The 117,443-nt window shown below is 39.5% G+C and overlaps 19 protein-coding genes and 1 non-coding gene across 20 annotated transcripts; 15 read left to right on the top strand and 5 right to left on the bottom strand.

Annotated features, from left to right (window-relative positions):
• The first annotated feature begins 9,545 nt into the window (after window positions 1–9,545).
• QC764_001460 (uncharacterized protein) lies at window positions 9,546–11,325 on the top strand. The gene is made up of 2 exons (XM_062939952.1): window positions 9,546–10,368; window positions 10,422–11,325. The coding sequence occupies exons 1-2, from the start codon at window positions 9,853–9,855 to the stop codon at window positions 11,262–11,264; spliced, it is 1,359 nt and encodes a 452-aa protein (XP_062795736.1). The 5' UTR covers window positions 9,546–9,852; the 3' UTR covers window positions 11,265–11,325.
• On the bottom strand, window positions 11,258–12,052 carry QC764_001450 (uncharacterized protein; the record flags this gene model as incomplete). The annotated part of the gene is made up of 2 exons (XM_062939951.1): window positions 11,258–11,945; window positions 12,004–12,052. The coding sequence occupies 2 exons, from the start codon at window positions 12,050–12,052 to the stop codon at window positions 11,392–11,394; spliced, it is 603 nt and encodes a 200-aa protein (XP_062795737.1). The 3' UTR covers window positions 11,258–11,391.
• A 431-nt stretch (window positions 12,053–12,483) lies between these two features.
• On the bottom strand, window positions 12,484–14,135 carry QC764_001445 (uncharacterized protein; the record flags this gene model as incomplete). The annotated part of the gene is made up of 2 exons (XM_062939950.1): window positions 12,872–14,135; window positions 12,484–12,812 (listed from the first exon to the last, which is right to left on the bottom strand). The coding sequence occupies exons 1-2, from the start codon at window positions 13,395–13,397 to the stop codon at window positions 12,484–12,486; spliced, it is 855 nt and encodes a 284-aa protein (XP_062795738.1). The 5' UTR covers window positions 13,398–14,135.
• Window positions 14,136–14,316: 181 nt separating this feature from the next.
• On the top strand, window positions 14,317–16,935 carry QC764_001440 (uncharacterized protein; the record flags this gene model as incomplete). The annotated part of the gene is made up of 2 exons (XM_062939949.1): window positions 14,317–15,230; window positions 15,285–16,935. The coding sequence occupies exons 1-2, from the start codon at window positions 14,725–14,727 to the stop codon at window positions 16,933–16,935; spliced, it is 2,157 nt and encodes a 718-aa protein (XP_062795739.1). The 5' UTR covers window positions 14,317–14,724.
• Window positions 16,936–17,174: 239 nt separating this feature from the next.
• On the top strand, window positions 17,175–18,588 carry QC764_001430 (uncharacterized protein; the record flags this gene model as incomplete). The annotated part of the gene is made up of 3 exons (XM_062939944.1): window positions 17,175–17,322; window positions 17,383–18,381; window positions 18,569–18,588. 3 exons carry the CDS (start codon window positions 17,175–17,177, stop codon window positions 18,586–18,588), a joined length of 1,167 nt encoding a protein of 388 aa, XP_062795740.1.
• Window positions 18,589–18,974: 386 nt separating this feature from the next.
• QC764_001425 (uncharacterized protein) lies at window positions 18,975–19,769 on the top strand (the record flags this gene model as incomplete). The annotated part of the gene is made up of 1 exon (XM_062939943.1): window positions 18,975–19,769. The coding sequence occupies one exon, from the start codon at window positions 18,975–18,977 to the stop codon at window positions 19,767–19,769; it is 795 nt and encodes a 264-aa protein (XP_062795741.1).
• A 3,247-nt stretch (window positions 19,770–23,016) lies between these two features.
• Window positions 23,017–24,297, top strand: SET5_1 (SET domain-containing protein 5; the record flags this gene model as incomplete). The annotated part of the gene is made up of 1 exon (XM_062939942.1): window positions 23,017–24,297. One exon carries the CDS (start codon window positions 23,017–23,019, stop codon window positions 24,295–24,297), a length of 1,281 nt encoding a protein of 426 aa, XP_062795742.1.
• A 1,365-nt stretch (window positions 24,298–25,662) lies between these two features.
• On the top strand, window positions 25,663–26,772 carry QC764_001410 (uncharacterized protein; the record flags this gene model as incomplete). Its single annotated transcript, XM_062939937.1, has 1 exon — window positions 25,663–26,772. The coding sequence occupies one exon, from the start codon at window positions 25,663–25,665 to the stop codon at window positions 26,770–26,772; it is 1,110 nt and encodes a 369-aa protein (XP_062795743.1).
• A 532-nt stretch (window positions 26,773–27,304) lies between these two features.
• Window positions 27,305–29,060, top strand: APE3 (Aminopeptidase Y; the record flags this gene model as incomplete). The annotated part of the gene is made up of 2 exons (XM_062939936.1): window positions 27,305–28,714; window positions 28,772–29,060. 2 exons carry the CDS (start codon window positions 27,305–27,307, stop codon window positions 28,910–28,912), a joined length of 1,551 nt encoding a protein of 516 aa, XP_062795744.1. The 3' UTR covers window positions 28,913–29,060.
• Window positions 29,061–29,403: 343 nt separating this feature from the next.
• QC764_001390 (uncharacterized protein) lies at window positions 29,404–31,963 on the top strand (the record flags this gene model as incomplete). Its single annotated transcript, XM_062939934.1, has 5 exons — window positions 29,404–30,340; window positions 30,405–30,746; window positions 30,807–31,223; window positions 31,304–31,722; window positions 31,787–31,963. The coding sequence occupies exons 3-5, from the start codon at window positions 31,139–31,141 to the stop codon at window positions 31,961–31,963; spliced, it is 681 nt and encodes a 226-aa protein (XP_062795745.1). The 5' UTR covers window positions 29,404–30,340; window positions 30,405–30,746; window positions 30,807–31,138.
• A 756-nt stretch (window positions 31,964–32,719) lies between these two features.
• On the top strand, window positions 32,720–34,400 carry QC764_001380 (uncharacterized protein; the record flags this gene model as incomplete). The annotated part of the gene is made up of 4 exons (XM_062939932.1): window positions 32,720–33,443; window positions 33,499–33,691; window positions 33,768–34,056; window positions 34,121–34,400. The coding sequence occupies 4 exons, from the start codon at window positions 32,720–32,722 to the stop codon at window positions 34,217–34,219; spliced, it is 1,305 nt and encodes a 434-aa protein (XP_062795746.1). The 3' UTR covers window positions 34,220–34,400.
• Window positions 34,401–34,505: 105 nt separating this feature from the next.
• On the bottom strand, window positions 34,506–35,573 carry QC764_001370 (uncharacterized protein; the record flags this gene model as incomplete). Its single annotated transcript, XM_062939931.1, has 1 exon — window positions 34,506–35,573. The coding sequence occupies one exon, from the start codon at window positions 35,571–35,573 to the stop codon at window positions 34,506–34,508; it is 1,068 nt and encodes a 355-aa protein (XP_062795747.1).
• An 819-nt stretch (window positions 35,574–36,392) lies between these two features.
• QC764_001360 (uncharacterized protein) lies at window positions 36,393–38,633 on the top strand. The gene is made up of 3 exons (XM_062939930.1): window positions 36,393–36,787; window positions 36,846–36,987; window positions 37,046–38,633. The coding sequence occupies exons 1-3, from the start codon at window positions 36,448–36,450 to the stop codon at window positions 38,034–38,036; spliced, it is 1,473 nt and encodes a 490-aa protein (XP_062795748.1). The 5' UTR covers window positions 36,393–36,447; the 3' UTR covers window positions 38,037–38,633.
• A 93-nt stretch (window positions 38,634–38,726) lies between these two features.
• Window positions 38,727–41,257, top strand: QC764_001350 (uncharacterized protein; the record flags this gene model as incomplete). The annotated part of the gene is made up of 3 exons (XM_062939929.1): window positions 38,727–39,511; window positions 39,576–40,920; window positions 40,998–41,257. Exons 1-3 carry the CDS (start codon window positions 39,092–39,094, stop codon window positions 41,255–41,257), a joined length of 2,025 nt encoding a protein of 674 aa, XP_062795749.1. The 5' UTR covers window positions 38,727–39,091.
• Window positions 41,258–42,545: 1,288 nt separating this feature from the next.
• On the top strand, window positions 42,546–43,616 carry QC764_001340 (uncharacterized protein; the record flags this gene model as incomplete). Its single annotated transcript, XM_062939923.1, has 1 exon — window positions 42,546–43,616. One exon carries the CDS (start codon window positions 42,546–42,548, stop codon window positions 43,614–43,616), a length of 1,071 nt encoding a protein of 356 aa, XP_062795750.1.
• Window positions 43,617–44,696: 1,080 nt separating this feature from the next.
• QC764_001330 (uncharacterized protein) lies at window positions 44,697–46,241 on the top strand (the record flags this gene model as incomplete). Its single annotated transcript, XM_062939919.1, has 2 exons — window positions 44,697–46,090; window positions 46,142–46,241. The coding sequence occupies 2 exons, from the start codon at window positions 44,697–44,699 to the stop codon at window positions 46,239–46,241; spliced, it is 1,494 nt and encodes a 497-aa protein (XP_062795751.1).
• A 281-nt stretch (window positions 46,242–46,522) lies between these two features.
• On the top strand, window positions 46,523–47,641 carry QC764_001335 (uncharacterized protein; the record flags this gene model as incomplete). Its single annotated transcript, XM_062939921.1, has 2 exons — window positions 46,523–47,235; window positions 47,304–47,641. The coding sequence occupies 2 exons, from the start codon at window positions 46,523–46,525 to the stop codon at window positions 47,446–47,448; spliced, it is 858 nt and encodes a 285-aa protein (XP_062795752.1). The 3' UTR covers window positions 47,449–47,641.
• A 498-nt stretch (window positions 47,642–48,139) lies between these two features.
• On the top strand, window positions 48,140–48,220 carry QC764_0109210. Its single transcript has one exon. It is a non-coding gene; the product is annotated as a tRNA-Ser (tRNA).
• An 839-nt stretch (window positions 48,221–49,059) lies between these two features.
• On the bottom strand, window positions 49,060–49,545 carry QC764_705050 (uncharacterized protein; the record flags this gene model as incomplete). Its single annotated transcript, XM_062950165.1, has 1 exon — window positions 49,060–49,545. The coding sequence occupies one exon, from the start codon at window positions 49,543–49,545 to the stop codon at window positions 49,060–49,062; it is 486 nt and encodes a 161-aa protein (XP_062795753.1).
• Window positions 49,546–51,212: 1,667 nt separating this feature from the next.
• QC764_705040 (uncharacterized protein) lies at window positions 51,213–52,596 on the bottom strand (the record flags this gene model as incomplete). Its single annotated transcript, XM_062950164.1, has 2 exons — window positions 52,377–52,596; window positions 51,213–52,180 (listed from the first exon to the last, which is right to left on the bottom strand). The coding sequence occupies exons 1-2, from the start codon at window positions 52,387–52,389 to the stop codon at window positions 51,213–51,215; spliced, it is 981 nt and encodes a 326-aa protein (XP_062795754.1). The 5' UTR covers window positions 52,390–52,596.
• Between the last annotated feature and the right edge of the window lie 64,847 nt (window positions 52,597–117,443).

Here is a 117,443-nt window from a genome sequence, read left to right on the forward strand (position 1 = left end):
CCCTAACCCTAACCCTAACCCTAACCCTAACCCTAACCCTAACCCTAACCCTAACCCTAACCCTAACCCTAACCCTAACCCTAACCCTACGGTTGCGAGGGCCTGGGTGTTAAAAGCAGACCTTTTCTTTTAATTTCCTCGGCCGGCTAGCTGTGCAATAGAGCCTTGTGATTTCGATTAACGTATCTGGGTTCCGTACGGTAAAGTTTAATTAAAAGATATAGATATTTAGTTCTTAAACGGTTTTATAGTAGGCCTATCGTACGATAAAATAATATAAATATTATATAATAGTATTAAAATATTATATAATAATTATCTGGGGTTTATAGAACTATCGGTTATAGGTATTATCGTTTAAAAAGTAATATAATCTTTAGGTATAACAACTAAGCGGTATATATTATCTTAAAGTTTCTAGAGGTACGGGTTTAATTCTTATTAATATCCTATTCTAGTAAACTTTTAATCGTATAAACTAATTAACTTTTAAAAAAATATTTAAAATAACGCTTATCCTTATTACCCGTAGCTTATACGAGGTTATCGATACTGCCTAACCTTATATTAAAAGGTTAATAAATAGCTTTTATATTAATATTAATATATATTTTTCCCGTATAATAATATTTAAATTAATAAATATATAAAAAATATAATAAGTATTTTCGGCTTTACTATCGGCCGATATCGAATATATCCCCGGTAGGATAAAAGGGGCTAAGGTACTGGCTCGTCCGAGCTATATAAATATAGTTTTAATCTAAAGCCGTAGTTCTATAACTACCTTTCTCTATATTACCTATATTAATAAGTTTAATAGAGAGCCGTTTAAGGATTATCGTACGACGGATAGGTATTAAGGTAATACTTATAGTAACTATAAATAAAGGGATTATAGGAATAAATATAGCTTTTATATTACTAATTAAAACGGTATTAAAGCTATAGAGGAGGGTAAAGGAAGTAAGGGAGTTACGGAAAGGAGCTAGGAGGTAGTAGTTATTAGTAATTCCGACGATTAAATAAGTTATATAATAATATATATTTTTTTTATTAACCGTAAAAAATATATTTACTATCTGTACGGTAGTATACCCGATACTCTTTAATATAGGTTATTTAAATAACTGTAATAATACCTTCGTCTTTTATTTTAATAAGAAAAATATTATTGGATCGTATAACTTACTTTTCTATTACCTAACTTCACTTTATTATCTATACGCATTAGCAATATACTTACTCTAAATTTTATATTTATTATATATAATTTCATACTATTCGTACGATAATATACCTAATATTATTCTATATAGGTCGTTAAAAAGATTTTAATAATATCTTTTTTTTTTTACTTTAATAGGAAAAATATTATCGGATCGTACAACTTACTTTTGCATTACCTAACCTTACTTTACTATATACGCGTATTAGTAACACGCTTATACCTAGTTTCACATTTATTATATATAATTCTACACCATTCGTACGATAATATACCTAATACTATTTTATATAGGTCGTTTAGATAATTATAATAGTACCGTTATCTTTTATTTTAGTATAAAAAATCTTATCGGATCGTACAACTTACTATTGGATTAACTAACTTTACTTTACTATATACGTATATTAATAATATATTTACACTTAACTTTTTATTTATTATATATAATTCTACACTACTCGTACGATAGTATACCCGATATTATTCTCTATAGATCGTTAAGAAGATTCTAATAATATCTTTTTTTTCTACTTTAATAGGAAAAATATTATTAAATCGTATAACTTACTTTTATATTACCTAACCTTACTTTACTATATATATATATTAGTAATATACTTATACTTAGCTTTGTATTTATTATATATAATTCCATACTACTCGTACGATAGTATACCTAATACTATTTTATATAGGTCGTTAAGAAGATTCTAATAATATTTTCTTTTTCCACTTTAATAGGAAAAATGTTATCGGATCGTACAACTTACTTTTATATTATCTAACCTTACTTTACTATATATACGCATTAATAATACGCTTATACCTAGCTTTACATTTACTATATATAATTCTATACTACTCGTACGATAGTATATCGGATACTATTCTATATAGGTCATTTAGACTATTTTAATAATACCTCTCTCGTATATTTTAATAAGAAAAATATTATCGGATCGTATAACTTACTATTGCATTACCCAATCTTACTTTACTATTTATATATATTACTAATACCCTTATACCTAGCTTTACATTTATTATATAGTATTCTATACTATTCGTACGATAATACACCTAATACCATTCTATATAAGTCGTTTAGACCATTCTAATAATACCTCTCTTATTTATTTTAATAGGAAAAATATTATCGGATCGTATAACTTACTATTATATTATCTAACCTCACTTTACAATACGCGCGTATTACTAATATACTCACACTAATCTTTATATCCAGCTTTATATCTATTATATATAATTCTATACCGCTCGTACGATAATACACTATATACTATTCTATATAGCTCATTAAGGCGATTCTAATAATATTTTTATTTTCTATTTTAATAAGAAAAATCTTATCGGATCGTACAATTAAATTCTTTAACGGATCCTACCCCCTGTTTCCAAAGTGGGGCTTTTTTTTTAGTATGCTTTTTAACGGATTATACTACAATCCATCGGAGAATAACTAATAGGAGTTCTCCGGGTAATAGTCTTACCTTATAACGTAAAAGTAAATAAAGTAACGGAGTCTAATTATATCCCGATTATATTAATACTAATAAAAATAACGGACGGGACGGGGAAGAATTAAAAGTAGTGGCTCCTTTATATATTATTTACTAATAAAATTATAATATAAAGTATTTATAGGTATAATACTTTTTATTTAATATATAGTTTTAACCCTATTACGCTGATCGAAAAGGACGTACCGTTATAGAAAGTCGTTTAATAAGAAAAGATTAGCTCTAATAGATTAGGGAGAGACTAAAAGAAAAGAGTAGCTATAGATTTAATAGAGGTAAGGGCGAGACTATTAAAATTATAGGAGATAAATTTAACTTTAGTAATTAAAAGGATTAGTATAGTAAAATAGAAAGCTATAGCAAAAAAAAATAGGAAAAGGATTCGTAGTATTAAGCCTAAAAGTAATATAATTAAAAGGGAGAACTTAATATTAATATATAAAATAAATAGAAAGTTAAATATAAGTATAGTAAGGAAACTATAGTATTATTAAAACGGTCCTTTTAAAGTAAGAAAGGTTAAACTAAATAATATTTATTACTTTTTAAAAATATTAAATAAGGTACCGTTACGAACTTTTTATATATTAAATAGGGTAAAAAAGTTTTTTAGGTTAAAAGATATATATATAGATAAAGAGGATACGGATATATAGTTAAGACTAAAGAGAGTTAAGTAGGTACCTAGGAATAGGGTAAAGGAAGGTATAAATATAATAGAAAATAAAAATAAAGAAGAAGAGATAGTAGAAGAATTACTAGGGAGGATAATAATTAGGGGGAGGATAATAATTAGGGGGAAGATTAAGATAGAACGGAAGAATATTAAAATATAAAGGAGATTCGAGAAGGGTAAAAGTATAAAGGTGGTTTTAAAGAAGGGTAAACTAAAGGACTTTTTAGGTAATTAAAGGGAAATAATAACGAAAACGTTATAATTATTATTTTTTAAAAAGGTATTAAAGCTTATATTATAAAAATAGAGCTATTGGAGCTATTTATTTTTAAAGGAAGGAAAGATATTAAAGGAGGTAACTATTTAGGGTAAAGATTATTATATTATATTTTTCTAATTTCTTTTTTTTTTTATTATTTTTTTTTCTTATTTCCTTTTCTCTTTATACTTTTCCCTTTAATTAAAGGTAAAGGAAAATTATTCTTTTTTTTATTTTATTTTTTTTATTTAATTATTATTTTTTAAACGCTTTATACTTAGCCCGCTATTTTTCCTACTCCTAGTTTCAATTAACTTCTTTACTATTAAGAATTAAGCTTATAGTATTATAATTTAATTTCGATAATTTATTATTATTAAAATCTTTAAAGTAATAACTATCTTTATTAATATTAAACTATAAATAATAAATACCCTTATATTAGTAATTTCTATATTTTTAATCGAAGTCTTTTCGTCCTACGTAGCTAAAGTATAATTATATTACCTTAGTTTTAGTTCTATTAAAAAACATTACGAAAGACCGACGATAGCTTTAATCGTACTTATCGTATAGATTAATATAACTAAATCCTATATATTAATATCGGCTAAAGCCTAATTAAAAAAGCAATACTTATAATAACCCGGTAGCTTAGATAAATAAACTTTTAAAACGATAAGCCCGTTTAACGATTTTAAAGAGCTATCGCCCGAAGAACTACCCGTTAAACCGTTCGATAAAAACCCGTTTAATTAAATTACTCGATAATACTTTAGAGATATAATTAATAATAATCCTATCCGTATTAATATTCTTAAAAAATATTTATTATTCTTTTTTACCTCCCTTCTTTATTAAATTAAGGAGGAATTACTTAAGGTAAAAGGTAGCCGCTACGTAATTAAGATCTAAAGGGGAAATCTTAAGGTACTAAAGAATAGTTTAATAAAGGAAAAAGATATTATAATAAGTATTAGCTCCTTTAAATATAATAAGTTATAAATATAAATAGAATGTCGGACCTAGACGTACCTTTTATAAATAACGCTTTAATTATTAGAAGCGCGGGTAAAGTTAGTAGGATAATAAGTAAAGGTAATAAATAAAGGCTTTTAAATAAAATTAATAATAACCTCGGATTAATCGTATATTATAAAGTTGAAAACTCCCTCGACTTAATTAAGAAATTTTTTAATAAAAGAGATTATAAATACTTAAGTAGTAAAATCGTCGATTACTTAATTAAATAAAGTAATAGGTTCCCCGAAAGAAAAAACTATTATAAAAAAGTAATAAATAAGTATTAGAAAAAATAAGGAGTAAATAAAAATAAAGAAAATTAATAACGTACATTATAAGCGAGTCGCGCATATAAGCGAGTCGCGCACTCTCTGTTACCCTACCACAACTACCCTTAATTACACAACCACAACACTAGGAAACTATAATAACTGAATCAGAAACAGATAAATCAGATAATTCTGCAGCCTCCTGGCATGTACGTGCATTATGGCCAGGCTTGCCGCACACACCACAGCACCGAACCTTCGTACGAGCTCCCCCTGCATTACCGCCATCCTGCTGCGTTTCTTACGCTGCCTCCCCACCCACGGCCTTCTAGTTAAGTATATCCTTTGCATCTTACATAGTAAGTAATCCTCCGAGCCGCATACGTGTTTTTTTGGCTCTCCGGCGCTTACTTAGTGCCTCGTTGGCCTTGCGGAGTGAAGTGTTCTCTGTACGAAAGAGAGCCACTTAGTATATTATAGCTATTATACTTTTAGTAAGCTAGTCTATAGTAACTAATATTAAAGTCGGGGAGCTATTTTGATAGTTAGTAATGCAAGTTTTAATAAGCGTTAACTGCGAGTTAGCTTCTCGGGGTTTATATAGTATCTAGAAGACCTAAGGTTATATAGTGCCGGGCCGTAAGTTTGGAGGTATTAGTATATAAAGCTTTATATTTAGCTTAGAAAGTACCTTCTCTAGATCGTATAGTATAAGGCTAATACCCGCAAAATTACCCTATATATTCTTCTCTATTATAGAGGCGAAGAAGGCCTCGCGGAAGGCATAAAGGAACTCGAGCTTACTTATATAATTAATATATATATGTATTAAATCCTCGATCTAGCGACTATACGCCTGTTTTAGCGGCCTAAAGCAGCTAACATCGAGTGGCTGGAGGAGGTGGGAGGAGTGTGGAGGTATATAGAGCGTAATAATATTATTCTATTAGCAATAGCGCTCGAATTCGGTCGAGTAGTGGCTTTCGTGGCTATCGAGGATTAGTAACCGGTATTTACCCTTTATACGGGACGCTATATAATAGTCGAAGTGCTTAATCTAATCTAGGCTTACCGGATTAGTAGTCCAGCCATTATCGGTAATTGCGATGCGCTAGGTAAACGGTAAGTTACACTCGGTATACCAATTAGTAAGGTAGTACTATGCGGCTAAAATAATGAAGGGAGGGATAGCCCAGCCGAGGGCATTAACTCCCTAGATTACCGTTGCCTATTCGCGGTTACTAGGCTAAGCCAGTTTTGCCTTACTAAGGCCGTCTAAGGTCGTAATTACTATACCCGCGAAGATAATACCCATTATAAACCTAGTCTCGTCGAAGTTATAGATATCGTTATTTATAATACCGTACTTGGCCTTAGTGTTCCGCACAAGCGTAAACCACTCGCTAATAACCTTTAGATCCTCGCACTTGGCCCTTTAATAGTCGTATCTACGTGTAAAACGCGTACGGAGCTATGGCTGGCGTTTGACGAAGTTATGTGCCCAGAGCTTACTAATAGGGGGCGCGTCGCGTACGCGTAGTAGTTGGTTGGCCATATCTTCCACACCACGCAATCTTGGTGGAAAAGCTCGCGCATATAGCTTAATAACGTATTGAATAATAGCATCCTCTTTTGATTGAGTGAGCTTCTTCGAATTGGGCGTGGTGTCGCGTTGTGCAGGCCGGCTAGCGCGTCGGTCACGGAGGGTTGATGGTGGTACATTATAGAGCTTAGCTGCGGCTCTAAGGCGTAATTTTTCGTCCTTTTAGAGAGCTTCAAGGGCTAAGATTACCCTCGCTTCCTTTAAAGTAGGTGGCATGTTGGGTTGTAGAGAAAAATGATGTTAAGTATAGAGAGAAAGCGTCGCAATGGCCAGTGCGCGACTCGCTTATATGCGCGACTCGCTTATAATGTACGTTATAGGTATTTACAATTAAAGGATAGGACTATATAACCGGTCTTATAGGCTTTAATAGGAGGGAAACTTAATAGGGTACTTTTTTCTTTTTAAACGGCTTACGTAAATATTTAATAATCGTACTTTATAAACTAAATAAAGAGTAAAGAATAAAGATTTATTATTTATATAGCTTAAAGTAAAAAAAGAAATATTAGCTTTTTTTCCTTTTTACTTCCTTCTCGATAACCCTTTAATTATAAATCGTATTATACGTTACTCTCTCTTAATTTTTTATAAAATAATATTATTAATACTTTTTCCGAAGTCTATTTACGATATATCGTAGGAAGAATTTACCGTTAATAAAGAATTCGGCCCTCTTAATAATCTCGTTAAAGAGATTATACGGAAAGCGTGCTTTTAAAGTATTAATAAAGTTTATAGCTTTAATTCCCCGCATAGTATTTTCTTTCTTTAAAGTAATAATACTTTTTAACCTATTTACTTCGGCCTTAACTTAGTTACTAACCTAAGAGATTATATTATAGAAAGACGGCCTAATTAAGTTAATATTACTTTCGTAAAGTAATATTCGATTAATATTATTAAAAAAAAATTTCCTAGCTTAAAAATAATAATATACCCTAATCGGATAAACATTTATAGTATTTATATAACCTCCTTTACTTATATAATATATAACTTTTAAAGTTAATTAAAAGTTAAATAGTAGTTTATTAATTCGGTTTTTACTTATACTTTTCGGTACTTTCTTTAAAAAATCCTTAAGCGTTATATATAAATCCTTAAAAAACCTTTAAACTCTATTATAATAAAATTATTAATATATTTTTTCCTACTTACGATAACTATAATACCTTTAACCGACGATACTAAGTCCTTCCTATTTATATTAATACCGGAAGCTACTAAATAGTAAATATTTACAATATTACTATTAATATTTTAATTTATATAAACTTATTAAAGGATTAAAAGGAGTATTAAACGGACGTAATTTTTTATTTAATATTTTATATCCGTTATATTTTTTAATATAACCTTAATATAAAAATAAAGAGCCTAACTTATAATAAATAAAGCGGGGTATAAAAATATAATCTTTAGGTTTTAAAGTATTATCGTACTTATTTTTAGGAAAGTACTTTGTATAGTAAAAAGGAGGATTTAATGGTAATAAAAGCTTAAAGAGGAGATCGTTACTATAAAAACTATAAAACTATAAGCGTTATAGGGAAAAAGATAATAAAGTTATAAATAGCTTATATAAAAAAGTCTTTAAAGTATAAGCTTAATTAAAGGGTACGTAATAAAAAATAAAAAAGGAAAGGCTTAAAGGACTTAATAAACGCGGAAGGATTTAACCTATTAAATACCCTTTTATTACTATTTAAATCTCTATTACTTTCCCGGTTTATTTCTCTCTTTAGTTCTCCGTTAACTTTAGTTACTATTATTAAGAGAGATAAATATATTATAGGTTTTCCCTTTAATTACAAAAAGTTTAGATTATATAGCGTATTAAGCGACTTTTAATAATTAAGTAAGGTAATAACTCCTTTTAGGCTCTATACTTCTATAATAATAAACTCGCCGCTTTTTTTTAAACTAGTAATTACCCGGCCCCCTACTTATAACTACTTAAGGTCGCTAATAATATATTTTTTACCTAATTATATATCTTATTTTATAGGATAGGAGTAGGCTCCTAAAGTTCTTTAAAAACGAAGGAAGGAGATCGTTAGGTTACCGGTTATAATAGCTCGATAAGGACGGAGGTATACTCTGAGATCCGAAAAGTGAGGGTGCTCCTCTCTCTGATTAAGGAAGAATGGATAAAAGAGTGGTAAGATTATATTATTTTTTCTTCTTTTTACTAAATAATATTTTCTTTTTCGCTTGGAAGGGATATTTTTTTTTTTTTTTCTTATATACGCATTTGCCCACTGGTTTATAATGGTCAAATACAAAGGAAGGTTTAGTTTGGGGTGCGGCCACAGGCCTAAGGGTTTAAGTAAGGAAGTGGGGCTCTCGGAGGATTCGGGGGTTCAGGGGTCATGTATATAAGCGGTTTGCTTCGGGCATTCTATTTTAGACGGATCATCGACTTTTATTTCTTTATATTTTTGTGCCTTGCACGCGTGCAGGCAATTCTGGCCCTCTAATCAGGCCAATCAGGTGCTTATTATGTGGTCTGCGAGCCCATAAAGTCTTTTCTTTGTCCTACGTGGAGTGCGGCCTGCGAGCGAGCCACTGTCACGCAGGTATGTTTATTTAGAGACCCTGTTGAGGGTATATTTGTGGTGTTGTGGTTGATTTATGTGTTTTCTCACCATTTCATTATAATGGAGGATGGTATTCGAAAGGTGATTTAAAAGTGACCGGCCCACTTATATAACCGACTCGCTTATAAAGTACGTTAACCCTCTATAAATTCCAGTACAAGATTTATAGATACTACGTACTATTTAGAAAGTAAGGTAGGGCCTACTATTTAACTAGCACTTAAGTAAACTAGTACTATAGTTACCACCGCAATAGCCTGGATATATAAGGGGATGCGTCTATATGATTAAGGGGGTGCGGATAAAGTCCCTTCTTTGGTCTCATCCATCAACCTCTCCTCCTCTTCAGTCTTCCTTTCATTTATATTGCACCGGCTAATCAACCCATCTCAGACATCCCAGATCGTCCATCCATTAATCCTACAAGCAGACCTATTGTCCCGGATATGTTCATCTTCATCATGCCGAAATATAACATATTTTTCCCACCAATACCAACACCGCATCTCTTCCCGGCATAGTGCTACCATGCTCCGTCGATCATAATGGACCCCATTGCGACCTTGCTTGACTGCCGGCAGTTTGCACATAAGCGCTTGTACGTCCAAGTCTTCTGTTGCTTATCCATTCATTCATGCTAGTCCGTCATGCGTCTCCTGCTTCTTTCTTTGGGCGCGACGATTGCGTCTCTCGCCTCGGCCTCATTGCAGATTGTTCCGGGTGGCACATGGACTACACCAAATGGCGAGCATCTTCAAGCTCACGGGGCTGGTCTCATTGTTGACAATGGCACATACTACATGATTGGAGAGGACAAGAGCGGGGGACACTCATTCTCCAACGTCAACTGCTACTCCTCCACTGACCTGGTGCAATGGACGCTCGTCGGTGCTCTTCTGACACGGCAAGCATCCGGTGACCTCGGTCCAAATCGTGTTGTTGAAAGACCAAAGGTAGTCTACAATGACCGCACTCGAAAGTATGTGCTCTGGATGCACATGGACAGCAGCAATTACGGTGAAGCCAGAGTCGCCGTTGCCACTGGAGACTCGGTCTGTGGGAGGTACCAATATATCAGGAGTTTCCAACCACTTGGACGAGAAAGCAGAGACATGGGTCTTTTCAAGGATGACGATGGCAAAGGGTACCTGTTAACCGAAGATGTGAGTTCGTCCTCCCAGGCCTCTCATGCAGCAGCTTACTCAGACCAACACAGAGGAAACATGGACTTCGAATCGTCGCACTTTCCGATGACTATCTTACTCCCACGACGGACGTATTTTCCTGGCGCCTGGAGGGTGGAAATCGAGTGGAAGCTCCTGCCATGATCAAACTTGGACGAACCTACTTCATGTTTGCTTCAATGATGACGGGATGGGACGCCAACGAGAACCAGTACACCACCTCCACCTCTCTGTCTGGCGGCTGGTCTGCGTGGAGAAAGTTTGCCGATAGCGGATCCAAGACCTACAACTCCCAGACGACATACATTCTCAAGACAAGCGAGTCTAGTGCCATCTACCTCGGCGATCGGTGGATGAAAGACAACTTGATGGCGAGCACGTATATCTGGCTCCCACTGAGTATCAGCGGAACTGCCGTTACCATGAAGAACTTTGTTAGCTGGGTCCCCGGCTCACCTGGATTCTCCGCATGGCAAAATCCTCCTGCAGAAACATCATACGAAGGAGAAAAGGCAGTGTATGGCGGAAAAGCAAGGAATGTAGATTGCTCGACCTGTTCTGGCAAAGTGACGGCTGGATACATTGGCGGCCCAGACCGGGGTAGCGTCACATTCAACAACATTCGCAGCGACATCGACGGCTTGACTACAATTCGGATCAAGTTCCTCAACGGAGACAGCAGCCCGCGGTATGCCAACGTTCGGGTTAATGGCGACGGGGGGAGAAAGATTGCCTTCCTACCAGCAAAGGGAGACCCGGCTTCTAGTACCCTTCACGCCAACTTGAGACGCGGTTCGAGTAACACAATTGTCATTGAGGGATTTGGGAATGGCTGGGGACCAGATGTGGATCGGTTGATGGTTCCAGTGCAGTAGATTATCAGTCCTCCTTTGTTCTACGGATGCTTATGTAGATTACCTATCCCCAAACACATACGACATCTTGTACCTCACTAAATTTTTCTGATCATACCATCGGCCTTCCATCTCCGTGGTGGCTGGCCTAGGCCAAGCTTCTGGCCAAAGCGCGGACCTGTTCGTGCAGTTGAGACTCCCTAGGCGAGTTCTTCAAAACCTTCTCCAGCAAATGGTTGACCTGCAGGCCTGCAGCCCTCGGAGGATTGCCCTGGGCAGTCTGGATTCTCGAGATTTGGAATTGAAGAAAGAACTTGGGGACTTTGATCGCCAAATTCCCGTTGACGCTTCTAATGCCAGCTTCGGTGGCGATGTAGACGTCCAACTGTCGCTGGAATTGTGCGAGGTTGGCGGAACGAAGTGGTGTCGGAGTCGCGAATCTGCTCAGGGCAAACTGCAATGGGGCTTGGGAAGAGGTGGCAAAGTTGATGGAAGAGAAGGAGACCCCATCGGCGGTTACATCGGGAACGTTGGATAATGTTCGGCGGCTATTGTTGCAAGTGATGCGTGGACGGAGCTGGTTGACAAAGTCTGATGTTTCCTTGGGGAGAACGGTGTTGCCGATTATAAAACAAGCACTGCCAGCTTGTCTAGAGCTGAGCTCGGAAGCCGCTGGAATGGCAAGATCGGAGACGATGGGAGCTGTTTGTTACTGTGTTAGCTAAGGGGCTTTTTCAGATGCAATCCATCTTCAACGTACCGGCAGAGACGAGCCCAGCTCCAATAGCAAGAAGACCGAAGAATCTCATTGTTGCGATTCGGTGTTGATGAATGTGAGAAGTTGCAAAGTAAACAAATACAACAAACAAATTGAATAGGACGCAAGCGCCGGGATTTTGAAGAAACAAACAAAAGAACGAGTCAAAAAGAACGATGCAGCCAGCCACAGTGAGGATCAGATCTACAATCGGGGCAGATCAAGCATCCTAAATACAATCTGAACCCTTTGTCTCGGTGGAGCCATTCAACCCGACGACGAGAACCCAAACTCTGGCTCACGCGCCAATGCCACCGGAGCAGTCTCCAACAAGTCTAGCGCTGTACTCTGAGCCCCAGACAGGGGTCGGTTCAGGGTTTTGGCGATGACCTCAAACTTTTGCGGGGCCGTTTCATCCCTTCTTCCCCTTTTGCTTCCAGAAATACCACCATAACAACTTCGTAAACGATTCCTGCAAGAAGTTCAGATGGTGAAAAGGGGAACCCATTGAAACACAAAGTAGACCCAAAACAGCGCGTTTTTGCCTTGGCGAGGTTGGCCCAGTGTGTTGCCAGTGACGATCACGGGCCCATAGTCAGCAAGCCAAAACCACCCCAACGCGCACACCAGACCGGCGAAGAAAAAGACGTAGACGCTGAATGGTTTTATCCCTCCCGTCTTAGGTGTGCTGCTGCGACACATTAAAAAGAACGAGACGACAGCAATCACACCTCCTCCGATTCCCATCACGGCGATAATGATGATGCCAGGATCAGACCACTGCCACTCGGAATCATCAATGCGCTTGCTACCTGATATTATTCATTAGCGAATGAACCATCAAAAAGGCAACAAGGAAAGGGAAGCCTACCCGTCATATGAGCAAGCATTTGACTCGACAACAAGCCAGCAACGCACAGAACGCAAACCCAGCCAGCCAATTGAACCATCAGACCCCTCCTTTCTCTATTAAAATATCGCTGAATTATAACTGCGTCCATGACCAAGCCAAATATTATTTGCATGGCTAAGAGCATCACCAACGCACGCGATTCTCGAACTTCGGACGCGTTGAGAGCGGCGAGAGTGACAGTCACGATCGCCATGCAGCTGGTGACGATGACATCGATGAGGTGTTGACTGAGGTACTTCCACGGCATCAAGGGTATGCGGCCAAAAAGATGACAGACTAGAGTGTACACCATGATGATGTGGGAAATGGCACCGAGAACGCCATACGGGACGTTGTACTGGTCAAAGAGCTGCTCAATTTGGGGATCAAAGTCTCCCCGAGGTCCATCGTTTCGAATGTCGAGAGGGAATGCCGAGGCGATTGAAAGAAACGATCCAAACACCAGAATCTTTGCGAGGATAGCCTTCCAAGTAAACAAAAACATGATGACGGGTCGCTGATATTCGGGGTGGCATCAGGAGGCGGACTGGAACTGTCTGTCCTCACATACCTTTGGTATCTGAATTTGTCGACAGTCAGACATTTATTGAACATGTGTCTCCCCTGAATCTTCATTGGAAAGTGCCTTTCTAAATTTGAGTTCGGTTTCACTTGAGCTCAGCGCGCTTATTTTTCCCTTTTCCATTTGCGCGTTGAGTTGTGGCTTGCATTTATTGAGCTTGGCGTCCTATGCGCTACCTGAGCCAACCACAATTCGACCACACTATTGTTAGAGTTACGTTTACATTGATTCAAAGCTGGTATTCCGGCTTCTTTTGTGCATTATGTGGTGGCAGACATTGAGTTATGAAAGCCCAATGCCACAATTGTCCAGATGTATCCCCTATCGGTAATGTATTTCCAGTACGTAGATGGATGTGAGCCTTCTTCTTGTTTGGCCATTTTATATATCAATTTGAAGCATTGAAATATCTCCGAGTGCATCATGTCTTGTTATTATGATAGGCACGCTGAATTGTCTGAGAATCAGGTACTGCCATCCTTGTTCCAGAGCCTTGCTGGATAACCAGATCTTAACCAGCATTCTCTTTGCCAACGGACCAAAAAAGCATGCCGAAGTCGCGATGAATCCTACCTTTAAACTTCAGCTACCGAGGACGTTGGTGGAATCAAGTATACCCCCTTGTCATCAAGTGATTTCTCGTGTGCGGAACTGTGCAACGACTACAACTCCAAAAGTAGCTTAACAATAAAATTGAGACTTGGCTTCCTATTTGCTACCTCCAAACACGATGGATGACGTGAATGACAAATGTGCGTGCACAAGCACGTGCCGTGCCTCTCAACATGGATGACGCATTCCGCGCAACCCAAGATCGCAGCGGGGTAAGAATGCTACGTCGATTGTTTATCAACCAGCGACCACAGAAGCTGTTGGTTGGACTGTTCTCCTCTACTTCCCCTCTGATCCGGTTGGCTGGAACGCCGCAATAGGAAGGTCCAAGGAATATTTCATCTTGATCATGGCAGCCCACGCCATGGCATCATTCGTCATCTTGCCCCAGACTGGAAGCTGGCTTGTAGCTGCGTCTTGCAGCATCACAAGAGTCCGGTCCGTCCACTCAGATTAACTCACCAACGGTGACAAGGACCAAGTCTGGGATGGTTGATTTCGACAACATGCAATACATCACCTCTCGCGGCAACTGGCATGCAATGCTGCAGCTCTGTTGGGAGGCTTCCGGGCGATATATCATGACTGGCCTCTCCCACCGCCCTGGACTTGGGTCTTGTTCCGCAGTCGCTCTGTCATGATGCTGGTCAAATATCACTTCACGGTCGGGTTCGCTCTCTCGTTCTCGTCGTTGGCATCCGCCTGCCTTCGCGAGTTCAACTCGGAGCATGTCCACACCCATCGCAAACCCATACTACGAAGACAAGCGGTGTGGCCACCTGTCTTGACTGAGCAAGAGACGATCTTGTCCAACTCTTTTGATGCCAACAGCATCGATGACTGGGCGAAATATTACGGCAATCAAGTCAAGTTGGCTGGTTTGGGGCGTGAGGCCGCCGAGTGGACCAGAGACCGTTGGGCAGAGAACGGCTTCACGTCTGCGTTGAAAGAGTATCATGTGTATCTCAGCTATCCAGTACGCCAGTCTCTGGCCATCGCTTACAGCAATGGGACAAGAGCGGAAGTCCACGTCCAAGAGCCCGCCCTGGCAGAGGACCCAGTGACGGGACGGGAGGATGCGATCTCGAACTTCCATGGATACTCAGCCTCCGGTAACGCCACTGGCGAATATGTTTATGTTGGGTAAGTCTCACATCTCCACTTCTGCTTTCTCAGGTGTGCTAAAAGCTGTGGCAGACGGGGAACGCACGCCGACTTTACTCGCCTCGTGGAACTGGGGGTTGAGCTGGAGGGCAAGATCGCATTAATCAGATACGGCTCCATCTTTCGGGGTTTGAAGGTCAAGAATGCGCAGGACCACGGCATGATCGGTGCCATCATTTTCACCGATCCTGGTGATGACGGAAACGTCACCGTTGCCAACGGCTATGAAGCGTACCCCCATGGACCCGCCAGACACCCTGACGCTGTGCAGAAAGGGTCAGTTCTCTTTCTCTCCACCTATCCTGGCGACCCAACCACTCCGGGCTATCCCTCTGTTGAGGGAGCACCACGTGCAGACACATCCTCCGTCACTCCCCAGATTCCCTCTCTGCCCATATCCTATGCTGCTGTCCTCCCACTGTTGCAAGCTCTCGACAGCCATGGTTTGGAGGCAAGCCAAGTCAACCGCACCGCTTGGAAGGGTGCACTGGACGCCGAATACCGCACTGGACCTGCACCTGGTGTGACGCTGTCCCTTGAGAATCTCATGGAGGGCAAAATCACGCCAATCTGGAATGTGATTGGCTATATCAATGGGACGAATCCAGATGAGACTCTGGTAATTGGCAACCACCGGGATACCTGGATGATTGGTGGTACGGGAGACCCTAACTCGGGTTCCGCCATACTCGCAGAGTTGGCCAGAGCATTTGCCAAGCTTACTGCCACGGGGTGGAAGCCGCGCCGAAATATTGTTCTGGCGTCGTGGGATGCGGAAGAGTACGGTCTTGTTGGGTCGACAGAGTGGGTGGAGGAGCACGTCAACTGGCTCACGGAAACTGCGGTGGCATACCTCAACATCGATGTTGCCGTGAGCGGGCCGAGGCCCAGTCTGGATGCGACGCCAGAACTTCACACTATTGGAACAGAAATCATGAAGAAGGTCGTTCACCCCAATGCGGGTGGCTTCGACATTTCCCTCTATGACGCCTGGCAGAGAGAATCGAGCACGGGATCCGGCCGTCACGTTGGCGTCCTGGGAAGCGGCAGCGACTACACTACCTTTCTGCATAGAGGTGTAAGCGCATTGGATGTTGGCTCAAGTGGCGGTGCTGGAGATCCCATCTGGCATTACCACAGCAACTACGACTCTTACAACTGGATGTCCAAGTTTGGAGACCCGGGATTCAAGGTGCATGCTGCCATGGGTCAGTATCTGAGCTTGCTCGCGCTGCACATTGCGGATGATGAAATCTTGCCCTTTGATCTCCCCAACTATACCGAAGAGCTAAGAGGGTATTATGAGGATTTGAGAGACTTGATCGGGGATGAGACCCTCGACACTTCCGAACTGGCCGCCGCGATTGACGTTTTTGAGAAGAGTGCCAAGCAGGTTAAGGAGCTGGAGGCTTTGGCCAAGACATGGAAGGATGAAAACTTGATCAAGGTGGTCAATAAGAAGTATCGAGACTTCCAGCGCGGATTTGTATCGCAGGGAGGATTGCCCAATCGCGAGTTTTACCGTCATGTGGTGACAGCCCCTGGGCTCGACACAGGGTATGCCGCCATTACCTTCCCTGGCGTGTCCGAGGGAGTGCAATACGGGAATCTAACCGTCGCCGCTGAGTGGGTGTCCAAAACTGCCCAAGGCATTCTGCGGGCTGCCGCCATTCTCAAGACTTGAAACCATACATGTAGCTGTGCCATAATATGTAGGGTGTGAATAAATCTGACACTGTTTGGCTTGTGCTCTCTGCCCGTCCAATGAGACACTGGCGTTGGTTGCTTGGTGATTCCAAGACTTCCTTGGCAGTCTTGAGAAAACAACCCCTCCAGGCAACACCATCTCGCGTTCAGTTTTTTCTGACACGTCCAGAACACCAAACTCTGGTTTCTGACTCTTGACAGTCTTGCACATCCATCATGGCCAATTCAGCTCCCACAGTGGCCGAAGCCGAACGATTCGAAACGGACCAGGCGATTTCGCTCAAGGCCAAAGACATTGCCAACCTGATCAAGCACAGCAAGCATTTTATTGTCTTCACCGGTGCGGGCATCTCGACTTCTGCAGGTAATTGCCGCCCCTTTTATTTCGTGCTTCGAGACACATTCTGACATGATCAAATCCCAGGGATTCCCGACTTTCGTGGTCCAGATGGCGTGTGGACTTTGCGAAAGCAGAAACGCGACGCGCCGTCCAAGGCAACTAGCACGCTGCAAGCCATCCCCACTCCGACACACATGGCACTTGTCAAGCTTCAAAACAGGGGACTTCTCAAGTACCTTGTGAGCCAGAACTGTGATGGGCTGCATCGTAAAAGTGGTATCGCGCCTGAGATGATCTCAGAGCTGCATGGGAACAGTAATAGGGAGTACTGTCGTGACTGTGGAAAGGAATACATTCGAGACTTTCGGGCTGTTGCACCTTACACCAAGACAGTCACAGACCACCGCACTGGCCGCAAGTGCAGCATGCCAGGCTGCAATGGTGTTCTTCTTGACACCATCATCAACTTTGGCGAGTGTTTATTTGAGCAACCTTTGAAGCTGGCGAGAGAACATGGCAAGAAGGCCGATTTCTGTCTAGTCCTCGGATCAAGCTTGACGGTGCCTCCCGCTTGCACCATCCCTGAGATCGCAGGCAAAAGCAAAAGGGGGAAGCTGGGAATTTGCAACCTGCAAAGCACACCGCTGGATCATCTTGTGGACGGGGAAAGCATGAGGGTTTTTGCGAGGACCGATGATCTCATGATTGCTGTAATGGGTCACCTAGGTCTAGAAATCCCCCAGTTCGTGCTAAGGAGGCAACTGACAGTGAAGGTGGTAATGGGGGAGAGGGATAGAAACCAAGTCATCCTGCAAGGAGTTGACGTGGACGGAACCCCAAGCACTTTTCTCAAAAGCGTCAGGTTGGAGGGCTGCAGACGACCCGCAGTGACAGAGCCCTTTACGCTGAGTTTCCGCATGGATGGACAGGAAGAGCTTCGACTGAAACTCGAGCTGGAATTCATGGGAAATTACCTGGAGCCTAACGTTGAGATTGTGCACTCAACCAAATGCTCTGAGCGTCTTTACTTGCTAGAGTACAGTCCGTATACAAGGGAGTGGCAGGTTGTGGCAAAAGATTACTGTGAGTTGTCTGAAGTCCCTATCTTCCTTGACTTCACGGAGATTGGCGCTAACGGGCCTTGATTCTCACGACAGAATACAAACATCTGAATCTGAGTTCCATGGCTGACGTTTTATCTACGAAATCAAGACCTTTGCCATGTTCACAACATCAGGAGTTGGCATTGTACATTTCATCGGGCTAGCAGCCCGACCATCCGCTCAGTGATACTTGGCTATACCACATTCAGGAAAGCACTCGGTTTGTTAGTTTCTCGGCAGTTGACTGGGATACTCAGTTGGGTTTTTAATTGGGTCGCTTCCGGATCGGTCTTTTGGGAGCTATGGCTGCTATCATGTCAAGCAACCCGAAACAGGCGTCAGCTGCTCACCCCAGGCGGGGCTCTCTCCGATGCCGGCCTCAGTCACGGAGAGAATATCGATGACTAGGGGCTTTAAATGCAACAAGAGACCACTAAAAGTATCATTTGACATGGCTGTGACGAGAAACCGCAGGTGTTGATATTGGAATTCCTCGATCCCTTAGCTGCCTGGTCATCACATCGCCTTCACCTCTCAACACATCAACACCTGCCCGTGCAGACAAGCCCAACCATGCACGACCATCACAAAGCATCCATCGCCAAGATAACCGCCTACTTCGAGGCGGACCCTACAGTGATGGGGTTGATCCTCACGGGTTCAATAGCCCACGGTTTCGACCGTGCTGACTCTGACGTCGACGTCTTAATTGTCGTTTCAGATGATGATTTTGCCCGGCGTCTGGAGACAGGGAACCTCACCATGGTCAGTCCCGATTTGTGTACATACGAGGGCGGCTTCGTGGACGCCAAATACACATGCTTGTCCCTAATCAACCAAACCGCCGAAAAAGGAAGCGAGCCTGCGCGATGGGCATATGACGGCGCCCAGGTCCTCTTCAGTCGCTTCGATCCTCCCAATATTCTACAGAACGCTATCAAGAACATTGCATCGTACCAGACAGAGGGGAAAGAGAATCGCATAATGAGATTCAGGGTCCAGCTGCAGATTTGGAGATGGTACTGTTCTGAAGGCAGGAAGAAGAACAACCCGTACTTGTTGAACCTAGCCGCCTCGAAGCTAGTGTTGTTTGGTGGTCGGCTCATCTTAGCACACAATGAGATGCTTTACCCGTTTCACAAGTGGTTTCTCAGGTTGTTGGGAGATGCGCCAGAGAAACCCGAGGGCTTTATGGATCTGGTGGATAGGGTGATCAGGGATCCCACAGAAGCAAACACTGAGCATTTCTTTGAGGTGGTTGCGAATTGGAAGGAATGGGCTACTAGCCCTAACAGGCCAGGAGCGCTTTACATGGTTGACAGTGAGCTGAATTGGCTATATCTGCAGACGCCTGTGGATGACCTTTAGTGATGCTAGATATTATGTCATTGTCGCTTTTCTTTTGGGTTAAAGAGTGTATCATGATGCTCAAGTGCAACGGGAAATATCAACAAAAGAATAGTGGCTGTTGCAGCTCGGAAAAACTTGCAAACATCACGTTGGCGGGCTTAAGGGGCTTAGGTTACAAGTATTTACTAGTCGGGACTATAGTAAGATGTCTAGATACTGGGTAGCACTTGATCTGGTAAAGAGAATATGAAATGAGCTACTATAACGTTGCATTGTGCTCCATACTTTTAGCACATATTGAGAATATTAGTATAGGTATCACTACACTACAGTACCTTCTTATACCTCACCGAGGTACTTTGCAGTGAGAGCATAGTGATGTCACCACAAAAGAGAGTTCATGATCGTCCTCAACTGTGCACAAAGAGCTATTGGCTTTCTTTTAGCCGCAAAGCGCTGTTGCTGTCTCGTTCTTATTGTTCAGTCTGAACAAGGCCTTGTTTTTCTTGTAGTTGGTTGTGCCTTCTGATGTTGTCAATCCCTTTTTTATGGCTTGCCAAAGGATACCTACCAATCTCGAATGCGTATATAAGTAGATAAATAGAGCTGCTCAATCTCTCAGCACTGCACATCTTCCACAATTACCTCTGCCCACGTTTCACGGACAATTTCTGCCAGATTACGCATTTATTCTCCAAACACAATTTTGAGGATGGCTTCTACTTTCTTCCCTGAGAGACTTCAGGGTACCCAACCGCCTAATCCGGAAAAGTTGACAGTTCGTCAGAACCAACACGCTTTGTGGATCATCCGGCGTGAAGGGAAGGCTCTTACAGCCCAACCAACTAGGAAGACGGCAGTCAGCGCACAGCAAATCAACACACTGCTCGAGCGCTACCGCACTGACAATCTTATTGATCTTCGCGAGGATTTCAGAGTGACACTGATTGCAAGAGGTCAGTTTTCCTTCATCTGTAAAATTCGCCCTGACAAATGTTGGACAGACAGTCACTTGCCTGGTGTTACCATTCCCGCCACTGTTATTATGCGTGCAAGTTTGCCATGGGCTTCCGTACTATGGCACTGAAATTGAAGTAGCAGCCATGCTCTTTGCAAGCCGCCAAGGCATTCCAGTACCACAGGTTTACTTCTTTGACTCGTCTCCGAAGAACGGTTATGGCATTGAATTCACGATTTAGGAGTTTGTCCAGGGTGAGAGGCTTGACACTAACCAAACCCTTATCCCAGAAGCCGTAGAGTGTTGGCATCGACTGTGGAGCAGTAGTAGCTTCACTCAATCCGGAAGTTTTTACTGGCATTGAAATAGCCAGCCATTCTTCGTTGGCCCTATGGTAGACCAAGAGTTCTTTGCTCCCCGTGTGGAGAAAGTGAGCCACGAACTTCCACAGTTCGGCCCTTCCTCGGACTGGCCAAGCTACGTTGAGGTTCTCTTCAATATTAGAAGGCAGAGGGATTGGACTAAATGTCACCAAGGCTCTCAGGTCATGTCTTCACTTCCCGGTTGCCCAGTTGATGCCAACAGATATCTAGTGAGGTTTGCTGAGATCGAGGCCATGGCTGGTTCTGTATCTGCTCTGATCTTCAAGTCAAGAATGATTCATTGAGATATGCATGAGCGTAATGTCCTGATTAAATCTGACGGTGAAAAGATTGCTGCGGTGATCAATTGGGATGCCGTGGTCATAGAGCCTGCCGGTATATGCCGCTCTATTGGTCCCGCCTGTGTCCTTGACCACATGTCGTCTTGGGAGTAGGCCAGGTGTCAATGGGATCTCCCAGCTGAATGGTGGGACGAAACGGCCAGGATTGTGCGAGCAGATCCTTTCTATGGCATTAGTCGATTTTATGCAAAGACGGACTAACCTCGTGGGATGCCCTGACCGTTGCTAGTAATAACAAGGTTGTAGCAATTTTGAATAAACAAACAGACTAGAAACCATGTTTATGCACATCTTATTTTACTCAGATTGATGCCTCTCCCTCTATTGATGAAATGTGTCCCCGATCAGGTACGTAGCTTTCGTAAACCTACCTAGGTAGCTTGTTTGAACATTTTATCTTCTGGCCGTTTTATCAAACTACCTAGGTAAACTCAAAGCATACCTGTAAGGCCCAGAGCCACCGTTCCTGAGCATAATATCTGCTATAAGGTGCGGTAATTTTTCACGGCTAAGGCACAAGGCATCCGCTCCCGTTCGGAAAAATAAAGGTAAGTGCTAGTGGAAGCTACCATTCGTTGTTCCCGGCAACATCTGAAGACAACTTTCGCCCCGTTGTGTCGTTTCTTTCCCTTTGGGCAGAGACATGCCTTGTTTCAAATATCAGGTCCGTTTCCACGCTTGTTACCTTACCGTCTCCCCTCAGCAGTGGGAATATTCACTTTGGCCTCCGTCTCGATGATGTCTTGCAACCTGTCCTTCAAACATACCACCATCTGTGACAACAAAATTCCAGAAATAGATAGACATTCTGTTATGTGAGATTACCAACTTTTTGATACGAAGGATATCTATCTATGTGTTAATTTGGGATCGGAGAAATTTACTTCAAGTACGCGTGAGCCTGGGCACAGCTGGGTCCAGTATCGTCGCACCATGATGGCCAGGAAGGCAAACGGTGCTCATGACTTACAGTTTTAACCCGAAAATTAGGAAGACCGGTATGTTGAACATCGGATATCCTCAGTTCACCTAGCAAATGCCAAATGCGATGTCCCCGTGACAGCTACTGAAACGTCGCCTTGCCACCCACCGACGAACGCTCGAAGCCACCTACACATGAAGAGTTGACGCCAAGATAGCCCATCCGCCTCGGCACACATGCCACATGGCCTCAATGCCATTTCCACGTTGTCCCCCGGGTAAAATGCTACCGTTACAAGCCGACATTTAGGCAGTTGCCGGTAATGTCAGTCTACCATGGCATGGCAGCAATTGATGGCCTTTCTTGCCTGTCTTGTTGCCAATCTCCTCTACTTGATTATAGGCGGTTAATTGTCCATCCAGCTTATCGTTGTCTAGGCCACGTTGCCAGAATCAATACCAAGTCGAACATAATGCGTCGATAGACCTTTCCATATTCTGACAAGTACCTCCAGTCGCGAGATTCTCATCGTCTCGGTCACGTCGCGACTCTTTGCAGCAGAAAACAATCATTGACGACAACCAGTTTGCTACGTTTCTAGAACCTCACTCTGAGCTCGCCTGCGTCTTCCTCAACACGCTGTTCTGTTGTCTTTCACAACATGGCGTGGGGTCATGTCACTCTCGCGAGGGTGTTGCTCCTCGGTCTAGCAACCCCCTTTGCCAGCGCGGCAGACTCCAAGAAAGACGGCCTTGCATCCGAAGAGATTCAGCACAAGACTGTGTACACCGGCAACGCAACCGAACCGGTTCTGTCTTCGCCACCAACTGACAAATGGTGGAAGTCCAACATCTGCCAAGGGTCTTACTGCGTCTATACGAACCTGCGAATTGCGAACCGGCGCGGAATTGTCCTAGTAACAAAGCCAGATGAATACAACAAGGTCGAACGAATTGAAGCGTATCTCGAAAGGGCGGACAACAAGTGGGAAGACGGCTCTCTTCTTGCCGAGACAGAGATTCTGGAAAAAGGCCTGGGCTTGACGGCAAAGAAGTCCATCAGGCGTGGAAAGCCACTCAGCTCCTGGTCTCCCGTGCTCCTTGTGCACAAAGATCTTTTTGAAGATGTCGTCAAGAAAAAGGAACGAACGCGCTTGCTGGAAGCAGCGATCAACTACCTGCCCGATGACACCCGAGCCGCCTTCAACAGGCAACGCAACCGCCCTGGGCACAACTCCGGCGAGAGTCCTCGTTCGATCGAGGAGATCTTGTACGCTCACCCCTTCGAAGTGGACCTCGGAGCTGGCTACCGTCAAGAGCATAGCTCCAAGCACTACATCAACTATCCCGAGATCGCCCTTTTCCAACACGATTGCCGACCAAATGTCGCTTTCTACATTGATCAGCACCTGCAACACCGCACGACTGTGGCCCGCAAGGTGGCGGAGGGGGAGGAGCTCTCGATTTCTTACATTGACCCCTTCTTGCCTCGCAAGGAGAGATCAGACTGGGTCAAGCGGTTTCGGGGCAGCAGCAAGCCGTGCCCTTGCGCCGCCTGCACCGGCAACAACAAGCCTTCGCAGCTCAAAAAGTCGGATAAGAACCTTGCCGAGATCAACTCGATAAAGGCAGAACTCAAGAACCACGACAGCAAAAAGGTGACGGTTTCTCTGATTGATCGCTACGTGAAGCTGATGCATGAGGAGAAGCTGCACGCCAAGTACGCCGAGGCCTGGGAACTGGCGGCTTTGAATTACAATTATTTGGGGGAAGACAAGAAGGCAAAGAAGTACGCCGACCTGGCAGTGCAGGCCGGGATTGTCGAAGGAGGAAAAGATAGCAATGATGTGGTGGCCATGAGGGTGTTTGCAAGCGACGTGAAGGGCCATTACAGTTACCGATACACACTGAAGAGGAGAGGAATCAAGGAGCCTGGGAATTAATGTTGGAGATCTGATATTATTTCTTCATCAATGTGGAAAGTGAGTTTGATTTGGAAATACATGGTAAAATGTTGTTTATCTCTTACAAGACATTGAACCGTTCATATCTGCACACCCTTTTCCGAAGCTGAAGGTCGACTGTAGTAATGAAGGCAATACTGCAGTAACATGACCAAGTTTGTGAGACAAGGCTGGACCTTGTGATCTAGCTGGCACAACGGGGTAACTACCTGTTCTCATGACACAGTCAAGCACACCACTCTCGCAGGGACGTCCTCCTGAAAGGCAGGGTCGAGGCCGTCATACGCAGCGGGTTTACCCTGTGGTCTGTGACAAACAATTCGTTTGCTATGTTCGACATGGATATTTCTAGGGGGAATAGAAAGTGCCACAGCCTGAGGCGGTTTCTGCTGCGCCAGTCAATGATGACATACACAGGAGTCCTCTTGGTGAGAGGCTTGGCAGGATAGCACTTGCGATTGCCCTTGCTCTTTTCACTAACAGTGGGCCTTGCCGTTACATCGTAAAGGAGGACGGAATTAGTGATGACTGTTGGGTTGCTGTGCCGCTTGGTGGCGTCGACTGTGCGAGGCAACCCAAAGCTGGCCACCTCTTGCGGCCGATGAGGGAGTCTTGCCCTATCAAGTTAAGAATGCTGAAGCTCAGAGACCTCCTCTGGAAGCCCGCACCGCCTTCGCCCTCCTCAAAGTCGAGACGCCGCGTCATGCTGGTTGCACACAGGACACCGGATGGTCGTGTATGGCGTGTAAGGAACAGCCAACTGTTCAGTGCTCATTCTCCAGGCCAGGTTCTCGATTGAGCCTGGGACACGCACTTTGGCACCCGACTCTACGGAGACGAGCATAGTTTTCATTCGGCTGCACGTTGTCTTTACATCCCGGTTCCCGAACAATGACCCGAGAGCTTGCCGCAGTGGCTTGCAGTCCAGAGTTGTGGGGTTTGGTGTCTGAATGGGCGGCTCTCGCGTCTCAAAAGAGAGTGCTTGGTGTGTCGTAGCGCTTATGGTGGGTGCGAGGCGAAGCACCCACCGAGCCTTATAGAGGAAATGCCGCTGCATTTGTGGCTGTCCGCAGCAGCAACCCCCTGCAAGGCACCCGTCAAATGCACAACACTCAACCGCCATCGTGCATGTGCACCCCGGGGACACACGCAGGGCTGCCTCTGTGCCGCCGCTGGTTATAAGATGCGGCTACAAGCCAAACTTAAACAGGCTCTCACAATACATCACAACATCTATCACGCTTAAGGACCAATCTAGTTTAACATTTGTGTTTCGACCAGGCTTTCGCAACTCAGACGGTTTGTCAACAGTCACTCCCAGAATCGAAGCCCGAATCGCCTCTCATGAGCCCTTCCGACACTTCCTACAACTACTACTCCGACGCCAGCACTGGGGCCTATTCCGAATCTGATCCTCGCAACTGCCTCATCTCTGGCTGCCGTCGCAAGCATGCCTTTGCCCGTGTGGATGGACGCAAGATCTACTCCGAGTTTTGCAACGTCCACACCTGCGAGCGAACCTTTCCCCTTTCCAAGGGTCTCCACTGCCCTAACCCCAAAAGGGAGCATGAGCGTTTCTGCTCTGTCGATTTGAGCTGCGGCCACCCTGACTGTTCGCAGACGGGCTCCTATTCATCGTCAGCAGAATGGACGCAGTACTTTTGCCCCCGTCACCGCTGCACCATGCGGGGGTGTCTTGCTGGATCGACCAACAAGAAGCAGCAGCAGAGATGCGACCTTCATATCTTGACCTGCAACGTGCCGCGGTGCGAGAGACCATGCTATGAGAACCGAGACGGGACCCTCGACATTGTGTGCGCAGCCCACTACGGCAGCTTCAACTGCGCCTGGGCCGGGTGCGCGCGGAGGAAACCTGGCTACGACACCAAGTACTGTCTAGAACACAAGTGCGCGTTCGGGGAATGCTCGCGCGGCAGGGAAAGAGACGCAAAGTGGTGCAAGGAGCACAAATGTGCCATCTCGTCCTGTGATCGAGGGGTCAGGGAGAACGGGGGGGTCATGTGCAAGGATCACGAGTGCAACAGCTCCCGATGCAGACTCCCAAGGATGACCGGGGCTGACTTTTGCACTGATCATGGATGCAAGGGGAAGAACTGCCGCTTTGAAGCGCGGTTTCCGGGAGGCTATTGCGAGGAGAGGCATGCTTGCATCGTGGGCATGTGCTCAAACCCCAGGTCAACCGTCATGAGCTCGACGCTGGGCATCTTCACAGACCGCTGTGCAGAGCATGATCGGCTGAACCGGGTGGGGAGGAGGCTGTCGACAAATGACATGCCCGAGAGAGAGCGGTGGGAGGGGCGCAGACATCGGTATTCTGACGACATCGAGTCGATGAGACGGAGGGAATTGGAAAGGTTACAGAAAGAGCAGAGAGAGCGCGAGGAGAGAGAGGCCCATGGACCATATGCATACTCGGGCTGGGATCGGCGATGAATAACTTGGAGGGGAATCGGCAACGAATGGTTATAGTTTTAGTGTCTGAATGCATTAGAATGGGGCATGAAAGGATGATACCCGGAAATAGTTGATACCTTGGGAGTGGTGATCTGAATATACAGTCTTGTTGCTTTGTAACTGTTGATGCCTTTGCTTTTTGGTCTGTGATGCTGCAGCTTCCAGGTTGTCGGGTATCGATCCCGCCCTTTTTACTCGTCCGACGTCATCTCCCCCACAAACCACCTAATCGATAAGGGAGACAGGGGTTTCCTTTCGGGTTGGGCGCCCTTTGTGTCCACGGGTGTCAGCTGCACTTCGGAAGGGTCCAGGTCCCTGCTTGCGTTGTCGGCGCAGCAACATGCATTATCAGTGACACACCCACAACACCACAACACCACAACACCGACCTCAACCTCAGTTTCTCTGCGCGAAGCTCCTGCAGCTTCTCGCACCGCTTTATTCTCCTCAAACCGGCACGTTTCCTTCCCAGGCCCGCCATATACATCATTCCGACTCAAATACTGCAGCAATGCCTAGACTAAAGGCAATTGCCCTCCACGGACTGGCGGCCGCCGTAGGCGTGTCCGCCTTTGCTGTGCAGCAAAAACCAATCCTTCATGACCAGCAGGCCCAGGCGCCTACTGGCACCCACGGCGACAAGCCACTCGTCGATTCGGAAGCTCTTCAAGACACCATCAAAGCCGACAACCTTCTCGCCCGCGCCAAACACCTCTACAAGATCGCCAAGCTGTCCGAGGACAAGTTCGGCCGTCCCACGCGTGTTATCGGAAGTCCGGGCCACGAAGGCACCATCAAGTACATACAGAAAGCCCTCAATGCCGTCAGCGACTACTACACATTTGGTCTGCAGCCTTTCTCCGCCGTGTCGGGAACCGTCTTCGAGAGCCGTCTGACCATCGACGACAAGCTGCCTTTCACCGCCTATCCTATGAGCCTGACGCCCCCGACTAAGAATAAGGAACCGGTGGACGGCAACCTGGTGCTCGTCTTGAACGAAGGCTGCAACGAAGAGGACTACCCCGAGGCTGTCTCAGGCCACATCGCTTTCATCAAGCGCGGTGTTTGCCCCTTTGGCACAAAGTCAGAGCTTGCTGGCAAGGCAGGCGCCATCGCTGCTGTGGTCTACAACTACGAAGACGCGCCTGTGGGAGGCACCCTCGGCACCCCGTCCAAAAACCACGTTGCTACCTTTGGCTTGTCTGGCAGGGAGGCCCGTCCCTACGTCGAGAGACTCGAGACGGGTAAGACGATCGCCGCCACCGCTTACATTGACGCCGTCGTGAACCAGATCGTGACCAACAACATCATTGCCCAAACAAAAGGAGGAGATCAAGAAAACTGCGTCATGCTTGGAGGCCACAGTGACTCTGTCGGGGAGGGCCCCGGCATCAATGATGACGGATCAGGAAGCCTGGCTCTGTTGGAGGTTGCTTTGAACCTGGCCAACTTCTCTGTCAACAACTGCGTGCGTTTTGCATGGTGGTCTGCCGAAGAGGAAGGCTTGCTGGGCTCTGATTACTACGTTAGTGTCTTGGCTCCCGAGGAGAACAAGAAGATCCGTCTGTTCATGGACTATGACATGCTGGCCAGCCCCAACTTTGCATACCAAGTCTACGATGCTCGAGACGCGGTCAATCCAGTTGGCTCGCAAGCGCTTCGCGACCTGTACGTCGACTGGTACACCAAGCACGGACTCAACTACACCTTTATCCCCTTCGATGGACGCAGTGATTATGATGGTTTCATCCGGCACGGTATCCCCGCGGGTGGTATTGCTACCGGCGCCGAGGGCATCAAATCCAGGGCCGAGGCCCGGATGTTTGGCGGCGAGTATGGTGTTCCATACGATGTCTGCTATCATGAGCTCTGTGATGATATCCGGAATCTTAACCTCACAGCTTGGGAGATCAACACCAAGGTATGTATTGACCCACAACAACGAAAAGATGACACACGTATTAATGCTCGGCTTTAGTTGGTTGCCCACTCGGTTGCTACATTTGCTACTTCTTTTGATGGCTTCCCCAAGAGAACGCTTGACGAGGAGCAGTTGTTCGCTACCACAAACATGTATCGCGAGCAGACGAAGTATCATGGTGACAAGCTTTTTGTCTGAGCTCATTTCTTTCGCACCCTTTCCTGGGTAGGTAATTGATGCATAAGAGGAGTTTCTACAGGAGAAGGCATACATTACAATGTCATAATGTTAGTAAATAACATTAAATTTAATAGAGTGAGACTGCATTACTTGTCATATTCACCGCCTGTTTTTGATCCGGCTGCTTTGTGCTAACAGCTATGCGATTCAGAACCTGGATGGTCAGATGGAGACAAAGTTCGGCCGATAGTTGGGACTTGGACATACACTCCTGAGCCTAAATGAGAAGGTATGTAGACGAGTACTGCAGATCATGGATGAAACCGGTAGACAACACAGATGGGTGTTCTGTGGTGAAACAGTACCAGCGCGCCAGTCAACTGGACCTCCCAAAACAGGGTCTCAGCACCGAAGCGTTGGCCCGGTGGTTCGGCAAGTGTCACCAACCCAAAAAGCTGTCAAATAACAGGAAACGACGCGAATCTTAGCGCAAGACATCGATATCGGACGGTTCCACCCGAGGCTCCCCCTCACTCCCACCGGTAACAGGGTACGGTCTCGAAGGAGGGTTTTGCAGACTGTCGCCAAGGCCAAGGCACAATATTCACCATGCAAGTCAACTAAAGCGCGCTGAAGCCATGCCACAAGAGGCGTAGCTAGAATCAATCGATGTTGAACAGGTGCTAAGCAGGTTGGTCACTGGAGCTAGTCATCACGATCAATGGCGATGGGTTATCTCGCCAGGTGCTCCCGTTCAGCAGAGAGATAGGATAAGAGAATGCGGGGAGGGTAGGGGACTTAAGATTGGGGCCATGCAGCACCTGGTGATGGTCCCTGCGCCCTGCATGAGATATCAACACATGCCGAACCTTTCACCGGCATTAGGACCAATGGAGGACAGCTGTTGCCCAATCGATACGCCACAACCCTTTAACCCCCCACGCTCCCGTCCCCAAGCTTCAAGACACTGTCGACTCGTGGCACACTCTGGGCTGAAATCGATACCACAAGACGGTCAAGGCATCAGAACCCTCTCAGTCAGCCAGTTCAAGATACTAGCTAGACCTGCTAGGAGTTTTTGAAGGCCTTGCTTCTATTCCATCTTTCCCCGCCGTATGATTCCCCGGTTTTACCTTTTGGTCGGGTTTATGCCCCCAGCTGCATGCCAGTCCAATATCTGCAGGGCACTTGGGGTTGCATCTCATCTCTATCGGTGCATGGGAATTGCCAACCTCGCATTGGTCGGACTGCTACAGCAGAGTCAACATCCTCCCGCATCAGCTGCGGGAGCTTCAAGGGAGTAGCCGAGTAGAACATTCCTCCTGGCTTCGAAATCCAGTCCATCCATCCTGAATCCCCCAGAATCCCATGTTTAGCTCTCCAGGTGATTCCTGTGCACTTCCTGGAACCCCACATTCCACCTCTCAATTGCCGGTAAAGCAATAGGTGTGTAACTCTCAGCATTGCCAAAATCATATTACACTTACCACATGTTTACATATAACACAAGGGCCAAACTAAGTACCAAACGGTGCCTACCGCCCAGGGACAAACACCTCCCCAGTTCCGTCAGACGGGCATTGTTGTGTCCGACTCTCAAAGATATCAGGTTGCGCCTACATGCCACACTCAAACCACTTGGCAAGCAGCAAATAACAATGACAACCCACTGTAACAAGCCGCAAGAGATATTCTATGCATGTCAAGTCGGCCTCCAAACTGGTCTCATTGATAAGGTCCAAGTACACCCCGCGCCTGTGGTGAACCTTTTGGGCCGCCGTGTCCTGCCAAGAGATGTTTGGCGACTTTCAGATTGACCAGAGATCTACATGTCAATGTCAGGATGATCCGAGTGAACTCTTTGTACCTGCCCCTTGCAGATGTATCTGGGGTTGACAACCCCCCATCTCAGACAAGCTACCACTGCAGCCAAGGATACTTGCAGGTAGGATGGTGGGATGTGGGAAGGAAAACATCTCCACACCAAAGGCCACACCCTCAACCCTCTCTGCGTGAGTGGACGGATAAGCCTCGGTGTGCCTGACGGGGTGAATCGTCAGATACAGGAGGAGCTTTTCAGCAGACCATGCAACTTGCCCATGTGTGGATGATGGCCCTCCTCGCTTTGTCCTGGCAGGCTGGTGATTAAGGGTATATAAGAACAACCCTTTCTCCCTCTCCCCACCCATCAAACTTGCTCCACAACCCCATCCTCCAGTATTTGTCCTAATCCCACCACCCAACATGCAGATCAAGTCGCTCGCCCTCTTTGCCACCGCCGCCTTGGCCGCTGTCAATGAGCCCTGTGTTGGTTCTGGCGGAAGAGCTGGTAGGTTCCGAGTCCTCAGTTGCCACACTGCGAAGGAGTGTAACCCAGCCCCCATACCCCTAAATGCTGACATCACGAAGGCGTCTGCGTCACCACGTCGACTTGCTCATCGTCTGGCGGCATTACAATTGATGGAGCGTGCCCGTCTGATGCTTCCAATGTCAAGTGCTGCACCAAGGCTTCGTGCCCCAACGGTTCCGCTGGCAACTGTCGTTGGGCATCGGACTGCGCAGGGAGCACACTGACTGGTCTTTGCCCGGGACCTGCGCAGATGAGATGCTGCTCTTCTTCTGCCACCGGCTTCGGAGGGTATTCTGCCCCAGCTATCCCCGCCGTCGGGGCCTGCAAGGCCGTGGCTGTTGAGGGTGCCAAGAAGGTTGTCGCCGCCTTCCCCGGCAGAGTCAGACAGATTTACTGCACCCGGGCTTGCGCCTGTCCCGGTACTTCGGATCACTGCTGCGGCAAGGCGATCGATTACATGTGCTCTGATGCTGGCGGTGTAAGTGCCCCTCTGAGACTTTGGCTTCGATGTTGAGCTTGCACTGACCTGAGACTCCCGGTAGGTTCCCACCATGTCCGGCCGCCAGCTCGCTGAGTGGGCCATGAACAACCGTGCCAGCTTGAACCTCAAGTATATCATCTGGGGCCAGCGCATCTGGAGTCCTAGTGATGGTGTCAAGGCCTGGACCAGCTGGCGCGCCATGGAGGATCGTGGAGATGTCACCCAAAACCACTGGTAAGCATTAAAGTTCACTAGCCCGGGAGCCAAGTATCAATGGCAAGCGAGGACGAGGATCTAATACAGGATACAGGGACCACGTTCACATCAGCTTCAACTAGGCGGATTTCGGTCGAGTACAGTCAAATCGCATGACTTTGATATCTTTGTACCTAGCTGTCCCCATACAACCAGCCACCGCCCTCTTAGCATCAAGACCTATGGCGTGCTAGTTCAGACTTTATACATGTTCTCGTCACAATCACACTGGCTGTTCGATGCATGCGGTTTGTGAAAAGAAGGTGGGGTCAACATGCAATCATCTAGGACCACCAATAGTTGCGCCACGGCCATGCAGCCGGCGCCTAATCACAAATAAAAAGCTGATTCGTGTGCTGTTTCTGGGTGAAGGCTGCGACGCTAACCTCGACGAACACCATCTCCCCATCGGTATCGATACCGGACCAGGTCCCAGCAGCATGGGGGCCTATCACGGGATTTGGGAGTTACACAGAGTCTTTCCACTTCCGGTCGGTACTACAGCTGCCAGCGAACAGATGTTGTAAATACCCCGCCTCTCTTCCTGAATACCGTTAGGTCCCAAGAAACTAGGCTCGGTCCGCTTTAGTTCTTACAACACAACGTATATTAATCATCACCGCCCCTGTCCAACCTGTCCTTGAACTTGTCAACTTGTCAGGCTGTCGACCTATCGACGTTGTGGATATCCTATCCCGCCAGTTTAAATAAATCTCACGATCCCCTCTCGAAATCCAGGATGGACCTCACTGATCACCCACAATCATCCAGCAAGCCAACAGGCACTGCCAACAAAATGGCTCTCAACCTCTCTTCGTTTGGGATTCTTCCACCGGGAATCCTGACCCAGCCGATACCCTTCTCACTCAACGTTTCTATGAGAGATATCCATCGCCTCTCGGCCCAAGTCGACCAGGCCAACATCGCTGTGCCTCAGTATTACAATACCCACGCGGACCCTGTCAATGGAACGTACGGGGTTTCCCGCTCCTGGCTTCTCGATGCCCAGCAAATCTGGCTCTCCGAATTTGACTGGCGCGCGCACGAGGAACAACAAAACAAGTTCCCCAACTTCCGCATCAACGTCACTCTCCCGTCAGACGGACAGGTTTTCGACCTCCACTTTGCCGCCTTGTTCTCCAAGCGTGAGGATGCCGTCCCCATCACCCTTCTCCATGGCTGGCCCGGGTCCTGGATGGAGTTTCTCCCAGTCATGGAACTTTTGGTGGAGAAGTACACCGCCGACACTCTCCCCTACCACGTTGTTGTCCCGTCCATCCCTGATTACGGCCTCAGTTTCCGCCCCGAGGAGACCAAGGAGTTGACCATGGCAACCGCGGGCGAGGCCATCAACTCTCTCATGGTTCAATTGGGCTTCAATGGATACGTGGCACAGGGAGGAGATGTTGGCAGCTTCCTGTCACAGGTGCTGAGTCATCATGACGAGTGCAAGGCTTACCATTGTTTGTGTCCCCTATGAGCCCCTCCTGGCGTACCGTACTAATGAGCAAAAAAAAGTAAACATGTTTTTCATGACATCCCAACAGCAAGCCTCCGTCGCTCATCTGAATATCTCGGCCGAAGAACAAGCAAAGGTGGACTACGCTGCGGCTTGGGCCACCACCGGTAACGCCTACGCTGTCGAGCATGGAACCCGCCCTTCGACCATTTCCCTGGTGCTTCAGACCAACCCAGTTGCAATGCTAGCCTGGTACGAACATGACCCCCAAAAAATATGCTGCTTCATCGGCCTGCTTTGCTTTTGCTAACACATCTCGACACACAAGGATGGGTGAAAAGTTGATTGAATGGTCCGACAACAGACACTCCCCATTCCCATCTATCGACACCATTCTCTCGTTTGTCTCGTACTATTGGTTGACCAACTCGTATGCCCGGTCAATGTGGGCGTATTCCGAACTGACTAGCGTTGTTGGCGGTGAGCTTCCGCCATACAACCCTTCGTTGACAAAACCCATGGGCTACTCGTGCTTCCCGGTGGAGATTGCCACGCTTCCTGAATCTTGGGCTAGAGAGCTGTTCCCAAATTTGGTATTCTATGGAGTTCATGAAAAGGTATGTCGCAGCAACAGGCCGCAGTTGGTGTGAGGAGTGCTGACTTGCGACAAATGCAAAACAGGGCGGCCACTTTGCGGCACTGCAGGCCCCCGAGGCATTCTTGAGTGATATTGAGCAGTTTTTGGCGATTGTGAAGGACACTGTGTTAGGATCAGCTTAAGCTGCACATAAGCTTTCAATGACATTGCTCGGAAATAGTGGATGACCATTGGACTTGGACTGGATATATGGTGGGTAGTTACCTACTTCACAACATAATTGTAGATACACGTATGTAGTTTCATACAGTCTCATGCGTGGATGAGTTAAATGTTGCGGGGGGTTGTTCTGTTGGTTTGCCTTCATCCCCAGAGCTCTGACTTGTTGGATATGTGTCTATGGAACAAATGGCTCTTCCATCTAATCATGCAACAGGGCGAGATCTATCTTTGGCCTGCCATGCCCTCCTAACAAGCAGGGTTATTGTGTGTGATAAAGCCCAACCTCCATGGCAAAGCATTGTACTCCCCACCGGCACTTGGATCCATCCCTTGGTACATGAACCGGATATTACATGGATCAATCAGCAGCTTCTCGTCCACCGTCCCGTCCCTGATGATCTCCCCGTGACTGATGCTTTTCGTCCAGACATCCCCATCGAACTGAACATTGTTGCTTCTTGCCCATGGGTTTTGCTCCGTGTTGGCCAGCCCCTGCCATGGCCCCCTGATGGAATCTGCCGTCCAAGACCTGAACCACCGGTGACCGTCGGTTCCAATGGCTTCGACCAGCAGCAAATATTTGCCATCGGGAAGCGAATACACACACGCTGCCTCAAAAAGGTCGTTGCGATTGTCCTGCATGGCAATTACGGGTTGGCTCATGCCGTTGGGAAATTGTTCAAGGCTGGTTTCAGATCGGTAGAGCTGCCCATTGTCGTCTGATGAAAACAGATGACAGCTTGTCGAATCACAGATGACCCACATGTCAACCCAGTACCCGTCCCCAATGTTTTGTTCGATAATCTTGGGCATCCCGTCTGGATAGAAGACCTTGGGAGCAGTCCAGCCCTTGGGATTGTTGATGTCTGGGTTTGTGGAGTACGCAGCGTTTCCGTTCTGGTAAACAAGATACCAGAGTTTGTGAGGCGCGAACCAAAAGACCTGAGGAGCTGCACGATAACCGGTCCCAAGAGGGGCTTGATCCAGGTAGTAAAAAGTGGCATTAGGCGCATCGGCCCAGTCGGCAAAGGTAAAGTAAACCAGGTTGTAGCCAGCGGACTGAGCGGTAGAAGCAAATACGTGGTGGGTTCCGTTGATCAGGATGATAGTTGGGTCTTTGATTCCGGCGATCCCGCGACCGTCGTTCTTGGGGCCGACAAGAGGTCCAGTGGAGGTCCACTGCCATGTTGTGGGCAGGTCACTGGGAGGTTGGTTTGACAGCTGGACAATGGAGACATCTGGCCCAGCTGGCAGGGAAGAAGGAAGAGCAGTAGCAGAGGCCCATAAACAGGCGAAGAGAACGGAAGGGCGCATGCTGCCTAGCTGTGTAGAAAGGTACCTATCTAGACACGGGGCTGGCGGCGAAAGAAGCTGACGAACTGAGCCTTTCGTCGACTTCGAAAGCGGACAGTCTTTTAAGAAAGAATGTTTGGAAGCCAAAACATAGACCGGGGTCAAGCTTAACATTCGTGTCAAATACTTGGTTCGCTAGCAATACAACTTGAGCTATGATCGCCAAGGCTGAACATTAAATACAATCCCGCCCTTGAAAATCAGCATGCAATATAATATACCCAGTCTCACTCTAGTGCTATGCAGCCTCCTCATCTGATTCCGAAGTTCGGGTTTTCTACCTGATATCAACCATGATCGCAAAAGTCGGGCATGAATGTAACCTTGCCAGGTTCAACAGTGCTGGCAAAAGGCAAGGTACCGATCTGGTCAATAAGGGAAGTAGCCGAGAACAACTACACAAATTAATTCCGCCTATAGTTGATGAGAAATCATAGTTAAGGTAGTGGCGCCCCAATCGGTCATTTGATGGTGCAACGGATCTACTTGCCTGATGGCCCAAAAGGCTGGGGTACCTTGAAAGCAATGTAACTCTGATCCCACTCCATCGTTCATTGGTGCGCGTCAATGTTCAAGCCAGGGCTCGTAGGTACTATATTCTCGGCATCACTGCCAATATACCTTCTTCTACCCATTCAACCGAGGGCGAAGAGTGTATGTGTAACTGTTACAATGCGGATGATCATTGGAGAGACCGGGGAATTGCCTTTCCGTCAAGGTATCTCTTCATGTCGTGCAACTGAAGGCTATTTGAAAGAGCCATCTGCTCCTGCAGACCATGGCTATCTATCATGTGTCTCAAACTGCGACCGCTTCCAAGTAAACGAAGTACGATATGAGGCTTTTTTGGAAGCGAAGCGGCATCGTGGCGTCGTTGATCGCCTTTTCGTCCTTTCTATTGCTAGCCGCCCCAGTAACAGCCCAGGCTTCATCGACTACCACCTCGTCGCCCGCAGTCAGCTATGTAAACACACTGGCTAACCAACGAGCCGATCCCCACATTTTTAAACACACGGATGGATGGTACTACTTCACCGCCACAGTTCCTGCCTTTGATAGGATCATCCTCCGTCGTGCTCAGTCCATCCAGGCTCTGGGTGATGCAGCGGAGACTACAGTTTGGAGGAGGAAGTCGTCTGGTGTTGGAAGTGGTCAGGTCTGGGCACCCGAGATACGTATGTCGCGCACTAGTCAAGGATCAGAATATACACTTACCAGTGAGGGCCCCCCTAGACTTCATCGACGGAAAATGGTATATCTACGTCGCTTTGGGTGTAGCAAATGAATGGCGCATTCGAGCTTATGTTCTTGAAGCGTCTGGTGCTAACCCCCTGACATCAACATGGATCGAAAAGGGGATTATCAAGACCAACTGGTGAGCCATGATGATCTTTGTTGCTTCTCTTTGAAACAGATGAATTGATGAATCGCAGGGACACCTTCTCGCTCGACGCAACAACCTTCACCGTCAACTCCACGCGTTATCTTGTCTGGGCCCAGCAAGACCCGTCCCGGTCCGGCGAGAACTCATCTCTCTTCATCGCACCTCTGCAGAACCCATGGACTATCCGGGGCACCGCCGTCGCCATCTCTCATCCCGACCTCGCCTGGGAACGGATAGGGTACAAAGTCAATGAGGGAGCGTCCGTCATCCAACGGAATGGCAGAATCTTCATGACCTACTCCGCCTCAGCCACGGATCACAACTATTGCATGGGCCTTTTAAGCGCGTCCGCAACTGCCAATCTCATGAACCCAGCATCGTGGACAAAGAGCAGGACGCCCGTCTTTGTGAGCAACGCCAACACGAACCAATGGGGTCCAGGACACAACAGCTTCACGCTATCAGAGGATGGAAAGAGTGACTTGATGGTATATCATGACAGGGGTTACAAGGATATCAACGGAGACCCGCTCAACGACCCCAATCGGCGGACGAGGGTGCAAAAGGTGTATTGGAAGGCCGACGGAACACCGGACTTTGGCATCCCGGTGCCGGATGGAAACACGCCGGTCAGACTGAGGTCGGCCGTCCCATCTGGACTGTTCCTCAGATTTTACACTGGGAACAGCGTGCCGAGCGGCTCGGTCGCCCTGGAAGATACTCAGTTCCGCATTGTCAATCCCGGGTTGTCGGGTAATGGCACCATCAGCTTGGAGTCCACGAGTAATCCAGGGGTCTACCTTCGCCGGTTGAATGGAAGCCAGGTTCAGTTTGAAGCAGGTCGGAATCTGAACACTGCAGCAAGCAAGGCATCAGCGAGCTTCAACAGGCGCTCTGGACTGGCCAACGGATCCGGGATTTCTCTCGAGGCGTCCGATGCAGGAGGCCAGTATTTACGCTTGCAAGCAGGTGGAACGTTGGTGGTTTCGGCGGCGAGCAGCACAACAGACCAAGAACAAGCGACCTTCTATCTCGAGTAAAACGTCGCCAACTGCATCCCAGTTGTGGTCCATCGGACCATGACTGTTATCAGACGTTAACCCAAGCAGGAAAACTTTCTCCATCATGCAAGTCGGCCGGCCCCACTTCCCCGCATTCCGGCACCGGCCTCCGCCGGTTGCGGCCGGCTTGGGTGGGACGGAACAGAGGGAGCGGCAAGCAACGGCTCAGAGTGGGCCTTTCGGCGATCGACACCACTGCTTTGATAGCCCTTGGCACATCTTCATGTATTGTTTCGTCAAACCCCCAGATCTAGGTATTCTATGAACCACGAATGAAGCTCACTCATGGTTGGGATTATTTGTCAAAAAAGTCTGTTCTGAAGACCGGCCATCATGAATGTGTGATGTTTCGAGGGTTGGAGAAAGGATGAGGTTAAGTCATGCTAGATCGACCGAGCGGTGCAGCTTGACCTCGGAAAGCGGGGACGGTACCAAAGCTCAACGGATTATCAAGGGTAAACATGTAGCCTACCAAAGATAGGAACATTAAATGGACATCAGTATGAGGGATCTGTGTTATGTAACAGGATCCTCGAGCAAACAGAAAACCAAAAGAGCGGCTTCATGGTTTGGTCACTTGATAAGACGGATGGACGTCATGGGTGCAAGTGGGTGCCAAAGAAGCTCGGGGCTTAAGCCGAGACACCCCATACCCGCGCCACGCCCTGAGCAACACAAGTGCGCCAACCGAAGGGCGTATCGGGCAGAATGGAGACAATAAATAGCCCATCGGCGAGTGCGCTTTCTTTGTCTTTTGACTCCGACTACTGGAACATCAAACCGGATCCTTGTTCAGGGGTTTGGAAACAAAGGTCTTCGAGAAAGCTTCTCGAAGCCACAGTCACCTGGAAAACGACCCCCGAGATCTGGATACCGCGAACTTCCGCCCTGAGACCCGACACATCAAGGACCGGTTTTCCAACCCAGCCGACACCAAAAGGCGGGAATAGCGGAGGCGGATCAACATTACCACAACCCAGACAACGATCTTCCCCACCTCCGGGGTGACCCCACCATCCGCTCGAACTGCCGCGATGCCGCCATTGCTCCGTGCAACCCCGCGCCAGAGGGCATTCCAGGCTTTTCCTGCAGCCAGGTCTGGGGTGAGCGTTACTCGTCTGGGGTATTGCAGGTTCGCCTCCTCTTCGCAGAAATCAGTCCATGGCACAACAACTTCCAGGAGGACTTGTACCCCTTCCGTCAACAGGCAAAGGTCTGCACTGATCTCATCCTCTCTAAGTTGGAACATACAGCAGAAGTGGTCATCGACGGTAGCCATCGATCCCAAAATGTACACGACATCATTTGCGTTCTTCGAGGCGCTATGGGATGCCGGAGTCACCCATGTGTTTGTCAATCTGGGCTCCGACCATCCGAGCATCATCGAGGCCATGGTCAAGGGTGCCCGTGAGAAGAAGGGCCAGTTTCCTCGGATTATCACGTGTCCCAATGAGGTAGGTCTGCGTACATCGTGGCACTAGGGGGTGATGTGTGACCCTTCGCTGACACCATAACCAGATGGTGGCCATGTCGATGGCTGATGGTTATGCGCGCCTGACCAACAAGCCGCAGGCCGTCATCGTCCACGTCGACGTGGGCACCCAGGGTCTCGGTGCAGCCGTCCACAATGCCAGCGCTGGTCGTGCTCCTATCCTCGTTTTCGCTGGCATCTCGCCCATCACGCAGGAAGGCGAGCTGCGCGGTTCGCGGACCGAGTTCATCCATTGGATTCAAGATGTGCCAGACCAAAAGCAGATTGTCGCTCAGTATTGTCGGTATTCAGCTGAGTTGAAGACGGGAGTAAACGTGAAGCAAATGGTCAACCGGGCGCTGCAGTTTGCCAAATCGGCGCCGCAGGGTCCCGTGTATCTTTGTGGATCGAGAGAGGTGATGGAACAGGAGATTGAGCCGTACAACATCCAGCAAGACGAATGGGATCCAGTTGAGCTAGGCGGGCTACCTGGGTCGGCCGTGAGCAAGATCGCAGAAGCCTTGGCCAGTGCAGAAAGGCCGCTATTGATTACTGGATATGCCGGAAGAAACCCAGATATGCCGGCAAAGTTGGTGGAGCTGGCAAACACTGTCAAAGGTCTTCGAGTGCTGGACACGGGTGGCAGCGACATGTGTTTCCCAGCAGACCATCCGGCATGGCTGGGATTGCGGTACGGCAATGAGGAGGCAATCCAGACCGCCGACACCATCATCGTTCTGGACTGCGACGTTCCCTGGATTCCCACCCAGTGTAAACCACGATCGGACGCCAAGATCTTCCATATCGACGTCGACCCCCTCAAACAAGTGATGCCTCTCTTTTACATCAAGGCGCAGGCACGGTATCGAGCCGACGCCATGGCATCTGTGGATCAGATCCTGGCGGCACTGCAATCAGATGAAAGCCTAAGAGCCAAGTTGGCAGGCCGGGCCAGTGAGCAAAGGTGGACCGCATTGCAAACGTCGTACAGGGAGCGGATTGACGGTATTGCGTCGCGAGCGAGACCTCTTGACAATGGTGAGTTTGGGACCGGTCACCTGTGTTCCAAGTTGCGAGAGTTGTGCCCAGAAGACACAATCTGGGCCGTCGAGGCCGTCACCAACACCCTATTCGTCCACGACAACATTCAGCCAACAAAACCAGGACAGTGGATCAACTGCGGTGGTGGGGGGTTGGGGTGGTCTGGTGGTGGTGCTCTTGGAGTTAAGCTTGCGTCGGACCATGAGGCCAAACTTCAGGGCCACGAGCATGGCAAGTTTGTGGTGCAGATTGTCGGCGATGGGTCGTTTTTGTTCTCGGTTCCCGGCAGCGTGTATTGGATTGCAAAGCGTTACAACATTCCCATTCTGACCATTGTGTTGAACAACAAGGGTAAGTGGACTGGACTCCTGGCTGCTTGTAGGCCAAGCCCTCCTCGGGCTCTGACTGACGTGAACGTACACATCTAGGCTGGAACGCGCCACGCAGGTCGTTATTGTTGGTCCATCCCGACGGCCTGGGCGCTGGTGCGACCAATGACGATATCCACATTGCGTTCAACCCTTCTCCGGACTATGCTGGCATTGCCAAAGCAGCAGCTGGAGGGGACGTTTTTGCTGAGAGGGTTGACCAAGCAGCCGACTTGGTGGATGTTCTAAAGAGGGCTATCCAGGCAGTGCAGAATGGGCAAACAGCTGTTGTCGACTGCAAAGTTGCCTCTGGATGCTGAGAATGATTTTAGCCGTATGTAGGCGTATAGGCGTGTAGGCGGCCATTGAGTCGGCTACCACGATATGTGGAAGGAAGCGGGCAGTCGGAAATTTCAGGAAGGTTGCTACTGGAAAATTCTCGTTTCCTTGACAGATGTGACTTTTGCTTCGCTGTGTTTCTGACGTACAGGTGATGCAGGGTTCGAGAGCCCGAGGCAGCATCCCACAACCATTCCAGAGGTACCACGATTTAGCATGCCACCATGCCAAGACTGTACTCTGAGTGTCAGTGGGAGGGTTGCATTGAAGCTGCATGTCGTCGGCCCAGTATTGTTCAATCTCAGGTCATGGCTTTCGTTGGACAAAGATGCATCCATCTGTGACGGTGCCACGATGAAGCACGATAGGCGGCGGGGCTGGCGATGATGGGAATTTGCGGCTGTCGCCACCGCGTTATATTACATATCGTGTGATATTCGAGCTCGAATTGCCTGGAGGGGGCTGAGAGGAGTGATGTCGTTTGTTGCAGATCTGCTGGCAGGATGTCATAGGTGTGCTGGATCGGTTGGTGGTAGATGGTGGTTTGTATATGTGAAGCTCCCATCGCGTTTCGGGGTCATCAGGCGAATTGCATGGCGCACAGACCAGGAGGGGTCCTTTTGTACCAACCAGCGACCCTGAAAATTGCCAACGGCTTTCACCCCACAATCAGCACCTCGAATCCGCAACCTGATTCCATTGTACCCCGTCAACAGCAACGGCCCGGTCGCAGACGTCTTGTTCTCTTCTTCACTTCATCAGACGGAGGTTGAAGTTTTTCATATATATCAGCTTTCTGTAACATACCATTTACGCCCTCCTAGCTATCACCAGATACCTCTCCTAGGTGCGCCCGCTGCCGACCGTTCTCTTCACATCCGGGGCAGTTTCTCAGACCCATCCGCTGATTTGCCCCTTCCGCCGGGCACTGACCCACTATCTGCGGCAAACGAGATCTCTTGAATGCACGAGACCACGAGACCCTGAGCAACTTACCTACCTTGTCTGGACCCTGAATGCGAGATCATGAGGTTGGCTGCGGCGCTGTCTTTTCAAGTACGCAAAACCAGAAAGCCACCTTGGTGGTCTTGAACTGTTTTTATTCCACGCCGGCGCCTACAGACTCCGACGTGCTCTTTCTTGTGGCGCAAGGATATCGGGTACCAAGGCATAAGTAGCCTTTGCCCATCCAACCACCAACCAATTTGCACTCTTTGCCGTTTCTCGGCTTCCATCTAAAGCCACGAAGGGCTCGCAGGTCCCCTCGAAATGACAGACTGCGACAAATCGGCCGATGCCTCTCACGAAGCCGGCAGCGACACCAGTGCCGTCCCATCTCCGCCACCACCGCCTGTTCCCTCAGCCGACCCCAACTTGCGCTTCATCCCGAGCCCAGAAAGCGATGCCTCGCCTACTCTTGCCGCACAGGTCGACGATATCTACAAAATTGCGCCCGTCGCTGCTCTCAGAATGCTCAGCGCGGGCATCGAGGCGCTCGTGAATATGACGGGAGACATCCCGCCCACGCCACCACCGAGAAGCCCCACCATGCCGCACATGCGAGGTATGGAAGCAGAGAAGAAGAGTATCGTGCGGTCCAATTCAGACAAGAATTTGGCCCGTCTTGCTCAGCAACGAAGCGCAGCAAACTCTCCACGGCCCTCCCCCCGGCCCGGTCGGTCTCCGCTGCATTCGGACGCGAAGGCCGCGTCCGTTCCCGTACCCGACGGTGCCCAATCCATCGACGGCGTCCAGCTGCGGGCGCCTTACCCGACACAGGCGTCAAGAGCAGAACAGCCCCTTGCTCCATATATTGTCGTTGGTGAGAACTCGCAGCCGCTCAATCTCCAACATAGCGCCATCACTCGCAAGTTTTACTCTCGCCTCCCGCCACCGATATCTATTACCGAGTATCTCCTCCGAATACACCGTTTCTGCCCCATGTCTACCGCCGTCTATCTAGCCACATCCTTATACATACATCGTTTGGCCGTGCTGGAGCGAGCCATTGCCATAACTAAGAGGAATGCTCATCGTCTGTTGCTAGCGGGATTGAGAGTGGCCATGAAGGCCCTGGAGGACTTGAGCTACGCACACGGAAAAGTGGCAAAGGTCGGTGGTGTCAGTGAAGCAGAATTGGCGAGGCTGGAAATCAGCTTCTGCTTTCTTACGGGGTTCGAGTTGGTTGTGACCTATGAGTCGTTGAGCAAACATTGGGAGATGCTCAGAAGAGGAACCGACTGCTGGAATCTGCATGATGAGTTGATGGAGGAGGACATGACGGTTTTGCAATTTGCAAAGCCGCCAAAGCCGAGGAGGGAGCACGCTGTGTCAACTTGAACGTCTACAAAAGTAATCAATCGGATGAATTGTTTGTCAGCATCAATTTTAACCCACCTGCTCCGACACTGGGCTGGAGAGTCCTGTTTCCCACGGTCAGGCTTTTCCTAACCGGTGAAAGATCATCCACCTGTTTGAGTGGGTAGACATCACGGTGTCGCTTGTCCAGTGCAACAGAGCCAGCCAGGCCTGGTGGACGGCTATATCACCTTGACACCATGAGGTGAACTCTCCAGCGGTAGAGTGGCGCATCCTTTTCTGGAGCTCTCCCTCTTGCAACCCCACGGCCACCCTCGCTGCTGTTGACGATAGCGGATGTGGACGATTGCGGTATCTTTCAAGGAATAACCCCAAGTCCGACTATTAGTGCGGCCTGCGAAGTACGATCAAGCCTTTTCTGTGACGACCATAACTGCGGGTGGGCCTGTACGGCAGGGGCACAGTCAGGAAAACCTAGTGCTGTTGTAGCCATGCGAAGTTCTCGACAGGACAGAGCACAGGCGAAATGACAGAAAAGGGTCATGCTGGAGGCGCGATGAACGCAATCATCGGAAGGGTGTCGAATAAAAGAAGGGTTAACAGAAAAGTCTCGGCACTATGCAGTACATCTTCACTTCACTGTGTGTATGCCCAATCTAAGCATGTCTATATCGAGTGCACTGAAACCTTGACTATTTCCTGTGAAATCACCAAGACGCGAGGGGCTTCGATACCGAGATTTTCACACATGGAGTCTATTGCTGGGAAGTCATCAGGAGGCAACGCAACCGCATCCATTACCGACGTAGCCAAACCGCTGGCCAGGAGTGCCAGGGTTTAAGGTATTCGAGGTTGACATTCTTTGCCAAGTAACCGTTGTGCAATTGCCGAAACAAACCGTACCTGTTGTTCTTTGGCGTGGTAGCTGGGCTTCTAGCGCCGTGGATACTCTCGGCCACCCCACTGATTCAATAGACACCTGCCCCGCACTGATGGAGGGGCAGGACTGGAGCTCTGGCCTCCAGTCGCAAGGTCTTAGACAGACAGAGGTTGGGATCAAAGCAACCGTCCACGCCCTCTTCCACCGCATCTACATCTTCCATGCTACAGTCAGGCCTCCGAGTTCTGGCCTCGACGATAAGAAGTTCGAAAGCACGTCTCCCGTTCACGTTTCCGACACGCCGTTTCGACAACCGTGACATCGCCGTCGCGATGGACTACAATAAGATCCTGCAGGGGAAATACCCCGCGAAGCAGCACGCGAAGCGCGTGAGCGACTACATTCGCGACAAAATTCCGAACGCTACAGGTGTATTGTACCTCGAGGGCCGTGCCACCAAGATGATTGAAGACAACGATAGCGAGGAGCACTTCCGACAGCGTCGCTATTTCTACTACCTCACCGGATGCCCCCTTGCCGATTCATACGTCATCCATGACATGGACTCGTCCAAGACAACACTATTCATCCCACCCGTTGATCCCGAAAGCGTCATTTGGTCTGGTCTTCCTGTCTCCACCGAGGAGGCCCTCAGCAACTGGGACGTGGACGAAGTCAAATACACAAACGAAATCAACGCAACACTTGCCCATGTCGGTGCCTCCAAAGACAACGCCACGCTTTATGCCATCCCCCACCAAGTCTCCGAGAAGGTCACCTTTCTCGAGTTTGACCACAAAAACTTTTCCATTTTGAAGGAGGCCATTGAGGTCACCCGTGTGGTCAAGGACGAGTACGAGATTGCCATGATCGGCAAAGCCAACCAGATAAGCAGCAGGGCCCATGAGTTGGTCATGAAGAAGGTCAAGCACGTCAAGAATGAGCGCGAGCTCGAAGCCGTGTTCCTAGCAGAGTGCATCTCCAATGGGGCCCGTGATCAGGCATATCACAGCATCGTTGCCGCTGGTCGGGCTGCTGCGACGCTCCATTACGTTGCCAACAATGCCCCCTTGGATGGCAAACTGAACCTCTTGTTGGATGCCGGCGGCGAGTGGAATTGCTATGCTTCCGATATCACGAGAACATTTCCCATTAATGGCAAATTCACCACGGAGAGCAGGGCCATCTACGACATCGTCCTCAAAATGCAGCTTGAATGCATTGCTGCACTGAAGGAAGGTGTTGTGTGGGATGATGTCCACACCTTGGCCCACAAGATTGCCATTGATGGGCTGTTGGAGCTTGGCATCTTGAAAGGTGACAAGGAGGCCATCCTGGAGAGCCGTACAAGTGTCGCCTTCTTCCCCCATGGGCTGGGACACTATCTCGGCATGGACACACACGATACTGGCGGCAATGCCAACTATGCCGACAAGGACACCATGTTCCGCTACCTCAGGGTGAGAGGGACTCTACCGGCCGGAAGTGTCATCACGGTTGAGCCGGGTCTTTACTTCTGTAACTTCATCATCGAACCCTTCCTCAATGACCCCAAGCACTCTCAGTACATTAACCGTCCAGTTCTGGACAGGTATTGGGATGTGGGCGGTGTACGGTATGTCGACCCCAACGCTCCTCCTTCGCAGCCATTGCTAACTTATGCCAGCATCGAGGACAATATCGTCATCACCAAGACGGGGACACAAAATCTTACCACAGCCATCAAGGATCCTGATGAAATGGAGAGACTGATTGCGTCCAGTTAGATGGCATGAGCTAGTACTGAGATAAAGGCGATGATTCTTTTCACATGTAGTCTAACGTATCACTACTCAGTTCGGGATACACTTCTGGAATCCTGACTTGAAACAGTAGATTTCTGATACTCTTCTTCAGGAGACGAGCAACTTGTTGCTTATCGGGTTGATCTCGTTCCCATCCCAGAGATGCCGGTTGTGGCACCGTAATAACCTCGCAGGCTACAAGACGCCACCATCTCCGCCCGGAGCCCTTTGATTGAAGTTTGTTTTGCCTTTGGGTTCAGTGGATGACACCCAGCGCACAATATTTTGCCTCGGGTTTTTCGCCTGTGCTCTTCCATTTTCTTTCGTTTCTCTTTGCGTTGCCTCACACCTCGACATCTTGCAGAACACGTTACATCACGACATACCTGAAAAACATTCCTCCCCACGCAGGCCACCGACCTGAAACAATGCATGCTCACTCCCTTCTCACACTTACCACAGTGGCCCTGGCGGCCTCTGTCCCTAATTTTCGCGAGGACAGTGAACACATTTCGGGTTCTCAAAGGCGCCGGAGTGCGGAACCAGGCAACATTCAACTCCACAAGACGGTGATTCCCGACTGGGCAGACGACATCTACCTGACACCCAGCCCGAACGAACATCTCGATTCCGAGCGACTCCTCCTCCACCAGAGCAATGTCAAAGATATTTCCAAGGAGCGCGACAGCCCGTCCATCCGCGTCGACCCTGTCGAAGTGCACATGTACACCGAGACATATCCAAGCCCTGGTGTAGAGAGAAACGTGGTTTCCGCCCGTGGTACCGTGTTCGAGCCCGAACCTAACAGCCTCGGGGGCAGGGTTCCAACATGTACCCGAAAGGCTGGGAAGCTTCATACACAGCGAAAGTGGTCAATCGGCTACGATCATGACAACAAATACAACGGGATGCATTGCGGGCAATCGGTCCGTGTAGCGCTCAAGTCCTTCAAAAAGTGCAGGCCCACGACAGATTGGTATCGCCTATCCCCATGCCTACTTTACTTCTTAGAAACACAAAGCTAACAAAAATGGGAAAATGCAGGACATGCGTGCGCAGTGGAGAACAGGGATTAGGCGGTGTGACCGTTGAGTTTCATACTCCGCGGGGGTGTGATGATCGGAGAATTCATCAAGCAATGAAGAAAGCTAGTGGGGGTCAGATTGATGTCTGGTGTCAACACAAATAGATCATCCAGCAGTCAAGTATGACAGTAGTTTTGCTGTCAGCTGCCCGATAGGTCGAATAGGTGGTAGGGAATGAGTGACCACAAGGAGTCACCCCTGCCTATGATTGGGAGGGAAAGCAACCAGAAAAGAGTATTGATGATCGGATGTACCTTATAGAAACTCCTAACGAATATAATTTATCATGTATGGAAGAACCTATGTTGTTCTTGTGCAGTTAAACCTTGCAGGTATAACAGTGCAGAATCAGACAGAAGAAACTCAGTGAAGAGGCCTTGCCATTTGCAAGATTATAGCGCTTTCCCGTTTCAGAGAACTTGAGGCTAGATCTCTCGGTCTCAGCTTACACCCAAGATAACCGCTCGCTTTGTTCTAACCGGGGTCATTATATAAGAGCTGGACTTACGTTTTCGTCTTAGTTAAGGTATATGCTTTGTACAGAGAGGCTGGTTTACGGCAATACTCACAGATGATTCAGCTGCAGTGGTTTGTTTGCTACTGCTCTAGGTTCTCGTAGATAATTCTTTGTCTTTCAGGACTCTATCACTTAAACTTCCAAATCTAATATCGGTTCCATCTGTGCTCCTAAACATGTGCTAAGTACCTCTATAGCCGATTACCTCCTACCTTGAAATCATATGGTAATAGTAGTAGTCAAATTTTTTCAGTTAGTAAATAACAAACATTTGCAATGTCGCTTTGGCGGAGTGGTTAACGCGCGGCCCTGCTAAGGCCGTTTCTTCGGAAGCGTAGGTTCGAATCCTGCAGGCGACGTTCCTTTTGGATGATAGATGCAACTTTTTCTATCTACATCTAGCTATATGCCCGGTACTACATTGTTTTTTTGCTTCTGTTTATTAGGTTTGTTTGATTCCCGGCTACCATCATGGAAATGGAACTGTTTAAAGTTAGTTCTAGAGAGTTCAGCGACCATTTATTCATCTGTCTAGACCAACATTATAATTCTGTGTTGTCACACGGCAAAAGCTAACCACCCACAACCACCACCAACAACACTGTCGATACCACCGCAAGGAGGGGTAACTGCACGTTGTGAACCAGTCGTCAAAATAAGGCAGACAATCAGAAGGCATGGCGGTTATCAAAGGAAGCCTACTGGCCCTGTATGATATTGAAGGACTTGGCAGCGGCCTGAGGCCAACAAGGGCACGGGCCAGGCAAGGGAGGATAAAATACGCGTTCAGGATCACCAAGACTGTATTTCCTTCTTCATCTTTCAGTATCACGCTCTTCGAGGCCATTGAAGATTATTAGCCTGAATTGAACCATGAGTTCCAAGCCCTGATATTGCAGCCCTTGTCACATGTGTAATGATTCAGAAAGTTCAGGTATAGTATGGTGTGCTTTATCTGGTATTAGAGTATTATATGGAGGAATGCAAACACTATATAGCCAAGGTAAACTGGAATTCCATGTTCCTGAGACGAGTGTGGATGCCTTTCCGGTGTTACTCGTCTGCAAAATCCAGGGTCAGCTATTTGACTATGAAAGCATACCTGCCAGATTAGCCCCAATACCCAAGTGTCCGCCTCTCACTCAGGCTACATGGTTGCCTGCTTCATGGCAGCATTCAGTGAATTATTTGCCAGCCATCATGGAAACCTCCTCACTCCGCTGATTTGTGGCCATCTGGATTGCCGATAAGGAGTATACCTCGGTGTGGGCGGAAATCTGACAGGCGGTGGGACCGTGGTAAAGCCAACATTGGTTCGGGTTGCCATGCCTCCTGCATCGCCCATCATGCCTTCAGCGTTCGCAAATCCGAGGCCTCCTGGGCCCCTCAGTCGGTTCCAGTCCCGTGTCGAGGTATAATATTCCCTTGTGACTTCGCGTTCACTCTCACTGTTGTCGCTGCCTGTGTCATAAACAATGACACGCTCCTGCCGTTGGCGTCGACGATGACAGGAAAGACAACAGCATAGGCCCAGAACCAGAAAAGCAAAACCCAAGACTGACCCAAGCAAAGCGCCCAGTTGTCCAGGGGAAAGAGTGCCCGAAGATGGCGCCGGTGGGAGAGTGGCAGCAGGGGCAGCAGCAGGAGCGGGGGGTGGGGGGGGCTCCTCGGTTGGCAGAACCATATCAGCAACAGCCGTCGGGTCTCCTAGGGTGACCAATGTAGTGACTGTTGTAAAAGCACGTGTAATTATTTGGGTGATGACTCTTGCCTCTCGAAGCTCAAGGGCGGGAGGTAAGGAGGAAGACTTGTCAGCCATTGGACGTTGGTGTATGCCACGAGAATGGAGCACAAAAGGATTCCACTTTAGTATACCTGGCCAGCCGGGGGCACCTTGGGTATTTAAGGTAAAGCGCTATTCCCCTCTTGCAGAGCCTCCCTCTTCGCTCACACTACAGTTACGTAGCGCAGCATGAGAAAATCGAGAGGACGTGGGGATGAGGGGGGCGGGGCATGAACTCAGTCAAGAGGTGCCAAGGACTGACCGTGTCCCAGAGCAGGGTCATCAGATCTAGGCCACCCATCTTACCGCATACTTATTGAGTATCGTGGTGGGGTGGAACATTGGCGGGCTGACTGCTGGACACCTTACCCATCGAGCCCGGGATTAGGCTGCAGCTGCCCTTCGGAGTGGCATTCTTGACAGCTCTATTTTCTCCACCAAGTGCGCCTTCTGCAGATGTAACTGCGCGGATTCAAGTCAATCTGGACGCCATCTGTCACCATCCGATCGTATCCGCCGGTCAAACACGGAAAGGGCGCTCAGTTGCGTTTGCGGACATTTACGCGCATGTTCTTTTCCTGATGATTGCGGGCATCCAGGCAGGTGGCTTGGGTAACACAACTGTCTCAGTGGAACTGAAAGAACACAAGAACTGAATGGGCTGGCTTTCTATTTGCTGTCCAACCTTTCTCGGGCAACAGCAGACTTCCTGCCTGAGAAGCCTGCAGAATGTTATCAGCCAATCTCAGGGCTTAATGGCTTGCATCTAAGGTCTGAAGGTGGCCAAATTACCTGCATCACCGCGCCAAGCTTGAAGTTGTGTGACCAACCTAACTATGAGGGATGGGTGCCTCGGCAGTGAATCATTTCCTTCAGTTTGATGCGCGGGAATACTTTACTCAGGGGAGCTTTCAAGGAAACACCGATACCTCGAACCGGTTCTCTGAATTTAAAAACGACAACTTCCACCTGGTAGTCCTAGTAGCACACTTTGCACACAGAACTGGTGATGAGTGAGAGCTGGTGATATTCACCTGAGGGAGGGAGGGTTATCGTGGTTGATTCTGTCTTCGCCCACAAATATGTCCAAAACCCTTAACACCAATCATCGTAAGGCCAGCTCATCATGCATCGGCAAAGCTATATTTTCGGGTCAACTATCTGAAAAGCTTTGACAGGTCGTTGGCTAGTTCAGGTATCCTAAGGATTGCTATTGGCCTTGTACCATAGTTACACCACTACAGCCAGTTGCGTGTCTTGGTTTTAGCATCGGCCTAATTTTGGTCCGATTTTGAGTCTCTTGATCAAGGTAGATGACGTGCAGTGGAGAGGAAGGCCTGGGTGTTTGCCAGCAAGTCTAAGTCGACCTTGGGTATCCGTAAGAGGCTCCCAAACAATTTTTAAGTAGACATCCCTGGAATGTGTATTCTCATGCCATCTTGTTCTTGGGTCTTCTCATAAAAGTACATATCTCATCACATCTAAGATTGGCCAAGCAGTAATATCACAAGTTCGTCCTGTTCCCCCCGAACGCCACTACCATGCCTTTTCTTTCTATGCGAGTTTTCCTAAACGCCCATACCTTCAAAAAACTTGACGCATAACACAGCCGCGATTGCGGCAATGCCACCCATGAGGGACATTTGGATTCCCTCCCACAAGCTTCTTTTCAGATCCAACCACTTCATTCCCAGAACTATCCTGTGCTTTTTCTGTCCGCTTGTCCCGATCCACCCGGCCCCAGTCTGGTCCTTTGATTGCTGACTATTGAGGAAATAATCTTTCAAAAGGCCAAATAGGAACAGCGCTAGCAGGCAAACCGCAAAACTCCACCTGAGGCCCTCCTGCACATGTTCCACAAAGAAATAGGGGAACAATGGTAGCAGCCCGCCTAAAAGATACCCCAGTGACACTGAAAGTCCCACGAGGATGGGCGATGGTGCAGCTCTCTTTGCTTCGACTTCCTTCTCACTCAAGCTGCCTGTTTCTAAGCAACCATGGCGACTCCGATATCGCCTTTGCTGCTGTTCCAACTCCCTCAAAATGCCGGGGCATTTGGCCACATGCGACCTGATCTCATCTTGTAGTTTCGGCGAGAGCTCCAGAGGCGCTAAGTATCCCTCTAATAAATCATCGTTCTCGGTGTCGTGATAGCCTGAGACGATGGTTTCGGTTTCGGTGTCGATCTCTACGTCGGCATCGAATTGATCTACTAGGGCTGATTGGGCTGGTATCTGTACTTGTGATTGAGACCATTCACCCTTTGCTGCGAGGAAGCCACCGATGCCCATGCTAAGACTGCCGGCGCAAATCTCGGCGGCGCCAGCATAGATGACAGTATCAGAGCTTCCCAGACTGGAAAGACCAGCAGTCAGAGCAAAAGGGACGGTGAGCCCATCCGCAAACCCGAGGGTGAAATCTGCTAAGAAACGTGTTGCTGAAGGGAGAACGAAGGCTGATTTCATGCTTGGTGGCGGCTTGGGAGCTGTTGGCGGAGGAAGGAGGGGCGCAGCCTCAAGGTCATGCGGCATGGTTGCTGTGTTTTGCTGTGACAGAGAAGGAGAGCTACAATCGAATGTCGAGTAACTGTGCGACATCTTTGCAATTGTTGTGAAGTGTGGTCGACTGTCGGCGGTTGGTGAGAGGTTCAATCTGAGTGGCCTGCAAGTCGTCAGCACTGCTCATGGGTCGGTTTGGTGTGAGAAAGATAAAATAATAAATGTATATCTTACCAATTTGAGACATCAGGATATCGCAGCAGATCAAGTGGCGAGTCGTGTTGAGACGTTGGACCGGGATGATGGGTCCTGTGTATAAGTCGCAGTGCCAAGGAATGATCGTTTTCCCCGAGAAAGTCGGAAGGTTGTCTTTCCACTCCACAGTGCCACCACCCTCGAAATGGTGTGACGACAAATATGTATTCAATATATTATCTTTGCAAGATAGAGAGCAATCATGGATAATGGCCCATGAACCAATCAGGAGCCAGCCAATTCTTTGTCCTGTCAACGCAGGTTGTTGCTTCGAGAGAGAGGCTGACAATTAGCTTAGCTGTGATTGGTGAATCAGCGCACGCTGTGGATCTTGCGGGTTAGGGTTTTCCGCGGACGCAGCGATGATATAGTTGTTACCAGTCCAGTTAGTGCACACTGGAAAATACTGTGCGTTTTTCAAATGATGTTGATTGGTGAGGATGATAGGAAGGTGTTGGGCTGGCGACCTAGGAAAGTCACCGGCGGCGAAAATGAGGCCAAAAAATGGCCAAAATTGGTAAGCAAATTAGTATTACAGTAGTTGGTTGTTGGTTCAAAAGAAAACAGTAAGAAAATCCAGCCCCAAGAGCAAACCGGTGTGGGTCTGGGAAAACCTGGGCCCTTTGGTGCCCCATACCCCCCCACAGACAGCACACCGCCGTCCAAAACGAAGCTATCGTTAATATCCTCCGAAGGCCAATATACGCCCAGATTCTTCCCACTTCCTTTAACTCCTTTGCCCAATGCCCTAGTGGCCTTTTTCCTATATAAATATACGTTCTCCTGCATATCTTAAACCGGAAAATCTTATATTCCTAATAGCTATACAAACTTTACGTGCTTCTCCTTTTATAGTACCTTTGTAAATCTATCCGCCGGTATCTCTAACCTAAAGATATATTAAATACTAAATCTTCTTTCCTTTACTTATTTACCTACCCACTTATACCGTATATCGATATACCGGGTCCTAGCGATATTCTGAAGGTTCAGAACTATAATTTCGGCGTTCTTACTATCGGTATACAGTATATATGGCCTTGGCTATAGCACACTACAGTCTTCTAATATCTTTAATACCCACTATAATAAATACCCTATAGGCGTTAGATTAGTAAACTCTGCCTCCGTCGTACTTAGGGCGACAAAGGTTTATTTCTTACTCTTTTATAATACTAGCCCACCAGCCACGAAAATAACGTAGCCGCCAATAGAATATCTCTAAAGTAAGATATCCGCGTATAAGGTATCTGCGAATCCTATAAGCTTTATATTTTTTACCGAGAACTCAGAACCCCCCAGCACAATATATAGCTTCCTGATAATAGCCAGGTACCGGAAAAGGTGCTTTATTAACTCCAAATAACGTAGTAAGGGCCCAGAATTGCCCCCATAAAGGCGGTTAACGGTAAAAGTAATATTAGGCCGAGTGCTAGCAGAAAGCTAGTTTAACGAACCGGTCTTCCGAATATACTCCTTTATTTCCGCGGTTATTTTCTCCCACGTAAAAGGGAACTCTAGCTTAGCTAGCTACGGCGTAGCTACGCTGGCTATATCTTTATAGCCGAACTTCTCGAGTAAAGCGTCGATATAGGCTACCTAGGATAAGTAGACCTACCTCTTTCCGCGGTTCCTCACGATATTAAAACCCAAGAACCTCTTCGGCTTACCTAGTTTCTTAATACCATACTTATTTTCTAGCCCGGTAGTAATATCTTTAATAATTTTTATCGTAAGCGTTAATATAAGTAGGTTATCCACGTACAGGACTACTAGGGTACTTATCTCTTTATAACGGAACAGGTAGAGGTCTAATAAAAGGGTATCGAAGCTTAGTTTAACCATTATAAGTTTCACTGTCTCGTACTAATAAATAGGTAACTTCCTTAAGCCGTATAATACCCTCTTAAGCCAGCATACCTTGCCCAGTAGCTTGCCCAAGCTATCTAGTGGTCGTACGTAGTACTATGCGGTATTAAGGATTTTAGCGTTAAGAAATACCATTTTAAAGTCGTATTAAAGGTACTCCCAGTCCTTTACGGCTATAATAGCCTAAAAGCATTTAACTGCCACGCTACTTACAACAGCGGCGTAGACGTCCTATGTGGCCCAGGAGTCCCTATTAAAGTTGCTACACACTACCCATCTCGCTCTAGCCTTTACCTTACCAGTGTGAGGGTCCATCTTTTTATTATATACCCATTTACTCGGTAAGACGTTATAGCCTTTCGGCGTATCCACTAGCTTATAAACGTCCTTTTCTAACAGGCCGGCGTCCTGCTCCTTTATAGTAAACAGCTAATACTTATAGTAGTTTTCGAGTTTCCTCGCTTACTAGTAGTTCTTAGGTATATAGTGCTTATTAATGGTTTATAGAAGGTAGTCGATTTTAACCGTAGATAGGGCGTAGGCCATTACCTTACGTAATTATAGGTTATCGAGATATATTATAAAAAAACTTTAGTAAGGGTGCTTACTCTACTATAGCTTCTTATAAAAGCCTAGGCCCTAATTTCTTATTATTACTTTACGAGGCCGCTCCTAAACCGGCGGAGAAGCCACCGCTTTCTCTATATAGCTTATATTAGGCTCGAAATTATCGTTAAAGTCTTCGACTAGGCTATCCGTACTTAAATCCAATAGCCTATTATCGGCCTAATTATTATTAGGCCCCCCTATAGCCTTACCTTCCTCCCCCCCCATTAGCCTTATAGGGGAGGTAAGCTCTCTTATAGCAAGAGAGTTAGTAATATAGAGCGCTTAGTTATAATTTGGTAGGATAGGTACCTCGGACCGTATATCCTCTACCTCTTCGGCGTTAAAAAAGTCTTCTACGTCTAAAGCTTTAGGCAGTAGAGGTAGTATTAGTAACGGCGTAACTTTCGGAGTAAGTAGAATGGTTTACCTAGGGTCCTTAGCCTTCCCTTTATTAACTATTGGAGCACTCCGCTATATAATAGGCTCCGGTATAATAATAGGTTTATTATTAAAGGTAACCTTCCTCCCTAGAGATACCGTTCTATTAGTAGCAGTATTTTCTTCTTCGGCTATAATACTATTAATAAAGACTGCCTCGTACTTAATATCCTTATACTTATTATCGTTAGGCCTATAAGAATTACCTTTATTAAACTTTACGGCGTTAACCTTCACGACTTTATTAATAACTAAGTTCTAGACCTAATATATTTTACCGTATATATCTACGTAGCCAACAAGCTTTCTTTTCTCTACCCTAGCGGTAAACTTATCCGAATTAGCCCGGTAGGCCGGCTTAACGTAATAATATACGTCGCAAAAGTACAAGCGTAGGTACCGAATATACAGCTTCCGCTCGCCCTCGGGTATATTAAGCCTTATAGTATACTTTTCGTAAGTACTAATATCTCCCTCGTTAACCCTCGAGGGTAATAGGTTACCTACGTAAATTATAGACTATATAATAAATAGGAATAACTTCTCTAGCACCTTATAGGCTAGTATAATAGCCCTAATACAGTTAAGCGTAGTCCTTACGGCCCTCTCTACCTTTCCATTTATCCACGGTAAGTAAGGCACGGTCTTAAGGATAGTAATACCCTCCTAGTCGGCCCAGGTAGCTAAACGGCTATCGTTAAAGGTCCCAGAGCCCTAAACAAATTCCGTACCTCCATTAAAGCCAATAATACTAATCTTATACCCGGTTTAACGCGCGATCTTCGTCTCGAAATCCTTAACCTTATCGAATACCTACTTTTTCTCTACTATAAAGTTAATCCACTTATAACCACTCTATATATCCACGTAATAGATAGAGTACTTATAACCCAAATATCCAAAGTTCTTATAGGTAATAACGTCGATATAGATAAAGTCGAACGGGTTATTAATCTACGTAAAGGTCGATAAGCCTAATTAATCTATTATCTTTATTATTACGCAAAGCTCGTAAAAAAAATTATTACCGACGAGCTTAATCCTTACCTACATACAAGCCTTATAAATATCATCCTTATTAGCGTATATTAGGCGGCAATATATTATCCGGTAGTTAATAAATACTATTACGGCCTTAATAGGAGTCTTCGCTAAAGATACTTTACCGAAATCGGCGCCGGGCATCGTATTTATCTAGTATACGTTATTATTCCTAATTAACTTATATATTACCTACTTAATACCTTTAAGGACTAGGTTATAACTCTCCTAGTCCCAGAAAATACCTTTATCGAATAGCTTACCCGCCAATATTAGATTAACGGGCGCCTATAGGTAGTATACCGCTTCCTTAAGCTCCAGGGTAATAACCTAGCCATTTAAAAGGGTAGATTTTAACGCTGCGGCTCCCTAGTAGCTACACTTTATAATATCTTTTAACGACGAAAGGAACCTCTTTTCCCTCCCTTTAGGTAGTAAGTAGAGCTTAGTAAACTACTTTAGTTTATTAAATACGAAATCCGCGTATCCGGAATTATAATATACGTAGTCTTTAAATACCTCGACGGCCTATTAGACTTTAAGGGCATCTACTAACGAGAGTACTACCTTTAGGGGCCGAAACGAAAATCCGATTAATCATTATTATAGTAGGTAAAAAGCGATATATTAATAAAGTTATTAAATAGTATTAGGGTACTATAGGTAGGTCGGTCCCTCGAAGACCCAGTATTAGTAACGCCACTAATATAGCCTTAAAAAGTCCCTATTAACAAACTAATACTCTACTACCTTTTTTACCTATCCGCTTATATCTTTTCCTTATACTCCTAATCCTTTAAAGCCTTATTAGGGTTACACTACTAATAGGCCTTACCCTTCGGGTAGTAATAACTATAGCCTATACAATACTAATTACCTTTCTTTAAACCCTTAATACAGTAATCGCATTTCTTCGACGAGGTTAATAATATAGTATATAAGGGTATAGTCGCGGCCGGGGCTTTAGTAATCTCGATAGTGATTTTAGAGTAAGCCGGCGTAGTCTCCTCCGTAACGGCCTTAGCGCTATACTCCTGGTAAAGGAGCGCCCAGGTTATAGTACCGTCTTTTATCTTCCTTACTAACCGGTCGTATAAATCGGGATACGCGGTCTTAATACCGTTTAGGGCAGCCTAGAGGTAAGCTACGTAGCCGATCTTAATTTCTATTATATTAAGACAACGGCGAAGGACCTCGAGCCGGCTAAAGTAAGCTTAGAATAAAGCAAAGTTAGCACGCTTAAAAGTAAAATACTCCTCTAAAAGTATACTAGCGATATCGAAAGTACCGCACTATAGGGCTTAAATAATCTTCTAGTATAGACTATAGGCACTAATACCGTCGGCCCTTTAACCGAGGTTAAAAATTCGTTATCGGATCTCGGGCTTCTTAATAAAAGCTATTATTAGATTCTGGATATCCAGGTTATTAATACGCTATTAGTCGAAGGCAAATATCCCTTTTTCCGCTAGTAGCTATATATTAGCCTTAATATAGTCCTCCAAGCTATAGTATATAAGGGACTAGGTTAACTAAAATTCCTAACCGGAAAGATCGGTCTCTAAATTTAAAACCGGCAAAGCTTAAAAGGTTCGTTACTTAACCGTAACAACGGTATTAGCATTCCCCATAGCTTTTATAAGCTCCAAAAGCTAGGCCATAGTAACGTTAATACCAGCCATCTCAAAAGAAAAACTAGTTAAAGAGAAGTCGTAAGAAAGACGCTATAAGAAAGATATCGAAAGAAAGACTTAAAGAAAGGCGCCACTTAACTTTATAGCCGCCCACAGTAGGTTAAATTAACTTATATAGAGAGCGAGATACTTGCTCCGCTATCGGTCTCTTAATAAGGTAAGATAGAGTTCTCGACTGCTGCCGGAAAACAGCAATTTCCTAGCCAAAAAGTCGCAGAAATAGCAAAACTAAGGAAACTTAGCCAGAAAAAGGTTAGCGCCGTAAACTATACTCTTATCGGTAAAGGGTAGTCGGTTACTTTAACTCTTCGTTAAGATAAGCATTAGGGTTAAAACCAAACTTCCGTTAATTAAGAAGTTAGTTAACTCTCTCAACGCCTCTAAAATTACCGTCGAAAGGTCCAATTACGTAATATTGGCCTAACAAGGGTCGAAAAGTCGTAAGGTCCGGTATAGTATTCGGCCTTGCGAGGTCAGGTTATCGACGAGGGCGTCGACTTCGGTTTGCTTAGTAATTTAAGCATCAAAAGAGCTTATAACCTGTTGGGCTGGCGACCTAGGAAAGTCACCGGCGGCGAAAATGAGGCCAAAAAATGGCCAAAATTGGTAAGTAAATTAGTATTATAGTAGTTGGTTGTTGGTTCAAAAGAAAACAGTAAGAAAATCCAGCCCCAAGAGCAAACCGGTGTGGGTCTGGGAAAACCTAGGCCCTTTGGTGCCCTACAGAAGGCTGTTTGTGGCAACCGTAACTTCGTGATCACGGTCCTGCGCTCCCAGCCCCACCCTTTCAGGGGCTCAGGGGTGGCTGCCTCCTTACCGAAATCACCAATATCAGCGATATCAACATAGCAACGGACGAAAATAAATCATACAGCCAGGTGCTTGGGAACTAGCCAAGGTAGATTGCAGCAGGAGGTCAAAACCTTCCCTCCTCTCCACTGGCGACCATTCTCTAGACAAGACACGCTGGCAGACCAAACTGTGACATGGAGGGAAGTCAACGCTTGTTAACAATAGCAGTGTCGAGTGCATCTTACAGCCTGGAACAAGAAGATCCGTTCTGTACCTTTGACACACGCTGCTTGCCACGAGGCTTTCATTCTGTGTCGGAATCACCTCTCAGGTAAGCTCGCTCTGTTCCAAGTGCTTCCGTATCAAGACATGAGAGCTTGACCAGCTACCGCTGTGTATCATGGGCCAAGAAGACTAACAACAACAGCGTTGCCGTTTTCGCCGGCTAAAACGATTTACAGTCCTTCACAACCTCGCCGTCTTTCAGCCTTCAAACTGCGTCAAGGGAGGATATGGTGTGAACATGCAGACAATCAATTCAAGGGAAATGTGATGCCGGTTCTGGAAGAATTCTCTGCCAAATTCTCAGGTGAATTTCCTTATGGTATCTCTACATCTCACCCCTCGATCTTCCAACACTTCAGGCTTGGCCGCTAAGCGCCAACAGAAAATAAACATTGAAACTTGGAAATAAAACCCGGCGGCGATGCCAGATAAGCATTGCAATTACTTCCATTTGTGAGCGGCTGGTTGATCATATCGGCCCATCGCGGTCCCGTCTCTCAGCTCTCAACGGAAGCAGTGGCCCTGCCGTTCATGACATGGTCATTGCCTGCAGGCTTGCAGCTAGAAGTGCAGCTTCCCGTCCGGACATCGGATACCCACTCGAGGCAAGTCCTGGAGCTGAGTGCAGGTTGAGCAAGCGGGTTGTAGGTCCGTAGCTGCCTGCTCGTGGAAGTGGACTGACGCTCACGAAGGTTCGGTTAAGCAGATCAACAGGGCTGTGATTAAGGGTCTGATCGCACCCTCAATTTTAGCTCTTTACTTTGGCCAAAGGCTTAATGCAAAGAGGTGTGATCGTTTACAGTTTAATGCAAGTTTACAGCAAAATTGGGTGGGCCCAACGTTTAAAGAGCCCACGGACCATTTTTCAACATCAACCAATTAAAATAACGTGCACCTCTTTTCCAAGCCAACATCTCACCAAAGTGCCTACCCCCTCTTTCTCGAGCGGGAAAGAGGGTCTTTTAGGGCATAACCACTATAAATATAGCACGTAACCACTATAAATACAGCGCATAGCCACTATAAATATAGTGGAAAATCTTCAAAAGTCAAAATTGGCCAGATCGTAGGCCTGGTAATTGTGAGTATTTTGGTACTATTTTGGCCTCACTGCACCCAATATTGACCGTATGGTTGATGTTGTAAGCCTTGGGAATAGCTTCAATTGGGTAGGCTCCACAGTAGCCACTGGGCAAAGAGGTGGTCAAAGTGCCCTTTGCCAAGCCAAAAAAATCCATTGGGAAAAGAGCCTATTTATCGAGGGTACGATCAGACCCTAATAACTCCATGGGGGCAGGGTTCAATGAGCATTTAATGAGGTGGTTTTAAATAGGAGAGACTAAAAAGCGCCATCGTAAGTGTCGCATCTAATCATCGATGTTACTAGGTACTTAAAATTGGAATTTAATCTTTAAATACTATAAGAGAGTGATATTGGATGCAGACAGCAAGCCACACCTGCCTCACACAATGCTGAATAGTTCTAGTAGACGCACAATTAGACTTTAATAATGCATAGAAAGCAGGTACCTATAAAAATGCATTATCTGCGTTAAAAAGGAGAAATTCTAGCCACGCATCCCCCCCCTAGCTAGCCACGCACCCCCTCCCTAGGAGTTAGGGTTATATATAACTATTTATATGCATTTCATCAACCACATTATGACTTCCAATTACAACCAGCTAATTAAAGGCGTTGCAATTGAAGGCCTTGCAATTAAAGGCCTAGCAATTAAAAGCTTAGCAATTGAAGGAATGCCTGGCAATTAAAGGAAGGCCTAGCAATTAAAATCTAGGAAAATCGGGTATTTAAAGCCCTCGCAATTAAAGCCCTCGCAATAAGCCCTCGTAATTGAAACCCTCACCGGCAATTGACTGTGGGTGGTTGCGCGTATAAGTGGTCGCGCGTGTAAGTGGTCGCGCGTGTAAGTGGTCGCGCGCGTCGCTATACATTGGCCCACCGTAACGGCAATCAACATATCAAAAGAAAACCAATACCTGCATTTTCGAGCATAAAAATACACTGTATTTTATATAGAAAAAATGCAGTGTGATGACAGTTGCGGTTATTGATAGTGGTGGTGATAGGCAAAGTGATGCGAATATGTGGGAGAGGGTGCGCAGGTAGCTAGGGAGGGGGATGCGTGGCTAGAATTTCTCTTAAAAAGAGAAAGTTACCCCAGTTGAAATGGGCTTGATTAAGTGGGTTAAGGTTGAGCAAGAACTGCATTTGCGCCACGGGAAAGAATGGCAGTGCTGTAGTAAAGTTTGCTGTTTATCTAAATAAACGCTGATTTATAATTTTTCCTTTCTTCTCACCTTCTCTGTCCTCTCTTATCCTTTGACACTCCAATAACTCAGCCGTCTCTAAGTTAATATGCTGGGAAAAAGTATAAATAGCTTCTTCGAGGACTACCTCGACAGCACGAATCTTCCTCCGCCCTATATACACGATAACGGACCCGTCGTGGATAATTCTAAGAAGCTAAAACCTTTATTATTACACACGTCGCACCCCACGGAGATAAAATCGGAAGACACGATATCCTAAAAGGGCGGCATTAGTATTTAGAGGCGGGCCTTATCCCGAATTAGCCTAAGTAATTCTTATATAATAGGAGATATTAAGTGGTAAGGCAAACGTCTTTAAGAAAAGCTTAACGCACTATATTACGGCCTCTCTATATAGCCTCGATATAACGATATATCGTAGATATCTACTAAACTTTCACGACGATCCTCTTTACTTAGTATACTTATTTACCGCTACTCGATCGATATTCTTTGCTACCTCCTACCGCAGTCGTTCGTATCTAAAACTGCCCGTTAGCAGCAAGCTCGCCTATATATTTCGGCAAACGACTTCTCTTTACTCTAGGAACTAATCCTTTAGCGAGCTAATATAAAGGACGGCTATTATTTTAATAATATCTAAATTATTAATTATATTTATCCTATTCCGTTCCTCGTAAATAGGCTTTTAAGGAAGTTAAGGTATATAATAATATACTGTTAAAATACAGCTTTTGTTTGTGGATTTTACAGTGTATCTGAGCCCTGTATATTACAGGGCCTCAGAGGCAAAACGATGGCTTGAATTAGCAGTGTTTAGGAACTGCGGTTGCCGGAGCGGAGGCTCGGCCTCCGGAAGCAATCCGAGGTCCCGGGAAGCCGAACGCTAAGGCCGGTGCCCTACAGTAGTCAAACGGTAGCGGCAACGTGGATTGCAGTGGCCAAACGGTAGCGGCAACGTGGCCTGTAACCTTATATTTGGATAGCGCACTTAGCAGGCGTTCGGGCCCGGGAAACGCGCGTTTAGGCCCGGGAACGGAATCACCCTCGGGGAGCAAGTAAAAGGCCGATGGCCTATAAGACCTCTGCCTTACACCCTATCCACTGTGGTATTTTTTAGTCTATAAGGTTCAATTAATATACTAGTTCACCACACTCATTAGTGCCTCATAAGCCTATGTTACAGTGATTTTCTTCTATATATTATAGGGCGCCGCTCCTATAATCCTCCTTCCTTCAGTGCCACGGCAACTGTCGAATGCTGCAGTTAAAGTCCCCTTCGCTCTTAGTGTACTGCGCCGATAGCTATTTAAGCCTATATTTACAGGCCCTAATAGCACCTATTTCAATATATATTTATAGGGACCAGTCTGTTAGTTAGAGGGCATATTTATAAACGTACTATTTAACTAATCCGAAAATACGGAAAATACGGAGAATACGGAAGGATACTAGGGTAGCTAAAATAGAGGTTTTTATTAAAGATAATAAGTCGAGACAGCGCTTAGCTCTACGCTTTATCCTAAATTAATATCGTTAAGTTTATTAACCTCGATTCGGTAATCTAGTAAATACTTATCCTATATTTCATTTAAGTACTTGCGTAACGGTATTAGCTGCTAATAGGTGCGATGCTAAGCTAAAATCGTCGGTTAGCTTTATCCAAACGCATTACTTCTCGGAACCTCCGCTTTATTCTATAAAAAAACTATTAGCAAACCGTAGCTCGAGGTTATCGATCTCAAAGAAACAGATTATATACCTAGCTTATTTATAGGCGAAGTATATAATAGGGAAATACGTTAATTAGTAGATAATAACATTTATAGTTTTATTTAAGATAGATAATAGTGCCTAAAGGTAGCCGTTACACAGTAGACCGGTATCCAGTTAGAAGACTAAAGATATATATTTCACTATAAAATAAAGTGAAACTAGATTCTAGTATAGAGGAGAGATAACTTTATTATAATAATAATATAAATATCGCCCTATACACAAAATATTGATGTTAGTAATAATAAAAATAGAGCTTCCTGCTTAAGTATTATAATAATAATAATAAAAATAGTATCTATGTCTAAAATAATAATAATAAGAATAGTCTTGCCGCAGCGTTGCACTCGCAAAGTAAGTTAGCCGAGGCTAAGAGGATTTATCGACAGGATTTAATGGAAATAAGTAGGGTCTTTAGCGGTAATTATCACGATACTCTGGTAAAACTACTGCTAATTTTATGTCGGTACTAATGTCCCTAGGAAAGTATAAAGAAGTAGCGGAAATGCGGCGACAGGCATTAAACACTGCTAAAGAGGTACTCGGATAGGGGCATTCGATAACAAAAGCTCTTAAAGGGAAATAAGGGCTTCTAAATCTAATTATACTATAGGTAAACGCTGTCTGTAGACTTCTTTTAGCACTAAGCATATTCTGGAAATTCCTCGGGTAACGTCGGCCATTTCCTTTTACTACCTATACACTTAGCCTATAGGTTAGCTTATTTATTTTACTACTTTTCTAATTACCCTTACTTTTAGTAGCTTATTGTGACGAACCTCTATCCAGAACCTCTGAAAGGGACACTGGTTAAAGGCACTTCTAAATAATCCTGGTTCGGTATAGCTAAATAATATATAATAATAGTTTATCTCTTATTATAATAATCTAAATACTAACGATTGTGACTTATATTATATATTACGGAACTGTTTATTTATACTAGCTAGTTCCTCCGTATATATAGACCTTAAAACTCTAAAGTGCTTACCGTGCTATGCGCTCGATTACTCTTAGCATATTATATCCTGCAGAGTACTCGTCGTACTATACCTTTAATTATCCCGAATATCTTGCGTCCTATAGACTGCTTGTGGGTCTTAGCGCTATAGTACTCTTTAGCCGGCCCTAATTAACTATCTCCTAACTTCCTTAATAATTAGTTAGGGACGTCTTACGCTTTATATATTACGCGGCTTACCGTTAGGTTAACTATAATATAATATCCTTTCTCCTAGGTTAACGCCCCGGCAATTTTATTCCTAAAATAGTTTCCGTTTTTTATTTTCTTTTCCGTATTTTCCTAATAAGCTTCTCCCTTTTACTATCGCCGTTATATTTAACCGTATAAGAAAACCGATCCGTATAAATATTAACTATTACCGCAATTAAATACTTTTTCTTAAAAAGTTTAGCTTTATTATACTTAAATATATTTATTATAAAAAAAATAGCCTTTAATATATAACTTTCTTTTAATACGACCGGTACCTTCTATATATTAAGTCGAGTCGCTCTTACTATAATATCTATAGTATAAATCGTAAATCTTTATTTAAATTATTTTATTCCCTCTTATTAATCCTATAGTCTATCCTTTTATTAAAGAGAAAAAGCGTTTAGATACCGAGAAGTAGGCTATTTTAAATAAGTTTTTTCGCTTCGAGGTACAATTATACGCTTTTAAAGTTCGAGCCTTCGCTACCTTTCGCTATAAATCTCGACTCCTCGAGGAGGAAAAAAGGAAGTCTTCCGCGCGGTTTATTATTCCGTATAGCCTACCGGTAGCGAATACCTCCGCTATCCTTTTTTTTATTATTACTTTTCTTTTTAACTTTTCTTTTTTAGATCTCTCCCTAAGCCTTAATTAGCCTCCGGACCTTCCTTTAGACCTTAATACTACCGGTCCTTCCTTCTTAACCGCGCTAAATACCGTTAATAATATATTTTTTACTTTCTAAAGTAATTAAAATATATAGTATTATTTATATTTCGCTTTCCTTATACTTTTTAACTTTATAATATAATATATAGTATATCGGTTATTACGTTAAAGGTATAAGTTCGATTTCTATTAAGGTTTTAAATTTAGAAAAACCTAATAAAACTTTTTTAAATTTATTTTAGGTTTTAGCCGGTTTAAATATTATTAATAAAATTCTTTTTACTTATTTAAGTAATTAAAGTATACCTATAGCTTTTACGAATTATTTATAGCCAAATATTTTAATTAATTAATTAAATACTTTAATTAGCCTTTATTAAACCGTAAATCTAATATCTCTTCTATATTATACTTTTTTTTTTCGTCCTCCGTTATTACTTATATATTAGCTTTACTTATATATAATACGGGTTCTAAAAGTAAAATATAAAAAGTATATAATCGTAAACGTATTATATTAAATAGCTTTAATTCGAATACCGTTTCCGATATTTTTCTTTTAACTTTAAATAATTTTATTTTCTTATAATTTAGTTTTTTATTAAATCTTTTAATATATAAATTATATATAAAAAGGAATATTATATTTTTTTTTTAAAGTAAAATCCTTCGAGCCTTTTAATATTATAGTATTTCTATATTCTTTCCTTTATAAACTTTAGTTTTTACTTAAACTTATTATAAAATATATATATTTTATTTACCTTAACTCTAACCCTAAATGCCTTAACCGTAGGTCTTTACTATAGGTTTACTTTATAGCCGAAATTCGTAAAAAATAATATAACTTTACTTATTTTAATTAATAATATATTTTATATTGATTATACTATAAATAATAGTTTAATTTAATTATTTTACTCGAAATTAATATAATTCCGTAAATATTATTTTATAATTTAATTAAGTTATTCCGTTTAACCGTTTATCTAAAGGTAATAGGCCGAAAATACTTTATTTATTACCCCTAGCCTTATTATTAACGCTCTTTAAAATTTCGATATAAATTTAATATCGCGGTTTATAATAAACTTTTTTAATTATATATATATTAATATAATATATCGTAATATTATATTTATTAATTATTTTGCCGATTAAATATAACGAACCCCTATCCAGAACCTCTGAAAGGGACACTGGTTAAAGGCACTTCTGAATAATCCTGGTCCGGTATAGTTAAATAGTATATAATAACGGCTTATCTCTATTATAATAGTTTAAATATTAACGATTATAACTTATATTATATACTACGGAACTATTTATTTACGCCGGCTAGTTCCTCCATATATATAGATCCGTAGACCGTAGACCGTTAACTTATAAACGGTCCTCGGTCCGCTCTTAATTAGCCGATACTAGACTATAGACCGTAAGCCTTACCGCGGTCTCCGATCCCTATTTTATTAATCCGTTGCCTTTTTGGACCGTAAGCCCCGCTCGACGGTGCGGTCCAGTCTTAATTAGTCCCTCGTGGCCCCACTGTTTTCCAGAACCGTAATATAATACTTCCTTTCTAAGCCGAAGCCCCTACGGCCTAATCTTCTTTTACTATTAACTATATTATAGGTTTTTCCTCCCCTTTTCTCTTTACTTTTATTATATTTAACCGTATATAGAAACGTTATTTTAAAACTAAATAGGCCTCTACCCTTTCCTCCCGAATTTACTACCGTAGTTCTACTATAATACCGTATTCTACCTATTTTACCGCCGAATCCCTTTATATTATAGCCCCTAGGTCCTTACGGTACGCTAAATACGTATACTGTAAAATCCTATATAATAAATCTAATATTAGCTCTACCCGTAAATAAATCTTCCTTTTCTTCCTATACCGTAATTAACCGTTCTATAGTAACCCGAACGATAAAAGAGTAGGATAAACTCGAGCGTAAGGAACAAAAGCTTAAAGACTAACTTTCGTAATTAACTACTAAGCTTATCCGGGTAAAACAAATACGTCGCTCTCTTCGCGTACGTAAAGAGCGCCTCTTCGCGCGGGGTATCCAGGAGGAGGATGCCCAGGTGGCGCAGTCTGCCGCTACGGCGCCTCCTACTTCTTCGCCGGGTGCTCCTACGCGGCCGGACGCCGCCCAGAATACCGTTCCGTAGTCTCCTCACGCCTTAGATCCTTCTTTAGGCCTGGACTAGCCCTCCGACCTTTCCTTCGATCTTAGCGTGGCCGGTCTTTCCTTCCTGACCGCGCTAGATACCGCTAGTGTATTACGGTTCTGGAAGACAGTGGGGCCACGAGGGACCAATCAAGACTGGACCGCGCCGTCGAGCGGGGCTTACGGTCCAGAAGGGCAACGGACCAATAAGATGGGGACCGGGGACCGCGGTGGGGCTCACGGTCCACGGTCCGGTATCGGCTAATCAGGAGCGGACCGAGGACCGTCTATAAGTCAACGGTCTACGGTCCACGGGTCTATATATACGGAGGAACTAGCCGGCGTAGATAGACAGTTCCGTAATATATAATATAAGTTATAAGTATTAGTATTTAAACTATTATAATAAAGATAAGCTATTATTATATACTATTTAGTTATACCGGATTAAGATTATTTAGAAGTGCCTTTAACTAATATCCCTTTTAAAGGTTTTAGATAAGGGTTCGTTACACGTTATATACTTACTTTAACTCTATTACGGATAAGTTAAAGGCATCTTTTTACTATTATAGCCGGACCTAAAAATATTTAGATGGGAGGCGTCCCGCCTAGCTTAGGCACCGAGGGACCTTCTAGATATATACCCTCTACCGTAAAGTAAGTTATTAAGCGCTTTAAAGAACTTAAAGACGAGGCTTAGTAAACCCGGAAATAGATTTTCGCTATCTCGACTACGTTTAAGTCGACTATTAAGTTCCTAGTGCTAAAGCGCTATAGAAGAGAAAAGGCCGAGCTTAAAGGGTTTTTAATTTAGCTTAAAACCTATTTTCGTTAATACCTAGACTAGTTTATTAACGAAAAGTTAAAAGTAATTTTCGCGGCTACTAGGCTTAAGGATAGGGCTCTCGTATAGTTCGAGCCTATCCTCGATAACTATTATAAATAAAAGCAGGAATATTAAAAGAAGATTACCGTAAAATATTTCGAAAGTTACCGTACCTTTAAGGCTAAGCTTAAGGAGGTATTTAGGAAGTACGATAAAGTAAAGCGCGTATAGGGAAGGCTCTTAAGCCTACGCTAAATACGTTTAACGGCTAACTACGTAGCTTAATTCAAAATCGATAGCCTACGTAGTACTATTAACGATAAGGGATTAATATAGCTCTTTTACTATAGTGTGACGAACCCCTATCCAGAACCTCTAAAAGGGACACTGGTTAAAGGCACTTCTAAATAATCCTAGTCCGGTACAGTTAAATAATATATAATAACGGCTTATTTTTATTATAATAGTTTAAATACTAACGATTATAACTTATATTATATATTATAGAACTGTTTATCTACGCCGGCCAGTTCCTCTATATATATAGACCCGTAGACCGTGGACCGTTAACTTATAAACGGTCCTCGGTCCGCTCTTAATTAGCCGATACTAGACCGTAGACCGTAAGCCTTACCGCGGTCCCCGGTCCTTATTTTATTAGTCTGTTGCCCTTCTGGACCGTAAGCCCCGCTCGACGGCGCGGTTTAGTTTTAATTAGTCCCTCGTGGCCTTACTATTTTCTAGAACCGTAATATAATACTCCCTTTTTAAGCCGAAGCCCTTACGGCTTAATCTTCTTTTACTATTAACTATATTATAGGTTTTTCCTCCCCTTTTCTCCTTATCTTTATTATATTTAACCGTATATAAAAATATTATTATAAAATTAAATAGGCCTCTACCCTTTCTTCCTAAATCTACCGCTATAGTTTTACCGTAATACCGTATTTTACTTATTTTACTGCCGAATCCCTTTACATTATAGTTCCTAAGTCCTTATAGTACGCCGAATACGTACGCTGTAAGATCCTATATAATAGATTTAATATTAGCTCTGCCCGTAAATAGATCTTCCTTTTCTTTTTATACCGTAATTAACCGTTCTATAATAACCCGAACGATAAAAAAGTAAAATAGATTCGAGCGTAAGGAATAAAAGTTTAAAGACTAATTCTCGTAACTAATTACCTAGCTTATCCGGATAAAATAAATACGTTACTCTCTTCGCGTACGTAAAGAGCGCCTCTTTACGCGGGGTATTTAGAAGAAGGATACTTAAGTAGCGTAGTTTGCCGCTACGGCGCCTCCTACTTCTTCGCCGGGTATTCTTGCGTAGCCGGACGCCGCCTAGGATATCGTTCCGTAGTTTCTTTATACCCTAGATCTTTCTTTAAGCTTAAGCTAGCCCTCCGACCTTTCTTTCGATCCTAGCGTGGCCGGTCCTTCCTTCCTAACCGCGCTAAGTACCGCTAATAGCGCGCCTTCCACTTCCTAAAGTATTTAAGGTACGTAATACTATTTATATTTAATCTCTTTTATACCTTCTAACTTTATAATATAGTATATAGTACGTTAATTATTATATTAAAGGCGCGGGTTCGACTCCCGTCGAGGTTCTTTTAGTTCCGTCTTATAGTTATTTAGCTATAAGCCGGGGCTAAGTCTTTTTACTTATTTAGGTTTTAGTCGGTCCGGATATCGTTAGTGGAATTCTTTTTATTTATTTAAGTAGTTAAAGTATATTTATAGTTTTTACGAATTATTTATAGCCGGATATTTTAACTAATTAACTAAATACTCTAATTAGCCTTTATTAAACCGTAAATTTAATATTTCTTTTATATCGTACTTTTTTTTTTCGTTCTTCGTTACTATTTATATATTAGCCTTATTTATATATAGTACGGGTTCTAAAAGTAAGATATAAAAGGTATATAATTATAGATATATTATATTAAGTAGCTTTAATTTAAATATCGTTTCCGATAATTTCTTTTTAACCTTAAATAGTTTTACTTTCCTATAGTCTAGCTTTTTATTAAGTCTTTTAATACGTAAATTATATATAGAAAGGAATACTATATTCTTCCCCTTAAAGCGAGGTCCTTCGAGCCTTTTAGTATTATAGTATTTCCGTATTCTTTCCTTTATAAACTTTAGCTTTTACTTAAGTTTACTATAAAATATATATATTTTATTTACTTTAACCCTAGCCTTAGGTACCTTAACTATAGGTCCTTACCGTAAATTTACCTCGTAACCGAAGTTCGCGAAAAACGATATAGTTTTAATTATCTTAATTAGCGATATATTATATACTAACTATATTATAGGTAATAATTTAATTTAATTATCTTACTCGAAATTAATATAATTCTATAAATATTATTTTATAATTTAATTAAGCCGTTCCGTTTAACTATCCGTTTAAAGGTAATAAACCGAAAACGCTTTACTTACTACCTTTAGCTTTGTTATTAACGCTCTTTAGAACTTCGATATAAATTTAATATCGTAATCTATAATAAACTCTTTTAACTATATATATATTAATATAATATATCGTAATACTATATCCGCTAATTATTTTACCGACTAGGTTTCTTTATAAAGCAGGAAGTATACTTACTTAATAAACTTATCGACTACCGTTAATATATTATTATATTTAACGCCGGTTACCGTATCCTTAAACTTTAGTAATTTAGTAATAAAGTTTATTATAACTAAACTCTATAGCCGTTCTACTACCGGTAATAGCTCTAGAAATCTATAGGGCTTATACCTCGTAACCCTTATTCTTTCGTATATATAATATAATTAAATAACTTTTTTAACGTTATCTTTAATCCTTAATTAGTCGAAATATTATTTAATTTTTCTATAGTTTTAATAATACCTATATATCCTCCGAGCTTCGATATATAGATCTTTATTACTAGTACCGTCCTATTACTTAATATTATATACGCTCGATTCTTATATTATAGTTTTCTTTAATTATTTTTCCAAATACCCTATAGCTTTAGCTTTTCCTATTAATATTATTTTATAATATCGCTACCTAATTTCCTTTAGTACTTACTAAAAGTAGTCCTTTCGTAATATACTATATAATACTCTATTTACGGTTATAGTAAATACTTAAGAATACTATTTAGCGCCTCTTTAAGTAGTAATAGTAACTCCTTAAATATATCTTTATAATAATCGATACGCCGGTTAAATACGTTTACTTTAACGTTTTCTAAACCTTTTTTATAGTTAATCTAAAAATTAAATTCTAAAAGAAACTTTAATTATTATATTTATTACGCGTTAAGGACCTTCGTAGTAGTAAAGTACCGTAAATTCTTATAGTCCGTATAGACCTATATTTTATACTTAGTACCGCTAAAGTATAGCTTCTATTCCTCGAACGCTTCGATAATAGCGAGTAGCTTTTTATTATAGATTAAATAGTTCTAACGTACCTCCTCGAACTTCTTCGAAAAAAAGGCTACCGGGTATAGCTTACTATTATCGTCTTACTATCCTAGCTATCTACCGATTATATAGTTTAATACGTTTATTTCGACCTTAAATAATCGACTAGGGTTTAGTAATTTAAATACCGGGTCTTTTAAAATAGCCTCTTTTAGCTCCTAGAAGGCCTACTCTTCTTCTTACTCCTACCGGAACTCCACGTTTTTCTTAATTAAATAGTTAAATAACCGCGTGATACTTATATACCTACGGATAAATATCCGATAGAAGTTCGTAAACCTTAAGAATTCTCTAATATATATTTATAATTACGGCGTAAGCTAGTCCTTAATTATCGTAATTTTCCTAGGTTCTATACAAACCTTACTTAACGATATTAAATATCCTAAATATACTATCTTCTATATATAGAATTTACTCTTTTCTTTATTAACGAAAAGTCTAGCTTTATATAGCGCGTCGAATATCTTTTATATATATTACTTATATTCCTTTAAAGTACGTAAGTAAATAAAAATGTTATTAAGATAATATATTATTATTTTATCGAGGTACTTCCGTATAGTATAGTTAACGAAAGATTAAAACGTTATAAGCGTATTAGTTAACCCGAATAGTATTATAAGATATTCGAAATAATTATAGGGTATACGAAATGCTATTTTCTATTTATTTCTTTCTTTAATTTATATATAAACGTATTTAATAGGTATATTTAAGTATATAAAGTATTACGCCCTTATTAATTAACTCTGTAATTTAAATATTAACGGTAGCGGGTAACTATTTTTTACCGTCTCGTTATTTAATTACCAGTAATTTATATATAATCGTAAATTACTATTTTTTTTCGGTACGAAGAATATAAGGTATTTTACTAGTAATATAGATTCCTTAATATATTTTCTCTTTAAGTTTTCGTTTAAGTATTTCCGTAGCTCTTTACTTTACTTATCGTTAGTATAGTAGACTTTAAATAGCCGTAACTTAGTTTTTTCTTTTAACTTAATCTCGTAGTCCTACGGTCCTTACTTTAGAAGCCTTTCTAAATACTTAGCCGTAAAGGCTAAATATCCTTAATATTCTACCGGTACCGCCTTTTTCTTACCTTTCTTTACGTTATTATAGTAAGTATATTTATTAACCTCCAATATTTTTACTAACGTCATTAACCCTACTTCTTCGATCTTACCGCTTATATCGATAGAATATACTATTATTTTCTATACTCTTTACGGTAGTACCGTAAAGGGTATTCGTTTTATACTTTACTTCGTACGTATTTCTAATTTTCTATTATTAGTTAAATACTTTTAAGGCTTTTTTAATCGTAAGTAATTACTATCTTTCTAATCGATATTTAGGTTATAGTCTTTATACTATAGTTATCCTAAGATTATATCCTTCGAGGGTCCTATATTTATAATATCGAATATAATTAATATTATTTTTCCTTCGACTATAATGTCTAAAGGTAATATCTCCTTATAGACCTTTTACGTAAGAAATAGACCTTATATAACTATTTATTCCTTTTTTTTCTTTTATAATATACGGGCCTAATATACGAACTATAGCGAAATTAAATTCGTTTTCGTACTACTATCTACCAATACTATTACCTAAAGATCCCTCTATCGTATAGTAACCTAAAGGCGTTTATTTTTCTTACCTTCTCCTTATACGGTAGTAACCTCGCTAACGAGCGCCGGATCGTTATTTTATACCTTTACTTTATATTAATACCTTCGAAAATATTATTTATAATTTATTAAAGATTAACGGCCCCCGCGAAAAGCCGCGAATCGTTTTTTAAACGGTTATATCGTTTAAAAGCGTCTTTTTACCCTAGGTTATTTAATAATATAAAGTTTTTTAATTATACCTACCTAGCTTCCTCCTATCTTCCGTCTTTAGTATTCTTTTATATTTATACTCGATAGCGGTTCTTCTACTTAATCTTAAGCGTTTTAGCTTAATAATATCGCTTAACCTTTTCCCGTAGGTATATAGCGTAGTTTAGGCTTAGGCACTATCCTAGTATTACTTTTTCTTACGAACGTACGTTATCGTTTATATTCTAACCGTTTATATATTCGACGTAATATTTCGTATACCTTAATACGATTTATATAATTTAAAGGCTATCCTTTAATTTAATTAGGTTTTAAACCTTTTATAAAATATAGTCGTTTAGGTCCTCCTATTAAACCTTTTCCTATTAAGCTATAATCCTTTTAACTAACTATAATTTATCTTCCTTACTTACCTTACGTATTAGCTAATAACCGTATAATAATTTACTCTAATAGTACTTTATATATCCGTATATAATATACTAAAACTAAAGTACTCTCTAATACTCCGGATACCTAGGATAAAGCTATATTATATTTCCCTTATAGGGTATATACTATATAAATATTAATATATTCCTTAGTAACTTCGCGATCTTAATACTAGCGACCTTTTTACCTTTCCAATACTTTTTTTAGCTTTTATATAAAAGCTTTATAGACTATAATATATTTTATAAGATAGTAATTCTATACTTATTATATTACTTCTTTAATATCGTTTATTTAATAGGTTTTTACGTAAAACCCTCGTCTTTAGCGACCTCTATAGTAACTTCCGTAACGATTTATACTAATTAATCCTATAATATTTATATTTAAAGATCTCCTTCCTTGTACTTTACCTTTAGTTTTTTTAAAGCTTCCTTTACCTCCTGGAACTCTATATTTTTTTATCCGGCATATTAATTAGAGTTTTCCTTGGAGTTTGCCGTTCCGCCTTACTAGTACCCGATAGCTATTACCTCTATAACTCTCGGTCCTTTTAATATAATAATTAATATAATTTCCTTTTTTTATTCGAGCCGTTTAGGTACCTTATAGTCTTTCTTAAAGTATTTTACCTTACCGTAATTAAAATACTTAAGGTTATTTCTACCCTAGCCCCGGCCTTATAGTTTCTATTACTATATAACGTCGACTTTTATCGGTCCTACATATATAGTACCGGAGTAACTAATACTAAAGTATTTTCTTTTTTATTTATCGTTAAAACGGTTATTACCGAAGTATCCTTTATTATTATTATTACCGTAGTAACCTCTATTACTTCTTTTCTCCGTACGCCGCTAAAACTGCCGATCGTCGATCCGAATAGCTATAGCGATATATTTATCGATAGTATTAGGCCTTAACTTCTTATATAACTTATCCTTTACCTTTTCTTTAAGGCCGTTATAGAAAAGCTATATTAACCCTTTATCGTTAATAGTACTACGTAGACTATCGATTTTAAATAAAGCCGCGTAATTAGCCGCTAAACGCGTTTAGCGTAGATTTACGAGCCTTTTTTACGCGCGCCTTACCTTATCGTACTCCCTAAATACCTTTTTAAGCTTAGTCTTAAAGATATAATAACTTTCGAAGTATTTTATAGTAATTTTCTTTTAGTCCTCCGGCTTTTATTTATAATAGTTATCGAGGATAGGTTTAAATTACGCGAAAGCCCTATCCTTAAGTTTAGTAGCCGCGAAAATTACTTTTAATTTTTCGTTAGTAAATTAGTTTAGGTAATAACGAAAATAGGTTTTAAACTAAATTAAAAATCCTTTAAGCTTTACCTTTTTTCCTTTATAGTACTCCGGTACCGGGAACTTAATAGTTAATTTAAGTACGGTCGTAATAACGATAATTTACTTCCGGGTCTATTAAGCCTTTTCCTTAAACTCTTTAAGGCGCTTAACGACCTATTCTATAGTAATAAATATAGGTTTAGTACTAGTAGAAGGTCCCTTGCTACTTAGGTTAGGCGGGACGCCTTTTATTTAAATATTTTTAGGTCCGGCTATAGTAGTAAAAAAACGCCTTTAACTTATCCGTAATAGAGTTAAAGTAAGTATATAATGTATAACGAACCTCTATTTAGAACCTTTAAAAGGGATACTAGTTAAAGGTACTTCTGAATAATCCTAGTCCGATATAGCTAAATAGTATATAATAACGGCTTATCTCTATTATAATAGTCTAAATACTAATAATTATAACTTATATTATATATTATAGAACTATTTATCTACGCCGGCCAGTTCCTCCGTATATATAGACCCGTGGACCGTAGACCGTTAACTTATAGACGGTCCTCGGTCCGCTCTTAATTAGCCGATGCCGGACCGTGGACCGTGAGCCCCACCGCGGTCCCCGGTCCCCATCTTATTGGTCCGTTGCCCTTCTGGACCGTGAGCCCCGCTCGACGGCGCGGTCCAGTCTTGATTGGTCCCTCGTGGCCCCACTGTCTTCCAGAACCGTGATATATAGCCTTAAAAAAGAAGTAAAGAATAAGTTATATAAGGAGTTAAAGCCCGATACTATCGATAAATATATTACTATAGCTATACGGATCGACGATCGGTAATTCGAACGTCGTACGGAAAAAAGGAATTACGGTAAAGGTACTTACGGTAATAACTATAAGGGATACTTTAGTAATAACCGTCTTAACGATAAACGTAAGCGGAGATACTTTAGTATTAACTACTTCGGTACTATATACTCGAGACCGATAAACATGGACGCTATATAATAATAAAGGCTATAAGGCCGGAGCTAAAGTAAAGATAATCTTAAGTATTTTAATTACGGTAAAGTAAAATACTTTAAGAAAGATTATAAAGTACCTAAACGGTTTGGATAGAAGAAAGAGATTATATTAATTATTATATCGAAAGGACCGAGGGTTATAGAGGTAGTAGTTATTAGGTATTAGTAAAGCAGAGCGGTAAGCTCCGAGGAAAACTCTAATTAGTACGCCGGATAAAAAAATATAGAGTTCCAGAAAGTAAAAGAAGCCCTAGAAAGGCTAAAAGCGGAATACGAGGAAAGAGATTTTTAAATATAAGTATTATAGGATTAACTAGTATAAATCGCTACGGAAGTTATTATAGAGGTCGCTAAAAACGAGGGTCTTACTTAAGGACCTATTAAGTAAACGATATTAAAGAAGTAGTATAGTAAGTACGGAATTACTATTTTATAAAATATATTATAGCCTATAAAGCTTTTATATAGAAGTTAAGAAAAGTATTAAAAAGGTAAGAAGGTCGTTAATATTAAAATCGCGAAGTTATTAAGGAATATATTAATACTTATATAGTATATACTTTATAAGGGAGATACGGTATAACTTTATTTTAAATATCCGGAATATTAAAAAGTACTTTAGTTTTAATATATTATATATAGATATATAAAGTATTATTAAAGTAAATCGCTATATTATTACTAGCCGGTACGTAAGGTAAATAAGGAGGGTAAACTATAATTAGTTAGAAGAACTATAGCCCAATTAGAAAAGGCTTAATAGGAGGATTTAAATAATTATATTTTATAAAAGATTTAGGACCTAGTTAAACTAAAGGATAGCCTTTAGGTTATATAGATCGTACTAAAGTATACGAGGTACTATATCGAATATATAAACGGTTAGAATATAAATAATAATATACGTTTATAAAAAAAAATAATATTAGGATAGTACCTAAGCTTAGACTACGCTATATACCTACGGGAAAAGGTTAAGCGATATTATTAAGCTAAAACGCTTAAAACTAAGTAAAAGAACTACTATTAAATATAAATATAAAAAAATATTAAAAACGGAAAATAGGAGAAAGCTAAACGGGTATAGTTAAAAGATTTTATATTACTAAATAACCCGGGGTAGGAGGACGCTTTTAAACGATATAACCGTTTAGGAAACGATTTACGGCCTTTCGCGGGGGCCGTTAACCTTTAACGGACTATAAACGATATTTTCGAAGGTATTAGTATAAGGTAAAGGTATAGGATAACGACCTAACGCTTATTAGCGAGGTTACTACCGTATAAAAAGGAGGTAAGAAAGATAAACGCCTCTAAGTTATTATATAATAAAGAGATCTCCAGGTAGTAGTATTAATAAATAGTAATACGGAAATAAACTTAATTTCGCTATAGTTTATATATTAAGCCCGTATATTATAAAAGAAAAAAAAGGAATAAATATTTATATAAGGTCTATTTCCTATATAAAAGGTTTATAGGAAAATATTACTTCTGGATATTATAGTCGAAGGAAAAACGATATTAATTATATTCGATATTATAAATATAAGACCCTCGAAAGATATAATTTTAGGGTAACTATAGTATAAAGACTATAACCTAAATATCGATTAGAGGGATAGTAATTATTTATAATTAATAAAACTTTAAAAGTATTTAATTAACGATAGAAAATTAAAAGTATATATAGAATAAAGTATAGGACGAGTACCCTCTACGGTACTACCGTAAAGAATATAGGAAGTAATAATATATTCTATCGATATAGATAGTAAAATCGAAAAAGTAAGGTTAACGACGTTAATAGAAATATCGGAGGTTAATAAATACGCTTACTATAATAACGTAGAGAAAGGCAAGAAAAAGGCGGTACCGGTAAAATATCGAAGATACCTAGCCTTTACGGTTAAGTATTTAGAGGGGCTTTTAAAGCGAGGACCGTAGGATTACGAAATTAAATTAAAAAAAGGAATTAAGCTACGGCTATTTAAGGTCTACTATACTAACGATAAGTAAAGTAAGGAACTATATAAATATATAAATAAGAATTTAAAGAAAGGATATATTAAGGAGTCTATATCGCTAGTAAAATACCCTATATTTTTCGTACCGAAAAAAAACGGTAGTTTACGATTATATATAAATTACTATTAATTAAATAACGAAACGGTAAAAAATAATTATCCGTTACTATTAATATCTAAATTACGGAGTTAATTAATAAAGGCACGATACTTTATACATTTAAATATACTTATCGGATATACCTATATACGGATTAAAGAAAAAAATAAATAAAAAACTATATTTCGTATACCCTATAATTATTTCGAGTATCTTATAATATTATTTAGGTTAACTAATATATTTATAACGTTTTAATCTCTCGTTAACTATATAATACGGAAGTACTTCGATAAAATAATAATATACTATCTCGACGATATTTTTATTTACTTACGTACTTTAAAGAAGTATAAATAGTATATATAAAAGATACTTAACGTACTATATAAAGCCGGACTTTTAGTTAATAAGAAAAAAAGCGAGTTTTACGTATAAAAGATAGTATACTTAGGATATTTAATATTATTAAGTAAGGTTCGTATAAAACCGAGAAAAATTACGGTAGTAAAGGATTAGCTTACGCTATAATTATAGATATACGTTAAAGAATTTTTAAGGTTTATAAACTTTTATAGGATATTTATCCGGGATTATATAAGTATTACGAAGCTACTTAACTATTTAACTAAAAAAGACGTGAAGTTCCGGTGGGGGTAGGAAGAGAAGTAAGCCTTCTAGGAGTTAAAAAAGGCTATTTTAAAGGACCCGGTATTTAAACTACTAGACCCTAATTAACTATTTAAGGTCGAGGTAAATATATTAAACTATATTATTGGTAGATAATTAGGGTAGCGAAATAATAACGGTAAGCTATACCCGGTAACCTTCTTTTCGAAGAAGCTTAATAAAGTACGTTAAAACTATTTAATTTACAATAAAAAACTATTTACTATTATCGAAGTATTTAAAGAGTAGAGGCTATATTTTAACGGTACTAAATATAAAATATAGGTCTATACGGATTATAAAAATCTACGGTACTTTACTATTACGAAGGTCCTTAACGTATAATAAATATAATAGTTAAAGTTTCTCTCGGAATTTAATTTCTAAATTAACTATAAGAAAGGTTCGGAGAACGCTAGGGCAAATACACTTAGCCGGCGAGCTAATTACTATAAGAATATACCTAGAAAGTTACTACTATTATTTAAGGAAGCGCTAAATAGTACCTTTAAATATTTATTATAGCCGTAAATAAAGTATTATATAATATATCGCGAGAAAGTTATTTCTAGCAAATACTAAAGGAAGTTAAGTAACGATATTATAAAGTAATATTAGTAGGAAAAGCTAAAACTATAAAGTATTTAGAAAGATAGTTAAAAAAAATTATAGTATAAGAACTAAACGTACGTAAAGCTAGGTAATAGAACGGCATTAATAATAGAGATTTACGTATTAAAGCTCGAAGGATATATAGATATCGTTAAAACTATAAAAAAAATTAAGTAGTACTTTAATTAGTTAGGGATTAAAAACGACGTTAAAGAAACTATTTAATTATACTATATATACGAGAGAACGAGGGTTACGAGGTATAAACCCTATAGATTTCTAAAGCTATTACCGGTAATAGAACGGCTATAGAGTTTAATTATAATAGATTTTATTATTAAATTACTAAAGTCTAAAAATACAGTAACTAACGTTAAATACGATAGTATATTAACGGTAATCGATAAACTTATTAAATAAATATACTTCCTACTTTATAAAGAGACTTAGTCGGCGGAATAACTAGCGGATATAGTATTATAGTATATTATATTAATATATATATAGCTAAAGGAGTTTATTATAAACCGTAATACTAAGTTCGTATCGAAATTCTAAAAAGCGTTAATAACGAAGCTAAAAATAATAAATAAAGCCTTTTCGGCCTACTATTTTTAAACGGACGGTTAGACGGAACGGTTTAATTAAATTATAAAATAATATTTATAGAATTATATTAATTTCGAATAGGACGATTAAGTTAAATTATTATTTATAGTATAGTTAGTATATAATATATTATTAATTAAAACGATTAAAACTATATTATTTTTTATGAATTTCGGTTATAAAATAAACCTATAGTAAGGACCTACAGTTAAAGTACCTAAAGTTAAAGTTAAGGTAAATAAAATATATATATTTTATAGTAAACTTAAGTAAAAGCTAAAGTTTATAAAGGAAAGGATATAGAAATACTATAATATTAAAAAGCTCGAGGGACCTTACTTTAAGGAGGGAGATATAGTATTCCTTTCTATATATAATTTACGTACTAAAAGACCTAGTAAAAAGCTAGACTATAGGAAAGTAAAACTATTCAAAGTTAAGAAAAAGTTATCGGAGATAGTATTCGAATTAAAGTTATTTAATACGATACGTTTACGGTTATATACCTTTTATATCTTACTTTTAGAACCTACACTATATATAAGTAAGGCTAATATATAAATAGTAGCGGAGGACGAAGAAAAAAAATATAATATAAAAGAAATACTAAATTTATAGTTTAATAAAAGTTAATTAAAGTATTTAGTTAATTAATTAGGATATCCGGCTATAAATAACTTATAGGAATTATAAATATATTTTAACTGCCTAAATAAGTAAAAAAAATTCTATTAACGATATTCGGATTAATTAAAACCTAAGTAAATAAAAAGACTTAGCCCCGGCTTATAGTTAAATAGCTATAAAATAGAGTTAAAAGAACCTCGACGGGAGTCGAACCCGCGCCTTCGACGTAATGGTCGACGTATAATATATTATATTACGAGGTTAGAAAGTATAAAGGAGATTAAATATAAGTAGTGTTACGCGCCTTAAGTACCTTAGAAAGTGGAAGGCGCGCTACTAGCGGTATCTAGCGCGGTCAGGAAGGAAGGACCGGCTATACTAGGATCGAAGGAAAGGTCGGAGGGCCAGTCTAGGCCTAAAGAAGGATCTAAGGCGTAAGGAAACTACAGAACGGTATTCTAGGCAACGTCCGGCCGCGCAGAAGCACCCGGCAAAGAAGTAGGAGGCGCCGTAATAGCAAACTGCGTTACCTGGGTATCCTTCTCCTAGATACCTCGCGCGAAGAGGCGCTTTTTATATACGCGAAGAGAGCGACGTATTCGTTTTACCCGGATAAGCTTAGTAATTAATTATAAAAGTTAATCTTTAAGCTTTTATTCTTTACGCTCGAGTTTATTTTACTTTTCTATCGTTCGGGTTACTATAGAACGGTTAATTATAATATAGAAAGAAAAGGAAGATTTACTTACGGGCAAAGCTAATATTAGATCTATTATATAGGATTTTATTGCGTATATATTTGGCGTACCGTAAGGACCTAGAGGCTATAATATAAAGGGATTCGGCGGTAAAATAGGTAAAATATAGTATTACGGTAAAACTATAGCGGCGGATTCGGGAGGAAAGGGCAGAGGCCTATTTAGTTTTATAATAACGTTTTTATATACGGTTAAATATAATAAAAGTAAGGAGAAAAGGGGAGGAAAAACCTACGATATAGTTAATAGTAAAAGAAAATTAGGCTGTAGGGGCTTCGGCCTAAAGAAGGAGTATTATATTACGGTTCTGGAAAATAGTAGGGCTACGAGGAACTAATTAAAACTAAACCGCGCTATCGAGCGGGGCTTACGGTCCAGAAAGGCAACGGACCAATAAAATAGGGACCGGGGACTACGGTAGGGCTTATAGTCCACGGTCCGGTATCGGCTAATTAAGAGCGGACCGAGGACCGTTTATAAGTTAACGGTCCACGGTCCACGGGTCTATATATACGGAGGAACTAGCCGGCGTAGATAGATAGTTCCGTAGTATATAATATAAGTTATAATTATTAGTATTTAGACTATTATAATAGAGATAAGCTATTATTATATACTATTTAGCTATACCGGACTAAAATTATTTAAAAGTGCCTTTAACTAATGTCCTTTTCAGAGGTTCTGGATAGAGGTTCGTCACATAGTGGCGTGCCTTTTACTTCCTAAAGTATTTAAAGCACGTAGTACTACTTATATTTAATCCCCTTTATACCTTTTAACCTTATAATGTAGTGTATAGTACGTCGATTATTACGTCGAAGGCGCGGATTCGACTCCCGTCGAGGTTCTCTTAGCTCTATCTTATAGCTATTTAGCTGTAAGCCGGGGCCGAGTCTTTTTACTTACTTAGGTTTTGGTCGGTCCGGATATCGTTAGTGGAATTCTTTTTGTTTATTTAGGTAGTTAAGGTATACCTATGGTTCCTACGAGTTATTTATAGCTAGATATCCTAACTAACTAATTAAATACTTTAATTAGCCTCTATTAAACCGTAAATTTAATATTTCTTCTATATCGTACTTTTCTTTTTCGTCTTCCGCCACTACCTATATATTAGCCTTACTTATATATAGTGCGGGTTCTAAAAGTAAGATATAAAAGGTATATAACCGTAAATATATTATATTAAGTAACTTTAATTCGAATACCGTTTCCGATATCTTCCTTTTAACTTTAAATAGTTTTACTTTCCTATAGTCTAGCTTTTTACTAGGTTTTTTAATACGTAAATTATATATAAAAAGGAATACTATATCCTCTCTTTTAAAGTAAAGCCCCTCGAGCCTTTTAGTATTATAATATTTCCGTATCTTTTCCTTTATAAACTTTAGTTTTTACTTAAGTTTACCGTAAAATATATATATTTTATTTACTTTAACTCTAGCCCTAAGTACCTTAACCGTAGGTCCCTACCGTAAATCTACCTTATAATCGAAATTCGCGAAAAACGGTATAGCTTTAATCGTTTTAGTTAGCGATATATTATATATTAATTATACTATAGGTAATAATTTAATTTAATTATTTTATTTAAAATTAATATAATTCTATAAATATTATTTTATAATTTAGTTAAGCCGTTCCGTTTAACCGTCCGTCTAAGGGTAATAAACCGAAGACGCCTTACTTACTACCCTTAGCCTCGTTATTAACGCTCTTTAGAACTTCGATACGAACTTAGTATCGCGGTCTATAATAAACTTTTTTAATTATATATATATTAATATAATATACTATAGTACTATATGTATTAATTATTTTACCGACTAGGGTTTTTTATAAGGTAAGAAATATATTTATTTAGTAAGCCTATCGACTACCGTTAATATACTATTGTATTTAACGCCGGTTACCGTATCCTTAAATTTTAGTAATTTAATAATAAAGTTTATTATAATTAAACTTTATAACCGTTCTATTACCGGTAATAACTTTAGAAATCCATAGGGTTTATACCTCGTAACCCTCGTTCTTTTATATATATAATATAACTAAATAATTTCTTTAACGTTATTTTTAATCCTTAGTTAATTAAAGTACTACTTAATTTTTTTTATAGTTTTAGCGATACCTATATATCCTCCGAGCTTTAATACGTAAATCTCTATTACTAATACCGTCCTATTACCTAGCCTTACGTACGCTTAGTTCTTATACTATAGTTTTCCCTAATTATCTTTTTAAATACCTTATAGCTCTAGTTCTTTTTACTATTATTACTTTATAATATTATTACCTAACTTCCTTTAATATTTATTAGAAATAGCCTTTTCGCAATATATTACGTAATACTTTATTTACGGCTATAGTAAATACTTAAGGGTATTATCTAGCCCCTCCTTAAATAATAATAATAATTCCTTAAGTATATTTTTATAGTAGTCGGCTCGCCGGCTAAATACGTTTACCTTAATATTCTCCGAACCCTTTTTATAGTTAATCTAGAAATTAAATTCCGAGAGAAACTTTAACTATTATATTTATTAGGCGTTAAAGACTTTTGTAATAGTAAAGTACTATAGATTTTTATAATCTATATAAACCTATATTTTATATTTAGTACCGCTAAAGTATAGCCTTTACTTTTCGAACGCTTTAATAATAGTAAGTAGTTCCTTATTGTAAATTAAATAATTTTAACGTATTTTATTAAGCTTTTTCGAAAAAAAAGTTATCGGGTATAGCTTACCGTTATCGTTTTACTACTTTAATTATTTACCGATAGTATAATCTAATATATTTACTTTAACTTCGAATAGTTAATTAAAGTTTAATAGTTTAAGTACCGGGTCCTTTAAAATAGCCTCTTTTAGTTCCTAAAAGGCTTACTTCTTTTCCTGCCCCTACCGGAACTCTACGTCCTTTTTAATTAAATAGTTAAATAACTTTATAATACCTATATAGCCCCGGATAAATATCCGATAAAAGTTTATAAACCTTAAGAATTTCCTAACGTATATTTATAATTACGGCGTAAGCTAGTCTTTTACTACCGTAATTTTCCTCGATTTTATACGAACCTTATTTAACGATATTAAATATCCTAAATATATTATCTTTTATATATAGAACTTACTTTTTTCTTTATTAATTAAAAGTCCGGTTCCGTATAACGCGTTAAATATCTTTCGTACGTACCGTTTATATTCCTTTAAAGTACGTAAATAAATAAAAACGTCGTTAAAATAATATATTATTATTTTATCGAAGTATTTCCGTATTATATAATTAATAAGAAATTAAAACGTTATAAATATATTAATTAGCCTAAATAGTATTACGAGATACTTGAAATAACTATAGGGTATACGAAACGTAGTTTTTTATTCGTTTCCTTCTTTAATCCGTTTATAGGTATACCCGATAAGTATATTTAAGCGTATAAAGTATCGCGCTTCTATTAATTAACTCCGTAACTTAAATATTAACGGTAGTAAATAATTATTTTTTATTATTTCGTTATTTAGCTAAGAGTAATCTATATATAGTCGTAAGCTACTATCTTTTTTCGGTACGAAAAATATAAAGTATCCTACTAACGATATAGACTTTTTAATATATCCTTTCTTTAAATTCTTATTTAAGTACTTTTATAACTCCTTACTTTACTTATTATTAATATAGTAAACCTTAAATAGCCGTAACTTAGTTTCTTTTTTTAATTTAATTTCGTAATTTTACGGTCCTCGCTCTAAAAGCCCCTTTAAATATTTAACCGTAAAGGTTAAGTATCTTCGATATTTTACCGGTACTACTTTTTTCTCGCTTTTCTTTATATTATTATAGTAAGCGTATTTATTAACCTCCGATATTTTTATTAACGTCGTTAACCCTACTTCTTTAATCTTATTACTTATATCGATAGAATATATTATTACTTTCTATATTCCTTATAGTAGTACCGTAGAAAGTATTTATCCTATACTTTACTCCGTACGTACTTCTAATCTTTTATCGTTAATTAAATACTTTTAAGGCTCTTTTAATCGTAAATAGCTGCTATTCCTCTAATCGATATCTAAGTTATAATCTTTATATTATAGTTACCCTAGGATTATATCCTTCGAGGGTCCTATATCTATAATATCGAATATAATTAATATTATTTTTCCTTCGACTATAATATCTAGGAGTAGTGTCTCCCTATAAACCTTTTACGTAGGAAATAAACCTTATATAACTATTTATTCCTTTTTTTTTTTCTATAATATACGGGCCTAATGTACGAACTATAGCGAAATTAAGTTCGTTTCCGTACTACCGTTTATTAATATTACTATTTAAAGATCCCTCTATTATATAGTAATCTAAAGGTATTTATTTTTTTTACTTTTTTCCTATACGGTAGCGACCTCGCTAATAAGCGCCGGATCGTTATCTTATACCTTCGCTTTACGCTAATACCTTCGAAAATATCGTTTATAATCCGTTAGAGGTTAACGGCCCCCGCGAAGGGCCGCGAGTCGTTTTTTAAGCGATTATATCGTTTAAAAGCGTCTTTCTGCTCTAGGTTATCTAATAATATAAAGTTTTTTAATTATACCTGCCTAGCTTTCTCTTATTTTCTGTTTTTAATATTCTCTCGTATTTACGTTCGATAGCGGTTCTTTTACTTAATTTTAGGCGTTTTAGTTTAATAATATCGCTTAACCTTCTCCCGCAGGTATATAGCGTAGTTTAGGCTTAGGTATTATCCTAATATTATTTTCTCCTACGAGCGTACGTTATTATCTATATTCTAATCGTTTACGTATTCGACGTAGTACTTTATATATTTTAGTACGATCTATATAATTTAAAGGCTATTCTTTAATTTAACCGGATCCTAAACCTTTTATAAAACGTAGTCGTTTAGGTCCTTCTATTAAGCCTTTTCCTATCGGGCTATAGTTTTTTTAATTAACTATAATTTACTTTTCTTACTTATCTTACGTACCGGCTAATAGCCGTATAGCGACTTACTTTAGTAATACTCTATATATCTATATATAATATACTATAACTAAAGTACTTTTTAATACTCCGGATACTTAAAATAAAGTTATACCGTATCTCCCTTATAAGGTATATATTATATAGGTATTAATATATCCTTTAATAACTTTGCGATCTTAATATTAGTAACTTTTTTACCTTTTTAGTACTTTTCTTAACTCTTATATAAAAGCTTTATAGGCTATAATATATCCTATAAAATAGTAATTCCGTACTTACTATATTACCTTTCTAATATCGTCCACTTAGTAAGTCTTTACGTAAGACCTTCGTCTTTAGCGATTTCCGTAGTAACTTCCGTAGTAATTTATATTAGTTAATCCTATAATATTTATATCTAAAGATTTCCTTCTTTATACTCCGCCTTTAACTTTTCTAGGGCTTCCTTTACCTCCTAAAACTCTATATCTTTTTATCCGGCGTACTAATTAAAATCTTTTTCGGAGCTTACCGTTTTACCTTATTAATACCTAATAGCTATTACCTCCACTACCCTCGGTCCCCTCGATATAATGATTAATACAATCTCTTTCTTTTATCCGAGCCGTTTAGGTACTCTATAATCCTTTTTAAAGTATCTTACTTTACCGTAATTAAAATACTTAAGGTTATCTTTACTTTAACTCCAGCCTTATAGCCTCTATTATTATATAGCGTTAACGTTTATCGGTCCCGAATATATAGTACCGGAATAGTTAGTACTAAAGTATTTTTATTTATATTTATCTTTAAAATAATTATTATTAAAATATCCTTTATAGTTATTACTATAAGTACTCTAACCGTAATTCCTTTTCTCTATATAAGGCTCGAACTACCGATCGTCGATCCGTATAACTATAGCAATATACTTATTAATAATATCGGGCTTTAACTTTTTATATAATTTATCCTTTATCTTTTCCTTAAGGCTATAGTAAAAGAGCTATATTAATCCCTTATCGTTAATAGTATTATATAAACTATCGATTTTAAATTAAACTATATAATTAGCCGCTAAACGTATTTAACGTAAATATAAGAGCTTTCCCTACGCGTATCTTACTTTATTATACTCCCTAAATACCTCCTTAAGCTTAGCCTTAAAGGTACGGTAGCTCTCGAAGTACTCTACGGTAATCTTCTTTTAATACTCCCGCTCTTACTTATAATAGTCGTCGAGGATAGGCTCGAACTACGCGAGAGCCCTATCCTTAAGCTTAATAACTATAAAAATTACTTTCGACTCTTCGTTAATAAACTAGTTTAAATATTAACGAAAATAGGTTTTAAGCTAAATTAAAAACCCTTTAAGCTCGGCCTTTTCTCCTCTAAAACACTCCGGTACCGGGAACTTGATAGTTAACTTAAACGTAGTCGAAATAGCGAAAATCTACTCCCGGGTCTACTAAGCCTCGTCCTCGAGTTCTTTAAGGCGTTTAATAACCTGCTTTACAGTAGAAGGTATATATCTAGAAAGTCCCTCGGTACTTGGGCTAGGCGGGACGCCTCCTATCTAAATATTTTTAGGTCCGGCTATAATAATAAAAAGACGCTTTTAACTTATCCGTAATAAAGTTAAAGTAAATATATAATATATAACGAACCCCTATCTAGAACCTCTAAAAGGGATACTAGTTAAAAGCATTTCTAAATAATCCTAGTCCGATACAGCTAAATAGTATATAATAACGGCTTATCTCTATTATAATAGTTTAAATACTAACGATTGTAACTTATATTATATATTACGGAACTATCTATCTACGCCGGCTAGTTCCTCTATATATATAGACCCGTGGACCGTGGACCGTAAGCCCCACCGCGGTCCCCGGTCCCTATCTTATTAGTCCGTTACCTTTCTGGACCGTAAGCCCCGCTCGACGGCGCGGTCCAATCTTGATTAGTCCCTCGTGGCCCCACTGTCTTCCAGAACCGTAATATTAAATCTCTTTATAAAGTAAAAAGTATACTTACTTAATAAGCTTATCGACTACTATTAATATATTATTATACTTAACGCTAGTTACCGTATCTTTAGACTTTAATAATTTAATAATAAAGTTTATTATAATTAAACTTTATAACTATTTTACTACCGGTAATAGTTTTAGAAACCTATAGGGCTTATACCTTATAACTATTATTTTCTTATATATATAGTATAATTAAATAGCTTCCTTAACGTCGCCTTTAATCCTTAATTAATTAAAGTATTACTTAATTTTTTTCATAGTTTTAACGATATTTATATATCCTCCGAGCTTTAATATATAAATCTTTATTATTAATACCGTCCTATTATTTAGCCTTATATATATTGGATTCTTATATTATAATCTTCCTTAACTATTTTTTTAAATACTTTATAGCTTTAGCTTTTCCTATTAGTATTACTTTATAATATTATTACTTAACTTCCTTTAATATTTATTAAAAATAGTTTTTTTATAATATATTGTATAATATTTTATTTACGGCTATAGTAAATACTTAAGGATACTATTTAACGCCTCCTTAAATAGTAATAGTAACTCTTTAGGTATATCTTTATAATAGTCGGCTCGCCGGCTAAGTACATTAGCCCTAGCGTTTTCCGATCCCTTTTTATAATTAATTTAAAAATTAAATTCCGAAAGGAATTTTAATTATTATATTTATTATATATTAAAGACTTTCGTAATAATAAAGTACCGTAAATTTTTATAATCTATATAAACCTATATTTTATATTTAATATTACTAAAGTATAACTTTTACTTTTCGAACGTTTCGATAATAGTAAATAACTCCTTATTATAAATTAAATAGTTTTAACGTACTCCTTTAAGCTTCTTTAAAAAGAAAGCTATTAAATATAATTTATTATTATCGTCTCGCTACTTTAATTATTTACCGATCGTATAGTCTAATATATCCGTTTTAACCTTAAATAGTCGATTAAGGTTTAGTAATTTAAATACCGGGTCCTTTAAAATTACCTTTTTTAGCTTCTAAAAAGCCTATTTCTCTTTTTACTTTTACCGGAACTCCACGTCTTTCTTAATTAAATAGTTAAATAGCCTCGTAATATTTATATAGCTTTAAATAAATATCCGATAGAAGTTCGTAAACCTTAAAAATTCTTTAATATATATTTATAATTATAGCGTAAGTTAATCTTTAATTACTATAATTTTCTCCGGTTCTATACGAACCTTACTTAACGATATTAAATATTTTAAATATACTATTTTCTGTACGTAGAACTCGCTCTTTTCCTTATTAATTAAAAGTCCGGCTTTATATAGCGCGTCGAGTATCTTTCGTACGTACCGCTTATATTCCTTTAAAGTACATAAGTAAATAAAAATATTATCGAGATAGTATATTACTATTTTATCGAGGTATTTCTATATTATATAGTTTATGAAAAATTAAAACGTTACGGGCGTATTAATTAGTTTAAATAATATTACGAGATATTCGAAATAACTATAAGGTATGTAAAACGCTATTTTATTTATTTTTTTCTTTAATTTATATATAGGTATACCTAATAGATATATTTAAGCGTATAAAGTATTACGACCCTACTAATTAACTCCGTAATTTAAATATTAATAATAATAAGTAATTATTTTTTACCGTCTTATTATTTAATTAGCGGTAATTTATATATAGTCGTAAGCTACCGTTCTTCTTTAGTATAAAAAATATAGGGTATTTTATTAACGATATAAACTCTTTAATATATCCTTTTTTTAAATTTTTATTTAAATATTTCTATAGTTCCTTACTCTATTTATCGTTAATATAATAGACCTTAAATAGCCGTAATTTAGCTCCTTCTTTTAACTTAATCTCGTAGTCCTATAGTCTTTACTTTAGAAGCCCCTTTAAGTATTTAACCGTAAAGGCTAAATATCTTTAATATTCTACCGGTACTACCTTTTTTTTACCTTTCTCTATATTATTATAATAAATATATTTATTAATCTCCGATATTTCTATTAACGTCGTTAACCTTACTTTTTCGATCTTATTATTTATATCGATAGAGTATACTATTATTTTTTATACTTTTTACGGTAATACCGTAAAGGGTACTTATTTTATACTTTACTTTATACGTATTTTTAATTTTCTATCGTTAATTAAATACTTTTAAGGCTCTTTTAATCGTAAATAGCTACTATCCCTTTAATCGATATTTAAATTATAGTTTTTATATTATAATTACCTTAGGATTATATCTTTCGAGGATTTTATATTTATAATATCGAATATAATTAATATTATTTTTCTTTCGACTATAATATTTAGAAACAATATTTCTTTATAAACCTTTTATATAAAAAATAATCTTTATATAACGATTTATTTTTTCTTTTTCTTTTAAAATATATAGGCTTAGTATACGAACTATAGTAAAATTAAATTCGTCTTCGTATTACCGTCTACTAATACTATTACCTAAAGATCCCTTTATTATATAGTAACTTAAAGGCGTTTATTTTTCTTACTTTTTCTCTATACTGTAGGGACCTCGCTAACGAGCGCCGGATCGTTATCCTATATCTTTACTTTACGCTAATACTTTCGAAAATACCGTTCGTAGTCCGTTAAAGGTTAACGGCCTCCGCGAAGGGCCGTAAATTATTTCCTAAATAGTTATATTATTTAAAAGCGTCTTCTTACTCCGGGTTATTTAATAATATAAAGTTTTTTAATTATACTTACCTAACTTCTTTTTATTTTCCGTCTTTAATATTTTTTATATCTATACTCGATAGTAATTCTTTTATTTAGTTTTAAGCGTTTTAGTTTAATAATACCGTTTAACCTTTTTCCGTAAATATATAACGTAGTTTAGGCTTAGGTACTATCTTAATATTATTTTTTTCTACGAACGTATATTATTATTTATATTTTAACTATTTATATATTTAACGTAATACTTTATATATTTTAATACGATCTATATAATTTAAAGGCTATCTTTTAATTTAACCGGGTCCTAAACCTTTTATAAAACATAGTTATTTAGGTCCTTCTTTTAGGCTTTTTTCTATCGGGCTATAGTCCTTTTAATTAATTATAGTTTACCTTTTTTACTTACTTTATATACCGGCTAATAACTAAATAGCGATTTACTTTAATAATACTTTATATATTTATATATAATATATTAAAACTAAAATACTTTCCGATATTCCGGATACTTAAGATAAAACTATACCGTATTTCCCTTATAGGGTATATATTATATAGGTATTAATATATCCCTTAATAACTTCGCGATTTTTATATTAGCGACCTTCTTACCTTTTTAATACTTTTCCTAGCTCTTATATAAAAGCTTTATAGGCTATAATATATTTTATAAAATAATAATTCTATACTTATTATACTATCTCTTTAGTTTCGTCTATTTAGTAAATCTTTACGCGAGACCCTCGTCTTTAGTAACCTCCGTAGTAACTTTTATAATAATCTATATTAGTTAATCCTATAATACCTATATTTAAAAATCTCTTTTTTCGTACTCCGCCTTTAACTTTTTTAAGGCTTCTTTTACTTTTTAAAACTCTATATCTTTTTATCTAGCGTACTAATTAAAATCTTTCTCGGAGCTTACTGCTCCGCTTTACTAATACCCGATAGCTATTACTTTTATAACCCTTAATCCTTTTAATATAATAGTTAATACGATTTCCTTTTTTTATTCGAGCCGTTTAAATACTTTATAGTCCTATTTAAAGTATTTTACTTTACCGTAATTAAAATACTTAAAGTTATTTTTACTTTAGTTCCGGCCTTATAGCATTTATTACTATATAACGTCGATATTTATCGGCCTTAAATATATAGTACTAAAATAGTTAATATTAAAATATTTCTACTTACGTTTATTATTAAAACGGTTATTATTAAAGTATTCCTTATAGTTATTACTATAGATACCTTTACCGTAATTTCTTTTCTCTATACGATATTCGAATTACTAATCGTCGATCCGTATAGTTATAATAATATATTTATTAATAGTATCGGGCCTTAATTTTTTATATAACTTATCTTTTACTTTTTTTTTAAAACTATAGTAAAAAAGCTATATTAACCTTTTATCGTTAATAATATTATATAAACTATCGATTTTAAACTAAACCGCGTAATTAGCCGCTAAACGTATTTAGCGTAAGTTTAAAAGCCTCCTCTACGCGCGCTTTACTTTATTATACTTCCAAAATACCTCCTTAAGCTTAGCCTTAAAGGTATAATAGCTTTTAAAGTATTTTATAATAATTTTCTTTTAATCCTCCGGCTCTTACTCGTAATAATCGTCGAGGATAGGCTTAAATTATATAAAAGCCCTATCCTTAAATTTAATAACCGTAAAGATTATCTTCGACTTTTCGTTAATAAATTAATTTAAATATTAACGAAAATAGATTTTAAACTAAATTAAAAACCCTTTAAACTTTACTTTTTTTCCTCTATAACGCTCCGGTACCGGAAACTTAATAATCGACTTAAACGTAATCGAAATAGCGAAAATCTATTCCCGGGTTTATTAAGCTTCGTCCTTGAGTTTTTTAAAACGCTTAAAAACCTATTTTACGATAAAGGATATAGGTTTATTAAAAGGTCCTTCGGCGTTTAGGCTAGGTAAGACGCCTCCTATTTAAACGTTTTTAGGTCCGGCTATAATAGTAAAAGACGCTTTTAACTTATCCGTAATAAAATTAAAATAAATATATAATATATAACGAATTTCTATTTAGAACCTCTAAAAGGAATATTAGTTAAAGGTACTTTTAAATAATTTTAGTTCGGTATAACTAAATAGTATATAATAATAGCTTATCTCTTATTATAATAGTTTAAATACTAACGATTATAACTTATATTATATATTACGGAACTATCTATCTATATTAGTCAGTTCCTCCGTATATATAGACCTTAAGACTCTAAAGTGCTCGCCGTACTATACCCTCGATTACTCCTAGCACATTATATCCTGCAGAGTGCTCGTCGTGCTATACCTTTGATTACCCCAAGCATCTTGCGTCCTATAGACTACTCGTAGGTCTTAGCGCTATAGCACTCTTTAACCGGCCCTAATTATCTGTCTCCTGACTTCCCTAATAATTGGCTAGGGATGTCCTGCGCTCTACATACTACGCGGCCTGCCGTTAGGTTAACTGTAACAGTAAGTATTAAATAGTCTTTACACTAAGTAAAAGACAGGTATAGCTACTTGCAAATAAGTGCCCTAAGGTACCTATATAGCCTTAGCTATTATTATTATACTGTTACCTACAATATATTTTTAGGATTACCTTCGATAATAAATTAAAGTACTAGTTTAGCTTCGGTGTGTAATAAAGGCGACATATATAAATCACTAAATTAGACTAGCAACTTAATATACCTGGTTAGGTTAGTCGATAGCATTAAGGTCTAATAGACTAGCTACCTACTTAAGTAGGTATCTAAATATTTTTCTACATATACATATTATTTTTAAAGGTTTCTAAGAAAAGACTATAGCTCCTATTAATATATAAGTGTCACAGTTAACCCAACGGCAGGCCGCACAGTATGTAGAGCGCAGGACGTCCCCAGCTAATCATTAGGGAAGTTAGAAGACAGCCAATTAGGGCCGGCTAGAGAGTGCTATAGCGCTAAGACCCACGAGCAGTCTGCAGGACGTAAAATACTTAGGGTAATTAAAGGCATAGCACGACGAGCACTTTATAGGATGCAATGTGCTAGGAGTGATCGAGGGCATAGCACGGCGAACACTTTAGAGTCTTAAGGTCTATATATATAGAGGAACTAGCTAGTGTAGATAGATAGTTCCATAGTATATAATATAAATTATAATTATTAGTATTTAAACTATTATAATAAAAGATAAGCTATTATTATATATTATTTAGCTATACTGAATTAAGATTATTTAAAAGTGCTTTTAACTAATATCCCTTTTAGAGATTTTAAATAGGGGTTTATTATACGTTATATACTTACTTTAACTCTATTATAGATAAGTTAAAGGCGTTTTTTATTATTATAGCCGGACCTAAAAACGTTTAGATAAAAGGCGTCCCGCCTAGCTTAAGCGCCGAGGGACCTTCTAATAGACCTATACCTTTTACCGTAAAATAAGTGTTTAAGCGTTTTAAAGAATTCAAGGATAAAGTTTAGTAAACCCGGGAATAGATTTTCGCTATTTTAATTACGTTTAAGTCGATTATTAAGTTCCTAGTACCGGAGCGCTATAAAAGAAAAAAGGTAAAGCTTAAAAGGTTCTTAATCTAATTTAAAACCTATTTTCGTTAATATTTAAATTAATTTATTAACGAAAAGTTAAAAGTAATTTTACGGTTATTAGGCTTAAGGATAAGGCCTTTATATAGTTTAAGCCTATCCTCGACGACTATTATAAATAAGAGTTAAAGAATTAAAAGAAATTATTATAAAGTATTTTAAAAGCTACCGTACTTTTAAAGCTAAGCTTAAAGAGGTATTTAGAGAGTACAATAAAGTAAAGTATACGTAAAGGAGGCTCTTAAGCTTATACTAAATACGCTTAGCGGTTAATTACGCGGTTTAATTTAAGTTCGATAGTTTATATAATACTATTAACGATAAGGAATTAATATAACTTTTTTACTATAGCCTTAAAGAAAAGGTAAAGAATAAATTATATAAAAAGTTAAGGCCCGATATTATTAATAAATATATTACTATAGTTATATAAATCGACGATCGGTAGTTCGAGCGTCGTACGGAGAAGAGGAACTACGGTAAAGATATTTATAGTAATCACTATAAGGGATACTTTAATAATAACTATTTTAATAATAAATATAAATAAAGATATTTTAATACTAATTACTTCGGTACTATATATTTAGGACCGATAAACGTCGATGCTATATAATAATAAAGGCTATAAGGCCGGAGTTAAAGTAAAAATAATTTTAAATATTTTAATTATAGTAAAGTAAAATACTTTAAGAAAAACTATAAAGTACTTAAATAGTTTAGATAGAAAAAAGAGATTATATTAATTATTATATTAAAGGGATTAAGAGTTATAAAGGTAGTAGCTATTAGGTACTAATAAAGTAAAGTATTAAGCTTTAAAGAAAACTCTAATTAATACGCCGGATAAAAAAATATAAAGTTCTAAAAAGTAAAAGAAGCCCTAGAAAAGCTAAAGGTAAAGTATAAAGAAAAAAATCTTTAAATATAGGTATTATAGAATTAACTAATATAGATCGCTATAAAAATTATTATAAAAATCGCTAAAGATAAAGATCTCGCGTAAAGACCTACTAAGTGGACGAAATTAAAAAAGTAATATAGTAAGTACGGAATTACTATTTTACAGGATATATTATAACCTATAAAGCTTTTATATAAAAGCTAAAAAAAGTATTAAAAAAGTAAGAAGGTCGTTAGTATTAAGATCGCGAAGTTATTAAAAAATATATTAATACTTATATAGTATATACCTTATAAGGGAGATACGGTATAACTTTATTTTAAGTATCCGGAATATCGGAAACTATTTTAGTTTTAATATATTATATACGGATATATAAAGTATTATTAAAGTAAGTTACTATACGGCTACTAGCCTATATATAAAGTAAATAAAAAAGGTAAGCTATAATTAGTTAAAAGGACTATAGCCCGATAGGAAAAAGCCTAATAGAAGGACCTAAATAACTATATTTTATAAAAGATTTAAAACCCGGTTAAATTAACGGATAGCCTTTAAGTTATATAAATTATATTAAGGTATACGAGGTACTATATCGAATATATAAACGGTTAAAATATAAATAATAATATATATTTATAGAAAAAAGTAATAATAACATAATACCTAAATTTAAACTATATTATATATTTATAGGAAAAGGTTAAATAATATTATTAAACTAAAACGCTTAAAATTAAATAAAAAAACTATTATCGAATATAGATATAAAAGAATATTAAAGACGGAAAATAGAAGGAAGTTAGGCGGGTATAGTTAAAAGACTTTATATTATTAAATAACCCGAAGTAAAAAAACGTTTTTAAACGATATAACCGTTTAGGAAACGACTTACGGCCTTTCGCGGAAACCATTAATCTTTAACGGACTACGAACGGTATTTTCGAAAATATTAATATAAAGTAAAAGTATAAAATAATAATTTAGCGCTTGTTAGCGAAGTCGCTATTATATAAGAAAAAGGTAAGAAAAATAAACGCCTTTAAATTACTATATAAAAAAGGATCTTTAAGTAATAATATTAATAAACGGTAATATAAAAATAAATTTAATTTTATTATAATTTATATATTAAGCCTATATACTATAGAAAAAAAAAATAGTTATATAAGGACTATTTCCTACGTAAAAAGTTTATAGGGAAATACTACCTTTAGATATTATAGTTAAAGGAAAAATAATATTAATTATATTCGATATTATAAATATAGGACCCTCGAAGGATATAATCCTAGGGTAATTATAATATAAAGACTATAACCTAAATATCGATTAAAGAAATAGTAGTTACCTATAATTAAAAGAGCCTTAAAAGTATTTAACTAACGATAAAAGATTAGAAGTACGAACGGAGTAAAGTATAGGATAAGTACCCTCTACGGTATTACTGTAAAAAATATAAAAAATAATAATATATTTTATCGATATAGGTAGTAAGATCGAAGAACTAAGGTTAACGATATTAGTAGAGATATCGGAGGTTAATAAATATATTTACTATAATAACGTAAAGAAAAGTAAAAAAAAAGCGGTACCGGTAGAATATTAAAGATATTTAACTTTTACGGTTAAATATTTAAAAGGGTTTTTAAAGCGAGGACCGTAAAACTATAAAATTAAATTAAAAAAAAAGCTAAGCTACGGTTATTTAAGGTTTATTATATTAATAATAAATAAAGTAAAGAACTACGGAAATATTTAAACGAAAATTTAAAAAAAAAATATATTAGGGAGTCTATATCGCTAATAGGATATCTTATATTCTTTATACCGAAGAAGGATAGTAACTTATAATTATATATAAACTACCGTTAACTAAATAATAAAATAGTAAAAAATAATTATCCGTTACCGTTAATATTTAAATTATAAAGTTAATTAGTAAAAGTATAATACTTTATATATTTAAATATATTTATTAAGTATATTTATATATAAATTAAAGAAGGAAATAAATAAAAAATAGCGTTTTATATACCTTATAATTGTTTCGAGTATCTCGTAATATTATTTAGGCTAACTAATACGCCCGCGACGTTTTAATCTTTTATAAACTATATAATATAAAAGTACTTCGATAAAATAGTAATATACTATTTTAATAACGTTTTTATTTACTTATATACTTTAAAGAAATATAAGCGATATATATAAAAAATATTTAACGCGCTATATAAAACCGGACTTTTAATTAATAAGGAAAAGAACGAGTTTTACGTATAAAAAATAGTATATTTAGAATATTTAATATTATTAAGTAAGGTTCGTATAGAATTAAAGAAAATTATAATAGTTAAGGATTAGCTTACGCTATAATTATAAATATATATTAAAGAATTTTTAAGGTTTACGAACTTCTATTAAATATTTATCCGGAGTTACGTAAGTATTATAAGGCTATTTAACTACTTAATTAAAAAGGACGTAAAGTTCCGGTAAAGGTAAAAAAAGAAGTAGGCCTTCTAGGAGCTAAAAGAAATTATTTTAAAGAACCTAGTATTTAAATTATTAAATACTAATCGACTATTCGAGGTCGAGGTAAATATATTAAATTATATAATCGGTAAATAATAAAGGTAGCGAAACGATAATAATAAATTATATTTAATAGCTTTCTTTTCGAAGAAGTTTAAGGAAATACGTTAAAACTATTTAATTTATAATAAAGAACTATTTACTATTATCGAAGCGTTCGAAAAGTAAAAACTATACTTTAGCGATATTAAATATAAAGTATAAGTCTATACGGATTATAAAAATCTACGGTATTTTATTATTACGAAGGTCCTTAATATACGGTAAATATAATAATTAAAGTTCCTTTCGGAATTTAATTTTTAAATTAATTATAAAAAGGGATTAAAGAACGCTAAAGCCGATATATTTAACCGGCGAACCGATTATTATAAAAATATATTTAAAGAATTACTATTATTATTTAAGAAAGCGCTAAATAATACTTTTAAGTATTTACTATAGCCGTAAATAGAATATTACGTAATATATCGCGAGAAAGCTATTTTTAATAAATATTAAAGGAAATTAAGTAATAATATTATAAAGTAATATTAGTAGGAAAAACTAAAGCTATAAAGTATTTAAAAAGATAGTTAAGGAAAATTATAATATAAAAATCGAGCGTATATAAGGCTAGATAATAGGACGGTACTAATAATAAAAATTTATATATTAAAGCTCGGAGGATATATAAATATCGCTAAGATTATAGAAAAAATTAAATAGTACTTTAATTAATTAAAGATTAAAGGCGACGTTAAGGAAGCTATTTAGTTATATTATATATACGAGAGAACGAAGGTTATAAAGTATAAACCTTATAGGTTTCTGGAACTACTATTAATAGTAAAACGGTTATAAAATTTAATTACGATAAACTTTATTATTAAATTACTAAAGTCTAAAAATACGGTAACCGACGTTAAATATAATAATATATTAACGGTAATCGATAAGCTTATTAAGTAAATATACTTTCTACTTTATAAGAAGACTTAATCGGTAAAATAATTAGCGGATATAGTACTATAGTATATTATATTAATATATATATAGCTAAAAGAGTTTATTATAAACTACGATATTAAATTTATATCGAAGTTTTAAAGAGTATTAATAATAAAGCTAAAGGTAATAAATAAAGCGTTTTCGGCCTACAACTTTTAAATAAATAGTTAAACGGAACGGCTTAACTAAATTATAAAATAGTATTTACGGAATTATATTAATTTTAAGTAAGACGATTAGGTTAAACTATTATTTACGGTATAGCTAGTATATAATATATCGCTAATTAAAACGATTAAAGTTATACCGTTCTTCGCGAATTTTAATTATAAAGTAAATCTATAGTAGGGACTTACGGTTAAAGTACTTAAGGCTAAGGTTAAGGTAAATAAAATATATATATTTTACGGTAAGCTTAAGTAAAAACTAAAGTTTATAAGGAAAAGGATACGGAAATACTATAATATTAAAAAGACTAAAGGACCTCGCTTTAAGGGAGGAAATATAGTAATTCTTTCTATATATAATTTATATATTAAAAGACCTAGTAAAAAGCTGGACTATAGGAAAGTAGGACTATTTAAGGTTAAAAGAAAGATATCGAAAATAATATTCGAATTAAAGCTACTTAGTACGATACGTTTACGGTTATATATTTTTTATATTTTACTTTTAAAACCTATATTATATATAAGTAAAGCTAATATATAAGTAATAACGGAAAAAAAAGAAGAAAAGTATAATATAAAAGAGATACTAGATTTATAATTTAATAAAGGTTAATTTAAGTATTGAATTAATTAATTAAAATATCCGGCTATAAATAACTTATAAGAATTATAGGTATATTTTAATTACTTAAATAAATAAAAAGAATTTTATTAATAATATTTAAACCGGCTAAAACCTAAATAAATTTAGAAAAACCTTATTAGGTTTTTCTAAATCTAAAACTTTAATAAGAATCGAACCTATACCTTTAACGTAATAGCTAATATATTATATATTATATTATAAAGTTAAAAAATATAAAGAAAGCGAAATATAAATAATACTATATATCTTAATTACTTTAAAAAATAGAAAGTACGCTACTAACGGTATTTAGCGCGGTTAGGAAGGAAAGACCGGTAATATTAAAGTTTAAAGGAAAGTCCGGAGGTTAGTTAAGGCCTAAGGAAGGATCTAGGAAAAAGAAGTTAGAAAAAGAAATAATAATAGAAGAAAGGATAATAAAAGTATCCGCTACCGGCGGGCTATACGGAATAGTAAGCCGTACGGAAAACTCCTTTTTTTCCTTCTTATAGAATCGAGATTTACGGTAAAAAGTAGCGAGGGCTCGAACCTTAAAAGCGCGCGATTACGCTTCGAGGTAAAAAAGTTTATTTAAAGTAACTTATTTCTCGGTATTTAAACGCTTTTTCTCCTTAATAAAAAAATAAATTACGGGATTAATAAAAGGGAGTAAAATAGCCTAAATAAAGACTTACGGTTTATACTATAGATATTATAGTAAAAGTAACTCGATTTAATATATAAAAAGTACCGGTCGTACCGAAAGGAAACTATATATTAATAGCTATTTTCTTTATAATAAATATATTTAAGTATAATAAGGCCGAACTTTTTAAAAAAAAATATTTAATCGTAACGATAGTCGGTATGTATATAGGTCGGTTTCTTTATATAGTTAAATATAATAACGATAGTAAAAGGGAGAAACTTATTAAGAAAATACGGAAAAGAAAGTAAGGAACGGAGATTATTTTAGAAATAAAGTCGCCGGAGCGTCGATTTAAGAGGAGGGGCATTATATTATAGTTAACCTAACGGTAAACTATATAATATATAAAGCGTAGGACGTTCCTAATTAATTATTAGGGAAGTTAGGAGATAACTAATTAGAGCCGGCCAAAAAGTACTATAGCGCTAAGACCTACGAGTAATCTATAAGACGTAAGATACTCGGGATAATTAAAGGCATAGTATAATAAGTACTTTGCAGGATGTAATGTGCTAGGAGTAATCGAGGGCATAGTACGGCGAGTACTTTAGAGTCTTAAGGTTTATATATACGGAGGAACTAGCTAGTATAGATAGATAGTTCCGCAGTATATAATATAAGTTATAATCGTTAGTATTTAAACTATTATAATAAGAGATAAGCTATTATTATATACTATTTAGCTGTACCGAACTAGGATTATTTAGAAGTGCCTTTAACTAGTATCCCTTTTAGAGGTTCTGGATAGAGGTTCGTCACACCTACTTATAAATTAGAAAACCTTACTTAACTAATTACTACCTTCGGCAGTCTCGTGACCCCTATCCTTTGCTATTTAATAAAGTGTATAATGTGACGAACCTCTATCTAGAACCTCTAAAAGGGATACTAGTTAAAGGCACTTCTAAACAATTCTAGTTCGGTATAGCTAAATAGTTTATAATAATAGCTTGTCTCTATTATAATAATCTGAATACTAACGATTGTGACTTATATTATATACTGCGGAACTGTTTATCTATACTAGCTAGTTCCTCCGTATATATAGACCTCTATTCTTTAGGTACCTCCGTACCTAGCTTACTACGCTTACTAGTAAGCCTAGTGATCCGTCCTAGCTTACTACGCTTACCAGTGAGCTAGGTGAGCCGGCTTATTTCTGCTAAGAGTGAGCGCCCTACTGTCCTGTAGGTCCGTCGTTTCCTTCCACCTGATTGGCCACTACGGCCGGCTGCAGTCTCTATCCTGCCTTACTATATAGTTAGTCTGTGACATATAATAATAGTAAATTTATCTTTCGTAAAATACTTATCCGCATCTATATCTGCTAAGTCCTATATTTGCCCTAATATTAAATCTAAAAGTTTAAAATTATTTAAGAATATACGCGCTTCTTCCCCTCTAATAACCCCCCTCCTATTAGCATTAAGCTTATTAAATACCTCGTTAAACCGCCTTTTATCTTCCGGCTTAACTAACTTTTGCCTCCTAATAAGATTTAATACCGTCCTAATTGGTTTCTATTAAGATAGCCTATATTATTTTAGTCTACCTACTACTAGATTCTTCTTAATATTTCTATAGGTAAATAAGATTATTCGAAAAAAAGATTCGCTTTTATACTAAAAAAATATCCTTTCCTTCCGACGTCGAGTTTATTAAAAAGCTAGTTCCGGCGTACTTATTAAATTAGATTTATTACGTAGGTAAACTATCCTTTAGTTAAATATCTTTATTTATTTTCGTTTACTTAGTATTAGATTTCACCGAAGATTAGGTTTAGTAAGTTAAACTATTAAAAGAAAGGCATTACTTCGTTTCTAGTTATTACGTCGTTACCGTTTTAGTTTAGCGTTTCGAAGATATTATCCTACTAGGAACTAGGACTATATAATAGTTCGCTAGTATATATTTTAGCAGCCTTTGTCTTTAGAGATACTTCGAGATCTTAATCTCTAGTTATTAATAGCATTCCGCTAGCGAAAATATCTATTACCTCTTTTAAATCCGAACTAATATCGTGTATAGTTACCGAAACATAACTCGCACTATCCTTAAGATTTTTGACAGCTAATAGCGCGACGGCGTTTAGTGCTATATGCAGTGTATCCTGGTAAGCCTTTAATAACTCCCGCAAGGTATTAACTTCGCCTTTAGTTCCATACGTTTACTGCACCCCCTTAGCGTACCATTTGCATTTAGCTAGCATCGTGCGTATTTTCTTAATAACATTCGAGCAGTTCCCGATTGTTAAAAGAGCCCGGTTATAAATATCCTTAGGTATTACGCTATCGTTAATAACAGCCGTATCCTCTCTCAGCAACTCCAGCACGAGCTGAAGTTGCGCTAGCTCGCCTATCACGGCTAAAAGGTTAGACCTCGCATCTCGGGAACGCCGACAAAACGTAGCAATAGCCGCTATCGCTTTTCTAACGACGGTTACGAGCTTTAAAAGCGCAGTTGTGATAGATGCCCGGGTTATTTTTAGATTAGTAATTATAAAAAAAAAGCGTAATAAACGACTTTCTTTTTATAAAAAACACAAACTTAAAATTTAAGCCTTTAACCTTAACCTAGCTAAGCCTAAACTAATTTAATCCTTACCGAATTTTTTAATCTAGCCACTGCCTTTAAATTCCTTTAGCCGCACCGCTAACTATTTTTCTTCCCCTTTTTTTATTTACCTTTATAACCTATTATCTACCACTAATAATAATTTCTACTCTTAACCCGAAACCTATCCTTACCCTTAAATAGAAATCTCTTAAAAAGGAAATTTAACTCTCCGATTACTCTAGGGTTAGGGTCCCACTCCTCTTTACCCTCGTTGCTATATAAACTTAGCCCCCTTTTTGTCACGGTTCTGGAAGACAGTGGGGCCACGAGGGACCAATCAAGACTGGACCGCGCCGTCGAGCGGGGCTCACGGTCCAGAAGGGCAACGGACCAATAAGATGGGGACCGGGGACCGCGGTGGGGCTCACGGTCCACGGTCCGGCATCGGCCAATCAGGAGCGGACCGAGGACCGTCTGTAAGTCAACGGTCCACGGTCCACGGGTCTATATATACGGAGGAACTGGCCGGCGTAGATAGACAGTTCTGTAGTATGCAATACAAGTCACAATCGTTGGTATTCAGACTATTGTGATAGAGACAAGCCGTTGTTGTACACTATTTAGCTGTACCGGACCAGGATTGTTCAGAAGTGCCTTCAACCAGTGTCCCTTTCAGAGGTTCTGGATAGGGGTTCGTCACACTTTTGCAGCTCCACTCCCCCCTAAATTCTCTTTAATCGCAAAACGTTTAAAAATAGGAAATAAAGTCTGCCCTTTATACTTCGTTATATAGTCTCCTTATAGGCACTGCCTTTTTTCTCTTTAACTCCTTTCTGGAGGCTATTCTCTATATCTACGATTAATTATGCGCGCTTTAGTATATTGCTGAAATAGTAAGAAAACACATAAACTAACCACACCACTACAAATATACCCTTAACAAGGTCTCTAAATAAACACACCTGCGTGACAGTAGCTCGCTCGCAGGCCGCACTCTACGTAGAATAAAAAAAGGACTCTATGGGCTCGCAGGCCACATAATAAGTACCTAATCGGCCTGATTAGAGGGCCAGAATTGTCTACACGCGTGCAAGGCACAAAATTATAGAGAAATAAAAGTCGATAATCCATCTAAAATAGAATATCCGAAGCAAACCGCTTATATATATAACCCCTGAACCCCCAAATCCTTTGAGAGCCCTATATTTTTATTTAAACCCCTAGGCCTGTAGCCGCACCCTAAACCATTACTTATATATATTATCGTGAATTTAACCTTAACTTTAATAAATAGGTATGCGCTTAGGGGTAACTGCACACCGTGATTTTTTGTTATCTACCACTAAACTAAAGCGAAAGAAGCAGATTGCGAGGTTAACTTATTATTTTAATCTTCAAAAAATTACAGCTGGGAAATTAGCTGCTGCAAGAAAGCATAAAAGCTGTGCTATGCGCACTAGTTTCTCTAAAATGTTTACTATAAAGCGCGACGAAGCAGAGTAGCTACGTCTCTCCTATAGCTTATGTATATTTCTATATTATATTTTGCAGTAAAGTCGCATATTTTCTAAGAACCATTAACCTAGTGTTAAACAATATTAGCATCGATTACTTTACGTTTAACATAAGAAAAAGTAAGCGGCTTTAGGACTAAAAGAAAATAAAGAGATTTATTTTGGTATTAAAAGCTATTTCCCTTCCCGACCACCCCTACCCAAGAGCTTTACTATAAAGGAACTATGCTTTGTTATTTAACAAACAGCGGCAGCCTCAGTATTATATTATCCTAAAATATCTCCCTAATCCCTATAATAAAGCTAAAGTCGTTGCTAGTATACACGGCTCTCGAAAAGTTTATATCCGTGGGGTAATCGAAAGGAAGAAAATTAAGACCTAGCAAGGGTATGCTTGCCCTCGATAAAGGGTCCGCAATACTTAGCAGCTTTACGCTATTATCCGAAACCTCCTACGTAGGATAATCTATAGAACTAAGCATAAGAAGTAGGGAATTTAGTATAATAAATGGCACAGAGAATTATTGCTGCTGCCTTTACTATACGCTATACTATATATCTGTAATTAACCCTTATGCCGCTGTGGCTGCTCCGTTAAAGAGTTTTGCCGAAATATAATAGGGTTTACGTTATCGGCGTATAGATTTAACGTAACGTTAATACTAACTACTAGTAATAAATTAAATTTAGCCGCTATTACTCCTAAGTAATACCTCGTCTACTAGAGCTCCTGCAAAAAAAGTAATAATTTAGTTAGAAGTTTACGGAAAACATATTTTATTCGTTAAGGATAGTAGAGAATCCGAATATTATTTAATTAGTATAGCCGTTTAAGAATCCAGTAAGATACTATCGCCGACCGTACGGCGTTTGTCTAAAATAGCTGTTGTAATAGGTGCTATTGACGCCTGTAAATATAGGCTCAAATAGCTATCAGCGCAGTACACTGAGAGCGAAAAAGACTTTGACTGCAGCATTCGACAGTTGCCGTGGCACTGAAGGAAGGAAGATTATAGGGGCGGCGCCCTGTAATATATAGAAGAGAATTACTGTAATATAGGCTTGTAAGGCACTGATAAGTGTGGTGAACTAGTATATTGATTGAACCTTGTAGACTAAAAAATACTATAGTGGATAGGGTGTGAGGCAGAGGTCTTATAGGCTATCGGCCTCTTATTTGCTCCCCGAGGGTGACTCCGTTCCTGGGCCTGAACGCGCGTTTCCCGGGCCCGAACGCCCGCTAAGTACGCTATCCAAATATAAGGTTAGGGGCTACGTTACAGGCTACGTTGCCGCTACCGTTTGACCACTGCAGGGCACGTTGCCGCTACCGTTTGACCACTGCAGGGCACCGGCCTTAGCGCTCGGTTTCCCGGGACCTCGGATTGCTTCCGGAGGCCGAGCCTCCGCTCCGGTAACCGCAGTCCCTAAACACTGCTGATTCAAGCCATCGTTTTGCCTCTGAGGCCCTATAATATACAGGGCTCAGATACACTGTAAAATCCACAAACAAAAGCTGTATTTTAACAATAGCTAACAGGCTATATTACTTATTTCCGAAATAATTTAGTATAAACTTCAAAATTAATATAAAACTAAAGCGGTATTATCTTAAAGCTCCAGAAGCTAACTTCGTTACGAAGCCTCTACGGATATATTTAACGTGCCGCCTAACCCGGTAATAAATAGGAAATTAATTATCGAGATCGAGATTATGGACTGCTATAGCTCCTCGATTAGGTTCGTAAGCTTAGTACTAGATCGAAGTATAGGTAGGAGCTTCGTAAGAAATTTTCTAAATCTAGCTCGAAAACGTGCTTAAAGTTCGGTAATAGTAGGTAGTTATATTAAGTAAAGTGCTTAATATAAGGGCCCTATAATTTAAGTTAGTTTTATTATAGTAATTGCAAATTTAATATTATTATCGGTCTTTCTTGTACGTATTTAGTCCGATACTCTATTAGATTCTGAATTTAACGTGCAAAGATTTATCGGTAATAGTAACGGGCAGTTATTCTCCTCGAGCCGCAATCTAAATTAGGTACTATTTCGTATTAAATACTTTAGGTTTAACTATACAAAATATTACTAAGGTCGCTTCTTAAGCTCCTTAAAATATAGTATAACCTTAACGAAGAATACTAAGTCGCAATAAAGACTTATACTAGTAGTAATATCCCTGATTAGCCTATATAGGGAAAGGAGATTATATATTTTATTTATCTCCGAAGCTAAGATATTCTTTATAATTACTAGTAGTAGTAAAACCTGTACTATACTATAACATAGTTTTTAGAACTTTGGTATATATATATATTTCTCGACCGCTCTTGCTAACCTCTTTCCTCGGTATCTCTCTTATTCGCTACTCTGTATAGTAATACTAACGGCTAGTAAGACTTTATAGATATAAACGGGATAGTCGAGCAAACTTAAGTAAATACGATCCAAATCCCTATTGAATGCTAACTAGTCGAGGATTCCGTATACGCGGCCGTACCCCTGAAAGTACTTTATAATCTATACCTCGCATTCCTGGCATTCGGATAGTAGTAATCGAAGGCTAGCGCTGTCCGTCCTAAATAATAATTTAGAAACATCGTTATGTATCTTAAGCTAAGCTTTAAGCTCGGCGAATGCCTTACGACTAGTATGGAATTCTGGTGAGTGGTCTAACATAGCCTTTAAAACTATTATCTTATTACATGGAGCTAACTAATGGCTAAGGCCTATAACTCGAGTCTTAAAAGCAGTGCCCTTGTAGGCATTTCCTTTTGTGGGGCGAGCAGCATTATATTTTTTAGCTGGTGATAGTGTGGTTGGTATTAACTCTGGCGTCTCTGTGACGAACCCCTATTTAGAACCTCTGAAAGGGATACTGGTTAAAGGCACTTCTAAATAATCCTGGTCCGGTATAGCTAAATAGTATATAATAACGGCTTATTTCTATTATAATAGTCTAAATACTAACGATTATAACTTATATTATATATTATAGAATTATTTATTTATGCCGGCTAGTTCCTCCGTATATATAGACCCGTGGACCGTAAACCGTTAACTTATAGACGGTCTTCGGTCCGCTTTTAATTGGCCGATGCCGGACCGTGGACCGTGAGCCCTACCGCGGTCCCCGGTCCCTATCTTATTAGTTTATTACCCTTTTAGACCGTAAGCCTCGTTCGACGGCGCGGTTTAATCTTAATTAGTCCCTTATAGCCCTACTGTTTTCTAGAACCGTAATATAATATTCCCTCTCTAGGCCGAAGCCCTTACGGCCTAATCTTCTTCTACTATTAATTATATTATAGGTTTTTCCTTCCCTTTTCTCTTTACCTTTATTATATTTAACTATATGCAAAAACGTTATTATAAAACTAAATAGGCCTTTACCTTTTCCTCCCAAATCTACCGCCGTAGTTTTACCGTAATACTATATTTTACCTATTTTACCGCCGAATTCCTTTATATTATAGTCTTTAGGTCCTTACGGTACGCTAAATATATACGCCGTAAGATCCTATATAATAAATCTAATATTAATTCTGCCCGTAAGTAAATCTTCCTTTTTTTCCTATATTATAATTAACCGTTTTATAGTAACCCGAACGATAGAAGAGTAGAATAGACTTAAGCGTAAAGAATAAAAATTTAAAGACTAACTCTCGTAATTAATTACCTAGCTTATCCGGGTAAAATAAATACGTTACTCTTTTCGCGTATATAAAAAACGCTTTTTCGCGCGGGATATCCTGGAGGAAAATACCTAAGTAGCGCAGTCTACCGCTACGGCGCCTCCTACTTCTTCGCCGGATACTCCTACGCGACTAGACGCCGCTTAGGATACCGTTCCGTAGTCTTTTTACGCCCTAGATCCTTCTTTAGGCCTAGGCTAGCCCTCCGACCTTTCCTTCGATTTTAGCGTAGCCGGTCCTTCCTTCCTAACCGCGCTAGGTACCGCTAATAGCGCGCCTTCTACTTCCTAAAGTACCTAAAGCGCGTAGTATTACTTATATTTAATCCCTTTTATACTTTTTAACCTCGTAATATAATATATAGTACGTCGATTACTACGTCGAAGGCGCGGGTTCGACTCCCGTCGAAGTTCTTTTAGCTCTATCTTATAGTTATTTAACTATAAACTAAGGCTAAATCTTTTTACTTACTTAGATTTTAGTTAGTCCGGATATCGTTAATAAAATTCTTTTTATTTATTTAAGTAATTAAGGTATACCTATAGTTCCTACGAATTATCTATAACCGAATATTCTAACTAATTAACTAAATACTTTAATTAGCCTTTATTAAACCGTAAATTTAATATTTTTTCTATATTATACTTTTTTTCTTCGTCCTTCGCTACTACCTATATATTAGCTTTACTTATATATAGTACGGATTTTAAAAATAAAATATAAAAGGTATATAATCGTAAATATATTATATTAAATAGTTTTAATTCGAATACCGTTTCTAATAACTTTTTTTTAACCTTAAATAGTCCTACTCTCCTATAGTCTAGCTTTTTATTAGGTCTTTTAATACGTAAATTACGTATAAAAAGGAATACTATATCCCTCCCTTTAAAGCGAGGTCCCTCGAACCTTTTAATATTATAGTATTTCCATATCCTTTCCTTTATAAACTTTAATTTTTATTTAAGTTTACCGTAAAATATATATATTTTATTTACTTTAATTTTAGCCTTAAGCACCTTAACCGTAGGTCCTTACCGTAAGTTTATTTCGTAACCGAAGTTTACGAAGAATAGTATAGCTTTAGTCGTTTTAATTAATAATATATTATATACTAATTATACCGTAAATAATAGTTTAACCTAATCGTTTTACTCGAAATTAATATAATTCCGTAAATACTATTTTACGATTTAATTAAACCGTTCCGTCTAACCGTCCGTCTAAAGGTAATAGGCCAAAGACACTTTATTTACTACTCTTAACCTCGTTATTAACGCTCTTTAGAACTTCGATATAAACTTAATATTACGGTCTATAATAAACTTTTTTAATTATATATATATTAATATAATATACTATAGTACTATATTTATTAATTATTTTACCGACTAAGTCTCCTTATAAAGTAAGAAATATACTTACTTAATAAACCTATCGATTACCGTTAATATACTATTATACTTAACGCTAGTTACCGTATCCTTAAACTTTAGTAATTTAATAATAAAGTTTATCGTAATTAAATTCTATAACCGTTCTACTACCGGTAGTAACTCCAGAAATCTATAGGGCTTATACCTCGTAACCTTTATTCTTTCGTACGTATAGTATAATTAAATAGCTTTCTTAATATCGTTTTTAATCCTTAACTAATTAAAATACTATTTAATTTTTTCTATAATCTTAATAATATCTATATATCCTCCGAGTTTTAATATATAGATCTCTATTACTAATACCGTCCTATTATTTAATATTACGTACGCTCGATTTTTATATTATAGTTTTCCTTAATTATTTTTCTAAATACCTTATAGCTTTAGTTTTTCCTATTAGTATTACTTTATAATATCGCTACTTAACTTCCTTTAATACTTATTATAAATAACTTTTTCGCGATATATTACGTAATATTCTATTTACGGCTATAATAAATACTTAAAAATACTATTTAGCGCTTCCTTAAATAATAATAGTAACTCCCTAAATATATTTTTATAATAGTCGGTACGCCGGCTAAATACGTTTACCCTAACGTTCTCTAAACCCTTTTTATAATTAATTTAAAAATTAAATTTTAAAAGAAACTCTAATTATTATATTTACCGTACGTTAAGGACCTTCGTAATAGTAAAGTATTATAGATTTTTATAGTCCGTATAGACCTATATTTTATATTTAATACCGTTAAAGTATAGCCTCTATTCCTCGAACGCTTCGATAATAGTAAATAGCTTTTTATTATAAATTAAGTAGTTTTAACGTACCCTCTCGAGTTTTTTTAAAAAGAAGGTTACCGGGTATAATTTATTATTATCGTTTCGCTATCCTAACTATTTACCGATCGTATAATTTAATACGTTTACCTTAACCTTAAATAATCGATTAGGGTCTAATAATTTAAGTACCGGGTCTTTTAAAATAACCTTTTTTAGCTCCTAGAAGGCCTACTCTTTTTCCTATCCCTACCGGAACTTTACGTCTTTTTTAATTAAATAGTTAAATAGCCGCGTAATACTTATATACCTACGGATAAATATCCGATAAAAGTTTATAAACTTTAAAAATTCTTTAACATATATTTATAATTATAGCGTAGGCTAGTCCTTAACTACTATAATTTTCCTAAATTCTATACGAACCTTACTTAACGATATTAAATATTTTAAATATATTATTTTCTATACGTAGAACTCGCTCTTTTCCTTATTAATAAAGAGTCCGGTTTTATATAGCGCGTTAAGTATCTCTCGTACGTATTACTTATACTCCTTTAAAATATATAAGTAAATAAAAATATTATCAAGATAATATACTATTATTTTATCGAGGTACTTTTATATAGTATAATTAACGAAAAATTAGAACGTTATAGGTATATTAGTTAACCCGAATAGTATTACGAAATACTCGAAATAATTATAGGGTATACGAAACGCTATTTTCTATTCGTTTTTTTCTTTAATCCGTATATAGGTATACCTAATAAATATATTTAAACGTATAAAGTATTATACTTTTACTAATTAACTCTATAACCTAAATAATAACGGTAGTAAGTAATTATTTTTTACCGTTTCGTTATTTAGCTACCGGTAATCTATATATAATCGTAAACCACTATCCTTCTTCGGTATAAAAAATATAAAGTATTTTACTAACGATATAAACTCCCTAATATATCCTTTCTTTAAGTTTTTATTTAAATACTTCCGTAGCTCCTTACTTTATTTATCGTTAGTATAGTAGACCTTAAATAACCGTAGCTTAACTCCTTTTTTTAATTTAATCTCGTAATCCTACGGTCCTTACTCTAAAAGCCTTTCTAAATACTTAACCGTAAAGGCTAAGTATCCTCGATATTCTACCGGTACCGCCTTTTTCTTACCTTTTTCCACGTTATTATAATAAATATATTTATTAACCTCCGATATCTCTATTAACGTTATTAACCTTACTTTTTCGATTTTACTACCTATATCGATAAAATATATTATTACTTTCTATACTCTTTACAGTAGTACCGTAGAGGGTACTCGTCCTATACTTTACTCCGTACGTACTCCTAATCTTTTATCGTTAATTAAATACTTTTAAAACTTTTTTAATCGTAAGTAACTACTATTCCTCTAATCGATATTTAGGTTATAGTCTTTATATTATAATTACTTTAAAATTATATTTTTCGAGGGTCCTATATCTATAATATTAAATATAATTAATATCGTTTTTCCTTTAACTATAATATTTAAAGATAATATCTTTTTATAGACCTTTTATATAGGAAATAGACCTTATATAACTATTTATTCCTTCTTTTTTTTCTATAGTATATAGGCTTAATATATAAACTATAGCGAAATTAAATTTATTTCCGTATTACCGTTTACTAATACTATTGCCTAGAGATCCCTCTATTATATAGTAACCTAAAAGCATTTATCTTTCTTACCTTTTCCTTATATAGTAGCGACCTTACTAACGAGCGTTAAGTTATTATTCTATACCTTTACTTTACGTTAATACCTTCGAAAATATTATTTATAATCCGTTAAAAGTTAATAGCCCTTACGAAGGGCCGTAAGTCGTTTCTTAAACGGTTATATCGTTTAAAAGCGTTTTTTTACCCTAGGTTATTTAATAATATAAAGTCTTTTAACTATACTCGCCTAGCTTCCTCCTATCTTCCGTTTTTAATATTCTTTTATATTTATATTCGATAGCAGTTCTTTTACTTAATCTTAAGCGTTTTAGCTTAATAATATCGTTTAACCTTTTCCTATAAATATATAGCGTAGTCTAAGCTTAGGTATTATCCTAATATTACTTTTTTTTATAAACGTACGTTATTATTTATATTTTAACCGTTTACGTATTCGATATAGTACTTTATATACCTTAGTACGATTTATATAACTTAAAGGCTATCCTTTAGTTTAACCGGGTTTTAAACTTTTTATAAAACGTAGTCGTTTAGATCTTCCTATTAGGCTTTTTCCTATCGGACTATAGTCCTTCTAACTAACTATAGTTTACCTTCTTTACTTACTTTATATACCGGCTAGTAACTATATAATAACTTATTTTAATAATACTTTATATATTTATATATAATATACTAAAATTAAAGTACTCTTTAATACTCCGGATACTTAAAATAAAGCTATACCGTATCTCCTTTATAGGATATATACTATATAGATATTAGTATATCCTTTAATAACTTCGCGATTTTAATACTAGCGACCTTCCTACCTTTTTAATACTTTTCCTAGCTTTTATATAAAAGCTTTATAGGCTATAATATATTTTATAAAATAATAATTCCGTATTTATTATATTACTTTTTTAATATTATTTATTTAATAGGTCCTTATATAAAACCTTTGTCTTTAGCGACCTCTATAGTAACTTCCGTAGTAATTTATATTAATTAATCCTATAATATTTATATTTAAAGATCTCTTTTTTCGTACTCCGCCTTTAACCTTTTTAGGGTTTCCTTTACCTTCTAGAACTCTATATTTTCTTATTTAGCGTATTAATTAAAGTTTTTTTCGGAATTTACCACTCCGCCTTATTAATACCCGATAGCTATTACCTCTATAACCCTCGGTCCTTTCGATATAATAATTAATGTAATTTCCTTTTTCTATTCGAGCTATTTAAATACTTAATAGTCTTTCTTAAAGTATTTTACTTTACCGTAATTAAAATACTTAAGGTTATCTTTACTTTAGCCCTAGCTTTATAATCTTTATTACTATATAGCGTCGACCTTTATCGGTCTTACGTATATAGTACCGGAGTAATTAATATTAAAGTATTTTCTTTTTTATTTATCGTTAGGACGGTTATTACCGAAGTATCCCTTATTATTATTATTATTATAGTAACCCCTACTATTTTTTTTCTCCGTACGCCGCTAAAATTACCGATCGTTAATCCGAATAGCTATAGCGATATACTTATCGATAGTATTAGGCTTTAACTTTTTATATAACTTATCCTTTACCTTTTTTTTAAAGCCGTTATAAAAGAACTATATTAATCCCTTATCGTTAATAGTACTACGTAGGCTATCGATCTTAAATAAAGCCGCGTAATTAGCTATTAAGTGCGTTTAATATAGGTTTACGAGCCTCTCTTATACGCGCTTTACTTTATCGTACTCCCTAAATACCTTTTTAAACTTAATCTTAAAGATACGATAGCTCTCGAAGTATTTTATAGTAATTTTCTTTTAATCCTCCGGCTCTTACTCGTAATAGTTATCGAAGATAAGCTTAAACTACGCGAAAGCCCTATCCTTAAGTCTAGTAGCCGCAAAAATTACTTTTAACTCTTCGTTAATAAACTAATTTAAATAGTAACGAAAATAAGTTTTAAATTAAATTAAAAATCCTTTAAGCTCTACCTTTTTTCCTTTATAGCGCTTTAGTGCCGGAAACTTAACGGTTAACTTAGGTACGATCGTAATAATAATAATCTACTCCCGGGTCTACTAAGCCTTTTCCTTAAGCTCTTTAAGGCGCTTAACGACCTATTCTACAATAGTAAGTACAGGTCTAATGCTAGTAAAAGGTCCCTCGCTACCTAGGCTAGACAGGACGCCTCCCATCTAAATATTCTTAAGTCCGGCTATAGTAGTAAAAAAACGCCTTTAACTTATCCGTAATAGAGTTAAAGTAAGTATATAACGTATAACGAACCTCTATCCAGAACCTCTAAAAGGGACACTGGTTAAAGGCACTTCTAAATAATCCTAGTCTGGTACAGCTAAATAATATATAATAACGGCTTATCTCTATCACAATAGTCTAAATACCAACGATTATAACTTATATTATATACTACAGAACTGTCTATCTACGCCGGCCAGTTCCTCCGTATATATAGACCCGTGGACCGTGGACCGTTGACTTACAGACGGTCCTCGGTCCGCTCCTGATTAGCCGATGCCGGACCGTGGACCGTGAGCCCCACCGCGGTCCCCGGTCCCCATCTTATTGGTCCGTTGCCCTTCTGGACCGTGAGCCCCGCTCGACGGCGCGGTCCAGTCTTGATTGGTCCCTCGTGGCCCCACTGTCTTCCAGAACCGTGACAGTCTCCCCTCTTGACGAACAGCTGTCTGGTGGTGTGTGTGTTTGTATCTGAGCCTCGGGGGATGGTTGTGGTGATGGCGAGGGAGCAGAGGACGATGAAGTAACGCGTAGTCTCGATCGGGATCTTGGAACGTGCTGTCGGTCTTTAGGTGTGCTGTAAACACACTCCGTCGGAATCCCACGGTGCTTGCATTGGCCGCAGGGAGACTCGCGATCGCATCGTGTTTTTCGCGTACGACACTAACCACTGTCAACATCTAAAGAGGTCCAGCTTCTGTCTCAGTCGGACTCATCTTACCTGCCAGCAAGATACAGCTTCCCGAACTCTGGGTCGTTTCCGCCCCTTCAGCTGTTGCTCGATAAACGAGTTAGCGCTTATATGGCTGAATGTTAGAGCTATGTTGAAGTGCCAAGAGTCGGAAGCTATGAGTAAAATATCCACTTGAACTTTCCCAAAATTGGAATCTCAGGGAGGAGAGATCGAGATCTTGATCCCACACAGAAAGAGGACAGAAGTGAAGATAAACCTAAGCTCCCGGGTCTGGAATAACATGTGCTTTCCGGGCTGGCAACGAAGGCGTCATTAGTCACTCGGGCAGGACCCATGCTGAACGATATCGGGAGCGGAAGAGAGGTCCACGATAGTCGATGCATGTTTTGAGGCAGTGACATCGAGAAGGCCGTTCTTGGCGAAGCCTCGGGAGGAGAATGGGGGTGGGGAGTATCTTGATAAGGAGGGGAACGTGGTTTGAGAACCTGCCTTGGGGGCTTAGACTTTGGTGTGGGTGCGGGCTCCGGGCGGGACTTGGAGCGGGGTGTTGTACGATAGGTGCAGTTTCGCGAAAATATTCATCGCTTAATGCTTGTTCCTGGATATATTTGGGATATCTGATGATGATAATAATACTTATTCTATCTCCACTGTTGTTTTGTTGTGTTGGGTATATCTAATGTTTGAGTGCATGTGGTGGAAGTATTTGCAGGCTCTAATGCGCCAAATATGCAGGGCCACGTGGGTTGGAGTGGTAAGGCATAGTTAACACCACATCCCAGTGTGGACTGTTCAAGGCATCAATTTCGAATCACGTCAGGATCTTTCAGATCGCGCATGCTCATTCTCTTCTCCACCTCTTGCCCCCGAGAATTTTGTGCCGTTTCCTCGACCTCTGAACACGTGCTTTCAAGTAATGGAGGGCTTGCAGAAGCAAGGCCTCGAAGCCTCGAACAAAATCTTATTCCGCCCAAGGCCTGAAGAGCATGAACTCATCACTATTGATTCGACAAATTCTGAACCAAGACGATGCACAGGTTATCTTTTAGGAGACATTTTTCGCACAGTCCAACATGCGCCTCCTTCCGATCCAGCTTCACCAGCAACGACTGTGCCGGCGGTCCCGGCACTTTGCCTGATCAAGCTGAATATCGACCACGAAACAGAGGACGATTTTAACCGCGCTCCAACCATTAACACCTCGCGAGATGACTTCAAAAGGCTATGGAACAACTTCAATCTAGACAAATCTACGATCTATCACATCTCCAAAGGCGCCCGAGGTCTGCACCTCTACCAATCCGTCCCGTCTGGCCAGATGAATGATCCGTCGGCACCGGACATGCAATTCACTGTTGCGTCTTATGGCTACTGCATGACGTGGACCTACACCCCTTCCACACAAACCACTCGCGGCGCGGTCATTTTTCGAAGGAACCGTGATCATCACTTCAAGAACTGGTACTCAATGCTCAAGTTGCAAACATCTTCTGTGCGACATCCTCTATGTCTTTTCATGGTGTTGGCGATGGAAACTATCGAGTACGCCTGGGTTGACAGTCTCAAATGGCAAGGAGTCATCTACGAAATTGAAAGCCTCAGCCAGTTGAACCCGTGGTCATCACAAGCAGAGGGGGCCAAGATGACCTTGGATAAGGCGACAGACGGGCAGCAAGAAGTAGGAAGGGCGCTTGTAAAGATTGAAGATCATATTAAGCAAATGCATAGCCTTAGGGCGGTGGTGAGATTGCTGGAAGACGCCGGGTTTTGGGTAAATCTACACGGAGACAGCACGACCCAAATGAAGGATGCAGGGCGTGAGATTAGACAGCGCGTGGAACACTGGCAATTCCGACATCAGTATC

This window comes from Podospora pseudoanserina, assembly GCF_035222485.1.
Source record: "Podospora pseudoanserina strain CBS 124.78 chromosome 7 map unlocalized CBS124.78p_7.2, whole genome shotgun sequence".
Taxonomy (NCBI): Eukaryota; Fungi; Ascomycota; class Sordariomycetes; order Sordariales; family Podosporaceae; genus Podospora; species Podospora pseudoanserina.

What these genes read in the sequence shown, in the direction of transcription:
- QC764_001460 (XM_062939952.1), top strand. Translation starts at nt 9,853, where the DNA reads ATGCGTCTCCTGCTTCTTTCTTTGGGCGCGACGATTGCGTCTCTCGCC. An exon ending in GGTACCTGTTAACCGAAGAT is followed by an intron (nt 10,369 to 10,421) that starts GTGAGTTCGTCC and finishes AGACCAACACAG; the next exon opens with AGGAAACATGGACTTCGAAT.
- QC764_001360 (XM_062939930.1), top strand. Translation starts at nt 36,448, where the DNA reads ATGAGGCTTTTTTGGAAGCGAAGCGGCATCGTGGCGTCGTTGATCGCC. An exon ending in GGTCTGGGCACCCGAGATAC is followed by an intron (nt 36,788 to 36,845) that starts GTATGTCGCGCA and finishes GGGCCCCCCTAG; the next exon opens with ACTTCATCGACGGAAAATGG. An exon ending in GGGATTATCAAGACCAACTG is followed by an intron (nt 36,988 to 37,045) that starts GTGAGCCATGAT and finishes GATGAATCGCAG; the next exon opens with GGACACCTTCTCGCTCGACG.